Source organism: Diospyros lotus, chromosome 1 (assembly GCF_014633365.1).
Source record: "Diospyros lotus cultivar Yz01 chromosome 1, ASM1463336v1, whole genome shotgun sequence".
Classification (NCBI taxonomy): Eukaryota; Viridiplantae; Streptophyta; class Magnoliopsida; order Ericales; family Ebenaceae; genus Diospyros; species Diospyros lotus.
Window position 1 is genome coordinate 53,771,170 of NC_068338.1, and position 117,088 is coordinate 53,888,257.

General features: G+C 37.8%; 3 protein-coding genes across 8 annotated transcripts; all 3 read left to right on the forward strand.

Annotated features, from left to right (window-relative positions):
• Positions 1-473: 473 nt before the first annotated feature.
• LOC127800621 (protein CHROMATIN REMODELING 20) lies at positions 474-79,540 on the forward strand. 3 transcript variants are annotated; one of them, XM_052335537.1, is made up of 27 exons: positions 474-663; positions 19,810-20,051; positions 21,090-21,276; positions 21,457-21,519; positions 21,653-21,748; positions 21,834-21,926; positions 23,988-24,178; positions 24,259-24,505; positions 26,344-26,457; positions 39,469-39,552; positions 45,935-46,519; positions 47,059-47,348; positions 52,349-52,439; positions 52,522-52,737; positions 59,848-59,967; positions 69,328-69,494; positions 70,166-70,307; positions 72,360-72,509; positions 72,597-72,652; positions 72,740-73,040; positions 74,019-74,154; positions 75,262-75,323; positions 75,442-75,668; positions 77,359-77,562; positions 77,648-77,726; positions 77,801-78,069; positions 78,914-79,540. In XM_052335537.1, exons 3-27 carry the CDS (start codon positions 21,157-21,159, stop codon positions 79,302-79,304), a joined length of 4,494 nt encoding a protein of 1,497 aa, XP_052191497.1. In that variant the 5' UTR covers positions 474-663; positions 19,810-20,051; positions 21,090-21,156; the 3' UTR covers positions 79,305-79,540. The 3 variants fall into 3 exon arrangements, with proteins under 3 accessions (XP_052191497.1, XP_052191334.1, XP_052191419.1); XM_052335374.1 differs by having other exon boundaries at positions 19,828-20,051; XM_052335459.1 differs by having other exon boundaries at positions 19,828-20,051; positions 21,123-21,276.
• Positions 79,541-79,830: 290 nt separating this feature from the next.
• On the forward strand, positions 79,831-83,369 carry LOC127800800 (plasmodesmata-located protein 2-like). The gene is made up of 4 exons (XM_052335654.1): positions 79,831-80,328; positions 80,416-80,954; positions 81,357-81,479; positions 81,852-83,369. Exons 1-4 carry the CDS (start codon positions 80,105-80,107, stop codon positions 81,857-81,859), a joined length of 894 nt encoding a protein of 297 aa, XP_052191614.1. The 5' UTR covers positions 79,831-80,104; the 3' UTR covers positions 81,860-83,369.
• Positions 83,370-85,630: 2,261 nt separating this feature from the next.
• LOC127810061 (probable inactive histone-lysine N-methyltransferase SUVR2) lies at positions 85,631-116,888 on the forward strand. 4 transcript variants are annotated; one of them, XM_052349298.1, is made up of 10 exons: positions 85,631-85,978; positions 86,435-86,564; positions 102,556-102,833; positions 103,106-103,595; positions 110,397-111,427; positions 111,861-112,126; positions 112,337-112,403; positions 112,491-112,541; positions 114,599-114,692; positions 116,377-116,887. In XM_052349298.1, the coding sequence occupies exons 3-10, from the start codon at positions 102,651-102,653 to the stop codon at positions 116,463-116,465; spliced, it is 2,271 nt and encodes a 756-aa protein (XP_052205258.1). In that variant the 5' UTR covers positions 85,631-85,978; positions 86,435-86,564; positions 102,556-102,650; the 3' UTR covers positions 116,466-116,887. The 4 variants fall into 4 exon arrangements, with proteins under 4 accessions (XP_052205258.1, XP_052205270.1, XP_052205250.1 ...); XM_052349310.1 differs by lacking the exon at positions 86,435-86,564 and having other exon boundaries at positions 110,406-111,427; positions 116,377-116,888; XM_052349290.1 differs by lacking the exon at positions 86,435-86,564.
• The last annotated feature ends 200 nt before the right edge of the window (positions 116,889-117,088 follow it).

Below are 117,088 nucleotides of genomic sequence, written 5' to 3' on the forward strand. Positions count from 1 at the left end.
AATAAATTTATTTATTTCTTATTTAGATAAATTTATTTTTATTTTTATAAATAAAAAAATAATACACGTGTCATCTTTGTAAATTATAAAAAAATTAACAAATAATTAAATAAAAATCTAAAAATATTTCATAATCTTATTTTGAACATTTTATATATTAGTTTAAAAAATAATTCAGCCTTATATTGATATAATATATGCATAAGAGAGACACACATATATATATATATTTAAAAAATTATTGTCCAAACCATAAACTCTAGGGATGCCTTATATGATATATATGCATCACACACAGGCGCACACACACACATATATATATATATATTTAAATTTCAATGTTAAACTAATTAATTAATAGATGTTTCTTATTGGAACAAAATTTAGAAATGAGAATTTATTATATTGAAAAATTATAAAAAATGTAGAGACGAGCAGTTAATTAATAGGTGAAGACGTGAAGTTCACCTAAAGCCTGGTGATGGGCTTTTGTGCCTTTTTCCTGTATCTACTCTCTCTCTCTCTCTCTCTCTCCTGAAAAACAAGCCGACGCACGCAATCGGAAGACGATCAATCTGCCCTAGAAACGGCGCGACGGACTCGAAGATCACCAGTCCCGTGACGGCGGCGTACTCGCCGGACTCCAATTGACTTGCTCCGCTGGTAATTCACTGCCCTTACCGAGCTTTTCCCCTATTGATGTGCTTTATGGGTCTGGGTTTCGGCCGAAACAAACGGCTTTGTTTCGACTAGAATTGTTCATTTTTGGGCATTCTTAAATGGGTTTATGCCAGATTGCGCTGAAACCCCACGCCGAAACTTGTCCACCTTCGGTCTTTTTCAGGTTTTAGGGGGATTTCTTCAAATTCAATGAATGGGGTTTTCAATTTTAGTCTACATTTTGATTCTCGTGCTTGTCTTGGCTTCTTATACGATATACAGCTTCTCAAATTTAGTTTGAATTTACGTGGATTGCCAATGGCGTGTTGTTCAGCTGAGTATCTGGCTAAGATTTGTTTTTCATAAGTTTAGCGCGTGGCATTAAAATTGTAAGCATTTAGTAGATGCCTAACTTACGGGAGTAACTTGTCTAAAATCTGATGGCATTACATTATAGGTGCAAAATCCCAAACTTACGGGAGTAACTTGTCTAAAAGCTGATGGCATTACATTATAGGTGCAAAATCTTTAATGACAAACTCATCTAAAACTTTGGCTACACGAGAGGTGTGAATTACTCATATTCTCACAACAATAACATCGATGACATCTCAAGTCTTAATCTCACTAGTTAGGGTCAACTATATGAATTGTAGCTTGTTATATTGGTAGCACCAGTGTTCTAAAACGCGCTAGGCGTTAGTCGGGCGCCAGACTGGGGCCTAGCGCCTAGGATGCCTAGGCGGACTGTTGTTGTTGTTGTTGTTGTTTTTTTTTTTAATTTTTGATGTAATTTCATGTTAGTTTTAGATAAATCAAAGTTAAAGACAAATGAAACTTATATAAATAGATTAGATGTACTAGTTGACAGAGAGATTTATATATATATGTTTATATATATAAATAATAAATAATATATTTATATATATATATATAAATGGTGCCAAGGTATTGTTTTGTATTTTGGCATTTTGACCGCCTGGGCCGCCTAGACACCGCCTGGGCCGCCGCCTAGGATGCCGATTTGCATGTATTCGGGGCGGCAAAGGTCCGCCTAACGCCTAGGCGGCCGCCTAGGCCGCGTTTTTGAACACTGGGTAGCACTAGAATGCACTCAATTTGTCGAATAGAATCACCCACACACACAGATTGAACAATACACAATAGCAGATCACAAAAAACAGAATTGAACAATAAAGAACAGAAAGCAAACCACACGAAGACACCAAAATTTATTTTGGTTCAGATCGTCAATGATTTGATGATCCTACATCTAGCCTTGAACCCCCGAGAGCAATCTTACTTATCAATCTTGAACAACAAGTACAATAGTTTTCCCTCGCTAGACTTTTCTCTCACAATTACACTCCTTCACCTCATGCCTAAGCGACTACCCCAGCCCTCTATTTATAAACATTAAACAATAGGGCGGACAATATAAGAAATAAACGGTTATAACATTACTGTTAATCCTAAACGCTAGTTACCGTTAGAAAATAAACCTAACCTACTAACCAGTTGCTTTGGGCTTGACTGGACTTCATTGACTTCTTTGGGTTTACTTGATGCAAACATAACAAATTCCACCATTTGCACTAGTACTACCCAAGGCTTGATTTCCACGATTTGCTCTCCTTAGGACCTACATTCATATCTAATCATTCACATAGAGATACATGAAGAAGCCTCAAGCAATGATGCAATTTGGCCATTGACATAGCTTTAGTAAACATATATGCAACATTATCTTCACTTGCAACTTTAATCAGATTAACTTTTTTTCTTTCAAGAATTTTTCTGATAATAGATACCTAACATCTATATGATTGGTTCTTTCATGATGGGCTTGATTTTTAGCTAAGTGTATAGCATTTCTGTTGTAATAACTTGTATTAGATTAGTTTTTGTCTCGGGAAGAGGGTTTCTTACTGTTAGCATTTGTATATCACTTGTGTTATTTTAGAAAGTTTGTTTCTAGAAGGGTTAGTTAGCAGTCCAGTTAGTTGGTTGTAACTAACCGATCTTTAGTTAGTTTTGTGTTTACCGCCTCTATGGTGTATAAATAGAGGTCGGGTGAGAGGCATTCCATTATGCTTTCTTGTAGCAAGAAGGTGAGAGGAGTATGCCCTTGAATTAGGGCTTGCAATTTGGTAAATATGTGAACGTGAGAATTGATAGAAAGAAACAGAAAAAAAAGAAAGAAGAGGGAAATAAAGAGTCAAGAGTGAGAGAAATTGATTATTCACTTCCAAGATATCTCCCAAAGTGCTGTAGGTCTATGTTTATAAGATCTCTAGCTACATCAACTATCTTCTAACTACCCAACGGCTTCAGTTAGCCATTCACAACATTTCTACTAACTCCTTTATTTCCTCCTTTAGACCCTAACATTTTATAATATTGCACACTTCTCCCTAGGGTCGTGACAGCCAAACACCCAAACACTCTCAAATGGTCAGGCTTGGCTTATTACCAGTCCACATTTCATAGGGAGTCTTAAAACCTATGGCAACTAAAGGGGACCTATTTATCACATAAGTTGCAGTTGTTATAGCTTCACCCCAAAATGCTTTTGGTAACCTAGCATGAAATAACAAGCATCTCAGCTTCTCAAGTAAGGTTCTATTTATTCTTTCAGCTAAGCCATTTTGTTTTGGATTTCCTGGGGCTGTGAGGTGCCTTAGGATGCCATTTTCATTAAGAAGTTGGGTAAATTCTTTGTGAGAATCCCATATCGCCTCAGCAAGAAAAACTTGGGTTATATATAAGGAGGAGGATCCTTCCACCTATTAAGCTGGCTTTTTAGATTGGAGTTCTACCTCTGACTTCTCACATTCTTTATTACAAAACTCCAAACTGTTATTTGTCCTAATGATTTTGATTTTCCTACCTCTCTGATTTTCTACCATGGTTTCCCATTTTTTGAAAGCTTCAAAAGTGTGGTCTTTTGATTTTAATACATAAACCTAAACCATCATTGAGAAATCATCTATTATAGATAGAAAATACCTAGCTCCCCCATAGGATAAGGTCTGGGGCCCCATAAATCCGAATGAATGTATTCTAAAGGGGCCTTAGAGGAATGGATAGCTTTCTTAAGGAATTTGACTTTTACAGATTTTCCAAATATACATGATTCTCATTTATCTAATTTCGTGACCTTCTGGATCCTAAAATCCCTTGTTTGGACAATTCTTTAAGTCCTTGTTCACTTATATGAGCCATCCTAAAATGCCAAAGTCTAGTTTGTTCATAGACCTTGTTTTCACCTACTGCAGCTTCACCACATAATGTGGATGCTTGTAGCACATAAATCCCATTTTTCAGGACTGTTTTCATACATATTAGAGAACCTCTGGTTACTTTAAGGACTCCACCATCTCCTTGATAGGAGTAGCCATTCTTATCCAATTCCCCAAGTGAAATTAGGTTTCTTTTTAAATCTAGTACAAATCCCATAGAAGTTAGTGTTCTTATGGTTCCATCGTGCAGTTTAATTTTAATGTCTCCAATTCCCATAATTTTACATTCTTGGTTATTTCCTAACAATACCTTATCACACCAATATCCCTAAAATTTAGAAACCAATCCCTATGTGGTGTCATATGAATAGAACAACCTGAATCCAAGATCCAAACCTCTTTATCTACCTTATCAGATATAACTAAGGCATTTGCACTATCATAGTCAAATTCACATATAGAAGTTGTAATTTCAGGGTTACCTTTTTCTCGAAATTCCTTCTTTCTCTTAGGGCAATTCTTTTTAATATGTCGTTCCTCATGGCAGTGATAACATTTGATTATCTTCCTGCCATTCCTAGATCTTGACCTAGATCTATTCTTGCCTCTAGGGTCTCTCTTATCAGGCCTTATTTTGACTGAAACAACATCTCCAGCAGTGTTCTTTCCCTCTACTTTTTGCTGTAATTCTTTGAAGTTTATAGCTCCAATAACATCATCAAATGTAAAGAGTATCCCTACTGTGTTTCAAGATATTCACAAAAGTCTCATAGGATTTTGGTAAAGAATGAAGTAAGACTAGAGCTTTATCCTCATCATCATATTTAACTACTATGTTTTCAAGATCTAGACACAATTTATTAAATTCATTTATGTGATCTTGTAATTTTTGCCCTTCATTCATTCTAAATGTAAAGAAATTAGCCTTTAAATACAGCCTACTAGACAAAGACTTAGTCATATATAGACCATCTAATTTAAGCCACAATTTTGCTGCAGTCTTCATTTTGGAGACTTCTCGTAGCACTTTATCACCTAGGCTTAAAATTAAAGTGTTCAAGGCTTTCTTCCCAATTTCCTTCTTCTTTTTGGTGGCATATGCATAGTTTTGAAAGGCGCGAGGTGCAGCAAGGCGTAAAAGGTTCTGGAGCTTGAGGTGCGAGGCGTATGAGGCGAAGCGTGCCTTTGCAAAGCGAGGCGCACCTTTTAGAAAAAAAAACTCAAAATCATGTAAAATCATAAAAAAACTATCAAATTATCAATAATAATACATGCATATCATTAATGATTCATTATCTTCAAATTCTAAACTAACAACATCAAAGTTGATTCATTCATCATGCAAATTCTAAACTAGAAACATTATCAAAGTTCAAACTTAAAGTCTCAAATTCAAACGAGTACCAATCATCATGCAAAGTTCTAAACAAACATATAAACACTACAAGTTCACAATCAATAAAGAAGTTTTAATCAATCATCATCAAGGAGATCATCAACATCAAGGTCAACATCTTCATCATCCCCTTCAATCACCCCCTCATCTTCTTCTTCCTGTCCCAATTCTTCTCCCTCTTCCAAGTCTCCATCATCTTCAGTCTCTATCTCACTTTCCTCTTCCTCTTTAATCACCTGAGTTACTCGCAGCTTTGAAATTGTAGCCGAAGTTGAACCTGATTGTGATCGAGTTTGTTTAATACATTGGGTTTTTTTCTACTTTGAGGCAACTCCTCTCATCATCATCATATCCTTCACTAAATTGAAAATCATCATCTAACGGTGCCATATTTCGCTCATCCTTGTTATTCTTCTTCTTTTGCATATACTCTCCAATCTCTTGTTTTACTGATGGAGGATATTTTGGACAAGCTTTAGTACTCTCCACAATCAATAAACACTACAAGTCCACAATCAAGAAAATGTTTTCATTTTGAAAAATGTTATTTTTCTAAGTCTGGAAGATTATCGCATTTTTTCTAAGTCTGGAAGATTAGCGCATTATAAGGAGACATATAAGAAAATGTTTCTATTTTGAAAAACTATCTCCCGGTATTTTGATAGCTAATATTCATTGTTGTTAAAATGATTTTTAATGAATTTTTCAAGAAATAGTAGGTATGTATTTTGGGGTGGTAAAATCGCTAAATCCTGAGTTTGTACTAAAATCAAAATTCTATTTTCTTATTGTTATGGATTTTGATTTTTTAGATATTTTTATTGAATCCAAATGGGAGGTACTTTCTTATTTACATTTATCTATTAAAGTAAATGGAAGGTAAAATATAAATTAAAGAAAATGTGGACATTTACTTAAATTAAATAAATGTAAATATGTTGTAATGTATACATGCTGGAATCGAGAAGATGGGAGGCTGGAGAGGAGATGAAGAGAGGATGCTGGCGTGGCTGGAGTCGGGAGGAAGATGGAGTGAGGAGCGAATTGGGCTGCCCAGGTTTTAATTAAAACCTAGGTTTCATGAGGCGCGCCTAGGCGCCTCACCGTGCAAGGCGAGGGTCTCGCTGAAATCACCTCGCCTCGACCCAAGCGAGGCGCCTTGTGCCTTGGCGCGCCTTTAACAACTATGGGAATATGTTGTCGGCATTTTTGACTCTCCATTGAGTGCTTATTCCAGTCCAAGATTCCCTAACAAAGCCTTCATCTTCATATTCCAAAGACCAAAGTCATTTTGCCGATCGAACTTCTCTATATCATATCTTGTGGCAGATGCGGTGGATGCCATTATCATGACTTGGTTTTGACCCTAGACTTAGATTCTTGGCTTTTCTAGATGAAACACTTGTGCTCTCATACCAAGTTGTTATCATGGGAGCACTGGAATGCACTCAATTTGCTGAATAGAATCCCCGACACACATGGATTGAACAATACACAATAACAGATCACAAAAAAACAGAATTGAACAATAAAGAATAGAAAGCAAACCACATGAAGACACCAAAATTTATCTTGGTTCAGATCATCAATGATTTGATGATCCTATATCCAACCTTGAATCCCCGAGAGCAATCTTAATTATCAATCTTGAACAGCCAGTACAATAGTAGTCCCTCACGAGTACAACAGAAACTCGAGATTACAAAGGTTATCTCACTAGACTTTTCTCTCACAATTGCACTTGTTCACTTCATGCCTAAGCGACTACCCCAATCCTCTATTTATAAATAATAGGGGCGGACAATACAAGAAATAAACGGTTATAACATTACTGTTAATCCTAAATGCTAGTTACCGTTAGAAAATAAACCTAACCAACTAACCAGTCGCTTTGGGCTTGACTGGACTTTATTGACTTCTTTGGGTTTACTTGATGCAAACATAACATAGCTCTTAAACTCATCTCTATTAAGGCCATTGTATTGATATCTAAGGGCAAACAAAATTTCTCTGGTCTTTCTAAACCAAGTGAAATGCATAAAAGATAAAAACCAAAATGTATTAGTGAATGAGGGAGTGATTAAGGAGAGATGGAAGGAGTATTTCATAAAATTATTCAATGATGGTGGGGACACAAGAGTTAGGTTGGGACATCTTAGTAACTCCGAAGGGAACGTGAGCTATACATTTTATCGACGCATAACTTCAAAAGAAATAAGGCAAGCGTTAAAAAAGATGAAAAATCATAAGGTGGTGGGACCGGATAATATACCTATAGAAGCATGGAAATGCATGGGAGAAGAGGGCATCTCCTGGCTAACGAAATTATTTAACCCGATCCTTAAATAAAAAAAGATGCTAGATGAGTGGAGGAAGAGCACTTTGGTCCCTATATATAAGAACAAAGGAGATGTTCAAAACTGTGAAAATTACAGAGAAATTAAGTTAATGAGCCATACCATGAAACACTGGGAGAGAGTAATAGAGCAGAGGCTTAGAAAAGAAACAGAGGTCTCGAAAAATCAGTTTGGTTTCATGCCTGGTAGGTCAACAATGGAAGCTATATATCTACTGAGGCACCTAATGGAAATGTGTCGGGATCATCAGAAGGACCTACATATGGTATTTATAGATCTAGAAAAGGCCTATGATAGGGTCCCTAGAGAAGTATTATGGAGGGTTTTAGAGAAGAAAGGAGTCCGAATAACCTATTGTCATGACCCAAGGAATAATATAAGGGTATTATGGTAATAGGATTGTAGTGGGTTGTTAGGATATTTTTTACAAGTTGTTAGAAGCACATGGGTGCTGTTAGGAGGTTGTTAGAAATTAGTTAACTAGCTACTATGCCTATATAAAGGCCCCATTGTAAGAGGAGAAGATATGTTTTGAATGATAAATGAATATTCTGTTTTCTCTCTAAGTTTCTCTACAATCTTCCTCTCATTTCTCTATTATGCTCTCCCTCATTTTCTCTCTAATTTCTCCCCCATTCTTCTTCAATTTTCCCTCTAATACATTCTGCCCTTAACCTTCATTCAATCGGATTCTTCCGATTGTCCATTTCAGTCCGTCATGAACCCTAGTTCATGACAAATCGGTATCAGAGCAGTCAATCTTTGGCTGTGGATTTGATTCTAGTTGATTGGAACTTACAGACGAGCAAGGCCTTCCCATCCTTGGAGCTGTTGTAGGTGGATTTCAGAGAAACTGCAGCCATCATTCTCAATTTCGGAGAATTCTGCTGGTTGCATCACAATCGCCTTCCTTGATCGATCAAGCTCTGCACCTTCTTCAATCGGTTCTGCCACACTGAACACGTTAATCGACTTGGGTGCAAATCTCGTTGTTGATCCACAGTGAAGCGGATTTCAAACGATAGTTGATAACGGTTGGGTGCAGTGATTCCTAGCGATCGGTTGGAACTTAGGCGGTCATCAGCCTAAGACAAAATTCTGGGTGAACGAATTGAACACCCAACCCGATCGAAAGCATCGATTGATTGAGTGGAGGAGGAGACCGATTGAGGAAGGCGGGTGAAGGCGAAACTGACCTTGGCAATTTTGACAGTGATTCTGGAGCAACTGGGTCTGGGTCGCTGAGTCGGTGATCCTTGACCTCGAGAGGCAACAGAGGGTCGACGGGGATCTTTGGGTTGACGGTGGTCCTCGAGAGTGATTCTGGACGATGATAGATCTGATCCTTGGAGGTGATTCTTGGTTCGGTTGGAAGACAACGAAAGGAGGGTGGTCTACGACCACTGAAGTGCGACTGTTGAGGCGAGCATGAGTCCGTCGGAGGTGAAGCGGATGACCCAAAGAGTTGCGACCAGACTGATAAGCTTCCTGTAGGCGTGGCTGGGTATTGCGGGTTTGATCAAGAAATTTCGACCGGAGTTTTGGGGTGTTGCCGCTTCTATCGGAAGGTACCGTGTGCTACGATTTTGGTTGCCTTCCGACTTGTGTTGGTGAAGCGACTGGGGGTTGTTACGATGCAGTGGGTTGGACTCAGAAGTGGGTGTAGCTATTGAACCAGCAGTTAGTTGTGGTGATTTTGGAATAAAAAACGATTGCAAATTGTGTAGGGAGCCCTGGACGGTGATTGGGCAGTAGCTGTTCTTTGGCTGCGATTTTGATTTGAGTTGAAGCAGGGAAATCAGTTTCCATAGTTAAGGTCCAGGTTGAGAAGGCTTGAAGGCGACTTGGCCTGGCTGGTCCGACTGTGTTTTCAGCAACTCCGGTGAATTGATTGAGCTTGGGCTGATAGCTGAGGCTGAACTTGGAAGTGCAAAGCAGATTCTAGAGAGCTTCGACAATTACCCAGATCTGAGTTGAAGGCAAGGGCAATCAATTTCAGCGATTAGAAGTTCAATGACTAATAGCAGCAAATCAGTGAAGAACAGTATGTATACAATCCCTATCCTTTGGTCTTCCAAGTGTCATGTCCGTGAGATGTCGACCATGGGAAGCAGGGCACACGTGACACAAATGGGGCCTCGATTGCAGCCAAAGGATGCTGCATTTTCAATGGAATGTCCTGCTTGTGAAGCCTTGGGAAGTGGCGCACGAAGGAGTCCAATGGAGTCTCAATTGTAGCAGGAGAAAGTTTCCTTTTCAGTTGGAATGAAGCCTTAATGGCAGCCAAAGGAGGCTGCATTTTCAGTTGGCAGCAACAAGGACAAAGGAATAAGCAATGGGATTCATGAAGAGTGCAAGGAATTCGGTCGAATGTTCCGTGAGAAGCTGCAAGAATTTGCGATGATACTTATTAAGAAGTATCATTACAACTTTCCGGTGGAATATTTTGATGATTATCATGGAAGCTTTAATAAGGAGGAATTTCTTGGAATGGAGCAGCAGGAGGAGAAGTTGAAAGAAAGGGCAAACAAGGAAGCAAGGAGCATTGATCATTTTATGGAAGAGTTGGAGCGTGAATCAGAAGTGAAGGAAAGGCGGAACCAGAAGCCAAACTGCTATGAAGATGGCCTACTTGTAGCTGAAATGTCTTCCAATGTTGTGAAGGTGTGTAGAGCTGATCCTAAAATGTGCCACAATGTTGCTGTAAATTTTGAGGTTGAGGAGCAACAACAATGGAAGGCTGAAGGACTAGATAACGTGGAGGGATTTTTATCAAACGATAAGAGGGAGACAGCCCCAGTAGAAAGAAGACTTGCTGATCCTAAACAATGCCACCATATTGCTGCCAATTTTGGAGATGATAAGAAGAGGGGAACATATGTGGTAGCTGGTCAGTTAGAGTTTCAAAACGATCGACATTTGAAGGCTGTAGGGTTGCAGATTTCAGCTGCTACCTGCGACAAGGAGCGGCTAAATTCATTGAAGGCATTTGATGTGAACACATTGACAGCTGAAGAGTATCCAAGAACAAAGAAGAAGTGGCCTAGAAAAGAAATGATAAAAGAAAGAACGACCAAACTAGAGAGAGTTGGTATTGGTTGAGGAGCAATGGCTAAATTGTTGTAAGTTCTTGGGGACAAGAACTCTTTCAAGGAGGGGGGGAATTGTCATGACCCAAGGAATAATAGAAGGGTATTATGGTAATAGGATTGTAGTGGGTTGTTACGATATTTTTTACAAGTTGTTAGAAGCACATGAGTGCTATTAGGAGGTTGTTAGAAATTAGTTAACTAGCTACTATGCCTATATAAAGGCCCCATTGTAAGAGGAGAAGATATGTTTTGAATGATAAATGATTATTCTATTTTCTCTCTAAGTTTCTCTACAATCTTCCTCTCATTTCTCTATTCTGCTCTCCCTCATTTTCTCTCTAATTTCTCCTCCATTCTTCTTCAATTTTCCCTCTAATACATTCTGCCCTTAACCTTTATTTAATCGGATTCTTCCGATTGTCCATTTCAGTCCGTCATGAACCCTAGTTCATGACACCTATATACAAGTTCTTAAGGACATATATCACGATACAGAGACAAGAGTCAGAACATGTGGAGGGATACTGAACCGTTTAAAATTACAATGGGATTGCATCAAGGTTCTGTACTAAGTCCATACTTATTTGCTTTAGTAATGGATGAACTCACTAAACACATTCAGATAGAGGTGCCATGGTGTATGCTATTTGCAGATGACATAGTGTTGGTGGATGAAACAAAAGAAGGAGTGGACACTAAGTTTAAGTTGTGGAGAAACAATTTAGAATCTAAGGGATTTAAATTAAGTAGAATGAAAACAAAATATATGGAATGTAAATTTAGTAAGAAAAGACCAAATCATACAAAGAAAAGACCATTTTCGATATTTGGGATCAGTGATTCAAAAAGATAGAGAAATTTACGAGGATGTTACGCATAAAATTAATGCAGGTTGGCTAAAATGGAGAAATGCATCAGAAGTATTATGTGATGGTAAAATCCCATTAAAACTGAAAGGAAAATTCTATAGGACATCTATAAGACCAATTTTGTTATATGGTTCAGAATATTGGGCAGTCAAATACCAGTATGAGCAAAAGACGACCGTAGCGGAGATGAGGATGTTAAGATGGATGTGCGGCTATACAAGAAAAGATAAAATTAGAAATGAGGTTATTCGTAATAAGGTAAGAGTAGTGCCAATCAAGAACAAGATTTAAGAGATTAGACTAAGATGGTTTGATCATGTGAGAAGAAGACCAAGAGACGCTTCTGTGAGGAGAGTTGATGAAATGGAACAATTAGTCAAAAAAAGAGAGAGCAGATCTAAGAAAATTTGAAAGAGACATTAAAGTTTGATATGAAGTGTTAGAGCCTAAATGAAGATATGAAAAAAAGCAGAAATACATGAAAATTTAGAATTCATGTAGCCGACCCCACATAGTGGGATAAAGGCGGGATATATTGTTGTTGTTGTTTTCTCATTAAGGTTTAGAACTCAAACTATTTAACAAATGAAACTCTCGGGGTGACCTATATTCCCATCCTTTCATTCTAATGCCCATGCTTGTCCTTGAGAGTTGTAATGGATGAACTATGAATACCATGCAAACATTTAGGGCAAGCTGAACTAAATTACTCAGAATAAAAATAGGTCATGTCATATGGTTCTCTCATTTTCTCTATGGAATCATTATTCATCAAGGAAATAGTGTTGTTCGCTGTCATGGTTAGTTAAGAGAGACAAGGATTATACTGCAACAACAATAAATGAAGCTTTATCCCCACTATAGTAGAAAAGGATTATTACAGAAATAACACAATGCCATATCTTAATCCCATAACAAAATCCTTCTCTATTAATATTACATCAGCTGCTCCTAACTGCTTGCAGTAGGGACCTTGTTCACTACTACTTAGAGCTTCTCATCATTCTATGATGAAGCCAAGACTTGCAGCCAGCAAGGGCAAATTGGCATAATTATAGGGACCTCCCCTCTAGTTTGAGAAATTTCAGTGATCTACCTTATTAAAAATAAAGATAAAATGGCTAGTTTACCACTATAATTCTCTCTCTCATATCTCTTATCATTTCAGTAAAATTAAAAACAAGAAAATACCACTGGTGCTGTTGATTGGAAGCCGCCATCATGGTGTTGTTGACAGTTGACCCCATCAATTGCTAGGGTTCCATTACGAGAGGGAGAAAGATGGGGAGGAAGGTTTGGCAAACCCCATAATCGATGTGGGTTTCTAATCTTTGATTGTTGACCCATTGTGGTGGGGGTATATGGAGCATAGTTCTGAAAGGCGCGAGGCGCAGCGAGGCGCAAAAGGTCCTGGAGCCTGAGGCGCAAGGCGCACGAGGCGAGGCGCGCCTTTGCGAAGTGAGGCGTACCTTTTAAGAAAAAAACTCAAAATCTTGTAAAATCATAAACAACTATCAAATTATCAATAATAACACATTCATATCATTCATGATTCATTATCTTCAAATTCTATAAACTAACAACATCAAAGTTAATTCATTCATCATGCAAATTCTAAACTAGAAACATCATCAAAGTTCAAACTTAAAGTCTTAAACTTTACCAAGTACCAATTATAATGCAAAGTAGTTCTAAACAAACACATAAACATTTCAAGTCCACAATCAATATAAAAAAGTTTTTTAATCAATCAACATCAAGGAGATCATCAACGATGCTATATTTAGCTCATCCCTGTTATTTTTCTTCTTTTGCATGTACTCTCCAATCTCTTCTTTTACTGATGGAGGACATTTTGGACAAGCTTTGGTATTCCTAAAACCGCCCACAAGATGTTGTTTTGCCCGAAATATACCACCTTTTGTTACTTTACGACAAAATTTACATGTGGTGGTATTTCTATCATTAGGATCAGCTTCAAAATAATTCCATGCCGGGTCCGTTTTGGAAGTGGTTGACGACATTTATTGGGCTGTTGCAACACAGTTCCAATTTCATCAAAATTCTCCTAATTATAGAAATAAATTATAAAGACTTAAAAGCAAATTTCAGCAACCAGCTGCCAGCAAAATAAATTAAGCAAAAATGCAAGAAATAAACAAATAAAATACAACTAAAGAACTTACAATATGAAATTATGAATATAGGAGAAGATGTGGGCAGCGGCGGCGGCGGCTTTAGGCCCTTAGCAGCTTCAACTTGAAGAGCTCAAGAGCAGATGAGAAGAGGCGAGGAAGAGAGGAGAAGACCGTGGCGTGGGCCGACTCAGTAGAGGAGAATAGAAGAAAGGGTGCGGCTGGAGACTGGAGAGGAAGATCGAGCAAGCAGCGAGCTGGAGAGGAGAGGAAGAGAGGAGGCAGGCGGGGCAGAGAGGAAGAGGAGGATCGGGCTGGGGCTGGAGAGAAAGAGAGGAGGGGGTCGCAGCTGGAGAGGAGAGGAAGAAGAAGATCGGGCGAGGGCGAGCTGGAGAGAAGAGGAAGAGAGGAGGCAGGCGTGGCCGCGCGGCTAGGGCTAGAGAGGAAGAGGAAGAATGGAAGATCGGGCGAGGGCGAGCGAGCAGCGAGGGCCAGCGAGCAACGAGTTGGGAGGAGAGGCAAGCACGGTAGATGCTATAGTAGGGAGGAGTGAGGAGCGAGCAACGAGCTGGAGAGGAGAGGCAAGCGCGGCTGGATGCAGTCGGGAGGAGAGGCAAGCGCGATTGGGCTACAAGATTTAAGTAGAAAACCTCAGTTTCATGAGGCACGCCTAGGCGCGCCTCACGCCCCAGCGCCTAGGCGTGCAAGGCGAGGGCCTCGCCAAAACCGCCTCGCCTTGGCCAAGGCGAGGCGCCAAACTGGCGCCTTAAGGCGCCTCGTGCCTAGGCGCGCCTTTGATAACTATGATATGGAGAAACCCCACAATGATGGGATTTATCCAAAAGCCCTATTGTGTGATGGGATTTATGGGCAAACATGATTTGTGACACCTGTTCAGCCATCTTCAAACCTTTGCCAAAGACAAAGAGTTGGGGAGAGGGAAGATGCTAATTCCCCTCGTTGATAAGCCGTCACAATGGTTGAGAGAGATGAGAGAAGAGAGATAGAGGAGAGAGAATTAAGAGGAGGGAGAGAGAGGAAAAGAAGAGAAGAGAATACACCATTGCCATTGTTGGAGAAGAAGAGTTGTCACCATTGCTAGAGAGAGAGTGAGAGAGGGAGATTGAAATGGGAGGGTAACTTTGGCATTTTAAAAAATTTAACTGTCGTCGTTTAACGACAAGGATGTTGGCTAATACAAGTTTTAATTCTCAAGGAAGGTCTCTATAATTATGCCAAACCTTGGGGTGGTTATTGTATTCTACCTTTTTTTTTAAGCATAAATTGACTGTATGTCCCTTCAACTTTAGCCCTTTGGCATGGACACTCCATGAATTTTAAAATTCACCAAATCAGTCCCTAAACTATATCAAAAATTAGCCACCACACCCCATGAAAAGGCCAGAGTTTAGGCGGTTTCATGGCTAATTCAAGGGGTGTTATGTTTAATTTTGTAAAGTTCAAGAATTGATATGGCGCATTTTAGAATTTAGGGGGTGTCCAGGTCAAATGACCAAGGTTATGGGGATGTTTGGTCAATTTACCTTTTTTTAAATATAGTATTATAGTATGTCCTATATTTTAATTGAGTAAACAAGATAAATAAATTAAAACATAAAGCTTTTCCTTACTTTTTAAAGTTAAGTCTGAAAAAATAGCCACATAAGAATTTTGTATAAACTTTTCCTTACTCATTAAACTAAGAGGTACAAAATCTTTCAATAAATTTTTTGTTTTTCTAAAAAATTATAATCACAAAAAGTTTATACAGAATTCTTTTATATGTAAATTCTACATATATGGTCTTGCTCATGTAGATGATAGTGTGAAATTTTAATCCACAATCAAGGATCTTATAAAAGATCTTTTTAAGTTAATTTCAGCTCCACAAATTCTTAAAAACAGTTTCATCATCTCAATCTCCATAATTTTAAAGAGATGATTGTTGATCTAATATTGCTTCTCTCTTTAAGAAACTTATCCATAAGTATAACTTATTAAAAAATATATTTTAGTTTAATTAAAACTAATTACAATTGGAAAACTATCAATTTATTATTATGTTGATTCATATAGTTAGTATTAGAATTACAAAATATATAATTAAAAAATTTATTATTATTTTGATTCATATAGTTAGTATTAGAATTACAAAATATATAATTAAAAAATTTATTTTAGTTTAAAACTAATTACGATTGAAAAACTTTCAATTTATTATTATTTTAATTGATTTAATTAGTTAAATTATTTGTACCCAAAAACTAAATTTGATAATAACATAAAAATATGATATAAGAAAACTAAAAGGTAGGGTTTATTTACCTTAACTTATAGAAGTAAACTTGTCATGAAATTGATGAAGGTTTTGAAATAAAAAAAGTTAAATTTTTTGTTTGATCAATTTTCTTCATGTTTTAGTAATTTCCTCTCTCATTTTTCTTGTCCCCCCCCCCCCCCCCCAAAAAAAAAAATATATATATATATATATATATATCCTAAAGAAGGTAACAAGTTACTATTATTAACATTTTTTATATTTATAAAAATTATCCTTTTATATCTTTTTTTACCTACATACTTTTTGAAATTACAAAATATACCCAGTTTTCTTTTGCTGTAACCCTAAACATTTTAAAATATCTTAAAGCAATTAACCATTTTTTTATTTTTAGTAACTTTATGACTCACTCCTTTTCTCTTTTCAAATTGATTGATGTTTCATATATTAAAGCAGGGGCAATTTTGAAAAAAAATTTAAAATTTCAAACAACATGCAGTTCACGTACTTTTTAGAAACTTGAAGTGGGTGTGTGTGTGTGGGGGGGGGGGGGGGGGGGATTGCCCACCCTCAGCTCCATGTGGCTTCACCATGGTAATCTTTGTTTTAGGCCTACCCTTGTATACCTCAAAGTTCTACTACCCATGAATAGCCTTATTTTCACCTTAATAGGCCTGTGAGACCCTTGTCTTGTTGGCTGTATACCTGGTCGTCTGGTTAGACAAACCTCTTGGCTGTTGCTACCATATATCATCTTTTGTGAGCTGCCTAGCGCCCCATTTCAAGTCCATCCCCTTATGTCTACACAATTTCACACAAGCATAATTTTAATTGAACTGGCACATATCACAAACCCTGAACATGTGTCCACACACAATTTAGAGATGCCATATGCCTAAGGGGTTGGGATATACATGATATTTTTCTCCTAAAATTTGATTTCTCTCGTCATAAGATTAGCTCATAAAGGAGCCTTCTCCTAATCGGAACATATTATTTTTGATCTAAATGAAGGCACAAACAAAAATAATCTAGTGTTCTAGTATCTTTTGATCTATGCAAAAATCTGTCCAGAACCTGAAATCCAAATGAAGGCACAAAGCTTGTTTTTTTGACTGAAATTGATTCAAATCTTGTTCAATGGTTAACCATAATACAAATTTGGTTCAAACTAGAATAATCTAGTATTCTTAAATCCATAACTCGATATCAGTAGGAATCTTTATAATTAAAATAAATTACTTTCTGAAGTAATTTATATTTCAAAAATGCCATTGCCACATTATTTTTGTATTCAGATCAAACAAATTTTTTTTTGAGCGCATATTTTTTCCAGAGGACATTAATTGATAATCTATAAATTTATATAATAGTAAAAACAACAATCTATAATCGGTAATTTATAAATTTATAAAAAAATAGTATAATCAATAATCAAATAAAACTAGTGTCACAAGGTAATTTCCTTGACACGAGTCACATGACGTTAGTTTCATGGAATGTGAACTCTAGCATGGAAATGCGATTTTTTTTTTTTCTGTTTTTTTTTTTCTACGTCCACATTCGATCATAAATATTAGGGCAAATTGCCCAAAAAAAAACCAAACTTTTACCTTTGTTTCAATTTTGGATTGAGCTTTTAATTGTATCAATATTAACATCCGACTCCAATTTTGTTTTAATTTTGGACTGCCAACCTTCTATTAGGAAAAACTATTAAATGTTGACATTGCTTACTCAGTTGGCTGACGTAATGAATAGCATGATAAATAAAGGAAAAAGCAATCGCTAGTTCTCACATAGGCACACAAGTGCAAGAACCGAAGAAAACTCTCTCAATTGTATGAAATAAAGTTATGTTATTGACTAACTAAAATAGACTTAAAGGCCCTGCTATTTATAAAGAATCTTAATTAAGAAAGGAAAAGTACAGCTAAGTCAAAGACAAAATAGTAATCCTAAATATTCTATAACAAGAAATAAATTAAATCTTCCTACAAAATAGTAAAATAAGCCCTAAAAGAATTAAATAATTGAGATTATGAAAATTAGTAAAATTAATAAAATGAAAGCTTTGTGTTAGATCCCTCCACTTCAAGAAAACATGTTCTCGAGTTGAGACTCCAAATCTGGGTATAAAGACTTGTCTGAAGGATAGTAAGGGTAGATATCTAACACATTGAAGGTCTTCGAAATAGCAAATGAAGAGGGAAGATCAACTTCGTATGCATTGTTGTTGATTTTCCTCAAAACCTTGTAAGGTCTGTGCAAAATCCACTAACTGATTAAACCGAATCGGGAGCAAAATAGAATCGAATCGATCGATTAACCCAAAAAATCGAACTAACCAATAATCGAAAAAATCGAACCCAAACCGTATAAACCAAACCGAATCGATTAAATTGAAAAAATCAAAGAAAACTGAAGTAATCGATAGAAACCACACAAAATTGAAGAAAACAACATCGTTTTATAAGCATAAAAACAACTTCGTTTTAAAGTTCGGTTAGTTTGGTTATTCCCACCAGAAAATTGAATCGAAAACTGAAAATCAAACTTTTGAGAAAAATTAAGTGAACTGAACAGATGCAAGAAAAAAACCGAACCAAATCGACAAGTTCGGTTGGTTCGGTTCGGTTTGTTCGGGTAAATCGAACTTTTGCTCTCCCCTACTACAAACAAAGACAATTTAATATATAAACACCATAAAAGTTAGATATATCTAATATTGTTCTTGAGATATGAATTATTTTTCCATACTCCTAATGGTATTCGTATTTATCCTTTTTAAAATAATTTTCTTTTTCAAGTTAAAAGTTAATCAATTTTATCAATCGATAATTTGAATAATAATAGTATATATCTATCTCAACTTATGAAAGATTTAAACTTATTCTACTATTTTATTTGAAGGAGATTGAATATATATGTTAGTTTAACACCCCCCCCCCCCCCCCCCCCCCCCCCGCGCCAAAGAAAAAAAAAGATTATATATGTTAGAAACATAATTAAAAGCAATATTTTTAATGTTAAATTATAGGAAATTTGGTTTTTATTTCAAATAATTGAATTCATTCTTTAATTTTGTTAAAGAAATGTTGCTTAGTAATGTTAAACCGTTAGAATTTATGTTTTTTTACTTTAAAATGATTAAATACATTCTTTAGTTTTTTCAAACAAATGTTCTTTAAATAACAAGCACTAAAAGAATTTTTTAAAGGAAGCTATTCCATAATGTGCATATTTCTCTAGCACTTTTAAGGAACATCATTAAAAGGATTTTGAAAACATTTATGGGATTCAGTGAATTTGATCTGAAAGAACGGATAGGTCTCAATGTGTAATATAAAGTAAAATATTTAACATATGTTCTTGTCAATTGAAAACATTAATTTCTCTGCTTAATCACTGTGAAGAGCATCTGGACCACTTATATGCATGGATTGGGGTTAGATGTACACCTTTGATTTATCTGAGTTTTTGTTGCCTTATTTTTCATTCACTTTTCTGAAAAAGGGAAACCTAATAGATGCATTGCATGAAGATTGATATTTCCTTACAAAGTCAAAATTTTTCAACAAAAAAAAAAAAAAAAAGTGGTTCAAACTTTTAAGTGCAAAGATATAGAGATGCTTTATATGATATACATGTATGTATTTAACTTTCAAAATTAAAGGTTATTAAAAACATTAGAGGATAATTTATAGTTTTTTTTTTATTTGAATAAAATTTAAAAATGAGTAATTATTTAATTCAAGATTCTTCAAAATTATGAAGTGTGTAATTACTTAACAGGTGATGTCCGCCTAAAGCTTGGGATCGAGGTTCGTGCATTTTTATCCTGCCTGTGCTCTCTCCACTCGCTGTCCTGAAAAGAAGCCGAAGCACGCAACTGGAAGACGGGAGCGCATCTACACCTATCTGCCCTAAAAATGATGCGGATGATTATGGTGATAGCGATGGATACAAAGATCACCCACCTGTGACTATGTCCTCACTGAATTCTGAGTAACTTGCTGGTAATTCATTGCCCTTGCCAAGCTTTTTCCGTTTTGATGTGCTTTCTAGGTCTGGGTTTTCGCAAAAGCAAATGGCTCTATTTCGACTTTGGTTGTTGATTTTGGGGATTCTTGACTGAGTTTAGGCCAGATTGTGCCGAGACCGAACACCAAAAGTTGTTCGTCTTGTCTTGGGGCTTTTAGGTTTTAGGGATGTTTAATGAATGGGGTTTGCAATTTTAGTCTGCATTTTGATTCTCATGCTCTAAAAATAAGAATGAGAATTTGTCTTGGCTTCTCATAATATATACAAGTTTTCAAATTTAGTTTGAATTTATGAGGATTCGATATGGTCTGTTGTTCAGTTGGCTATCTGGCTAAGATTTGTTTTTCATAGATCTAGTGTGTGGCATTTGATTTGTAAGCATTTAGTTGATACGCAACTTATGAGAGTAACTTGTCTAAAAGCCGATTGTGTTGCATTCTAGGTGCAAAATTTTCAACGACTTCATTTATAACTTGGGCTAGTTCAAGAGGTGTGAAATATTTATATTCTTACAACAATATCTCAAGCCTTAATCCCACCAGTTAGGTTGGGTACATGAATTGTAGGTCCTAAATTCTCTTTTAAGGTCATTACATTGACATCTCAGGGCAGACAGATTTTCTTTGGTCTTCCTCATTAATGTTTTAAACTCAAACTGAGATTGGGTAGCATCTTTGTTAAACTTGTAGTTGACCAATATGCCCACCCTTTTGTTCTAATGCCTATGCTTGTCATTGGCATATTGATGGATGAAAACCATGCTAACATGAAGGGCCAAGTTGAACTAAAGGACTTTTTGTTAGTACCTCTTTTCAAATATATAGAATGTTGAAAAGCCTATTATTATTATTATTATTATTATTATTATCTCTTTTTGCATTCTTTTTTAATTTTTATTCTGATAAAAAAATGTTCATTGTGGATGGCATACTTGACAATGTGCAGCCTTTTCTCATTCTGTTTGTCATATGTGTTTTAAGTGACAATTAAATTTTTGTTTACCTTATTGCCAGCTGTTGGTTAAGATCCTAGATGATGTTTTGAAGGGCTATTTTGTGGTCATTACTGCTAAAACAAGTAATGGAGGAAAACCATGAGGAAGTGGATGATGTTGAGAGTGCTTCTAGTGATCCTTCTACCAGTGACTTTGATGATAATGGGCCTTCAATATCTTCCGAAGATGATGGATTGCATCATGAGGCAAGTCACCATGGATCATATTTTATTCACTTCATAAATTTTGAGCATGAGAGTTGGAATATGAGATTAAGCAAAGGGATATGAGAAATTTATTTTTTATGCTCCTGTTCTCTTGGTTCTATTGAAACATTTTTATGCTTTCATCATGCTTATTATTGTCCTTTGTCATACCTTGAGAAGGCACATTTGACTGAGGAAGAAATTGAAGAGCTTATTGCTGAACTTTTGCAAGTTGAGGGCAAGGTATTATGTTATTCACTTGGTTTTATTGTTTTCTTATTGATTTAAATTGCTATGATTTATCTTTACCTTTTTTCAATTCTGTTATTTTCTTTTATACTTTTTTGGGCTGGGGGTTCTATTGTTCTCAATTCAGGCTGCAGAGGCACAAGAATCACTTGAAGATGAGTCACTAGCTAAAGTGGAGACTGAAGTTCGGCAAGAATTGGCACAATCTCTTCATGGAGACGATGTTATCTTTCTACCCTTTTACCTTTTTTGTCTATTTAGACTGCTTTGCTCATGCCATTTATCGAGGCCTATTCTTCTGTTGATAGCTTGAGAAGGCGGTTGCTGATGAAATGGCCACTTTCAGAGAAGAGTGGGAAGCTGTGCTTGATGAGCTCGAGACAGAAAGTGCTCACTTGTTGGTCTGCTTCTTTTCTACATTCTAGTATCTCTAACTGGCTGTTGTTATGTTCTGCTGTGAATTTGTGTTTTTGGTTTTTATTGTCATTAATTCACTTAGTTGGTAATGTCATATATGTCTTTATGAATTAAATGCAAAAATGTGCTTTTTCTGTACACTTTCTTCAAAAACTTTGTGCTTTTACTACTAAAACTATGAATTTTGAGATTGACCAAAGGAAAAAAATAAATAAAAGAAACAAATGTGATCTTTGCTTCATTTGCCTTTGTTTTAAAGCATGAGTTAACTTTTTGTTGTTGTCATGTTCATATTGAACTTGGAATTTATCTACATGCCACGTGAAATACTGGTTGCTAGGTCAAACCAACATTTTGTTTTTCTTTGGTTGACAGCTATGTAATCCAACCAGAAGATTGATAAAGAGCGATCCCTGATGTACTATTCTGCACACTTGCACTCATTCTTTATTAGTCATTTTACATATGAACTTTGTTTTATTGGCTCTGAAACTTATTTTTTTAACAAGCAAAACTAAAAAAAGTGGCATTTTTGCCTCTGAATACATTGCAAGGGAAAAGTAGGAAAATTGTAATGCAGGGAAAGGATTGCATGAACTGAATTATGGTGGAACTTTGGTTCACATATTTTTTCCTCTTTCTTGATACAGTCCTTTTAGTATGATCAAGGCTTGTGATTGTTGTTATTGTTGATACAGTCCATTTCTTCCTCAATGAATGGTAAAATAAGGAAGTGATGAAAGAAACGAAAAATAGTAAAATATGGAAGAGATCAACTTTGGGAATTGTCATAGTTCGCTTTTGGCCTTGAAATATGCAGTGTCATATTTTTGGCCTTTGAATATATTCTTTTTATTTATTTATCTTTTAAAATCCCCCTAGAAATATTTGTTTTTGGGATATTTGGTCAGTTTTCTTTATGTTTTATGATGTTGCACTGGTCAGGGATGTTATGCTCTTCCTAAACCTCTGTTTATAAGTCATAGCTGTAGTTTCATGACAGGCCCGAAAACATCATATAATGTCTTTTCTTTTTTAATTTCTAATGTGCTCTTTTTTTTTTTTTTTACAAGTTTACGTGACTAAGAGTCTGCTTACCTGAGGAAAGGAGCCTAGGCCATTGCTCCTCTAAAGGGCTCATATAAATTTACTCTTCCAGGGCAGAACTTGTTTTAGAGATTCATTTGGGCTGTAAAATGCCCTTTAATCCCAATTGATGCCTGGGGCAATCTAGAAATGACTCCTGGATGCTTCTTCCTTTTGTCTTCTCTTCTGAATTTTCTTCTTCTTAGAATTATTATAGCCTCAGAATTGAATATAATTGACCTTTGTCTAACCTCTGAACTCTTAACTAAAAGAAATAAGTAATCTGAGTTACTTCTTTCAAACTTCAGAAAAGCCTCCAAAATAAAATTTCAAAGGCGGGTAAACTCTTCACTTTCTGATTTTAATTCAGTATTAGGACCAATATCTCTTTTGACTAGTGTCTTTTTGTTGTTAGAACTATTCAATTTTTGTTACATTTCACCAGAAAAATAAGGCTCTTCATTGTGCCCCAGCCTTATTTTTTTAAATCTCTCTCTCTCTCTCTCTCTCTTATGATGGTTTTTTTCACATTGATCCTACATAAGTAGCATCAAGGGTAATTGGAAAACTTAGTTAATGACTTAATGCAGTTAGTGTTTTTTGTTTGCACAAGCCCACAATCTGATCTTTTTTTCTTCATTTGGATCTGTATGCTAATTTTTATGGAGGTAGATACAAGGTCTCATTGTCTCATTCGCCAAGCATTGCCCTTCCTCCCTAACTATGCCATTTATTGGTCATCACGGTATTCTTCCCTGTCTGGTTTGTTTTGAGTTGCCTTAATAGAACTTGAAGACATTCTACTTGTTAGATTTAGTAAAATGGCATTTAGCACTGATCTTACATGATTTTGAGTCAAATAGTACTGCTAATACTTATATTTTCTGTTGATTCCTCTCCTTATTCTGGAGTGCAGATTTACTTTCTGCTATGTTCAATATATGTGATTCTTTGAACAGGAACAACTTGATGGTGCTGGTGTTGAACTGCCAAGCCTCTATAAGTGGATAGAAAGTCAGGCTCCTGATGGTTGCTCTACTGAAGCCTGGAAAAAAAGGACACACTGGGTAGGATATCAGGTCACTAGTGATGTGAGTGACTGTGTGTTGCATGCTGAAAAGTATCTTGAGACCCACAGACCTGTGAGAAGGTATTCATCCTTTCTTCTCAAGTATTAGCCATACCTTATGGTGAATGTTGATTCATAGGTTGGATCTACTTGTGGGACAGGCGACATGGTAAAGTATTGGAGGAGGGTGCCAGTGGTTATCTGGGAAAGAAACTTTCTGCTGATGGAGGTGGGGAAGCTATAATCGAAAATTCTGATGCTGATTGGTGCTCTTTCAACAAACTAGTTTCTGGTCGTGCATCTGAGAATAGTACTGCATTTGGCAGCAAGAACTGGTCTACTGTTTACTTGGCTAGTACTCCTCAGCAAGCTGCAGAATTGGGCCTCAAATTTCCTGGAGTTGATGAGGTGAGATATATGAATGATTGATGTTATGGTATTTTATGACATAACTGCTTTGTCTCTATTCCAGGCAGATTCTAGCTTTTTAATGCTGTAACCTTTTTGTACTTATCTTGGTACTGTACCTTCCATTTATTCACATAAATGCTGGTTTCTAGCTTGTAGATTTTATCAATGCAAGTTCTGTTCTGTATTATTTCTGTGGAAACAGATTCCACCATGTAGAGAGAATCATTGGATTGTTAGGATTCCAATTATTAGCAACTGGATTTGATGTAGCAGAAAGCACGTGAAGATGAAAATGACTTAAGACAGCTCATATGTCACAAATTCCTTGCAGTTTCTTCATATGTCTCCATTTGAAATGCTTATGACTTAACTGCTTGGTCTCTATTGCTAGAAGATTCTAGCTTTATAATGCTGTAACCTTTTTGTACTTATCTTGGTACTATACCTTCCATCAATTCACATAAGTACCGGCTTCTAGCTTGTAGATTTGTTCAGTCCAAGTTCTGTTCTTTATTATATCTTTGGAAACAGATTCCACCGTGTAGAGAGAATCATTGCATTGTTAGAATCTAATCGTTAGCAACTGGATTTGATGAAATAATGATTTGACTTAGCAGAAAGCAAGTGAAGATGAAAATGACTTAAGACAGCTCATATGTTCACCAATTCCTTGCAGTTTCTTCATATGTCTCCGTGTGAAATGCTTGCTCTTTTTAGACTTGTGCATGCCATTTATTTTATCTATGCATGTTGGAACTACTTGATTTTTTCTCACTGGTGGTTGCTATATTGGATGACAAGATTATGTCAAAATCTCATGGGATGCTTGATTCTTGCAAGAAAAGTAAAATACAAGGAAGAGGGGGCTTTGGTAACTGGCTTGATAATTTGATGGGCCTATTAAATTTAAACCTTTGCATAAATGATTTTTAGTCAGAAATGGTTCTTCCTATTCATTGTTTTTTAGCTGTTGTGTTAGCTTAAAAGAGTTTCTCATTTTTTTATGACAATTTTTCTAATCGACTCAATATAATTAGTAAACTGCATTGCTACGTTTCTTGCTCAAAACTGGAAAAAGGTAATGGAAGAATCTAGTAGATCATGGACTTCCAAATTGCTATTTATGGTTCCTTTTTTATCCCAATTTTTGAGGGTTATGTTATGTGATTATAAAAAGTTATAGTTCATCTCCAGTGTTAATATGATGGCTGGTGCATGCAAGTGGGATTTGAATCTTTCTTTAAATTTTTGTCATTGTTCTCTCTCTGCATTCTTAAGGTTGAAGGAGTTTTTCTTTTATTTTTTATCCATTTGCATTTGCATCAGTCTTTGATTTCGTCAGAGCTTTCCTATGCTTGCTAGTATACATTATGGTGAGGCTATGGATTGATCTAGATTCTACTTGTTAACATCTTTAAGTTTCTTTACATCTATTGTGATTTTCATTTAACTTTTGTGCAAGTGCATGCATCCCTCTAGCAGTGTATTTTGGGTGATTGGTTATTGTTGGCCCTATATGTTAGTGAAAATGGAAAATATTTTTCATGGCAGTAAAAATAGGGAAGGTGCTATTGGAAAGTCTTATAATTTAGTAAAAGCTAATAAGTTGGGGAAGCAAAAAGTCAAAATCTGTAAATAATCACTTGATGATTTTGATTTATAGATTTTTCGTTTTAATATATGAGTATGCTTAATGGTTTTCATTATTTGTATGAAAGATTGCTGCTAACCTTATTTTCTCTTATTTTGTACTTCATCATAGGGCTAGTGATTTTCCTATTCAGTTTCTTTATCATTGGTTAAACTACTTAATTTCTCCCCTTTTTCCTGGACAGGTGGAGGAGATTGATGACATTGATGTCAATTCAAGTGATCCATTTGTTGCAGATGCTATAGCTAATGAAAGAGAACTGAGTCTTTCTGAAACACAAAAGAAAAATTTTAGAAAGGTAAAATGCACCTTTTACCATATTTGCAATGAACAAAGCTGCAACATTTGTGTCATCAATAGAGGGGGGGACTGTTTCTGATGTCAATTTTTGCATGGGAAGAGAAGTTGGAAGTTGCTGTTTCCAATCTTCTTGCTATTGCAGTTAATAGTAGCTATGGTTAGTGACATCTTTTAAAAGATGGCAATCAAATAAGCGTAGCATTTGATTTAACATGACTTGGGACATTTTTTTTATCCTTTGGTCTGTGTCACGATGCACAGCTGTGATATGGAAGGGACACATCTTAATAATTGGTTTGACATGACCAAGCCATAATTTGTCCCCCCTTAATTTGGATAAGAATGCTTTGGATCCTTTGTATTGTGGAAAACATTCATTCACCTAAAAAAAAAAGCAAATAACTAAATTAACCATAATGCTTAAGACTAAGAAATTATAAATTTCACATCTTGTTATACTATATTCTGTCTCTTTCAGTTTCTCTCTCTGTCCCAAATTGCTTGTTTTTATTTTATTTTATTTTTTGGCTAAATACTGACTTTTGTTTTTCATGCTCTATTATCTAATCTATGGTAAGTGAGAAAGCATAGATGTGATTTATATAGATTTTTTAAAATATTGTGTTTCTTTGCCCCACAGTTCAAAAATAATTATCTTAATGTCTTTGCCTGATGTGCCTATGTTTTCGCTTCTTAGTATTTCACTTGTAGGGAGGTAAATGACTGGGAGGTAGAGTAATTAAAGATTGAATATATGGAATGTAAATTTAGTGAAAATAAAAAAGTGGATGATGTCGTGATGAGGCTTGAATGTCAAATTATCCTAAAAAAGATTTGTTTATCTATCCTAGTTCAATTGTTCAAAAAGAAATAAATATTTTTGAAGATGTTATTTATAGAATCAAGGTTTTATCGTTAAAGTGGAGAAGTGTGTCAATCACTTTATGTGATTGTAAAATCCTTTTAAAGGTGAAAGGGAAGTTTAATGGATGACTATAAGAGCATCGTTGTTATATGGCTTAGAATGTTGAGTAATTAAGTGTCAACATGTGGGAAAAATATGAGAGTAATTTGGATGAGAATGTTAAGGTGAATATATGGTTATGCATGGAAGGATAAAATTAGAAACAAAATTTTATGTAAAAAGATTGAAGTGGTGCCTATTAAAGATATAAGAGATGGTTCGGACATGTGAGAAGAAGAAAAAACTTGTTGGAAAACCTTTAAGTCTGATATGGGCTATAATAGCCTTACAAAGGATCTAACTATAGATAAAGATGGTTGGAAAACTAGAATGTATGTAGCTTACCTACTCAATAGGATTAAGGCTTGAAATTGTTGTGTTGTTGTATGTCCAGATTAATGCAGATGGCATGGTTTTCACCATGAACAATTTAGTTAAGAGGCAGCAAGTTCTCATGAATTGCTTTTGAATTTGGATATAGATTAGCGCTTGTGTTAACCATGTTCTTATTCATTGTAAATTGGGAATATGGTAGATGGAGATTTCTAGACCATCGTCATCGGGCTCACAGCCAGAAGGAGTTGAAGAGGAAGGAGAGATCGATGCATCCCCGATTGGAAGAAACAAGAGGGCAAGGGTCAAGGGTGAGGTCGGAACATCGGTGGAGCCACCATCACTTGACCCATTCGACTTGCCATTCATCAATCCGCCCCCATTACCATAGTCGCCACAGACATCGGGCTAGGTTTACGAGATAGGAAGTTTGCCTCCTCCAATCTCTCCACATAGCCCAAGCATGCGAGCCACGCTTGTAGTCGCAAAGGCCAAGATAGCGGCGAAAGCAAATGCCAAGGAAGCTAGTTCAAGGCTTGATCAAGCTCAGTTGGACAAATACCATAGCCAACATCGAGCTGTCTACATACTTCCTCTTCCTTGGTCAACAGAACGCTTGCCGAGGAAAGAACTGGAGTTGGAGTCGCAGACCTATCTGCCTCTATTCTGGGAGCTGGGCCCCATTCATAGAGGGGAGATTCATCTACCACACCAACGACTAAAAGGGCACGAAGTTCAAATCCTTCCGAGATTGTTTGACACCAACTTAGTGTCAGAGCCCAGGGTCGGAGCAAGATTGATTTACTTCACCGTACTACCCTGCGATGAGCAGGAATTCATGAGGCGGGCTCCTGAGAGCCTTAACATGGCAGAACAATATTTGGTGGAGGTAAGTAATTTAACTTAATTCATTTAAGTTAAAGTTATGGATTTGCAAGCATTAACAAATTATTGCATTTTAATGTGCAGGGCATTCAAAGGCAAATTGTTGCCAATGCCAATGTTTGCGCTGACCTTGCCCGGGTTGAGGCCGATCATAAGAGGTGGATCAATAAAGGCTTATGCCTGCGAGAAGAGTGTGGCCACCTTGAGAGCAAGGTTAGGGATCTTATTGGCTACAAGGGGCGAGCCCGAGATCTCAAAAAAGAAAACGGAAGCTTGAAGATCAAGTGTTGTGCCTTGGAGAGCGAGCATAGGCAAGTGAAGCGCGAACTGGAGGAGCATCAACGTGTGGCCAAGGCAATACAAACCGCTAACACGATCTTGGTTAAGGAGCATAGCCGTGCAATGGAGGAAGTGGAGTGCTTGTGTGCTTAGCTCAAAGAGTCCGAAAGAATGGTCGAGGAGGCTGAGTGCCGGCTGGAAGAAGTAGATGTGGCAGCGATTTGATTGACTGTTTTGAAGGAATACAGACTCTCCCGAGAATGCTACGCAAAGAAAGAAGAATTTGCTTCGGGCTAGGGCTTCATGAAGTATGACTTCTATCTAGCCCAAAGCTTCCTTGAGAAGAAGCATCTTGGGGAGATATTCCCTGAATTGATTTTTTCCCAAGAAGCCATGGCGAGTGATGTCCCAAACTGGCGAGAATTTGATGACCCGGACTTGCACACTCCAAAGGAATACTTAAGGGTCGATCAAAAGGATGACTTATCCAATCTTACGGGTCCATGGACCCCATACTTGTCAGACCCTAACACGGTGCAAGAGTCCAACATGTAGCAAGAGTTGGAGACAATCAAGGCCTTACAGGACCCTGACATTGCCAATTTGGACATCCTCGAGGAGGGACAGATTGCGACTTTGGCAACAACCTTCGAACAACCCAACACGCTTCCTCAGCCTCCAGTAGTTTAGGTTTTTAGATGTATTTCTTTTCCTTTATTACTCATTTCATGTAATGTACTTTCAATGTAAACGTTTACATATTAATGAAATGAGATTTTTTGCGAATTCATAATGATTGCGCGTTTCGTTTATAGTCTAAACTTATGCATGCCTACATGTACGTTTTGCACTCTTCTACATGTCTTGTGTGTGTTCATGTATGCGGAAGAGCATAATGATGTGATGAGAAGATAAGTAGCTTAAACACAAAGCAGGGTAGAGATACCTAGCTACTTGTAATCTGTATAGACTTTCATATAACTTGCCAACCATGGAGGTTAGGGTAAGATGATAGTAAGGCAATATGGACTACCACTTTACCTCATGGTTGCACGTGGAGGATTGCATGTAAAGTGCGATCACCTTAAACAACGTACCTATTCTTCCCTGCTATTTATCCAAATACAGAAACCCCTCCCTAGCGTAGCAGTATAAAGGAATCCGGTCTATTCCGAACACCAGATTGTGAGATACATGTATTTATATAAGAAATTTAATATGATGCAAGCATTTGCATTAACATGCGACTTTAAGGAATCATATCGTAAGGCATACCCCTAAATTTGAGATAGATAAACCTATTAAGGCCTTATGATGTCTCCAACCAAGGATCGGTGAAGGATACTAGTGCTTTTGCTACAACTGGGAGTCGCGGATTACACTTTAACTCCTAGGCTGCCTGAACCTGACCACTTTTTCGGGATTTGGAGTGATTGCTTTTGTCTCGAATGATTTATCACGAAGTGTGGGAGAGGGACACTGAGATCCTATCCAGGTGTAGTCAGGTGAGGTCAAGCCAACAAGGAAGTGTCAAATTCACCCAATGGCACCCTGGTGCAACGCGAACACATTGCATTTACCACATCGATACTAGGTGAGTTCTACGATATTTCTTAAGAATTTGCCCATCATGCAAAACAAAGTTAAAGATAATGTCAAATTTTGTACCTCATGCTTTGAGGATGGATCATTTTGCATAACGGGTATTGCTTTTTCATGGGTTAAATGTATTGTCCTCGAACTAGAAGGTGGTGAGGGCTGCTCGATATTTTGCTTTTAAGTCTTGGCTCATAAAGTGGTGAATCTTGCGGTTATTACGTCGAAATTGCTGAAAACTGGGGCAGCTTGGCAGTGAGTCAGTAGAGCCTGGTAAGAAGAAGCTTGTGCTAGAGGATGGCACTGGAAAGGGCCAAGAGTTGCTCGGGGTGACAAGCCCTTCAATTAAGGGTTGGGCAATTGACAGAATTCCAAAAGAAAGATGGAAATCTTAGGAAGAAAGAGAATGAGAGAGGGAAAGAGAAGAGAACGAAAGAGATAGAGAAGAATTGAGACGAATAAGAGAGAAAAAGGATTTTGATTATTCTCCTTCTACAACAACCTTCTTTAAAGGTGCTTCTTTCAGTTAAGGCTAACTACCAGCCAAGGTTGGTTTAGGTTGTTCTAACTATCTAACCAATAGCTTGCTACAAATGGTTATAGTAGTTTCCCTTATTACAATTCTATCCTCGAGGTCGTAAAAGGAGGATGGCATGATCCGTTGTTCAAGAGAGCGAGAGAATATGCAAGGCAAAGCTCAATCCGCTATCTGGGAGAGTGAGAGAATATGCAGGGCAAAGCTTGATATGCTATTTGGGAGAGTAGGAGAATACCCCAGAAATCACCATAAGGAAGTCAGTCGAAGGGCCTTCGAAGCAAAGGGGACCCAAAAGGCCTTTGGAGGATATGGGACTTAAAGAGGAGGTGCTAGGAGGCTCCAAAGTGCCTTTCGGAAGAGTCTCCATTGTCCGGGAGAGTTGACGGGTGTCCAAAAGAGACTTGGTCTTCGTATCTACAAGGCAGGAAGCAATTAGAAGGCACGTGAGGATCTCTCCCGCATGTGCCCTCTGATGCCTAAGTCAGGTGCTGTTATGATGCTAAAGAAATGATGCTGATGTAGTATGATATGTAGATGAGGGCTTTGGAAAAGTGAGGGCTCTTTAGAAGAGGTGTTGGTGTGGTATGTGGATCGGGTCTTAGGCTTCGGGAATTAGCTCTGGGTCCTCGAAGATGTAGGGTTTAGGAGTATTTAGACCCCTCGAGGGACTGGGACAAGTGGCACACATGCATAGAGACACGTGGCAGGACCCTTCGGGTGAGGGTGCATGGGTGTTCGGGGTGTCCCGGGTGAGACTCGGAAGGCCAAAAGAGCCCCCCCCCCCCCCCCGAAGACTGGTCTTCAGAGGAAGGAGACTCCGAAGAGGGGCATACTAGGTTGTTAAAGAACAACCTGGGTTAAGTTGTGGGAGAAAGGTCCCCTAAAGGCCTTATGGAAGTAGCTTGATTGGATAGCTTACTAAGTAGTTAGGCCAAGCCTTCGGGGAAACAAATCCTTGAAGGGTCCCCAGAAGGATTGGCTAGGTCTTCGGGGGGCAAGGACCCCGAAGACCGGGAGGTGCCCCTCCTAGAGAACTTCATTGCTTCCGGGGTAGCTACGTTTCCAAGGGGTCCCCCGAAGGCTGCGTAGCAACACTAGTCCTCGATGTTTTGTGTATGTTTTTTTTTTTTTTGATCAAAGGTAAATGTATAAAGATCAAAAGAACTGTACAAGTACACTGGGCATACCCAGGAAAACAATCAGTGACCCATAGAGAGGGTCTCAAACTGAATCAAAACATGAGGATACAAAGTAAAAGTGACCCTGTATACTTGTGTTTTGATCCTACAGATGACAGAATCAATACAAGGCATATTGTCTTCAAAAATCTTCCTATTCCTTGTGTTCCAAAGGTAGTAAACAGTGCAGGCAAGAGCAATCCTCTTGACCTTGGCTTGCCACGATGATCCTCGAGCTTCTTTCTTTAACCATTTTAAAGCACTTGGAATAGTGCTCATGAGCCTCGATAGTCCCAGCCATTCACGGATGCTGCCCCAAACTGATTTGCTGAAAGGGCATTGAAAGAATAGGTGACTGTTGGTCTCCACATCAGTCCCACATAGTGCACAATTTCTGTCAATATCAAGATAAAGCAGCCTGTCCCTCGTAAGAAGCTTTGCTTTGGCAGCCAACCAAAGGGTGAAAGCATGCTTAGGCACCACACTCGGGTGCCATACATCAGATGCCCAAACCCTCAAAGGGCCTTTGTCGCAAAAGAAATTATAAGTGGCCGAAATGAAGAAGCGACCATTGTTGACCCAGCTATCTAAGCGAGCTATGGCAGCATCATTAGACCCAGCTTCTAGCAAAATTTTGTCCCTTATCCAGCGTAGCTTCTTAAGAAGAGGGGAGTCATCACTTCTGCCAGACCATGCTCACACGGACTGTCCCTTGAGATATTCATGAGATACCCATTTGACCCAAAGAGAATCCTTCTTTTGATGGATGTCCCACAGAGATCTGGCAAGAAGGGCAAGGTTCCAAACTTTAATATCTTTGAAACTGAGACCACCTTCTTTTTTAGGCAAACAGATGTCTTTCCAAGGCACAAGAGGGTGCTTGGAGTTCCAAAGGAATTCACGGCATAAACGGATGATGCGAACAATAACCGCTGAAGGAATAGGCAGGATGGAGAGCCAAAAACTCTCTACACCTTGAAGCACAGCACGAATTAATTCTGCCCTGCCAGCGTAAGATAGAGAGGCGGAGGACCATGCACTGGTGAAGGCTGCCATTTTGTTCACAAACGGGGCATAATGTGAGACTTTGAGCTTTTCAGCCGCAAGAGGGATACCAAGATATCTAAATGGCATGGACCCATTGGGAAAACCAGTTAGGCTTCGAATATCTTCAAGATCGGGACCCGCTATGCCAGCAGAGTATAGGCTGGATTTAAGGGCATTTGCTGAGAGGCCTGAAACAGCCCCAAATCCATTGAGGCAGTCCATGAGAATTTTTATAGAAATGGGGTCACCCCTTGCCATAAGAAGCAGGTCATCCACAAAAGCTAGATGCGTGATCCTCTGATCACCACACTTGGGATGGAAATTGAATTCTGAATTATTGGTTGCCACTTTGATGGACCTGGAAAAATACTCAAGGCAGCAAACGAATATGAAGGGGGACAGAGGATCTCCTTGGCGAAGCCCTTTTCTCCCTTGGAAAAACCCGTGCAAGCTGCCATTAATCATAAGGGAAAAAGAGGTGGTTGAGACGCATTGCATGATCCATAGTTCTGAAAGGCGCGAGGCGCAGCGAGGCGCAAAGGGTCCTGGAGCCTGAGGCGCGCCTTTGCGAAGCGAGGCGCACCTTTTAGAAAAAAAACTAAAAATCTTGTAAAATCATAAAAAACTATCAAATTATCAATAATAACACATGCATATCATTAATGTTTCATTATCTTCAAATTCTAAACTAACAACATCAAAGTTAATTCATTCATCATACAATTTCTAAACTAGAAACATCATCAAAGTTCAAACTTAAAGTCTCAAACTCAAACAAGTACCAACCATCGTGCAAAGTTCTAAACAAACATATAAACACTACAAGTCCACAATCAATAAAGAAGTTTTAATCATCATCATCATCATACCCTTCACCAAATTGAAAATCATCATCTTACGGTGCCATATTTTGCTCATCCTTGATTCCTTGTTATTTTTCCTCTTTTGCATGTACTCTCCAATCTCTTGTTTTATTGATGGAGGACATTTTGGAATAGCTTTAGTATTCTCCACAATCAATAAACACTACAAGTCCACAATCAAGAAAATGCTTTCATTTTGAAAAATGCTATTTTTCTAGGTTTGGAAGATTAGCGCATTTTTTCTAAGTCTGGAAGATTAGGGCATTATAAAGAGACATATAAGAAAATGTTTTTATTTTGAAAAACTAACTCCCGGTATTTTGATAGTTAATATTCATTGTTGTTAAAATGATTTTTAATGAATTTTTCAAGAAATAGTATTTATGTATTTTAGGGGTGGTAAAATCGCTAAATCCTGAATTTGTACTAAAATCAAAATTCTATTTTCTTATTGTTATAGATTTTGATTTTTTAGATATTTTTATTGAATCCAAATGGGGGGTACTTTCTTATTTACATTTATGTATTAAAGTAAATGGAAGGTAAAATATAAATAAAAGAAAATGTGGACATTTACTTAAACTAAAGAAATGTAAATAAGTAGTGATGTATACATGCTGAAACTGAGAAGAGGGGATGCTGGAGAGGAGAGAAAGAAATGATGCAAGCAGGATGCAGGCGCGGTTTTCATGAGGCGCGCCTCAGCGCCTCACCTTGCAAGGCGCGCGCCTTGCAGAAACCGCCTCGCCTCAGCCCAGGCGAGGCGCCAAACTGGCGCCTTGCGCCTAGGCGCGCCTTTAATAACTATGGCATGATCCACCCAATAAATTGCTGGGGAAAACCCAAACCGGATAGAGCAGCCTCGATGAAGACCCAACTGACGGAATCAAATGCTTTGCGAAGATCAACTTTGATCATGCAACGCGGAGAGATCCGCTTCTTGTTATATTTCCTGAGAAGCTCTTGGGCAAGATGAATGTTCTCAACCAAGCCCCTCCCCTCAATAAAAGCAGCCTGAGCACGATCAATGATGGAGTTCATAACAGGGGCCATTCTCGCTGCTAAGATCTTGGAAATGACCTTGTAGATGACATTGCAGCATGATATAGGCCTGAAATCTCCCACTGAAGGAGAATGGGAAGACTTCGGAATTAGCACGATAGCAGTGTGGTTGATCTGTTTAAGAAGGGAGGTGGCATTGAAAAATTCCAAGACTGCTTCGGAGAAATCAATTCCAATCGTGGGCCAAGCTTTCTTGAAGAAGCAAGAAGAAAAGCCATCTGGCCCAGGAGATTTACCATCACCGATGTCAAAAAGCGCCTCTTTAATTTCAACCATAGAGATGGGTCTGGCAAGGGCATCAGCCTGGTCAGAAGATACTCTTGGACCCGCATCAAAGACACTGAAATCAACCGGCTGGCAGCTGCTGGAAACACCGAGCAAATTTTGATAATAAGAAAGGAACTCATTGGCCACTTGCTGCTGAGAAGAGGAAATTGAGCCGTCATCCCTAGTGATCGATGCAATATAATTTCTCTTGGCATTCCGCTTGACAAGGGCGTGAATGAATTTGGTGCATTTGTCGCTGTTCATGATGTACTTGCATTTAGCAAGCTGACCAAGGAATTGCCTCTCAGCATTTTTAAGGAAGCTGGTTGATTTCCGTAACTCAGTCACCTTATTTTGGAGCTCATGGTTGGCAGGGTCATCATGCAGGGCAAGTTGAGCAACTTTAAGATCACAAGAAGCCTTATCAGCTCTGGCTGAAATATGGGTGTAATGAGCAGAGTTGAGCTGCTTTAAAGGCTCCTTAAGGCTGCGAAGCTTCTTACAAAAAATGAACTGTTTGGACCCAAAAAACTGATGCGACCAATGATGGCTGACCAGGGCTTGAAAATCATCGTGATCAGCCCACATATTGAAGAAACGGAACGGCCTGTTGGAAGGTCTAGAAGGATGGAAAAGAGTGACTAGGCAAGGGGAATGGTCAGATAAGAATCTTGACAGGAGAAAATTTGCACAGCCTTGGAGACCCTCGGAAATCCAGCAATTATTCACCATGGCTTTGTCAAGCTTACTCCACACCGAGTTGTTTGACCAAGTATAGCGACAACCAAGGGACTGCAAGTCAGAAAGCCCTGAAGAAACACAGCATTCTTCAAAGTCCTTGACTTCATAGGGGGTAATCTCTGAGCCATTACATTTGTCCTCGATGCTTAAAACGTTGTTAAAATCACCCAAGACCAACCAAGGGGAGGAACAAAGAGCCCCAAAGTCCCTAAGATTGCTCCATAATGGCCTCCTGTCGACAATAGAATGCATGGCATATACAAAGCTAATAGAGAAGGAAATAAGGGAAACCTTACAGATAGCTTTGCAATGGATAACTTGCGGAGAGATATCAATAGGTTCAAGAGCCACCTTCGACGAGTCCCATAGAATAAGAATGCGACCGGCTTGATGGGAGTGAAAATTATTCAACTCACTCAACCCTTGAAACCTGGTTGCCATGATCCTTTGAAGCTTCTCAGAATTCAGCTTACACTCTAAAATTCCCATAATAGCAATGTTATAACGATTCATGAGGTCCCTGACCCCGGAATGCTTAAGAGGCATATTAAATCCTCTTATATTCCAACTGGCACAGATCATGAAGACTTTCAGAGGGCCGGACCCCTCTTGACACTTTTCTTCAGGCTGGGGGCCTTAACCTTAGCAGAGGGACCCACTGATGCGGGCAAGGGACTCTGCACTTCTGCCATGGTTGCCTCAGCGGGATGATCCTCTTGGACCTGCCTTAGCCTACTACTTCTCTTCCTGTAAGTCACGATGGTGAATGGGCCCCCCGTGTCACTGTCCTCAATGTGCACCAACTGGGAAGAAGGAAGGTCAAGGGAAGAAGGAAGGTCAATGGCCTGCTCCACATGAGGGACTGATTGAGGCGGATCAGCAGAAGTGGAGGCAGAAATCACCTCCTGTTGGGACCCTGCCATTTGAACTGAGACCTTGCCCGCTTGGGAAGGATCAGAGATTTCCTTTCCTTTTGGGGAGGGATTGCTCTTATTCTTCTTCTTGGGGGTCTTCGATTTGGCAGCTTTCTTCTTTGTAGGATCAGGCTGACCCTTATCCGGCACTAAGGCATCAGCACTGACTTCGATGCATATATGTTCCTGCTCCTTTAATGGAGGATCCTTTTGCTGCATAGGATCTGGGATCTTATCACCCATCACAGGAACCAGCTCAGGGCTCTGGACAGGCCCCTCGGATGGAATCGATTTTTGCTTACTGGCCTTACAGCTTTGACGGGTGTGACCAAAAAGCATACAAAGAGGACAGAATTGTGGCTCGTACTCGTAAACAACACGCTGATGGCGAAGCTTACCACACGGCATCTTAAATGTGACCTCACGGACCAGGTCTTTAGACACATCAATCTCCACAAGAGCCCGAGCAAATGAAAGCCTCTCTTTAGTTGCTGTGTTTTTGTCGCTCGCAATAGGAACACCCAATCTTGATGCAATCCTACCAAGCAATGTTGGATTCCAGAAGTCAATAGGAAGGCCCGGAAATCTGACCCATAGAGGCAGATGGACATCCAGAGATTCATCAAAATCAAAACATTTGGGCATGACCTTTAGGAACAAGGGACGCCCAAATGCAAAGTACGGCCCTCCCCTGAGCACAAGGTCCCTTGATTCAGCATCCCCAAACTTGAAAACCAGCCATCCACTTGAATGGGGGAAATATTGGTATGGGATTTTCCACGAGCTGCATAGTTTCAGTAAGGCTTGTTTCCCTGGGAATTTCCCAGCAAAGTAGCCCACCAAACAATGTCCCAGAGCTCTCTCAACATTATCTACCTCCATCGGATCAATAACGAGCATCTCGCCACTGTTCTCAAATTTTGGTAGAGCGAAACCATGAACTTGTTGCTTTTTGGAGTTCTTAAATAGTCCCACCCATGGGCCTGAAGCTTTGGGAGCAGAAGGAACAGATGGACTATTCTCGCTGGGCCCTTCCACCTTGTTGACCGAGACAGCATCCTCATCCCCCAAGGTGCATGACTTGGTAGTGGATGATTCAGGTCCCTCATTATCTGGCATAGCTGAAGCACTTGTTGATAAAGCATCGCCATTAATACATGTTTCGACAGCTGGATCTGTCAAACCCGTTGGTGGAGCATCTTTACTGGCCATGAAGGATGACCGCAGAAAATAACAGCCACCTAGATGTCCAAAGACCCACAGTGGTCTGACATGGCCCGGGGCCCCCAAGAGCAAAGAGCGCTGGAACAGCAAGGAGCCTCCAAGGATGGAGGTCGGGGACCACCACTGAGAAGAATCAAAGGCGAACTTCACGGGTATTCACCCAGATGCACGCTGAAAATTCAAAAAAGTGGGAGGCGGGAATTTCGAAATTTTGAAAACTTTTGAAATCTGCTTCAATGGATCCGAGCGCTGACCCGTTGAACAGCCAATCCGCAGCAAATCACTGAAGCTAATTCGTGAACAATGAGACTCTGGACCAAGAATCACTGAACAACACTTGAAAAATAATTAGAGAAATCACAAAGTGAGGCAGCCGAATGTAGGAACACGGAAATCGCCCCCCCCCCCACCCAGCGAGACATTCTCTCTCTAACCCCACTTTTTGACAACAGGAATCTGATGTTTTGTGTATGTTTATTTGCAGAATGGTTGTTCCTAGCCTAGGAATGCAATAAAGCTTATCCATTCTCAAAGTCAGTGATCCTTAGCCAAGAATGCAATAAAACTCATCAATTCCCAGAGGCCACTAAACCCATTAGGTCTAACAATTGTCTGGACGCTTGACACAGGGTTGTTACAATGCTTTGTTATCCCACTAATGTCAAGTTAAGGATAGTTATATTGAAGGCAAAAAAATAAAAATAAATGTTCTGGCTTTATCTACATCTTGTTTATCCTTTGCCAAGAAGAAAGTATCTCAATTGCAACTTTCTTCCTGCTTTTTCCGTTCCTTGCTACCTGTCGCTTCTCTTTTCTTTAGAGCAAATGATTGAAACCACCCTCCTCATTTCTTCTCTTTTTATTCTCTTACTACTTTGTCCTCTAGAGTAGGGAATAAGCTGTGATGATACTAATGTACTATGGAACATTTTTTTATGTGTACATGCTTCTGAATTTTTATGCTTCTCATAAACTGTTTCCGAGAGTGTGATCTAGTTGGGTGTCATGATAAGAAATCAACTTGTTTTCATGTTTTATCAATTTGATTGCCAAACTTCTGGACCTACATGCATTATAGCATCACTCATAATAATGTCCATGCACAATAACATTGACAGGTTAAAGAGGAAGATGATGCAAATATTGATAGGAAACTTCAGCTTCGTTTGAAGCACAGGAGACAGCAAAACAAATTCAAACAGGTGTACTATTTGCTCTCTGTATTGAGAATTTTAGATTATCCTGTTAGTGGGTCCTATATATGCAAAATAATCTGAGAAAATTCTATTGTTTATTCTTGTTGACATTGTTTGTCTATGCACAATTATAGTATTGTGTTTTTTCAACCCAAACTTGATTCACCTAAGAACCTGTTAACTTGTTAACCTGCAAAATAACATTGTTTTTTCAACCCAAATGCTATGGTATACTTGTTAACTTGTAGCATTACTAGCTGTTGATTCTCTTTTTAATTGGTATCTGACATGTTCCGTTGCCTTTTCTTTCTTTCTTTCTTCTTTTTCTCTTAGGGGAGGGGTGGGGTTGGCTTTTCTTACTTCCTTTTTCCCCATAAATATGACTATCTTTCTTTTTTGTTTTTAATTAACAAAATCAATTATTTTAGTAGTAAAATGAGAATCAGAATATGTTAGGATCCTAGGGTTTGCCTAGGGTTTCAACAGAGAATTAGGGAAGATTTTAGGAGGAATTAAGGCAGAATTAGAGAAAGAGAGGGAAAAGCAGGAGGTGGAAGAAACAGGGAGATCGAGAGGGAGAATCAGGAGGGGGAAAGAGAGGAGGAGAAGCCGAGGGAGAGAAAGCAACATATCTGAGAGGGAGAGAGAGTTTGGAGAGAGGAAATCAGAAGATTCAATTGATATTTCTGAATGAATGCATCTATAACAACCCTAGTAGCTTTATATAACTACTTCTCCTATGCTAGGATTCTATTATACAGACAAAACAAAAAATACAAGTAAAATAACTACGGCTAACAACATAACATAATTAACTACGCCTCCTGAGGAATAATCTGCTACGCTCAACCCTAAGGTCTGTCATGACCCAAGGAACCATAGAAGGGCAATATAGTAATAGGTTGATAATAGTTGTTAAAAGATATTTTAGATATTTTAGCATTTGGTTAGAAGCACATGGGTCATGTTATGCAGTTAGTTAGGAGCAAATATGCCTATATAAGGCTATGTAAACGGATGGGATTTGCAGGCTTGAATGGAATGAAAGAAACTCTAATTCTCTCTCTAAGATTTCTCTCCAATCTCCCTCACGTTTCTTTCTTGTTTCTCCCCCCTTTCTCTCAATATCTCTCCCTCTTTCTACTGATTTCCCCCCTCCTGCAATTCTGATTTCTCTCCTAATTCCTATCATAATCCTAGTTAACCCTAGGAATGTGACAAATGGTATCAGAGCCAATCGTTCCTCGACTGTGATTTCGTTGATTCTAGTAGTGAATTCTGTTCAATCATGTATTGGACGCAGATTCAAGCCATTAGGATCCTAATGATAGTGATCGAATAAGTGAATTGCGGTGACCCATCGCGATTGGCTGGGAATTGTGGATTGCCGATCCACAACAAGTAGTGTAATCGGAGCCAATCCATTCAAGAGGCGGGGCTGGAGGCGCTTCCTAGTAGCAACTCTGACCACCGATTCAATAGAAATTATTAAGCGGCGTGTGAAGGTGAAGCAGATTCCAGAACTCTTGGGAGTTAGTTGTGTTTAACATTTAAACAAATTTCCAACAATTTTGGGTCGGAATTGAGGGCGAAGTTGGTCAGAAGTGACAGGCGTGAAGTGGACCAAGTCCGAGGCAATGCGGGCAGACCCAAGGCAATCGCAATTGTCCAAGATTAAGCAATCTTGGTTGAAGATTCAGAGTTGGTGATTCTAGGCAGCTCCTAGGAGCAATTTAGCGACAGAGAACCCATAGTTCCACTGGCCGATTGGCTTCGATGGTGATCAAAGCCGGTTTGGCGAAACTTTGGCAATCCTGGTTCTTCGCTTGAAGGCGATTCAAGAAGTAACAACTTCCAGTGAAGATGCGAAGGAGAAGTAGGAGGATTGGCTCGCAGCCAAGACTCCGGTAATCTTGACCAAACTTGAAGACGAGCAAGCCAGGAGGATTTGCGAACCGGAGTGGACGACGGGTGCAAGAATTCCATCCAAGTTGACGACACTGATAGGTGAATTGGTTGCGGAACGAAATGGATTACAGGAAGCAATTCGGGACACAACAAAGAGTGGATTGAATAACGGAGTCGATCCATTTTGGTGGTGCAATTGGAGTCAATCCATTCGAGAGACTGTGCTAGGGGCAACTTGGCTAATTGATTCCGACAGTCAGTGTTCGGATCTCCGTAGGCGCAATAAGAGGCAACTCTTGGTTGGGATTTCGACACTCCTTGGACGGTGATTGGGTGAGTGATTTTTGTGGGTTGGTGTGAGGCGATTGTCGCCCAGGAATTTTGGGCACTCCTGTCCGAGTCTTGAAGAAGAAGACGGCCATTGATTCTTGGGGTTAGATTTCGATGCATGAAGGTGATTGATGGCGGATAGGTAGTTGCTTCCAATCTGATTTTGAGGGTTATTGCTGGCTGATTCTCTGTAGATTTAATAGAGCCGTTGTTGCTCGAAGTGGAAGGGTGAAGCGGATTCAGCGGATTCCGTGTGGGAAGTGGATTCTTCCAACTTAGCTAGCTTGTTGATTGTTGGTGTTTGTGGTTGTGAATAAAGGGAACAAGAGGTTGATTTAGGCTTTGAAATTTGGTTAACTTTGTTTGAAGTAGGGAGGCGAAGTAGAGCCGGTGTTCTTCGGTTATTGAATTGCATTTGAGGCGAGTATAGAAACTGCTATAACAGGCAAAACAGAAGCATGTATAGAACTCCCATTCCTTGGCAGTCGAAGTATGTTGTTGGTGAAAAGTTGACCTTGGGGAGCGGTGCATATATGAAACCATTGGAGTCTCAATTGCAACAAAAGAATGTTACATTTTCAGTGGAAAATTTTTCTCGTGAATCCATGGGAAGCAGTGGAAGCATGAGGCACTTGGAGCCTCAATGGTAGCAGAAGAAGGTTGCAATTTCAGCTGGCAATAACAAAAATCAGGAGTAGTTTATTCAGAAGAATCAGGCTTAGGAAAGGTTGGATAATGTGTCTAGCCGAATTGACAAGGGAGCAAGCAATGGGATTCATGAAACGCGCGAGGAATTCGGTCGTATATTCCGTGAGAAACTACAGGAGTTTGCGATGATACTGACTAAGAAGTATCATTGCAACTTCCCGGTGGAATATTTCGATGATTATCACGGAAGTTTTAACAAAGAGGATTTACTTAAAATGGAGCAGCCAAAGCAAGAGTTAATACACTTGAATGTGCCGAATGAGGGTTGGCAGGAAAGAAATGAAGGGTCAATGAAGGGATTTACAGAAAAAGCAAGGTCCCTTGCATTACTGCGGGTGATGAGCCCATTACATGGAGAATTGGCTAATGTGGGGAATGCGATTGCGGGGAAAGCTAAGGATTCCTTGGCTTGGGTTAAAATAGGCAGCGAGAAGGTGGAAACAACACTAGTTGGAGGATATCTTACCATCGACATAAAAGATTATAGCATTGAACAATATGATGGTGTTGCTGCCATTTCAGAAGGGTCAAGCCAGATTGCAAAAGATGTTGATTTCTCTTCTAGCCAAGGGAAGTTTTCTGTGAATTATGACCTTGATAGTAGTTCTATCCACCAGTAGCAAATTCAAAGTGGTGAGGAATTCTTGAAGCCGGTTGTACCTGGGAAAAGGCTAAAGGAGACAATTGAAGAAATCAAAGGTTTTGTCAAAGGGAACAAGACTCCCAATGGTGTGTTGGTTCTTCCTTCAGTTGGCAAATCCGAATGCTTGTCTATTACATTGAAGGACAAACAAATGGCTGGAGAACTAGTTAGTCAACTTTTTGTATTCAAAACAACACACAACGAAGATGATGAGAAGAGGGGAACATATGTGGCAGTTGGTCGGTCGTGTGAGTTTTGGAATGATCGACATTTGAAGGCTGTGGGGTTGCAGATTTCAGCTGCTACCTGCGACAAGGAGTGGCTAAATTCATTAAAGGCATTTGATGTGGACACATTGACAAGTTTTGGCATTATATTGGATCCTCAAACTATGGGTACTAGCGACTTTAATTTGGTAGTTATTGCAAACCCAAGGGAAATAGTATGTTACTCTTTGGAGGAAGATGCAGCCTCGTCTGCAATGATTATCATTTTTGTTGAGAACCTAAAAATGAAGAAGAAGAGACCTAGAAGGAGGAAGAAGGAAAGAAGGATGAACCGGATAGAGAAGGATGGAATTGGATGAAGAGCCATGGCTACTTGTTGCAAGTTCTTGGGGACAAAAAGTCTTTCAAGGAGGGGGAAATTGTCATGACCCAAGAATCCATAGAAGGGCAATATAATAATAGGTTGATAATAGTTGTTAGAAGATATTTTAGATATTTTAGCATTTGGTTAGAAGCACATGGGTGCTATTATGCAGTTAGTTAGGAGCAAATATGCCTATATAAGGCTATGTAAATGATGGGATTTGCAGGCTTGAATGGAATGAAAAACTCTAATTCTCTCTCTAAGATTTCTCTCCAATCTCCCTCACGTTTCTTTCTTGTTTCTCCCTCCTTTCTCTCAATATCTCTCCCTCTTCCTACTGATTTCCCCCTTCCTACAATTCTGATTTCTCTCCTAATTCCTATCACAATCCTAGCTAACCCTAGGAATGTGACAGGGTCCTGACAGAATATTTCTTGTTTCAAGATTTGGGATGGCAAAGTTCCTGAAAATTCAGTTTAGATATATGTGAAAGTTCTAAAATATTAGCAAATTTATGCTTTATTGTTTCTGATGTTTTTTCTATGGGGAGGAAAATTTTGATGATGATGTTCTTGTCTGAACTTGGGGATATATTTAATTTTTCCCTGAATTAAATATGAGTATATATATAATAATAATAATAATAATAATATATTGCTAGAGGGTTACGTCAGTAAGGGCATCTAGCATAAAATTTTGCCTTGTTCTTCTTTCTCATGGATTTGTATTGTCAATGTGATTTGTAGAAGTTGATTGACATAATGCTGTGCCACCACCCTAACTTGGCTAGAATAAAATGCAGCAGCTGATGATAAGGATGATGGGCGCCTGGGGGGGGGGCACTACCACTAAATAAGTTATTACCAAACTTTTAGTTGCTTTCCCCCGATTTTCTTTGTTTTTCCATTTTTTCAAAGTGCCTTATCTATTGACTGGAGACCATTTTATACAACTCTTGGAGTTTGATGGTTCAGGCAATAGTTCTATTCACAAGATTGTGGTATTTTCCTGAGAATAGGGCTACCCCACCTAGTAGGAATGAAGCTTGTGATTGTTGTTAGGGAATAGGGTTTTTGAAATGTCCAGGCTGGTGTTGGCATTTACATGCTCTGCATCTGATGCTATACAATGATGAAGCAGAGCAGACCAGCTTTTAAGAGTAGAGTCTTGGGGTACTATTGTTGAATTTTCTGATGCTTAGTTGTACATTTATTGGTTCTCTGGAACCTTTCATTTTGTTTAGTTTATTTTCTTCTGAAGATATTTAGTGATATGTTTGTTTTATGTTTTTGAAATATGCCCCTTTTGCCCGTCTTGAATTTGGAAGGTTCTCCTTAGGGCAAAATGTGTCAGTAGTTATAAACAGCTAAATATTTGTTGACAATTACTTACTGTTTGTTCAAACTGTGCACATATGAACTGTTATGATTGAGTTCAGACATGTCATGGGAATTGTTTTCTATGTAAATGTGGATTATAGTACCCAGACATCTGTAACATACTTTACTTCTGCACGACTTTCTAAATACAGGCACACAGAGAGGCATGCATCATGTGATGGTCTGTGGAGTTGATTAGTTGATTGCCTAGTTCCACTATATACTGTGATATATGTCACTTCAGATTGGACTAGTTCCTTTGTATGTGGTTATTTTAGTCAATGTGCATTTATTATATATATCAATACTGTTAAGTTCCCACTACCATGAAAGGTTAGGCTGTTAGGAAAGAGACCATGATAATGTTTAACAAACTTCAAAACACTCTCACATGTTGCACTTGGGCAGATAAACCAAGATGTACCCACAAAATAAAAATGCATGACAAAAAGGGTAATGGGGAACGATCAGTTACTACAAGATTTTAACTTAGGACCTCCTAAAACTTAATCTGATATCATGTTAAGTGACCTTTAGTTTCAAAAGATTAATCTAAAGCCCAGCAATGCAAGTTGAGCTTTCTAATAAATACAATTCCCTTTCATATTCTTCTCCAGTCTTTTGGAATTTAGCAGTTCACTACTTAAAGAATAGCAAATAGATACAAAATACCTATTGTGCCAAGCCAGTATACATTGACTTATAGATTAACTTTTATTGAACGTGAAAACACCTTCGTTAATCATTTAGTGAGATTAAGGTTGATCATGCTGATAATATGTTTGTTAATATATTTTTTTTCTGTCTTTTCATTTACTTATTGAAACAGGAGGCTGTTCAGGGAGAAATCTCTTCAGTTGATAAGCTAATGGAAGAAAATTTAGACAGTTTGCTGCCTTTGGACATACATTCCAATGCTGTGTTGGTTGAGGAAACTGATGGGGGTAGCAAAAGTGCAGTTAAAAATAACAAGACTGATATAGAATGTCATGATTTGAGAGACAATGTGGATGAAAGAACATCCGTGAGTAATGATACTTCTTTGGTGTCTTCTGAGTCTTCCTTACCTGATCATATTGAAACCAGTGGGTCCAAGCGTTCTCATGACAGTGTCGAACTGGACATTAATAATAAGAAGGCTCGCATAGTTACTATTGATAGTGATGATGAAGCTTGTGGTTTGGAGGAAAAATCTCCTAGTTGTGATGTGCCCGTGATGGAGAATAAATTTGTTTTGCAAAGTGAACAAGATAATTCTGTTTGTCCTAATTCTATGCCCTCCCAGAGTTTGGGTGAGAATTTTCACTGCACTGCTTGTGATAATGTGGCTGCTGAAGTCCAGTCCCATCCTCTTTTAAACGTAATTGTCTGCAGGGACTGCAAACATTTAGTTGAAGTGAAGATGCATGCAAAGGTATGGACTGTAACGACATTAGTGCATAATAATATGATGTGAAAGTGTAGTTGTTATAGAGTTTTTTGGTTGATAATACACCAGATGCAGGATGGAATTCAATAAAATATGTTTTATTCATTCTTATACATGAGAGCTGTGAAATGGCCTTTACTGCCTATTTAGTAATTGGCACTTGCTTAACCTGTTGATTCTATTTACTGGAATGTAACTCTTCTTTATGTTTCATTGTGTTTTTTCATAAGAGAAATAACTAGCTTCCTTGGATTTGGTATGGCATGCACTAAGAAATTGCTTATGGTTGCTTTCTGATTTACATCAGTGCACCACGATATTTTCTGCTTGCTTCTTGTAGTGTTGCTAAAACATCATTTCTGATGCTTTTTTAAAAAAAAATCACTAGATTTTCTTGATTGCTTGTTCAATTTAATCCTTCATGTATTACCTTACAACAACAACAACCACAAGCCTTAATTCCACTTGGTGGGGTCAGCCACTCTTCATGTATTACCTTATGCTAACATACTTTCCTATGGCAGGATCTTGATTGCTCAGAGTGCTATTGTGCATGGTGTGGAGGAAACAAGGACTTGATAAGTTGTAGGTCATGTGAATTGTTATTCTGTGTTGCATGCATGAGGAGGAATTTTGGTGAAGCATGTCTGTTGAAAGCCAAGGTTTCTGGATGGGAATGTTGTTGCTGCTCACCAAGTATCCTGCAGCCATTGACTACACAGTTAGAGAAAGCCCTTGGATCTGTAGATTCTCCAAGTTCCAGCTCTGACAGTGATTCTGATAATTCTGATGGAGATATAAGTGTTTCCATCAGGTAGACTATTATTTTTCTTTCTTTTAAACACGGTTGGTAGTTTTGCTTATTTTGAAGAAAGTGCAAATTGTGGCAATTTTATCTTCTTCTATGATATTGCAGGGTTGGATTTTTGACCTTTTATCTCGTGCTTCTATTTTAATGATAGCACTAGGGCATGCATTGCTCAGGATCTGTTTTCACATTTTCAGACCTATTGTTCTCACCATTATGATTTTATACATTAAATCATGATTTTTTTTGTAGTTTTTTCTTAGATGGATTTGCTTTTTTAGTATATTTATATGAATTGTTATTCTTCATCTCTTTTCTCTCGAAATATTGATTCCATATTAGTACACTCACTTGTTTTAGAGATGCGTATCAGTATATATAAACACTCTGTTAACTAATTATAAGTAAATAAAACAAATATTTGGAGTGGTCCAAAATAATAAGGTGAATAGTTGGCATATAGTGACAAAAGAGATAAGTTAATGTTAGAGGTTTGCACCCTTGACCATCATCATCACAGTCTCTATTACACTAGGTGGGGGTCGGCTACATGAATTCAAACTCTCCAATCATCCTTATATATGGTTGTAGGAATTCAGAATTATGCTTTCATAATTAATTCTGATGGATACAGAAGTCCTCTTATAGAGCGAGAGATTACATCAAAAATGGAAACTATCAAAAAGGAAACTCTCTCTAAGGAAACAAATTAAAACACAAAGAAGGAAATATACACTAAGATACATATGGACATAATCAGGAAAGATTCATAAATGATAATTAGAAATCATTCCTAATCTAAGCAGATCTCTTAGCATTCTGATAAGTCACCAATGGTCATATCTTTTGTAAAGCCATTATATCCTATGTCATGTAAAAGAGTTGCCCACCAAGTTTTTTTGGTCTTCCTCTACTTGTCTTAGACTACAAACTTCTTGCAACTCACCTCATAGGTGCATTTATTGGTCTCATAATGTATCCAAAAAATATTTGCATATAGATTAATGATCTCTGCGAGAAGGATGATAAGCTAGTTTTTGTATGTAGGCTTTAGCATCATCATATACATAAGCCTTAACTACACTAGGTGGGTTAGTTATCTAGATTCTAGCTCTTCAATCATCTTTATCCATGACTATATCTTTTGCAAGGCCACATTATATACTATGTTATGCCCAAGAGTTTTGTACTAATTTTATTTTTTGGTAATCCTCTACCTCTTTTCCTACAAATATCTTCGATTTTATCCATTCTTCTACAAATATCTATTGGTCTTCTCACACATCCACACCATCTTATTTGCTTCTTGTGCATATTGTCTTCTATAGGTGCTATGGGTGCTATTCCAACCTTAATACAAATAACTTTTTTTCTTATTTTGTCTTTAGTTATATGGCTATACATCTACTCTATCATTCTCATCTCAGTTATTCTCATAGTTTAAGTATGGTAGTATTTTTAATTGCCCAACATTCTATGCCATGTACAAAGTTGGTCTTATAGTGATCTGAAATTTTTTTTCTTTTAGCTTTTAGGGGATTTTACAATCATCTACAATGTTGTAAGTCCTCCACTTTAACCATGCTGCGCCAATTCTGAGTAATGTCTTTAATTGTTTCTTCTTGTTTTTGAATAATGAATCTGAGATATCTTAATATTTTCTTTTAACAACTTGATCTTTAAGTCTCACCAACACATCATCAGTACTTGTGTTTTTCCTGAGCTTACATTTCATATATTCAATTTTTGACATACTCAGCTTGAAACTTTTGGATTCTAAGGTGTCCCTCCATATTTAGGCCATTTAATCATGTAATTAATATCCTGTGCATTGAATATGTTATTGAACTTGAATGAAGTTGTTCTATGGACTTAAGAAAACACATGGTGCAGTGATATGAACATTATATATTCTTATGAAAAATATATATATGGAGAGCATAGTTTTTATTTGTTTAATTCTGTGACTTAGAATGGTATGAGATTAACCATTGGCACAAAAAGAACAATGATGGAAGTGGTTGGCTGACAGTTGTAATTATTAATGAAAATGTAAAAACTGGTTCTTCCATTTAGGATATTTTCCTAATTTAGGGAATATAATGCATCTATTATTCATTTTACGTACAATCTTTTGGAATATTATGCAATAGTACAATCCCATTTAATGTAAAAGAAAAATTTGTTGAACAGTTATAAGACCAGCTTTGTTTTATGGGTATGGAGTTTTAGGCAAGCACCAATATGTGCAAATATGAGCATAATGAAGACGGGGATTTTATAGTGGATATGTTGTTATATAATGAGGTTATATATCATAAGGTTGGAGTGGCTCACATTGAAGCTAAAGATGTTGTGAGACACTATTAAGATAGTTTGGTCATTTGAGAAAAATAGACTGATGGATGCTCTTGTTAAGAGGACATTAATATTTTTTGATGAGCTTGCAAGTTGAGTTTGTCGATGACAGGAGTGAAGTTTCAAATTCACCCTTGCTTGCTTTTAAGTAGGTGAATTTGTAATTCATCTCTGTCATCTTATGAAATTGGGTTGCGAACTGGTAAAAAAAATCATTATCCTGTTAAGAGAGGGGATGGAATGGATAAAGCTTCTAGCAAGAGTGGTAAAGAAAGGCCAAGAAAATTTTGTTGGGAAACTTGTAGGCATTTTATGCATTATAATGGCCTTATAGAATATATGGTCATAGATATAGATATTTGGTGAACTCAAATCCTTGTGACCACCCCTCACCTTATTGGATTAATATAGGAATATTATGAACATAAAAATGTATTTATTAGAGTTAATAATTGAATAACCTAATAAATAATTATTTGTTCCAAGACTCCTTATTAAATTTGGATGGTACTCTTCTGAACTTATTTTTGAGGATGCCTAATTGTTTCATTAATGTGTATAGTCTTGTGTGGAGATGAGAAGTTAAATTGATTTTGATATGAAAAAGAATGTAAAATAACAACAATTAAATTTGAATGAAGCACATGAGATAATCATGGCGGTAATGGTCCAGTGCTACTCAATTTTAACTAGAAAATACTTATTTGTGAAGTAGTGCAAATATAAAGGCACATTAGTTGCATACCTTAATAGTTAGCATTAGTGACTGTATAATCTTGATGGTGAAACGAGAATAGAAACTTAGTGTGGCACATGTTGTAAAACATGGTATGGCTGGAGTAAACTTATAGATATTATTGTTACTTGTTAGATTGAAGATTTTTTTTAAATTATTTTCCTTTTAACAATTAGAAATCCAATGACACCAAATGATAGTTTGTTATCTCTTTGAATTAATTATACAAGAATATGTTACCAGTCTCTGACATTTTTCCATACCAATACTCTGATATCTATGAATTTTGATGTTGATTTCAGAAAAATTTAATAGATGGAAAAACAATATGATTGATGGGATAGCTAAATTCACTGTTTTGGAATGATTACCATATTTCAGAATGTTCCTGGCTATTCATAATAAGCTATGTAGCATAGCATTTTCTAGTCAACAATTTGTGTTACTTGTTAATCAAGTAAATTCTTAAGGTTATTAAATATTTGGAAGATGATTGTTTGACTTTACTCTTGAAATTTCTATAAATTAAGTAATTATCTCATTGTTTACTTATACTATTACTTAGATAAGATATTTGAAGAGACAAAGGAGAGAAGAAAGTCCAAAAGGATTACATCTATTGAATAGCATAAATCAAAAGAACAGTGATAGCAACCTGCCTTTATATGGTAGTTCATAGTTACTAGGTTCCCTCCTAGCCCCTTGGAATCGTGATCTGGATCACATGTTTTGAATCTTGGTTCTTTTGCGTCCCAAGATGGCAAGGAATGTGATCTGATCCCCACGAATGGGGATCTCAAGCAGTGCATGAGTTTACTTAAACAATTAAAAACTAGGGAAGAAAATTAAAGTTGGAATAATTTTCAAAGGAGATTAGAGAAAAGAAAGCTTGCTTACCAAGCTTTCCTCACCTTTCTCTTATATTATATTGCATTTTGAATTTTATTCAAGCCTAACTTCATTCGCTTAATATTCTTGATTCCATAAGTTGTACAAGAGCATAGAAAATAATTCAAAATGAAATAACACAAACCAACTTCTATAACAACGAAGTATCAATCTATCTAATTTCAACTCGAGTACAATTATAAATTGTAGCACAACCTGAAATAATGAACTAGTTAAGCCTACCTTCTTTGTAGCATAAAATTAGCATATAGACGTACCATGTATCCATTCTTGTACCACATTCCTGGTAACTGTGTGTTAAATATATTTTTGTGGAAATTCATTTTGGGACCCTTCTCCTCTGAGAAAGATTCTAAGAGCGGCCTGACAGTTTCCTTCTGGGGGAAATCATTTGCCAAGCCTAGTACAAGGTATTTAAGCCTTTTCAAAGGCTTTGTCCTCTTAAGGGAGGTATGCAAATCAAGCTTGCACATTAAGGTTTGATGATTCACCATATTCAAAAACATGGAATGTAGAAACCAAAAAATTATTTCTTAAACCCTATAAATTATTTTTTAATGTTCTGAGTTTGTGTTGGGAATTATAGATGTCTTGGTTATTCTTCTTTAATGTAATGGCTTCTAATTTCACCACATCTCCTATGCTTTATTGGGCGTTTACTTTGAGAAGTGAATTTGTAAGCTTCCTCCGATGTCTTGGTTATTCTTCTTTAATGTAATGGCTTCTAATTTCACCACATCTCCTATGCTTTATTGGGCATTTACTTTGAGAAGTGAATTTTTAAGCTTCCTCCACATGGTTGAAATTTGCATCTATTAGGTATCACTCTATACTTCATATCTTGGCTTTGCCTTTAACTTTTGTAGGAACTCTTCTATTTGGTTTAGGTGCATTGGTGTGAATTCCTATCTTAAACTCTGATTTCTATATTCTACCAAGTTATTTTGTTGGCTTATGCAATTCTATCAGATAACTCTCTTAACAATGATTCCTTGTTTATCAGTTCCAGAAGAAAACGAAAAAAGAAAATCCGAAGAATCCTTGATGATGCTGAGTTAGGGGAAGAGACAAAAAGGAAAATAGCAATCGAAAAGGTATTTTCTATCTAAATACATGATTCACCTAAACTTTTTTTTCTTCTTGTGTCCTGATTTTATGATATGATATACATTTTAGGAACGCCAAGAACGTCTCAAGTGTTTGGAAGCACAATTTTCGCGGAAGTCTGTGCTTATGAGTTCAACAATCTCTGATGGCAATTTATCTGAAGGTGCTAGTGTTGAAGTTCTGGGTGATGCTTTAACTGGTTATATAGTAAATGTTGTTAGGGAGAAAGGTGAAGAGGCTGTTAGGATTCCTCCCAGCATCTCAGCCAAATTAAAAGCTCATCAGGTTGTTCTGATATACCTGCACATTTATTAGCTGTTTTATGTTTTCTGGGTTTTGTTTCTGAATTTGGCTTTATTATTATTATTTATATTTTTTAGTATGATTCTTTTTGTTTAAAGAGTCCATATATATCAGCATATCATATTATGGTGATGCTAGGAAAATAATGCTCCCGTTTCCCCTACTTTCTCATTGTTTTTTTTAAACTTATTTATAGAATCTATTCACATTTCTCTCCCAACTATGTTCATTTCTATACACAAGGAAGCATAATGAGGTTACTTGTCCTCGCTATCTTGTCTGTCTCTCAATGTTATATGCAAGAAGGGTTACACCAAGCTACCACCCTGCTAGATCTGTGTATTCTGGTCAAATTTGAACACAGCATTCTGTTCATGTTTATTTTCAATGATATTTTTCTGGGTCAATTTAGAATGTTCCGTGCAAAAATTGTTGAGACTTGCTTTCCCCTCTTGGTTCCGGGGATTGTGGCTTAACATTTCAAAGGATGCCTTGATGTAATTGTATTATATGATCTCATATGTTGAAGAATGCCATAAAACAACATATCAAGCCATAACCTAGTAGATGCAGTTCACTACATAAATTCTAGCTCACCAATCATTTCTATCAATGGCCTTATCTTCAGTAGGACCTTATAAATACTTGTTCCATTCTATCCATTCTTTTCACGGGAGCTTTTGTTGGTTTTCTTCTCAAATGATTAAAACAATCTTAATCGTGTTTCACACATTTTTTCTCTAATAGAAGCAACTTTAACCTTATATGAATAACCGCATTTTAATTTTATCTTTCCTTGTATAGCTGTACGTCCATCTTAATATCCTCGTTTCTACTAGCCTTGTATTCTTCATATGTTAGTTCTTTATTGCTTAATATTCTGTCACCCAAGCTGGTCTTATAAAATTTCATTTTAGTTTTAATGAAATCTTACTATCACAAAATTTCATATGTACTTTTCCATTTTAACCATATTGCCTTTTTTCTATGGGTAACATCCTCGTTAGTCTCCTTATCTTTTTGGATGCTTGATCCAAGAAATTTCAATCGATATTTTCTCATTATGATTTGATCTTCAAGTTTTACTATAAAATCATCCACACTTATATTTTTATTGAACATTCCATATATTTCATTTTCAATATGCTTAACATAAAATCTTTAGATTCTAAGTATTCCTCTATATCTCGAGCTTAGCATTCACATTTTCTTATGTCTCATACACCAACTCAATGTAATCAGCAAATAGCATATACCAAGGTACCTCTTCGTGGATATGTTTAGTGAGTTAATCCATTATTGGGGCAAAGAGGTAAGGGCATTGTGAGAAAATAATTAGGAGAGAAAAAACTTAAGAGAGTAGCCTTTCTTAGCTTGTTATTTATAATAAGCATAATGGGCCTTAAACCCGTGGGTTTAATGTAATTACAAATAAAACACACATATAATAATTATAATATATACTAATAATTCTAACACTCCCCCTCAAGCTGGAGCATAGATATCATATGCACCAAGCTTATTATAAATATATTTCACTCGAGCACCGTTTAGAGACTTGGTGAAAACATCTGCAAGTTGATCATTGGAGTTAATAAACTCTGTAACAATAACACCTTCAATCAGTTTTTCTCTAACAAAGTGATAGTTTTTTTCAATATGCTTAGTCCGCTCATGGAACACTGGATTGGAAGCAATGTGTAAGGCAACTTGATTATCACAAATAAGCTTCATAGGAGACACTTCACAAAACTTGAGTTCCTGTAGGTGTTATTTAAGCCAGATGAGCTCACAAGTTGCATTAGCCATAACTCGATACTCTGCCTCTGCACTAGATCTAGCTACTACATTTTGTTTCTTACTTTTCCAAGAAATCATGTTTCCTCCCACAAGAACACAATACCCAGAAGTTGACCGACGATCAGAAAGAGATCCTGCCCAATCTGCATCTGCATGATAACAAATATCTATGTGACCTTTATCCTCAATAGAGTAGCCTTTTACCTGGCACTCTTTTGATATATCTCAGAATCCGGATAACAGCATCCCAGTGAGAATCACATGGTGAACTAAGGAATTGGCTAACTACACTCACAGTAAAAGCAATGTCAGGACGAGTGACTGTGAGATAGTTCAACTTGCCTACTAGTCTCCTATACCTTCCAGGATTTGAATAAAGCTCCCCATGTCCTGGCAAGAGTCGGACATTCGGATCCATTGAGATGCCAACTAGTTTGCAATTCACCATACCAGTTTCTTCTAAGATGTCAAGTGCATACTTTCTCTGAGCAATTGAGATACCATCTCCTGATTGAGCAACTTCAATACCTAAGAAATACCGAAGTTGGCCTAGGTCTTTAGTCTGAAAGTGTTGATGTAGATGTTCCTTCAGCTTCAGCATTCCAACTTGATCACTCCATGTGATAACAATGTCATCTACATAAAATACAAGGTAGATACATAAGGAAGAAGAATGATGATAGAAAATCGAATAATCAGCCTCACTTCGAGTGAGACCAAAGACTTGAACCACAGTGTTGAATCTGCCAAACCATGCCCGTGGAGATTGTTTCAAACCATAGAGAGATTTTCTAACTTTGTAGACTACATTGGACTCTCCCTAAGCAACAAAACCAGGTGGTTGCTCCATATATACCTCTTCTTGAAAATCACCATGAAGAAATGCACTTTTAATATCAAACTGATAGAGTGGCCAATGACGTGTAGCAACTAGAGAGAAAGAGGCGAACAGAGGCTATTTTTGCAACATGAGAGAAATTATCGTTGTAATCTAGCCCATAGATCTGTATAAAGCCTTTGGCAACCAAGCGGGCCTTAAGACATTCCACCTGGCCATCAAGACCCACTTTGGGAGTGAATACTCAACGACAACCAACAAGAGTCTTTCCTGGTGGTAAAGACACCAAATCCCAAGTACCATTTGAATGTAAGGCGTCAATCTGATCTAACATAGATTGGCACCAACCAGGATGGGACAAAGCTTCACCTTTGGTTTTAGGAATAGAAATAGAGGAAAGACTCAAAACAAATGCACTATAAGAAGGAGACAAATGGTCATAGCATAAAAAGTTATAAATAGGATGGGGATTACGAGTAGACTGTGTACCTTTGCAAAGAGCAACAAGGAGATTGTCGGGCTCAGGATATGGGACAGGAGGGACAACAGACGGAGAGAGCGAGTTAAAAGAGTCCTGGGCTGGAGGAATGCTGGCGCCGGTAATGGGATGAGGACGATGGTGATATGTAAGAAGTGGAGGAGCCGTGGTAGGTGGACTGGAAAACGGTAGGTTAGGCGCCACAGAGGAGACAGATGGACCCGAGGAGGACAACGGAAGAAAAGAAAAAGGAATGGGCAAAACCTGGTGAAGACTCTGTGAATTAGGCTAAGCAACTGAAAAAAAGACCGATGTTCAAAGAATGTGACATTAGCAGACAAAAAATAGCGATTTCAGCTCAGGAGAGTAACACTTATAGCCTTTTTACAATCGGGAATAGTCGAGGAAAATACACTTGAGAGATTTTGCAACAAGCTTATCCTATCTAGGTGAAAAAGAATGCACAAAACAGATACATCCAAAAACACAAAGAGGAACAGAATAAAGTGGTTGTGTTGGGAACAAAAGGGAATGAGGAATTTGCTCCTGTAACACTGAGGATGGCATGCGATTGATTAGATAACGTGCAGTTAGAACAACATCATCCCAAACTTTGGTGGGAAGATTGGCATGTAAAAGGAACGTTCGTGCAGTCTCAATAAGATGGTGATTCTTATGCTCAGCAACACCATTTTGTTGAGGTGTGTAAGGACAAGAGGATTGATGCATGATGTCATTAGCAGTCATAAAGGTAGTAAATGGAGAAGAAAAATACTCAAGGGCATTATCACTACGTAAGGCACGTATAGAAACTCCAAACTATGTTTTTATTTCAGCAATAAATGTCTGAAAAATAGAAAACAACTCGGACTGACTCTTCATAAGAAACAACCAAGTGCAACGAGAAAAGTTATTAATGAAAGTAACGAAATATGAAAAATCAAGAGTAGAATTGACGCGGCTGGGCCCCTATACATCAGAGTGCACAAGGGAAAAGGGAGCCTCGACCCTATTATTGACCCGACTAGAAAAAGAATGATGAGCGTGTTTACCACGCTGACACGACTCACAATTAAATATGGACAATGACGACAAATTAGGAACTAATTTCTTCAATTTGGAGAGGCTGGGATGACTGAGATGATAATGGAGAAGATCTGAGGAAGTGGCACTAGTGCAAGCTACCGGTGAACTAGGCGCAGCAAGATGATAGTGACCTTATGACTCACGCCCGACGCCAATCGTCCGCCCCGTACCCTAGTCCTGAACACAAACAGAGGTAGGAGTAAAGAGAACAAAATAATTAAGGGTTTAAGTGAGTTGGCTAACTGAAATCAAATTAAAAAGACTATCAGTAACATATAAAATATAATTTAATGAGAAAGAAAAGATGGGTGTGATTTGGTCGATCCCTTTAACTGCAGTTTTGGTACCATCAGTCAGGGTAACAGTAGGTAAAGTATTAGAATAGGTAAGTGAGGAGAAAAGAAGTTCATTACCACACATATGGTCAGTGGCGCCAGAATCTATAATCCAAGGACTAACATATGAGCCTTGAGCAACACAAGCAATGGGATTACCAGGATAAGACTATTGGGTGGCCTGGAACTTCAGGAAGGTATTATACTCAGCTACAGACATAGGTACCAATTGTGAATCTGGTGGAGATTGAGTAAGACTATGATCACTCTGAAATACATGAGCTGCACTGGTAGATGATGCAGGTGGAGCAGCTAGCCGACCATGTTTCTTCCTGCATTTGTCCTCAAGATCACCCAATTTCTTACGAAAGGTACACTGTGGACGTGAGCGATTATTATTGCATCCTCTATTTCCTCCAACGGTGGAAGCCTGAGATACAAGAGCTAAAGATTTGGATTTAGGAACAACATGAGAAGAAGAAGGCATACCATGTACACTTGTCATATTCAACAACCTTTTGAAAGAGTCCTTTATGGTAGGGTTAGCGGAGCTGGTTAAGATTTGATGTCTAATGGCATCAAACTCTAGTTTTAGACCGAAGAGAGCAATAACCATAAAAAAACTTCTCTCGTTGAGCAATCTGTTCGGTGCGGGTCGTAGTAAGAGGAAGAAGATCATCAAATTCTTACATGAGAGCCCAAACTTGCCCTAGATAAGATTTCATGGACGATTCCTGCTTGAGATTCTTGATATTAGAGACCACAGTGTACAAACGTTGGATTTCATTTGTATAACACTCTTCAGCTTCCTTCCACACATCAACACAAGTTTCAAAGGGGCGAAAGAGCTGCATGATGGATGGATTAATAGACTGCCATAAGAGGCTACATAACTGGGCATTAACTTGTTCTCATCCCGGTCAATTAGCTTCTGGCACACTTCAGCCTTCGTGGTAAGATGATTCGCTTGACCTTGCCTTTTGAACCACATTTTGATAGAAGTTGCCTGTGAGAGAGAATTGGTAGACCCTATCAACTTGATAGTGGTAATATTGGTTGTCCCAAGGTTGGAGACAGCAAAGGATTGAGAGGCAATAGGGGCAACGGTAGAAACCGAAGTGGGAGTAGCATCGGCAGAAACTGCATCACTATAGACTTGGCAAGGACTTTGACACCAAAAGTAGCTTTAAGGGTTGTCGGCGGTCAGATCTGGAGAATCCGGCGAAAGAAGACCGTCGGACGCTCTATCATGTGCCGACGCGTGGAGGCGCCTGGCTGGTCCAGCGACGGCGATTCTTCGGCATTCGGCCGATCTGGAGGCGGTGAACCCGAGGGGTGGTGGCAGTGTGGTGAGGTTGTGGCTGGACAATGGTGTTTTGGTAAGGGCAGTGATGGTTAGGGTTTAAAAGTCGTTGGAAAACGATACACAGTGACGGCTAGGGTTTTTGTCTCTCCAGTGGCTCTGATACCATGTGAGAAAATAATTAGAACAGAAAAAACCTAAGAGACTAGCCTCTCTTAGCTTGTTATTTATAATAAGTATAATGAGTCTTAAACCTATAAGCTTAATTTAATTACAAATAAAACACACATATAATAATTATAATATATACTAATAATTCTAAGAGTCATAATGTAGATCCTTGATGAAATCCAATTGTAATTGGAAAAGCTTAGGGTGTTTTTCACATTTTGTGTTTTCAGTTAGTTTTGGCTGAAAACACCCAAAACAACATTTGTTGTTTTTGGTTTTCTTTACAAAATTTATCATTGTTTTCGAAAATGCGCTTTTGAAAATAGGAAAGTAAACGCATTTTCAGTATTTTGAAAAACTGAAAACTCAAAACGGGCTGAAAACAACAAAGAAAACAGGGTCTTAGTATCTCCTTCACATGTTTTTACTCCACAATACATCTCTTTGATAACCTGTAGAAAAACAAACTCTTTCCCTCTTTAAAAACCCTCCATAAGACTCCTCTAGAAACTTTTTATTAAGTTATTTCTAAATATATAAATACCTTGTGTAATTGTAAATCCTTTTATATATATCTCTGTCTTTCCTTTAGGCACCTTGACAAGTATATAGCTTCCATTGTTATTCAACCTGATATGAAGCCAAATTTGTATTTAAACACCTTGGTTTCTCTTCTTAATCTTCGCCCAATCACTCTCTTCCAAAGTTTCATAATGTGGGTCATTAGCTTGATTCCTCTATAATTTCTATGATTTTGAACATCTCCTTTCCTCCACAAGACTTCTCTGATCCTAAGATGAAATAAAGGATGATAACACTGCATGAATTATTTTATTTATTCAATTTCTATGATTTTGGACGTCTGCTTTTATAGAAGGGGAAGGGGGACCATTTGTCTGGTATTTTGAGCAATTCTAGTTTATCAATGACCAGTGTTATTGGATAAAATTTGGGGTCTGGCTATATTTGGGAAGCATGATATAATGTGTTAACTCCCTTTATTTGCTAAAATTGGCCCTTTTGCTCTTTGTTCCCCTTCCAGGAGTTGTATTCAGGCTCATAATCAGTTTTGTTACTGCAGATTACTGGAATACGATTTATGTGGGAGAATATCATACAATCAATTACAAAAGTGAAGTCCGGGGATAAAGGTCTTGGTTGTATCCTAGCTCATACCATGGGCCTTGGTAAAACTTTTCAGGTATCATTGTTGGGCCACCTTATCAGCAGTTCTGGTGCATTTTAATGGTCTTCCAATATAACTTTTTACAGAATTTGTTGGTTCAATAACAAATGAATGTTCTTTGTAATAATTATTCTTCGTAATATTTATGTTATCTTTCCTGCAATTTGTTATTGTTAGCATTTGGTGAAGGGTGAGAGGCAACTGATATTAATAAGCAATGTATGCCTTTGTTTGTTTTAAGGTATGAATACTTAAAGAGAGGGAGGGATTTCAAGGATGGCACTTCCAAAAAGTAATTAAGTTGTTTATTATCAAAATTGAGAATTGTAAATCTCTTTTAATTGTTAAAACTGGCCTCTGTTTTATGATAATGAGAGTATATTATAGGTATTGGATTGTTTTCATAAAATTTGAGTATCTTATAGATATTGAATTGTATAATGAGTGTATTATTAAACATACATTCTATTCCATCAACCGAATTCGAAGGAAAAAGGTCCTCATGAATGCATTATTAATTAGTGGTCCAATATCAGACATTATTTTTATGGTTTAATAAATGAAATCAGAACATCTGCCACTGGATCACCCTAGTCACAGCTGGGTTCCAATCTCAAATAGAGGAGATCGTTTGGTAGCCAAACAGCTAGTATAAAAATTGTCAAAAAGACTCGGATCTTTTCGCTGAGTTTTTAGATAATAACAATTGTAGAGCTATGAGTCATGCAGCCTACCTTACCTAGTGACATCAAGGTTTGGGACAAGAGCTAGAGGTCATTCAACTTACCTTAACCAGTGACATTAAGGCTTAGAATGATGATGTAGAAATTGGCTTCTATTTTTGGTTTTGATGACTCTCACAGGACTATAATGTAAATAAGGAAATTACTAAGGTAGAGGGATAAGGGGTACTAGTGTAATATAGACTAAATTGGCAGTTACAGACATGGGTCCAATTCAAATGTATTCCAAATATTGGCGCCAAGGCTTGGTAAATATAAACCAACCCTCGCGGCTGGGAGAAGCATCTTTGGAGAATTCAATTGATTCACTTTCCCTCTCAGCTTCTCGATCTCTCTTTCTCTTTCTCTCTATTTCTCTCTTTCCTTCTGATCTATCAATTCTCGCACAATTGCGAGTGAACTCTCTCTTGTCATAATCATATTCTGACAATTTGGTATCAGAACATCATCTTGGACGATCAAAGTAGGAGATGGTAGACGGGACTCGGATGAAGCATATGGAATCGCAACTCCATCAAGTATCGACAACGATAGGGGAGATACAGAGTAGGATGGAGGCGTAGGAGAATTCTGTGGATCGGAGAATTGAAGGAGCGGTGAATGTGTGGCGCGAGGAAAGCAGGTCGTAGACGGCGAGGTTGGAAGAGCAAATGAAGGAGCAGGGTTAGGCCCTCAGAGATCAGATGCAACAATTTGTTCTGATGCTCACTTGCCAGACTCAGGTACGGATTTCACTTGAGTTTCCCCCGAGAGATAGATCGGAGCCGATTTTACATGGCCAAGGGGGTAACCCCCAATCGGAGGGATCGACGGAATTAGAGGTTGAATTATAGGTGATGGAGGAGAATGTAGGAGTTAGAAGGCAAGGCCACGGAACCAGATCACATCAGATCGATTTTCCTATGCCTAAGATGGAGATACCTTTTTTTGATGGCCAAAACTCAAGGTGGTGGGCGAGGCGTTGTGCGAGGGTGTTCAACCTGCACAATATGGATGAAACTCAAAAGGTGACACTTGCATCCCCTTATCTAAATGACAAGGGAGACGCGTGGTATGAAGGCTAGAGTGGGGTGAAGGAAGAGTGCTCTTGGGAGGAATTTGTGGAAGGATCATGTGAGCGGTTTGGGGAGAAGGGAATGCTGGATGTGGTTGAAGAGTTTAACAAGTTGAGACAAAGGGGATTGGTGCAAACCTATCAACAGAGATTCAAAGAGTTGAAGGCCCTTATGTTGCTCTCGAATCCTACCCTTACAGAGGGGTACTTCGTGTCAAGCTTCATTAGTGGCTTGATCGAAGAGGTTCGTCCAACAATCAAGATGTTTCAACCCAAGATTGTCCAACAAGCCGTTGAGTGTGCCAGACTTCAAGAGTTGATGGTGGAGGCACTGGTTAAGAAGCAAAAGGGTGTAAATAAAGGGTGGCAGACGATGCCCTTGTAATCGAATAGCAAAGGATGGGGTAGGAATGGAGGAAACATGGGTTTAGGTAGCAAAAGGTTGGCAACCCTACTCACACCCTTAACCAATTCCAAGAAACTTGGTGGAGCAAAGGCGATTGGCAGGTCTATGTTTCAAGTGTGGAGACAAATACACACCAGGCTACCAATGTAAAAGGCAGTTGTTGCTGCTAGAAGGGACAAAAGAAGTGAGAGAAGAAAAGGACGGATACATTCTAGAAGAGGAGGGGGAAGAGGAAAATGTGGAGATCTCCCTACATTCTCTAAGGGGAGTGGTAACCAATAAAATTATTAAGGTGGAGGGAAGGGTAAGAGATAATCGTTTGATGATTCTGATTAATAGTGGAAGCACTCATAGCTTCCTGGATGAGGGGATAGCAAGGAGATTGAAGTGCAGCCTAACGGGGACTCAGCCCCTGTCAGTAACCGTAGCTAACGGCTAGAAGGTTTTGTGCAAATCCACTTGTGTTGGGTTTTGTTGGCAGATGCAAGGGGAAGACTTTGAGGCTGACTTATGCCTACTGAAGTTGGGGGGATATGATATGGTCCTAGGGGTCGATTGGATGAGGGAAGTTAGCCCCATTTGTTTTGACTTTAACAAGATGGATGTGACATTCGAGAAGGGGGGAAGAAGGACGACCCTAACTGCAATGTGGAGACAAGAACATGTAAGGTGATTTCTGGCAAAAGGCAACACAAATTATTCAAGAGCAAGTGGACGCAAGTAGCCTAGCTCTTCACTGTATATGCCGTGGATTGGAAGGAGGACACAGAAGATGAAGGGCATTACATGCTGAATTCAGTGGAAACCACAAAAGCTCCTTGGGAGGTAACTCAATTAGATTCTCTTAATTTACTCTTAGATGAATTTGGGGACTTGTTTGAGGAATCTAAGTCTCTACCACCCCCAAGACCAATAAACCACATTATCAACCTCAAACCCAATGTTGAGCCAATTAACATCCGCTCATATAGATACCCCCCAAAACAAAAGGCTAAAATTGAACGCATGATCAAAGACATGCTAAATACTTCTGTTATACAGCCAAGTACCAGCCCCTATGCCTCTCCCTTGCTATTGGTAAAGATGAAAGACGGTAATTGAAGATTTTGTATTGATTACCGCCAACTCAACTCCTTAACCATAAAGAATAAATTCCCTATACCCATTATCGAAGACCTGTTAGATGAATTGCATGGAGCTAAAGTTTTCTCTAAACTTGACCTTAGATCTAGATATCATCAAATTCGAATGCACCCTCATGATATCCACAAAATTGCCTTTAGAACCCACCAAGGGCATTATTAATTCTTGGTAATTGGTAATGCTCTTTGGATTGACCAATGCTCCAACAACTTTTCAAGCCCTTATGAACCAAATATTCGAACCCTACCTATGTTAATTTATTTTAGTATTCTTTGACGACATTCTTGTATACAACCCTACTTTTGCCAAACATCTAGAGCACTTAAGGACCACTCTACAAATCCTCCGATTCAATAAGTTGTATATTAGGAAGTCTAAATGTGCATTTGCACAATCCCAAGTGGAGTATCTCGACCATGTCATTTCAGGAGCAGGGTTTAGCACAGATCCCTAGAAGGTGGCAGCCATGACGGCTTGGCGAAGACCTATCAATGTGAAAGCCCTATGAGAGTTCTTAGGTCTCACAGGTTACTATCGCAGATTTGTCAAAGACTATGGCACTCTCAGTAGGCCATTGATAGAGTTGCTAAAGAAGGAGGGGTTTCAATGGAATGAGGGGGTCGGGGAAGCTTTTGGAAGGTTGAAGGCTGCCATGAGTAAGGTACCTACACTGAACTTATTTGATTTTAATAAGCCTTTTGTACTAGAAACCAATGCAAGTGATGGTAGGGTGGGGGCAATCTTGATGCAGGGAGGAAGGCCTTTGGCTTTTATCAGCCAAGTATTAGCCCCTAAGCACTTGGGTCTCAGTGTCTATGATAAGGAGCTTCTAGTTGTTCTAATAGCAGTAGAAAAATGGCGACACTACCTTGAAGGAGGGAGGTTCATTATAAAGACAGATCATGAGAGCTTTAAGTTTTTGTTACAACAGAAACTTCATACTCACCTTCAAAGGAAAGGCATGTCAAAGTTAATGGGACTTGACTATGTTATTCAGTATTGGAGAGGCCATGAGAACAAAGCAGCCGATGCTCTATTCCGTTGTATGGAAGAAGGGGCCTCCACTGCTATCACTGCTGTAATACCCAGGAATAATTTGAGGCTATAGACGGTATTTGATAAAGGATACAAGTGGAATTCTCAGAAAAATGAAACTATAAGGTACACTAACGCAACTTTAGGCAACCAAATCAGTCGGAGGGAGTACCCCGGACCCTAGATAACCAAAGAAAATTGTATAGTATCGACGAGTAATATGAGATATGATTTTAGGCATCAAAATAAGAGGAATCGGAAACAGTTTTCGGTACAACTAAAATGCAGCTGCGAATCAGGCTTAGAAACCGAATTGTTATAGGGGACTTCCGGGAGGTCAACGAAAGCCTGAGGGGGCTCCGGTTTTTCGTAAGGAATAACCCTTCAGTAGTTTCGGGATGAAACATTAGCCCGATGAGGACACTAGGGAGAAATTGCCATTATCAAGTAGCTTTGAAGTTATTAAATTTGTATTTTCGATATTGCAATGCAAATTAAATTGAGGATTAAGGATCTAAATATAATTAGAGATTTACTCAAATGAAATTAAGTTGGAAATTAGGGGGTTAATGTGTAATTTGTTTATATTAATAGTGTAATATATAGATATACATATATATATATACACGTGAGTGCAAGTGTGCAAGCTGCCTTCTTCAAAGCTTCTGGGAAGCTTCATGGCTGAATGAAAGGGTGGTGCCCAAGGCAAGTTGAGGGGGTGGAGAGTCTGATTTCTATATAAATAGGAGTAGAAATTGAAGAGGAAAGGAAGCAAAATAGAAATGGAAATGAAGGAGGAAGATGGCCGAGAGTTGCAGTGAGGGAGCGAGCGGCTGAGAGCTTGAGGAATCAAGAGGGATTGCTGGGAGCAATGCTTATGGCCGGAGGCAGCCACGAGAAATGCTGAGATGGTGACCGAAGTTGTCCGCAGTAGGCGAACAACATCCATGGCCGCAAGTCGCGGCCATGGCTGCACACGCGGAAGGTGAGCAGCGACGAGAAGGAGGCTGGCTAGTGGTTGCGCGAGGTCTAGGTAGCCGGAGGTAGCTGTGAGGATGATTGGAGGCGGCCGGGATGGACCGCAACAACAAGCGGCAACCATGGCCGCGAGCTGTTGCGGCTGGGCAGCGAACAGGGCAGCCAGCAACGGCCCTCGGCGATGGCTCAGCAAGGTGGGCGGTGACCAGCGGGCTCCTTGGAGAACAAGGAAGCTACCGACATGGGCAGAGATGGCCGGCTGGCGGGGTGTGGCGGCTGTGCGTGGCTGTGCGCAGGTCGGACATAGGGAAGAAGAAGAAGCAGGGGAGAAGAAAGAAAGAAGAAGGAAAGAAAAGAAAAGAAAGAAAAGGAAAATAGAGAAAATGGAGAAAAAGGAAAGAAAAATAGGAAAAATTGGGGAAAATTCTCGAAAAAATCCCAAAAAATTCTGAGGATTAATTTGAGGCTATAAGAGCATGCCAAAGCCAGGAAATTACTCAAACGCGCATTTTAAGGCTTAGCATGCATTACGAGGCGAAAATTGACTTTTCGAATAAGGTGAGTGGTCTGACTGTAGTTTTACCCTTGTTTTGGAAATATCTTGGTGTGAGTGTAGTGAGTTCAAGTAAGCGGTCTTACTAGAACTTGGGATGCCATGCTTATGCGTTTTATTTATGTATTGATAGCATCATTTGCATATTGATCATGTGATATATTGTATCAACTGTTTTTACTTATAAAAGAGTCAGTGCATGGCGTGTGATTTTCATATCATCGGGGCATTGATTTTTCGCGTCGTTGTTGGGTCCGTATGGGATGGGATGGGGTCTTCTTGAGAATGGGACAAGGTTAATCCAGGTGAACGAGTGACACGGTAAGACACTCGAGAGATTAAGTATGTCGCGGCAAAGTCAACTCCAACGATGTGTGGAATGGATTTTCCACAGGAGGTTGAGTATGTCAGGAAGATTTCTCGAGATAGACGTGTTGCATGTTGTTGTTGTCTTTGTATGCCATGGTCGTATGTCTTTCATGCATTATGTAAACTGTTTCATGCCGTCACTTAGATGTTTTGTCATCTAACCTGGGTTATGCCCCTGGAACGTTCAATGTTCTAGCCAGGGACTGTTGCGAGGGCAAGGACATGGCCAGTTGAAAGTCAATGGTGCTTGGATTGATAGTCGTCGTAATCTTTTGGGGTTTTAGTATGTATTTCAGCTTGTGTATGAATAGTTGTACGATAATGTTGTATTATTTGGGTTATCTGTATTACGTATTTTGTTATGGAAATACTATGTAAGAATCACGGTGTTTGATGATAATGTATCCGCTGCGTTATGATATGTCTCGTTTAGTTGTTAAGATTATTGATCTTGTTAAGTTAAACGGGCAAGACTAGGGTTTTCGGGATCCTGTGTGTGCATGTGAAGGTTGTTCATGAAGCATCACGCGTGATGATGTTATTTAAAAAAAAAATCCCAGAAATACCCTTATAGTAGCGCTTGGCGAGGCGGGGTGTTACAACTGCCATTACTCTTGATTGGTTCTGGGAAGTAACACACAAAAGGAAAATGGATCAAGGAGTTGATGGAGCAAATGATCCTAGATCTAGACAGCAAACCGAGCTATTCCTTGAGGAATGGGCTGTTGAGATATAAAGAAAGAATGCTAATTGGTGAGGATGAGGCTCTCAGACAAAAGGTCTTAGAGGCATTACATGATTCCCCCGTGGGTGGCCATTTTGGGATATAGAATACTTACAACAAGATTAAACAATTATTCTTCTGGCCAGGGTTGAGAAGAGAAGTGGCGGAGTATGTGAAGGGCTGTAACACTTGCAATAGGTGTAAGCATGAAAACATTCACCCCCCAAGGTTGTTACAATCTCTACCCATTCCTATCCAAGCATGGACCCACATTAGCATGGATTTTGTGGAAGGCTTGTTAAAGTCAAAGGGTAAGGACTGTGTGCTAGTGGTGGTAAATCGTCTGACCAAATATTCCCACTTGGGCCTATCCCACCCCTTCACTGCACAAGAGGTGGCAAGGGTTTTCTTAGATTAGGTGGGCAAGTTGCATGGGTTGCCTCAGGTGATTGTTTCAAATAGGGACAATGTCTTCACAATCCTCTTGTGGAAAGAGCTAATGAAATCCCTAGGGACACAACTACACATGTCCTCCTCCTACCACTCGAAGATAGATGAACGGACTGAAAGGACTAATCAATGCCTTGAGATGTACTTAAGATGTGTGAGCCTAGTGCATTCTATTGGGTGGCACAAATGGCTCTCCCTAGCTCAATGGTGGTACAATACCACCCCATGCTCCTCTATGAAGATCACGCCGTTTGAAGCACTATATGGATACAAACCTCCTCTTTTACCACTGAGAGGAAGCCATAGTCAAGTAGTTACAATGGACGATTATTTGATTCAAAGGCAGCAAATGTTACAGACCTTAAAGTAGGAGCTAGCCAGTGCCCAAAATCGAATGAAACAATATGTAGACAGAAAGAGGAGTGAACGAGTCTTCTCGGTAGGAGATAAGGTGTATCTAAAATTAAGGCAAGCCCAATTGAAGACTCCCCTAAGTCAGTTACTAAGCCGAGTTCCAAATACTACGGGCCTTATGAAGTGATAGCCAAGGTGGGGCAAGTGGCCTACAAACTCCAACTGCCAAAGGGGGTCTCACAATCCAATCAGTTCTATCCTACCCTCAGCAATACAACCAGCATGACAAGAGACAGAGTCAATAGCTATAGTGGACAAGAGAATCGTCTACAAGCATCAGGCACCTATCACTGAGGTGTTAGTCCGTTGGTCCAATCTCCACCCCAAAAACAACACTTGGGAGTACCTCCCTAACCTCCTAAAACAATTTCCCAGAGCAACAGGACTTCTATGACTTACTTGAGGACAAGTAATGTTTCTAACAGGGGGGAATTGCCATGAGACTATAATGTAAATAAGGAGATTATTAAGATAGAGGGGTAAGGGGTACTAGTGTAATATAGACTAGATTGGCAATTACAGCACATGGGTCTAATTCAAATGTAATCCAAATATTGGCGCCAAGGCTTGGTAAATATAAACCAACTCTCGCGGCCGAGAGAAGCATCTTTCGAGAATTCAATTGATTCATTTTCCCTCTCAACTTCTCGATCTCTCTTTTTCTCTCTCTCTCTATTTCTCTCTTTTCTTCTAATCTATCAATTCCCACACAATTCTCACTGAATTGTGAGCAAACTCTCTCTTGTTAGAATTATATTTTGACAATGACCAAGGAAGAGAGCTTGGAAATCTTACCTTCCAAGTATGATTTATTTTCTTCAAGTTGAATGAAGATGTCTTGGACCTAGGGTTCAACCTAGGGTTTGAGAGATAATTGGAAGGAATTGGGGAAGATAGATCAGAAGCAATGGGAGGGAATTAGGGAAGAACATAAATAGTGAGAGAGATTAGGGAGAACCGAGAGAAAGAGAGGTAAATTGAGAGAGAGATTGAAATCAGATTTCATTAAAAAATTCTTGTATGTCTTGAATTAAATTGGATCAGCCTTATATACTGATCCGGTAGCTAAGATTTGGCGCCAATAGGGCTCCCAAATATTCAAATTAGTACAGTTGAAGGTAAGTCCTTTAGGTACAAACCACTACAACTACCATACAATTAAAAGGAAATTCATCAATACAATTAAAAGGAAATTCATCTATTAGCTAATTTCTACTATGTCCTTGGGTCATGACAGAAGATCAATTCACTTTTTCCTCTCAAAGATTTCTAACTGGTTGCTCTTCATTTTCTGATGGGCCTTTTCTTGATTTATCAAATATGAATATCTATTCTATCTGAAGCTTGTTTTTCCCAGTTCTTTAAATTATGGAATTGTGCAGTATCTTGTATTAACTTTAATCCTTTGACTTTGCTTTATAATTTGTGAATGATTTTTGACATCTTTAGCTAGCTTTAGAAACCTAATAAAAATATTGTTGCTCAGCTATATAATTGTATTTGCAGGTCATAGCTTTCTTGTATAGTGCCATGAGAAGTGTGGATTTAGGATTAAGAACTGCACTTATTGTGACCCCTGTAAGTGTCCTGCACAACTGGAGGCAAGAGTTCATGAAATGGAGGCCTTCAGAGTTAAAACCCATTCGTGTCTTCATGCTGGAAGATGTTTCAAGGTATTTTTTTTTTTTTTGAATAAATGGTTAAGTTCGTTAACAAGGTATCAAGTGGTAACATTCACCTAGAAAAAACAAGCTGACTGTTCAAGACTGTGTTTCCAAAAATTTCTGAAAATCCTGGTGATAGTCATAATACCATCAAAAGATGGTTTCTTTCCTCCAGTGGATCCATATAATGCATTATGGAATTTATTGCCAAATATTTCTCCTTGACATTGGCAAGACACTTTGCACCAACAATGTAAAAGGTCTTGAATTCTGGAAGGAAGGATCGCTGTACCCAAAATGAATAAACCAAAAGAGAGAAGGGGATCTCCTTTCCCTATCCTCATTCTTTACAATTTGCTGTATCCTGTTGTCATATTTGTATTTGCATCCTGTGTCATTGTTCGTTAGATTGTAATTCCTGGATGCGTGTTAATATGAGTATCATCTTGAGTTGATCCTGTTACCACTGCTCAATTAAGAGTATTAGATGGTAAGTTTATACTACATTTTGTAAAATTGTTATTCTAAGCTGTTTCTGGCTTTGAGATAAGATGGCTCCTTGACTTCCTAAACTACATATATGTATCTTCCACTTATTAACTTAATTGTTTTATTCATTTTCTTTGGAGTTAATCTTCCTACCCAGCAATTGTTTAAAGGTTTTGATTTTGTTTACATAGGGAGAGAAGAGCTGACTTGCTTGCAAAGTGGAGATCAAAAGGCGGTGTGTTTTTGATTGGTTATACTGCTTTCCGGAATCTATCCCTTGGAAAGCATGCAAAGGATCGGCAAATGGCCAGAGACATTTCATATGCCCTGCAGGTGATTTGAAAATTCAATTACTTTCTTCTGTATTTTTTGTGCCAATTAATTATCTTGAATGAACCTAAAAGTTTTGACTTCATAGTTGTATTTTTTTATTCATGCTTTGTTTCTCACCTCTATAGTACATACCCTTAGTTTCAAGTGTTTGTAGCACATCTTCGACAGGTTTTTGAGCATTGGCTCTTGTAAAATGTGTGCAGGAAAATCACCAATATCTATTGCAGCTCCAATAGATATACCCACTTTTATTAATTACTTGCAAGTAGAGTTTTGCTGCTTTAACTTACTGTTTTTTCAACCAAAATTATCAATGTTGTTAGTGGGTTCATCCTATCCATGTCATAAATCACAGGGTTACACCAATTTATGGCAACTCTAAGTGAACCATCCTCCCATTCCTTGATTGGGATAATATCTTTTTCATAGATTTCTCTTTGAGACTACCAAGTATGCAAATTTGTCAATGGAGTGTGGAAAACCACCAACAAAGCTCATCTTGAACTTGCAAATGACACAGACCAGTTATCCCATACAGAAGAGGCATACTCAGATAATTATGATATGGTGTGCAAAGTAGAGGTGGCATACTTAGTTGGAGGGTCATTAGAGGAAGATAAGGGTATGAAGTTTATTGATAACAGAAGAGAGGCTATTAGCTTGAGCAGAGTTACACTTGACTGAGCTAATACAGTTTATCTCGTGTGTCTTGTTACCTTACTAGGAGCCACCTCAGAGGCCCTCCTTGAGTGCTTAGGCTAGGATAAGGCACTCTATACATTAGTCTAGCATGTGTTTTTTGACCATGGAGCAAATGACTAGAATTCATCGAGTATGAGGAAATGTTTTAGATTGGTCAACATGTCTCCTCATGAGGCTGACACATTGGCCCTTTAGTGTATTGCCTTTATGTTGTAAAATTTGGTGATGGAACACTGTAGAATTTGGTAGCATGGGAAACAGGACAAGAATGCCCACATGGTAAAGTTGAGAATGTGTCTGATGTTTTGCACTTAATATTGACATTTCGTGTATAAATTGGTGTTTGAGTCATTACTTGTGTGCTTGATTCATGCTGCTATAGCTACTTGGTCTCCATTTCCCATAAAAAGGTTTAAGTGTGTTTTGAGTGATGCCTTTAACTAATTTTCATGCTCAAAGACATCTGTGTATGACAAAAAAATTTACTTGTTAAATATTTATTTAACTTGTGTAAAATGACTTGCAAATTGACATATAGCTTTTTATGTGCAAAATGAATTCTGTATATTGTTTTTTAGTAAATTCCATGCTATAAACATGTTTGTTAGGTGCATTTTCAAAGAGCCATCTTGGGACATTGTCTGATACAGATCTAGTCCAAGTGTTTTGCTTGGATACTTTACAAATTTGGAGTCCATCTAACACAGTTGTCATCGATGTTGTAGTTAATATTTTGTTGGGAGACTTCCAATGTTCCTTGATTTTGAAATCATCTTGAACTCTATTGTTTTATTTCACCTCCAGAAGAAGCTTGTTTCTTGAATGGTGATATGTTTCATTCTTGAAACAAAAATCATCACCCTGTATTAACTCAGGAATCGTAAAATCAAGGAATTTTTATTCCTATATTTGTACTGGGATTCTACTTTTTCCCCTTGATACTTTGCAATGATTATTTCTTGTTTGAGTCTGAAAGCTATGCATGTTTATTTATTTCATTCTCTAAGTAGTAGACTGGTTTTGCTTTCTTACAATTGTTATTATATTTTTTCTCTCAAAAAGTTTGTACATCTAGGTTGATGCATTTCACTTCTAACTGGATTGGCTTTGTTTACCCAAATTTCTTATCCTACTGGTAATTATTGCTTCTTTTCAGATTAAGAGTCTTTATGTGTACCTTTAGATGAATGAACCAGTTATAGTGGAGATAGTTGTGTCATCTTACTTCTATGCTCTCCATGAACTCGGAATTTGGATTCCTGTTTTTCTCACCCTGGGAAATCGTGAATCATGATATATATTCAACCTTCAATATCCTTTTATCAAGTTTTCTCTTCCTCCCTTTGTCAGGATGGACCTGATATACTGGTTTGTGATGAGGCCCATATGATCAAGAACACCAGGGCTGATGTAACCCAAGCATTGAAACAAGTAAAATGTCAACGAAGGATTGCTCTGACTGGATCACCTCTGCAGAACAACCTCATGGAATATTATTGCGTAAGATTGTGTGGTTGCTGTAAGATTTGTCCAGTCAGTTCCTTTTCCTATCTTTGTGATGATTATCTGGAATTTTCTCTGGAACAGATGGTAGATTTTGTCAGAGAAGGATTTCTTGGTAGCAGCCATGAGTTTAGAAACCGGCAAGACTTCTTCGTACTTGTTCTGATTTCCATTTTCTGGTTTATTTCTTTTAATGCTTCATTGAAGCTATAGCTTCATTTTTACAGCTTCCAAAATCCCATAGAGAATGGGCAGCACACGAATTCCACATTGGAAGATGTGAAAATTATGAACCAAAGATCTCATATCCTCTATGAACAGTTGAAAGGATTTGTCCAGAGAATGGACATGAATGTGGTGAAGAAGGACTTGCCCCCCAAAACAGTGTTTGTAATAGCTGTAAAGCTTTCTCCCTTGCAAAGAAAGTTGTACAAGCGATTCCTTGATGTCCATGGCTTCACTACTGAGGTTACGAGTGAAAAGATTCGGAAGAGGTGTTTTTTTGCGGGGTACCAGGCCTTGGCTCAGGTATATTGCTGCTGTCTTTCTTACCAAGATTTCAATAAAAAATGTTTGAGCTTTCATTATGCATGGTACCGTAATTCTTGGGGCAAAGCAGCTTTGTTTGATGCTTTCTTTATAGAAGGGCATCCCTAGTGTACGAGGCTCTCCAATTTGCTGGATAACGACAAATCATCAAATGATATTAGGAGCTGAATTTTTACATTTAAGAGATTCAGGATATGTTCATCCTCCTTTTTTTTTTTCAGATTTTATAACAGCTTTGTTAATATCACTTTCTTTCTTTTGCTGCTTTAATAAGTTTTTAATTTATCCTAGCTTTTATTGAATTAAAGCTGACAAGATCATTGAGATTAATGTTCATGATTTGTATGTTGACTGTAGTTCTACATTCACCTCTACTGCATTGTCCTTTATGAAGGCTTGTGACATGTGATTTGTGAAAGTAAGACCTTGGGTTTGATCTTGGTTAATTTAATTAGTAAAACCTTGCCTAGGATTCTAAAAATTCTCCTCTTTGTAGCGTTTAGGAAAAGGAAAGATAGAAAAAGAACAACAGAATGTAGCTTATTCAAAAAGAAAAAAAAAAAACTAACAGTACTGGAGTAATTGCAAATTAGTTGATATTTAACCCTTGTTCCATTGAATGCCATAAGTAGATTAACTAAATTTGGGGGGAAAAAACTTTTCTCCCTTTCTGAAAAAGTTTAAATAAATTTTCTAGTCATCAACGTCAAAGACACCTGCAAACCATCATCTTCCATAAATAATTATTGGTTGTCCTTCCTACGATTTTATTTATGATTATTGATACCTGTGTCTGTCTGTGGAAACTATGGCCAGCACATGCATAGATCATGCATATACTATACTCTTTTTTATAAGTGATCTTGCTATTTGGCATATTTTAATGCTATATTATTCTTTAATTTCTGCTATTTATACTACATATTCTATTTGTAAAATGTTTATTGTCTATTGTAGATATGGAACCATCCTGGGATTTTGCAGTTGATGAGAGAAGACAAAGAGTATGTGAAACGTGAAGATGCTATTGAGAATTTTCTTGTAGAAGACAGCTCCAGTGATGAGAATGTAGATTGCAATATGATTACAGGAGGTACTTTTTATATACTTACTTTCTGCTACTTATATAGCTTTTTCTATACTTTCCAAAAGTCTATATGCTCGTTTAAGACTACCTAGTATGAAACTTGTGATTCACTTTTATGGATTTGTTTTGGAATACTGCCAATTCTTTAACTTCTGTCTTTTTTCCTTTCCTCCCCTGTTCTGCTGTAAGATCATATAATGCAAATAAAACATTGAACGTGAGATTTTATTTTATTTTTTGATATAACAAAATTAAATATTTTTTTATGTAAAAGATGGTGGAAAATGTGTTGTTTCACTTATGAAAATATCTGTGATCTGTTGGCTTTTCCCTTATTCTTTGTTTTATCTTTTATAATAACTTTTAACGCTATATTGGCTTGCTGTCTTGTTTGTATTATGCGACGCTTGCATGTTTGTGCACACTGCTGACTCCTGAGGTGGTTCCTTATGTCAAAAAATTTGGCTGTAAACATGCCACAAGTGTAGACATGCAGACAAGATTTTACTCTTTGGTACTAGATTTAACTCTTTGGTACTAAGTATGCATATTTGTCACTAGCACTTCATAGTGTTTCAAGTTCCATGCTTAACCTGCTCTCTCTCTCTCTTTCTTTTTTATATTCTATATCAATTGAGCAATTAAGCTTTTCATGATATTTGTTGTGGTTGACTTTGAGACCCCATGAAAGTAATTATGATTTTTGTGAGAAATTAGAGATAGAACTCCAACCTGAAAAGCTAGTTTAACAGGTGGAGGGATCCTCCTCCTTATATATAGCCCAAGTCTGCCTTGTGAGATTCTCAACACTCCCCCCCACGCCGAAGTTTCTCCAGTAACTGATACATGCCCAGGTGATCGGGCAGGATATTGGTCCATGACCACGACAGTCAAGGGTTAGCTCTGATACCATGTGAGAAGTTAGAAGTAGAACTCCAACCTGAAAAGCTAGCTTAACAGGTGGAGGGATCCTCATCCTTATATATAGCCTAGGTCTCTCTTGTGGAGGCGATGTAGGATTCTCAACAATTTTATTAGTTTTAGGATTTTTGGTTGTGCTATCGGTCGAAATTATGCATTTTCTAATTCTCTTGGGTGCATGTATTTTAACAGGGAAGACAAGGAACAACAATGAGATTCCACAGAGGAAAAATGATAATGCCTTTTTTCGGGAGGTTTGGACAAATTTCTTCTCAGACTTCATGTCACTGCTCTCCACTTTGGATTTTAGATCTCATTGTTTGAGATGCATTTCATAAAATCTTGTATTTGCCATCATTTGTATAATTTCAGGATTGGTGGAATGACCTTCTCCAGGAAAATAACTATAAAGAGGTCAACAACAGTGGAAAAATGGTTTTGCTCCTTGACATTCTTACAATGAGCTCCAATGCTGGAGATAAAGCATTGGTTTTTAGCCAGAGCTTATCAACTCTAAATTTAATAGAACATTATCTTTCAAAACTACCTCGACAAGGGAAGAAAGTGAAATGCTGGAGAAAAGGAAAAGACTGGTATAGGTGTGTATGCTTTACCTTGCCAAATTTCAGAAATCATTTGGTTTTGAATAAAATTCATAATAATTTTCCTCATCACATTTAGTGAAACTTGTGTTATTGTTACTTTTGTTATGAAGCTCTGTGATTGTTTTGTGCTACTTGAGCTTATATTTTCCCTTATGTCACATACTGAAATCTGTTTTATTTTTCTCCTTTCGTCTCCTAAAATAACTCTCTCTCTCTCTCTCTCTCTCTCTCTCTCTCTCTCTCTCTCTCTCTCATGCTGTGGTGACACTTGAAAATCAAGTTATTCCATGAAAAGATCAGTTTAGATATAATAGATCAATTACTAAAAAATATAGATTATGGAACATGATATTGACAAAATCAAGGCAAGACAATTGTAGTGGAGAAGTGCTTGTAACATTTTACGTCACTGTCAAATCTCTTTAAAACTAAAAGGAAAAGTTTTATCAAACAACTATAACACCAGTTTTGCTGTATTGCATAGAATGTTGGGCAATAAAATATGATGTGTGTAAATATGAGCATAATTGATGAAGTTGCTATGATAGATGCATAATCATACAAGAATATATTAGAATTAGAAATGAGGTTCTCTGTAATGAAATCAGAATGGCCCTTATTGAGGATAAATATGCCAAATCTAATTAAGACAGATAAAGACATGTGAGAAAAAACCAATAGACACTTGTGAAAGTGAATGGACTGGAAGATGTTTATGGCAAAAAAATTTAGAGGAAGACCAAATAAAATTTGGTGGACAGTTCTTATCCATAACATGCTATATAATGATACTATAGAAAATGTGATCATGGATAGAGATGATTTACCAAGTTAGGATTTATGTAGCTGACCTCACATAGTGAAATTAAGGCATATTGTTGTTGTAGATGATGATATTAATGTACAAGAGGAATTATTCTCCTAATTATTGAATGTAGAACAGAAACACACGTGAGGACAGTGAGGACATTATTCATAAAAGATTATTTTAGCTAAATAAAAGCTAACAATTGTACCAACTTGTTGAATTCTATACTTTGGTTCATCTTTGGGGTCATTCTTCCAAGCAGCCAAATTCAAGAATAATTTTTTTTTTCAATATTTTTTAAAACAACCAAGCATAGAAGAAATGCCTATTTTCCTTTATTTCCCTTCCCCTAATAAATTTTGGGTACAAACAGAACACAAAACTCAACTATATTTATCATAGACTGGCCAGTTGAATCAATTTGTCAGGACCTGCAGGTCTGATAGTCTGGTTGATGTAATTGGATCATTGTAGTGAAATACAAGTGTACAGTAACTGTTCAAAGTCTAGTGTATATTCAAATTTGACTTTGATGTCCATTTAGTAAACCTGCAAACCCACTTAAGTTGTCTAGTCTAGGAACACCTGAACTGGTGCAATTTGATAGCTCCGCAATGATCAATTGCAACTACTAAACTTTATTTCTGTTATGTTAATTTTCCTTCGACATGCTATTTACAGTAACTATTATTTAAATGAATAAATAGCATTGCTATATAAAGTAACTGTTATTCAGAAGTCATTCCTGGTTATGAATTAATATAGTTGAATATTGCCTGTTAGTCATTCTGTCATAGCTTCATCAATACTCGAGGATGTAACTCTTAAGAAATCTTAAAAATACATATTTATTTGGTTTCTTATCTGAACAAACAGGCTAGATGGAAGAACTGAGGGCTCTGAAAGGCAAAAACTGGTTGAGAGGTTTAATGATCCCTCAAATAAAAGGGTGAAATGCACTCTGATATCAACCAGAGCTGGATCTTTGGGGATTAACCTACATGCTGCTAATCGTGTTATTATAGTTGATGGTTCTTGGAACCCAACATATGATCTTCAGGCTATATATCGAGTTTGGAGGTATCTATATTGCCACACTTTTTATTAATTGGGATGGGCATCCTCTAGCATGGTTCCCAAAATAATATCATTCCCAAAATTTCAGGTATGGCCAAACAAAGCCTGTTTTTGCTTACCGCTTAATGGCACATGGGACAATGGAGGAAAAGATTTACAAGCGCCAGGTAAAGATGGTAGGAAATGTTTTAGTAATCTTTGTTTTTCAGTGAAATGATGCCAAAGAGAATGGTTCAAACAGGTGACCAAGGAAGGGCTTGCAGCAAGGGTTGTCGATAGACAACAAGTACACCGGACCATTTCTAAGGAGGAGATGTTACATCTCTTTGATTTTGGTGACGATGAAAATCTTGATTCTCTGCCTGAGCATGGAGAAGACAACGGACATGCAACTAAACAAAGTATGGCTGGTGAAATTGGAAATTATCTGAAGCAGAAATTGCATCTTCCTCCAGGAAGTTTTTTCTCTGACAAGCTAATGGAAAATTTATTGGGCAGTCATTATCCAAGGTAGACATACGACATCTGTGGAGGTTGAATTATTCTATTTTCTGCATACTTGTGTGTGTGTTTCTATACTTGTGCGTGCACTTTTGCACACTGATGCCTGTGTAAGCTAAGCATTTCCTTGATGCATTACTCTAGTCAACTTCAGATCTTTGTTTTATATATATATATATATATATATAGAGAGAGAGAGAGAGAGTAAGCGGGGAATTGGGAAACCAGGTTGAAGGAACTTTTTCCCTTTTGAAACAAGCTTTGTCATCTGCTGGGAGAAAAAATAATAATTAAGCTTTTAGATGAGTTGATTGTCAATAATTTAACATGGTACCAAAGCAGAAGTCTTGTATTCAATACTTATTGCCAACTTAATATTTAAGTAGTTACATGTGTTTGATGTAGTTTTGTGGTGAAGTCTCGCATTATATGAGGAGGCTTGTTGAGAGCAAGAATAATAATCTGGCCGATTTTTTTTCTTTTCCCATTTTCTTGGAAGTAGTTGTATACTAAAAATAATATATTAGTGATTAATGTGCTAAATGTATGGTATTTTTGGTTAGTTCTGGTCCCAGCTTCACAGCTTAGGGTCCTTTCTAATGTTGGTTCCAAGTTTTCATCAAATCTCTGCAACCAAATGAAAGTAGTCTCGGGCATACCTTCAGCATATTGTAAAATTTTCAGAGACGTATTGAAATGTTTCCTGATTCAACACATTTTGTCTATAGAGTCATGATAGTAGCATCTAGAATGTGCATCTTGAGACTTGTGTGTATAACCAGCAGAATCTTTCATTCATGGGACTTGTTAACTGCAACACTCCAATATCTCTAATCAGCTGCTTTGCATTCAGATGGATTGCAAATTACCATGAACATGAGACCCTGCTGCAAGAGAATGAAGAGGAGAAGCTATCAAAAGAGGAACAAGACATGGCATGGGAAGTATATCGGAGAACTGTAGAGTGGGAGGAAGTGCAGCAGCGAGTCCCGCTTGATGAATCTGCACCCGAGTGCAAGCCAGCAGTTCCAAATGTACCGACTGCTGCCCCAGAGAAGAGCAGACCTTCCCTACCCCGGGGCAGCTTGAGGTATCGGTTGGTGCAGCGAAAATGTACAAACCTATCGCACTTGTTGACTCTTAGGAGCCAGGGCACAAAGGTGGGTAGCAGCACTGTGTGTGGGGAATGTGCCCGGGAGATATGCTGGGAGGACCTGAATAGAGATGGCAAAACAGTAAGGTGAAAGTAAGAACAGAAAGCACCCTCAATTTTGTTATCAATTGTGATTGATCCTTTTCTGTAAAGGGTTGTGTTGTTGTAAGTAAAACTTTGTTTTGCAAAATTAGAGAGACTCTTGGACAGCTGCAAGTTCTCCTGCTTGCCTGCAGGAACTAATTCCTGTAAATTTAAAATTTACAATTATCTATATTTGAATTTGAATTTCATAATATAATGAAAGATTCAGCATCTCTTTCGACATTTACAGCCCCGTGTTTTGACAATTTGTTTCTTACTCTCCATCCACTTATATTGAATTCGGTTACGAACTATATACTTGTCTTGATGATCTACATTCTCTTTACTATTTAGTTCGGTTTAGAAGGAGAGATCGATTGAACCAAATCTTTCCACTTCAATTCCACACTTGGCGCTGATTGGAACCAATGAATGATTCTATACCTAACAAGAAATAGAATGTAATTGAACCCGAGGCAGAAAAAGAAGATAGTTTCTTACAAACCGGGTAAGCCCAGATGAAATCAATTTAAGCTCCGCTCGGGTACCATCAAAGATTTGCCAATTTTCGGGTTTAGCTTTTTTTTGTCTGTATCCAAAATGGCGGCGGCATCTTGTCCAACTGGGCGACTGGGTTCCAAGGTTAGATGGGGTTTGGAGGGAAGAAGAAGCAGCCCCACACCCCGATGTCCCAACTGCACAAACCAAAACTCAAATCTTTTTATCTGATTGATTCTTTCACGCCATTACCACCCGATTTGTCAAAAGCATCTTCACAAGAGCTTGCCATCCATCTCTCCCATCGCCATGGCGAAAGCCTGTTGCCTTCTCTCCCTCGCAGCATTCTGTTTGTTCTCACGTTATTGTTATGCCCAAAGTAACAGTTCATCTTATGTTAATTACCCCAGTTCAGCGTTGGTTTTCCGGCGCTGCCCAGACCACGGCGCTTTCACCGATCATCAAGAAGGCTCGTTACCGGAAATCTTATCGTCCCTTTTCCAAGAACTCGCCAACCACTCCTCCCAATCCAGGTTCCGTATATATACAAACCATTGCTAAAAGTTGAGTCCATTGGTTAAAAGGGTTAATACCTTCTCACCCGCTGTTGTAACAAACAGGTTCTACGAGACCACCGTCGGCGACGAGAACATCGCCGTCTACGGCCTCTTCCAGTGCCGGCACGATCTCAGCGGCGACGACTGCCGCCGCTGCGTGAACCAGCTGCCGCAACTATCGAACAGCTTCTGCGGGGCTAGGGTTCCGGCTCGGGTTCACCTCTCGGGCTGTTACATTCGGTACCAGGCCGACGGAATCGAGACTTCTAGGGTTGAATTGCAGCACAAGATTTGCGGCGACACGAAAGAGGTTTCCGGAGGTGGATTTGAGGAGCTGAGAGACGGTGCCTTGGCGGCGGCGGAAAGCTGCGTTGTGACGGAAAATGGGCACTGCGAGATGGAGTACCACGGGAGGATGCGAGTGGTGGCGCAGTGTGAAGGCCAATTGGGACGGTGTGATTGCGCGGAATGCATCGGCAGCGCCGCCCAGATCGCTCAGGATGAATGTGGATCTTCACTTTCCGGGAAAATCTATCTTCAGAGCTGCTTTCTCAGCTACGGCTACTACCAGAATAGAGACCCCACCACCGGCCTATTTCCTGGTATGAAATTCCTATTCTACCCTTGTAATAATTATATATTCACTGCTAAACTAAACTTAGATATTTTTGTTTTGTATAATTAATGGCTGATATATAATTTAAAATCGATAAATAAAAAAAAAAAAAAAACTAAAAGGATCTTTGAGTGAGCAAATATGGAATGATTATATATTCCTGCGATGATTGTTCTGTTCTTAACAAATATGAAATGATTTCTTCTTTCTTATCTTATGTGATGCTTCATAAGATTCATGCTGCTGACATATCTGATAATATAATAATAATATTGATAAAGATTCATGTTTGTTTTCTCATTCCTAAAACAGTTTTCTATCTTCATTGACCTGACCTGACCTGCCATTTTTTTTTTTATTTACTTTTTCAACTGGACTGGATATATAGAATATAGAAAGGCAAAGGGGGCTCCAACCAAATTAGTGGCCATTATTGTTGGAGGTGCAGCTCTGTTGTTCATCGTGTTCGGCCTTTTCTACTCCTTGAGAGCCTGCCGCAAGACAAGCGATGGTATCTATACTTTCTTCTTTTACTCCTTTCTCATGCTAATTTATGTGAAAATTTGTGATAGAATAATACTTTTGACAAATTTCACTTGGACCCCTAAAGAATTTAGGGTATTTTCATGTACTTTTTATAATTTGTTTTTTATCATTTAAGATTCATGTAGTTTAACTTTTTTACAAATACCGTATTAAGTCAATATTCGAGATAAATTTGTATTAATATATTGTACATTTACATTAATATGACATACAGTGTGATATATTAATTAATCCACTAGTATCATCTTAAATGTTAACACTAAATAATATTTCTGTAATCTTTGTACATTTAATATTTTGTATATTGAACTTTAATGTCTCATTAATATTGATGCAGAGTGGTGAAAGAAGAAGATTAGCTAGCTTTGATGAAGACTTATGCCATTTGAATATACAAGTCCTTGCATTTGTGCTTTGATGGTGGTGGATGAGAGATTGATGGCTATGGCAAGAGAGGGGATTTGTTAGGTGGTTTGGAAAGGTTAATTATAATAATTTTTAATGTTTAATTATTTTTTAACCAAAAAAAAAAAAAAACTTCATTTACATTTATAAAATATAAATTATATAATTTATTTGAATGTATCAATTATCTTTTAGCTTGTATTCTTTTTCATATTAATGATATAACACAAAATTATATGCGATCATATTTTCAATACAATTACGTTTAGAAAAAATATTTATCACGTTGATGATATCATGTGTATTGTAATTTGGTCAAATCTATATTTTTATTTTTTTGTATAATAATTTAAATTTTTTATTATTTTAATTACACCATTAAACCTGTAATTTTTTAATAATTAAATTGACTACAAATGATGGCCTCTATACCTTATATTGTGTTAGGCCATGAATATCTAAGATGGTGAATTTGTGGCAAAGGCTAAATTTTGAAAAAAAAAATAAAAATTAAAATCAAGTTTATTTCCATGTATCTATATTTGAATATTTGGCAATATATGGTTGAATTATGATAGTTTATTAACATTGTATCATTATTACATTTAATATCTTTCATTTTGTTTTTGCTAGAACAATATTTTCTCTTTTACAAAAAGATAGGTTTTTTTAGATGTTTCGAAAAAGTAATTTATTCTAAATAAAAAAAAATACATGATATTGAGATAATTTATAGGAACTGAAATAATTATGTTTACCCAAAAAATAAAAGAAATAAAAAAATCATTAAAATGGAAACCCGATTAGGAGAACTTTTTGTTTTTCTAATTTAGATTATCGCATTTTAAATACAAAACTACATTATCACATTATAAGGTATAAAGCCCATCGATGATTGCATGAAAAGAAACAAATACGACATAAAATCAAAATAGCAAAATAACATTTTTCAATGAAATAGAAAATGTAAGAATTATTTTGTGTCTCACATGATAATTGATAGAAAATATATAATCACATAAATTAGTAACAATTATCTAGTATATTACAAGATAATTGAATATCAGTGTTAATTTGATGAGATAATCAAATGATTTAATAAGATAATTGATTATTTTAAAATTCTATTTGTTCAAAAAATGTAGGTAACTTTTTTAAAAAAATTGATTTGAAACTACTTATACTATTAGGAATTTGGTCATATTTCTATCCAACATAGAAATGCAAAAACAAATGTAGTTATATTTTTATGTTTATCATTAAGATCGGTGTGAAGAAGGAGAAATCAAATGTTGGGTGTTTCGTCATCAACCAGTAATCTTTTTACGGCCCAAAGTCCTAATGGATCCAGGTATGCGTTTATTTAATTGTATTATGTGATTTGCACAAATTTTATGATTCATGAGTGTTGAACCAACTTGCTCATATTAATTAAGTTTTGATAATTAAAAAAAAATATTTTTATGATATAAATTTATTTATTTCTCATATAAAAAAAATTATTTTGAATTAAAAGTGGGTATAAAGAGTAAATTTATTTTGAATTAAATGTGAATTATCTTTAAACATGTTTCATTATTTTAATCATTTATATCTCAAAAGTTTATGTTTGAATTTTCATTTATTGATAAATATTTTTATTACTTATGCAAAAAGTATATTTATTTTGAATTAAAAAATAATTACTTTTAGATATGTTTTCTCTTTCTCATACAAAAAATAAATTTATTTTGAATTAAAGATAATTAGTTTTAGACATGTTTTCTTTTACTCGTGCAAAAAGTAAATTTATTTTAAATTAAAGAAGATTGTTTTTAGACATATTTTATTATTTTAATCATTTATGTTTCAAAAGTTTATATTTAAATTTTCAAATATTGATTTCTCATACAAAAAGTAAATTTATTTTGAATTAAATATGAGACATGTTTTCTTATTGTTTGAGAAAACCTAAACATTTTTTGAATTTTAAATTTCATATTAACCATTTATTTAGTAGCTAAAATGCTTATAAATATCCCTCAAACTCATTTTTTGAGTATCCATTACACATATTGCATATCCAAAACTCCCAAAAGCTCTAAAGCTAATTTATAAGCATTCAAAGGCTCTAAAAGATTCATTATTCATCTACCGAAGAGGCACAAGACAAGAGGAGAAAAAGATATCGTAAAGTTGAATTCGATATTCTCCATTCAAACTGAAATTACCGTTTATTTATTTATTTAAATATTATTGTCTTGTATAATTTGTTCTTAATTGCTTATTTGTGGACAAATTATTTGTAATATTTAAATTACTATTGTGCATTATATAGATTTCCTAAAACCATTAAAATTTAGGTGAATCTAGTTTTCAAGGTAAGATATAAATAAAACCTTGGTGTTGGTAGTTTTTCTAGAACCCATTGTAATATATGAGTGTATATAGTTCCCAAGATCAGCTAGTGTAAAAATCTTTGTGAGATTAGTGGAACCCCAATGATGGTTGAGACCTTGGGAGAGTAGAGTAGGTGTGTGTGTGGAGACACCGAATCACTATAAATTGTCTTGTGTCTCATTTATTTATTCTTACTATATCTTGTGATTTGTAATTTATTAATCTCAAACTTATATATGCATAATTATAAAATCTTAATATATTTTAAATTAAATAACAATAATTTAATTAAAAAATAATTTATATATATTCTTAGAGAAAATAATTAATCAATAATATTTATTAAAAGAAAACAAATTTTAAACACTCAATTCATCTCATCTTGAGTGACCATATCTTAAGGGACCAACAATGAGTATGACGTTTGAACTCTATATGATGACTGTACAAGCAATATTATATTTTACAAGAAACGAAAACGTAAGGAAGACTAGTAAATTAAAAAAAAAAGTATTTTATTAATATAATTTTAAATATAAAAATTATAAAAAATAATTATTCAATTTAAAAATAGACATGAATTTCATAATACATTTAAATAAATTTTAAAAATAAAATTTGAAAAAAAGTAAAAATGTTGAGTTAGGGACGAAAAAAATTCCGTCGCTAACTTTTTCATTGAAAGAAACAAGTTTCAAAATTAGTAATAATTTGTTGATATTTTTATAATATTACGAAACGATTTTAGAATTATAGAAATGGACTAAAAATGTTTTTTTAGGTTTTTTTTAACGTTTTGAAAATAAAAATATTTTGAAAATGTCAAAACAGTGCTCCCAAAAGGATTATGTGCAATCCTCGTAGATAATATTTGAACTTTTATTTTTCAAATTGGACGGAAAGATCCACTCACTGCAATCTATCTATAGATTGGTAATATAAATTTTGAGATTATCATTGTGATTTTCTTCTATTACTTTATCATTAGATTAGGAATTTTCCAGCTTGATATTTAGTGAGAATCAATTGTTTGGGAAACAAATAATTAAAACATTAGAGATTATGTTATTTATGATTTGATTTTTAACGAGCTTTAATATCATTTGATTCTTATTTTACTAATTTTGAATTATTTAAATTTGTGATTAGCATTATCAACAACGACCTAAATATGTTTGATTAACACCGCTAATCTCAAATTTTTGGATAAGCAGGGGGTATTAGTGTAATTTTATTCTCTTAAAATCCTCTAAGTACCACCTTACTTGCGTGAAGACGCACACACAGAATAACTACTCTTAACGTCCTGTATCCTCATCATTCCCCCGACGTTTCCCATTCTCTCTCTCTCTCTCTCTCTCATATAAGTGCGTGTGTGTGTATATATGCCACTCCTCCTGAATATGTATAGACTCTGCTATATGTCTTGGCTTCCGATGTAAGAAAGCGCCGTATCGCCACCCTGCCTCTCTCAAACCCCTTCTTCTTCTCTGCGTCAAGTTACTTTTCTTGGAGAAGGGGTTGTTTACGGGAAGGCAAATGCGTGTTTTTCATCTTTTCCTTTTCTTCTCCCCCTTTTCCGTTTGGTTGCCGGCAACTCTCATCTCATAGAAAAAAGGGGAAGAAATATAAAGTTGGATTGTTTTGGGTCGACTGCGAACTATTCTGCGAGAATTTCTAGTGCGTTTATTTTTACTCTGTTTTTCATCTTTTTCCTTGTTTTAGGGATTACGCATTGGCTTTCCAATTTAGTGTCGACCATTATGTGAGAATTTGTATTGTGTTTCACTGTACTTTTATCTGGTGATGAATGATGCATTGTTTCTTATGCGTGTTTGAAAGTTCGAGTGTGTTTTCTAGTCTCCTTTTAAGGTTTTTGAACTCCTTCGAGTGTGTTTGCCACTATTTGGGTTTTTCCAAGTAATAAGATCGGGTGACTTCATGTGGTTATTCCTGTGAGAAATAATTATATGATGTTGTATACCTAGAGTAGCATCTTATTTGTTACATTGCAAATAGATTTGCACTTTCTTATATCAACTATTTGCACTTTGCACTAATCCATTTGCTCTAATGATGGATGAATTCACTAAACACATCTAAGAAGTACTGCTTTGGTGTATGTTATTTTTGCAGATGACGGTGTCCCAACGGATGGGATAAAATAAAATGTGTGTCAGTGTGTGTTAAGCTGGAGGAGTCAAAAAGCACCTTAGAGTCCAAAGGCTTTTTAAGTTGTACTGATCAAAAACTGAATACATAGAATGTAAGTTTAGTAAAATAGAATGTAGAAGGATATAATGTTTGAGTTGCTGTCGTGGACTTTCTTATGTTATGATGTGGTTGCCTTATATTGTTGTAACTGTAATGATTATGCTTTTTCTGTATTGTTATAAGTGATGATTGTTTAGTTAGGCTGTTATCTAGGCGGTTAGCTGGTTGTTGCAATCTGCAACAACTATCTGTTATACTCAGCTGTACCTTCCCTCTTGTATTGATTCATTTTTCATTCAGTAAAATTTCAGCAAGGTTTCTTTCTTCTCCTCGCATTTCCTTTCGTGCACCTTGAAGCTCTTGCTTCATGGTATCAGAGCCATAGACATACGTCAATGGCTTCTAATCCAGACTTCAGTTCCTCCTCTTCTCTACCTTGTTCCTCTTCTTCCTTATGATCAGCTTCACAATTCGATTTTGCGGCTGTGGCGAAAGCCTTCAATTATATCCCTATCAAGCTGGACTCTAGCCACTATATCTTCTGGAAGGCTCAGATCTTGGCAACAATCAGAGCATTCGATCTTCTTCCATTCCTCAACAAATCTTCACCTTTGATGAAGCATGTCTCAGATTCGGCAATCGGTGAGTCGGATTCTTCTGTTGTTAAACCCGAGTACTTGAATTGGATAAGATGCAATCAGATGTTACTCGGATGGCTCTTCTCTACAATAGACAAAGAGGTACTCGCACGAGTGATTCATTGTGAATCATCTGTGGAGGTATGGTCTTCTCTTGAAAGTCTTTATTCTCGGCAAACTATCGCCAAATCTTTTCAGTTAAAGCATCAATTGAGGTCAATCAAGAAGGATTCGCTTTCTGTAAACGACTACATATTGAAAATCAAAACCATAGGGCATCTCTTGCTGCCATTGGTGAATCTCTGAACGATAAAGATTTACTACTCACTATCTTTAATGGTCTATATCATGATTACGAGACTATTGTTAGTCTTATTACCTATCAAATGGATGATATGGATCTAGAGAAAGTTCAATATTTATTGTTGATGCATGAGCAAAGACTAGCTGCTAAGAATTATGCCACATTCTGTTGTTAATTTTGATTCTATTGCCAAATTTTTTCAGTTAAAGCAAAAATTGAGGTCAATCAAGAAGGATTCTCTTTCTGTAAATGACTATATACTGAAAATCAAAACCATAGGGCATGCTCTTGCTGCCATTGGTGGACCTTTGAATGATAAAGATTTACTGCTCGCTATCTTTAATGGTCTAGATCATGATTACGAGACTATTGTTAGTCTTATTACATGTCAAATGGATGATATAGATCTAGAGAACATTTAATATTTGTTGTTGATGCATGAGCAAAGACTAGCTGCTAAGAATATGCCACATTTTGCTGTTAATTTTGATTTTGTTTCATCCTAATCCATGCATGTTAGTGTTGCTTCATACTGGCCGAGAAATGGTAATGGATTTGTAAACACTAGAGGTGGTTTTGTGTTAAGAGGAGGTGGTTTTGTGTCAAGAGGAGGTGTTTATATGAATAGAGGAGGAAGAGGTCGTGGTAGATCTGCTGGTAGGAGAGTCTATTGTCAATTGTGTGGAAAACTTGGTCACTTTGTTGATAAGTGGTACCATAGGTTCAATAGAAATTTTCAAAGGACTCCTAGCCAAAATTTTGGAAGGCCTAGTAGTGTTACACAATCAGATCCAAGAGCATATATAGCTGCCCCTAGTGATTCTAATGATGTCTTCTTGAGTGAAGTGGGTTCAGTCCAAGGGGCTCACTATGGTAATTTCCCTCTGCCTTCAGAAAACCTATCCCAGCCTTCTTTGTCTACTTATCATGGAGAACCTTTGTGGTTTGTTGATTTTGGAGCAACAAACCTTATCACTTCCAGCCTAAACAATCTGTCTCTGCATTCTCCATACAACAGTGTTGACAAAGTTGCTATTGGAAATGGGAAGAGACTTCCTATGTCTAATATTGGTCTTAGTCAATTAAATACTCAAACAAATCTTACCTCTATAATTTCTTTGCCTAATTTTTTTCATATTCCTCTTATGAAGAAAAATCTCATTGGTGTTTCTTAGCTTACAAGAGACAATAACATTGTTGTTGAATTTCATTATGATTATTGTTTGATTAAGGACAAGGGTTCAGAGCTGGTGCTACTTCGTGAACACCTTAAGGATGGATTTTATTAGCTGGCTCCAACATTTGGTCATGCTGCTAACAGTACCTCTGTCCAATCCATCAAGCCTAATGTGTTTTTCAGTATTGTTTCTTCTTTGAATAATTGTAAAAGACAGAATTCTTTTTGTCATGAATCGTCTCCCAATGAAAATGTAGCCCAAACTAACAATGTATTTTAGCAATGGCATGCAAGATTGGGGCATCCTTTGTTTAATGTACTACAGTTGATTTTAAATAAGATTAATATTCCTTGTTCACGATCAGCCTTTTCATTTTGTGACTTTTGCAAAATTAGAAAATTACATCAGCTTCATTTTGCTTATTGTGAAATTACATCAAAGAAACCATTAGAATTGGTCTATTCTAACTTGTGGGGTCCTTCTCCTGTTGTATCCACTAAAGAGTATTGGTATTATTTTTGTTAATGCCTATACTAGATATATATGGCTATATCCTTTGAAACTAAAAGATGATGCATTAGCCACCTTTATAACCTTTCATAAGTTTGTTGAACTACAGTACCAGACCAAACTTAAGGCTATACAAACTAATAATGGGGGAGAGTTTAAAGCCTTTTTGCCCTACCTTCATAGCCATGACATTTAGCCTTGGTTTACATGCCCCCATACACACCAACATAATGGTGTAGCTAAAAGAAAACATAAACACATAGATGAGATGTGTCTTGCATTGTTAGCCCATGGTCACATGCCTTCAAGGTTTTGGGTAGAAGCGTTTCAAACTACTGTCTACACTATCAATTTGATACCAGCCTCTCCTCTCAAGTTTCACACTCATTTTAAATTGCTTTACCACAAATAACCTAACTACCTGCGACTGCAACCTTTTGGCTGTACTTGTTTTCCTTACCTTAGACCATATAACAAGCACAAATTTGATTTTCATTCTACCAAATGTGTGTTTCTTGGATATAGCCATGCTCAAGCCGGTTACAAGTGTTTGCATCCATCAAGGAAAATTTATGTTTCTAGACATATGCAGTTTAATCCTTATGAGTATCCATTTACTACTTTGTTTTCATCCTTTTCTTGCTCCTCTTTTCAACATCATTCAGCTTCTGATGGTTTCTCTACTTTGTTCTTTCAATCTCTTCCTTCATTCTCTTCCAATTCTTCTTCTCCTCAAGTAGCACAACCCTCTATTCCTGCCTTATCTACTCTTGTTTCTACTAGTTCTTCTTCTTATTCTACTTCTCACTTGACTCCTAATAATGATCAATAGTCAATTAAATTCCATTTACCTAAACCTAAAGCTACTCCAGCCCCTTCTATTCATCCTATGCTTACCAGATCTAAATCTAAGCAGCTTGTTGTCACTTCTCCTCATGCTTTAGTGAGTACCCTAGAACCTAATTTAGTTCATGAGGGTCTCTTAGACTATCACTAGGTTAAGGCTATGGAGGAGGAGTTTTTTGCTTTGCACCATTATCATACATGGGAACTTGCCCCCTTTTCTCATAATATGAATCTTATTGGCTGCAAATGGGTATTTAGAGTCAAGTATAACTTTGATGTATCAGTTCTCAAGCATAAAGCTCGGTTAGTGGCTAAGGGTTTTCTTCAAACTTTCGGGATTGACTATGCTGAAACTTTTAGCCCGGTTATTAAGGCCTCTAATATTCGGGTGTTGTTCTCCTTGGTTGTTACATTTGGATGGGATATTCAACAAGTAGATGATAATAATGCTTTCCTTAATAGTGATTGAACTGAAGAGGTTTTTATGTCACAGCCTGAATGCTTTGTTAATTCTCAATTTTCCTCTCATGTTTGTAGATTGAAAAAGTCTCTTTATGGTCTCAAACAAGCTCCTCGAGCTTGGTACACAAAATTGAGGTCTGCCTTGCAAGATTGGGGTTTTCCAAATTAAGGTCTACCTTGTATGTTGATGATATCCTTGTTACGGGCTCCGATTCTATAGCCCTTCAGACTTGCATTCAGAATTTGGATACTCATTTTGCCATCAAGACTCTAGGATCAGTGAGTTACTTCCTAGGGTTTGAAGCACATAGAGATAACAATGGCATTTATCTCACTCTATCTAAGTATGCTTTAGATTTGTTGAAAAAGGAAGCCATGCAGGATTGCAAACCCTGTGCCACACCTATGAATTTGGGAGTTTCTTTGACTAATGAGGGTGATTTATTTTCTGATCCATCACTCTATAGAACTATCATTGGTTCTCTACAGTATTTGACACACATTAGACTGGACATTACCTTTATGGTTAACAAGTTGAGTCAATTCTCATCTTCTCCAAAGATGTAGGACTGATTAGCTTGTAAAAGGCTGCTTCGATATCTTAAGGGAACAATCAGTTTGGGTCTACTGTTTTCTCCTTCTCCTGGTGATTTATCTTTAACAGTGTATACAGATGAATCATGTGGGTTGTAAGGTCACTAGGAGATCCAACAGTGGGTTATGTGTGTTTCTTGGCTAGAATTTGTTAGTTTGGGGCTCAAGGAAACAGTCTGTGGTAGCTAGATTGATTGGAGAAACTGAATATAGAGTTGTTGCATAGGGTGTTACAGAGGTTTTGTAGTGAAGTCATTGTTTTTTGAGTTGGGATATCCATGTGTTAATACTCCAATTATATGGAGTGATAATCTAGCCGCTAAGAGCATAGGTGAAATTCCTATATTTCACTCTCGTACTAAGCACATTGAGATTGATGTGCACTTTGTTCGAGAGAAGGTGGAGAATGGTGAAGTTGAAATTAGAAATGTTCTTACTTCTCATCAGGTGGCTAATATTTTCACTAAGGGATTGCTGAGGAATAGGTTTATGTTCTTATGTGACAAGCTTGGTCTTAAGTTGTCATTGGTGCATCAGAATCCTGTTATCACTTTAGATAGCCTAAAGATCAAAGCTTCTTCTTCCACCATGGAGTTTGATTTGAGGGGGAATGTAAAAGGATATAATGTTTGAGTAGCTGTCGTGGACTCTCTTATGTTATGATGTGGTTGCCTCATAATGTTGTAACTGTAATGATTATGCTTCTGTTGTATTGTTATAAGTGATGATTGTTTAGTTAGGTTGTTATCTAGGCAGTTAGCTGGTTGTTGCAATCTGCAACAACTATCTGTTATCAAGAATAGCTGAGTATAAATTTCAGCGAGGTTTCTTTCTTCTTCTCGCATTTCCTTTCTTGCACCTTTAAGCTCTTACTTCATAGAAGTGTGAATGATGTTGTGGTGAGATGTGAGGATTATGTCATTTGAAAGATCATTTAGATGTCTTGGATCAATTATTTAAAAAGGTACAAGGATTATTGAGGATGTTACTCTCAAAATTAAGGCATGATGGTTAAAGTAGAGAAGAATTTTTGCATTTTATGCTTTTTGAAAATACCTTTAAAAGGAAAAAGGCAGTTTTATTGGAATGTTATAAGCTCAATTATGTTGTATGACATGGAATGTTAGGCATGAAATCACCAACATATGCAAAACGAGTGTAACTGAGATGAAAATGTTATAGTGGAAGTGCAACCATACAAGAAAGGATAAAAATAAGGTCATCTGTAATAAGGTTGCACCAACTCCTTTGAGGATAAGATGCTTGAGACACAATTACGATGATTTTTGGTCTTGTAAAAAGAAGACCAATAGATGCTTTTGTGAGATGAGAAGATGGAATGGAAGAAGTTTGTAGTAAAAGAGGTAGAGAAAAACCAAGAAAAATTTTGTGAAAACTTTTAGACATGACATGACTTAAAATGACATCATAGAAGATATGGTCATAAAAAGAGATGCTTGGCAAACTATAATCCATGGAACTGACCCCATCTAATAGGATTAAAGATTGCTATGTTATTTTTCATGTTAGTTCTGAGATATAGTTTTAACACGAAATAGGAATATGGAAAAGAAGCAAGTTTTAGGGATATTTCTATTGATAAGTCATTTTAGTTGTTGAATATTTTAGAAAGTAATGTATAAAAGTGATAGCCTTTTTAACTCTGTTGTATTCCTTGTATCTTCCACATCTTTTGATGAGTAGAATGAAAAAATTGGATACATGGGCCAAAAATAGTGTTGTCATCTTTTATTTTTTGACTTGATGAATAGAATTAAGACATGATGTTTAAAATGGAAAAGAGCATCTGATGTTTTATTTGGCAGTAAGATTTTGTTAAAGTTAAAATGAAAATTTTGTAAGACAATTATAAGATTGGTTTTGTTGGATGCATGGGCGGATGCACGTGTGAGCTGTGCCTAGGGCAGTCCACTATTAAAATTAATTTTTTAATGTAAAAAAGTTATTTTTAATAATAACTTAATTAAAAAACAACAACATATTCAACCTTTATCCCACTATGTGGGGTCGGCTACATGAATTCTAGACTTCTATGTATTTCTGTCTTTTGTCATATCTTCATTTAGGTCCATACACTTCATATCAAACTTTAATGTGTAACATCCCGTTCGAGCGATAAGAAGGACCAGAACAACTTACCCTGATGGACCTACGCGAACTTCTCAGGGGGGTCACCCATCTTTAGATTACCCCAGGTCAAGCACGCTTAACTTGGGAGTTCTTTGCCAACATTCAGCCCAAAAGGTATTCAGCTGGTGTTATTTCCTTTCTTACACTATCCTCGATATATACTAACTTTTCTGGGCTCTCGGGGTATTACATTCTCCCCCCCTTAAGCACATGACGTCCTCCTTGTCATGCGACCTTACAACTAGTCCCAGCTCTCCCCCATCCAGTGTCCCCGGTCCAGTACCCCCAGCCTTGGGCTAGTACACGGTCCCCAGTCCAGTACCCCCAGCCTTTGACTAGTACACGGTCCCAACACACGGCCCGGGTCGGCTCTGATACCACTTGTAACATCCCGCTCGAACGATAGGAAGGACCAGAACAACTTACCCTGATGGGTCTACGCGAACTTCCCAGGGGGATCACCCATCTTTAGATTACCCCAGGTCAAGCACGCTTAACTTGGGAGTTCTTTGCCAACATTCAACCCAAAAGGTATTTAGCTGGTGTTGTTTCCTTTCTTACACTATTCTCGATATATACTAACTTTTCTGAGCTCTCGGGGTATTACATAATGTCTCTCCCAAAGTGTTCTTGGGTTTGTCTCTACCTCTTTTTTTAACTAATTGTTCCATTTCATTAACTCTCCTCACAGGAGCGTCTCTTGCTCTCCTTCTCACATGATCAAACCATCTTAGTCTGGTCTCTCTCATTTTCTCCTCGATTGGCACTACTCCTACCTTATTACGAATAACCTCATTTCTAATTTTATTTTTTCTTGTATGGCCGCACATCCATCTTAACATCCTCATCTTCGCTACACTCATCTTTTACTCATGTTGGTATTTGACTGCTCAACATTCTAAGCCATACAACAAGACTGGTCTTATAGCTATCTTATAGAATTTTCTTTTTAATTTTAATGGGATTTTACCATCACATAACTCCCTCGATGCATTTCTCCATTTTAGCCAACCTGCCTTAATTCTATGTGTGACATCCTCGTAAATTTCTCTATTTTTTTGAATCATTGATCCCAAATATCGAAAATGATCATTTCATTGTAAGATTTGGTCTTCCAATTTTATTATAACATCCTCCACTCTTGCATTCTTACTAAATTTACATTTTATATATTCTGTTTTCTTTCTACTTAATTTAAATCCCTTAGATTTTAAATTGTTTCTCCACAACTCAAGCTTAGTGTTCACTCTTTCTTTTGTTTCATCCACCAACACTATGTCATCTGCAAATAGCATATACCATGACACCTCTGTCTGAATGTCTTTAGTGAGTTCATCCATTACTAAAGCAAATAAATATGGACTTAGTGCAGAACCTTGATGCAGTCCCATTGTAATTTTAAACGGTTCAGTATCCTCTTCGCATGTTCTGACCATTGTCTTTGCACCGTGATACATGTCCTTAAGGGCTTGTATATAGGCTATTCGAACTCCTTTCTTCTCTAAAATCCTCCATAATACTTCTCTAGGGACCCTATCATAGGCTTTTTCTAGATCTATAAACACCATATGCAGGTCCTTCTGATGATCCCGATACCTTTCAATTAGGCGCTTTAGTAGGTATATAGCTTCCATTGTTGACCTATCAGGCATGAAACCAAACTGATTTTTCGAGACCTCTATTTCTTTTCTGAGTCTCTGTTCTATTACTCTATCTCGGAGTTTCATGGTATGGCTCATTAATTTAATTCTTCTGTAATTTTCATAGTTTTGAACATCTCTGTTGTTCTTGTATATAGGAACCAAAGTACTCTTCTTTCACTCATCTGGCATCTTTTTTGATTTAAAAATCGCGTTAAATAATTTCATTAACTAGAAGATGCCATTTTCTCCCATGCATTTTCATGCTTCTATTGGTATATTATCTGATCCCACTGCTTTATGATTTTTTATATTTTTTAATGCTTGTCTTATTTCATTTGAACTTATGCGTCAATAAAATGTACAACTCACGTTCCCTTCGGAGTTATTAAGATGTGCCCATACATTAACATGTGCAAAATAATAGCCTAATGGAGATGGGGATATTAAGATGGGTATGTGACCATACAAGAAGATGAAAATTAGAAATGAGTTTTGCAATAAGGTTGGAGTTGCTCTTGTTTAAGGTAAGATGTATGAAACACGATTAAGATAGTTTGGTCATTTGAGAAGATGACTAGTAAAGGCTTATATGAGGAGAGTGGATGCAATCCAACAAATATTTAGCAAAAAAGGTAGAGGAAGACCGAGAAAGATTTGGTGGGGGACTCTTAGATATCATATGAGCTATAATAAATTTACAAAAGATAAGGCCATTGTCACGACCCTAGGGGTAAATAAGTAATTATCATCCAAAAGTTAACCACTTGTATTAGCCGTTAGCTGGGGGGTTGAGTGGTTAGCTAATTGTATAATAGCCTATTTCCTTTGTTGTTATGTTAGTTAGCATATTCTCTTTGCTATTATGTTGTTAGAGGTTAGGCTCGAGACTTGCCAATATGGGAAGAGAGTATCATCAAGAATAATACCAAGTTCCTCTCTTTCAATTCTCTCTCTTATCTTTCTCTCTTTCTTTCTTGCATTCTGTTCTATTTGATTATCGAATTACCGGAATTGTCCAACCCCAATCTAACGGCTTGACAATTGTGGTATCAAAGTCGAACGTTTCAGCTGTGAGGAGTAATTGGCGGGCACCATCATCGTGAGGCCAGAGATCGAAAATTGCTCGTGATAGCAATTTCGATTCGTCCTTGGAAGTACAACCAACCGATCACCAGGTTGAGTTGCAATTGTTGAGGCGGATGGCGGAGGGCACCAGGATGAAGCAATTGGAGGTTAGGATGGAAGTTTTGGAGTTTGGAATGTCGCAAACTCAAGAAGTGATGATCCTAAGTGGGAGGATATGGTGGTTGTAAAGGAAATAGTACGCGCGCGCGCGCGCGCGGGGGGGGGTCAGAGAAGAATCGAGAGACCTTGGAGTAGTATAAGGAGACCATGGAGCAATACGGGCAGAGACTCAACAACGTGCTCAACATGCTGTCTTTATTGCCCCAATTCTGGTTGTCTCCGTATTTCCTTCCACGACAAACTTCTGATCCAATTCTGTCACAACAGGGCAATCTTCCAAGAACTTTGGGAGTTCTTGAAACAGAGGACCAACCAATGGGGGAGCATGAGGTGCAGGTTAGGAACTTCCAACCCTATACAAATAATCACCCACCCATACCAAGATTAGAAATTTCGATGTTTGATGGAATGAAACCAAGATGGTGGATTCAAAGATGTGAAAGGTTCTTCCAATTTTATAGGGTGTTTGAGGAATAGAGGATAAACTTGGTTGCAACCTACTTGAATTATACAGCCGATTCTTGGTATCAAGGTTGGATCCAAGATGAGGGAAACACTGGGAATTGAGCAAAATTCGCAGAAGGGTTGTGTGAACGATTTGGAGAAAGAAGCATGGCCGATGTAATTGAGGAGTTTACCAAATTCAATGCAAAGGGTTGGTTGTGGAGTATCAAGCGAAGTTTGAGGAGTTAAGATCCATCGTATGTACTGTGCAACCGGGGTTAATAGAACAATACTTGGTGTCTAGCTTTATTAGTGGATTAAAGGAGGAACTGAGATCAATGGTGAAGATGATGATGCCTACATCAGTGAGGCAGTCGGCTGAAAAAGAACGGTTACAGGAACTAACATTGGAGGCCATTTTCAAGAAGCACAAAATCCTATATAGGCCGGGTTACGGCAGGACAACAAGTAAGAGGGAACTTTAGGCTTATGCTTACAAGGCCTAATCAGGTAACAACTAAAGTACCACACAATAACAGTGGTACTAAGAACAACCTTATGGACCAAAGGAGACAATTGGGACGGTGCTACAAATGTGGGGACAAATATAGTCCTGAGCACCAATGTAAGAGACAATTGATGAACATGGAGGGATTGAATGGGGAGAATGAAGAGGAAGAGGAAGTTGTAGAAGAAGATGGCATTCAAGAGGAAGTTCAAGGGGAGGAAGGAGGGGAAATATCCTTCCATGCTCTAAAAGGAGTCCCATGGGTCAAATCATTAAGGTGAAGGGTCATGTGGGTAAATAGAGACTAATGGTGTTGATTGATAGTGGGAGCACCCACAGTTTCCTCAATGAGGCCACGACCACAAGTCTTAAGTGCTCATTGACAACAACTACTCCCCTACCTGTAATTGTAGTGAATGGGAGTAAAATGTACAACCATTACAAATGTATGAGATTTAAATGGGTAATGCAAGAGCAAGAGTTTATGGCAAATTTGAGGATTCTTGAATTGGGATGGCGGTGACATTGTCCACGGGGTAGATTGGATGAGGACTATAAGCCCTTTGACCTTTGACTTTTGACTTTAACAAGTTAGAAGTTACGGTGGAGATTGAGGGTAGGAAGTTGACTTTGATTGATAGCCTTGAGTAAGGAGAAGCTACAAAAGATGATGCTGAAAAAGGGTGGGCAAATAGCACAATTATATTCCATACAAGCTGTGGGAGTGGAAGAAGAAGGCATCTCGAAGGAGGAGCATCGGCCTACAACCCATTCTATTGATTCCCAGCTCTCTAATAAAGTACAAGAGTTTATGGCAAATTTCAGCTCTTGTTAATATAAGAGCTTATAGATACTCTCCAATTCAAGAAACAAAGATTGAAAAACAAGTCAAATCCATGATAAGCACTACCATTATTCAACCTAGCTAAAGTCCTTATGCATCTCCAGTCCTTCTTGTTAAAAAGAAGGATGGAACATGGAGATTTTGCACTAATTACGAGCAACTCAACTCTTAACACCATCAAAAACATATTTCCTATACCCCTAATTGATGACTTGATGAATTGTTTAGTGCTAAAATCTTTTCTAAGTTGGATCTTAGATCTGGTTACCATCAAATTCGCATGAAGCCTTCTAATATTCCTAAAACAGTATTTAGAATCCACCAAGGGCTATTCGAATTTACCGTCATGCCTTTGGACTAACCAATGCTCTGCCTCTTTTGCTTTTTTTTTTTTTTTTTTGGTGACATCCTCATTTATAGTCCCAATTTTGAATAATACCTATTACGCCTTCGTACTACTTTTGAGGTCCTTAAGTCTCATCAATTGTATGCCAAGTTCTCTAAATGTACCTTTGCTGAGAAAGAGGTAGAGTATTTGGGTCATATAATCTTAGGGGAAGGTGTGAGGAATGATCCCAAAAAAGTGGTAGCAATGGTGGAATGACCTAGACCTATGTGAATGAAGGAATTAAGGGGATTCTTGGGGCTGACCGGGTATTACCGAAAATTTATTCAGCACTCTGGACTAATTAGTAAACCCCTAACGGAGCTGCTCAAGAGAGATGGTTTTCAGTGGAATCCTAGAGCTGGGACAGCCTTCCTAGCTTTGAAGAAATCCATGACTCAAACCCCTGGTTAGCTTTACTAGACTTTTCCAAGCCTTTTATAGTGGAGACAGATGCATGTGATGGTGGGATTGGGGCTATCCCTGTGCAAGAAGGGAGGTCATTGGCGTTTATCAGTCAACCTTTGTCCCAAAAACACTTGGGATTAAGCATGTATGACAAGGAGTTGCTGGCTATGTTGGAGGCAGTAGATAAGTGGCGTCATTATATGGAAGGGAGTCCTTTTGTAATCAAAACTGACCATGAGAGCCTCCAATTTTTATCCTAACAGAGGCTGCATATATGCAGTTACAACAAAAAGGTGTATCCAAATCAGTGTTGTTAAAGGCCCAAGGCGCAAGGCGCAAGGCGAGGCGCGCGCCTGGCAGGTGCAAGGCGCATGCTGACTAAGAAGAAAGAAAAATATACTTCTTAATTGAATAATAAGTCATAAAATAGATCCTAATCACATATCAACATTTATGTTATCAAAAAATTCAAGAATTCAACATATATTAAATAAATCACAACATAAATATACTTCATGACATACCTGTAAATTTCAGCAAATTAAATCCCACCATATTTCAACAAATCAGAAAAAGGAATCAACATTTAAACACCACAAATAAAAAACAAAAAAAAATGTAAAGACTAAGGCTAAATTATTTGTAAAGACTAGGGCTAAATTATGCCAAAAAATGTTAAAAGAAAAACGAAAAAGAAGAAGCAGCAGCAGGTATCAATAAATAAAAATTAAAAAAAAATAACTGAAGAAGAAGAAGAAGAAGTAGCAGCAGCAGCAACGTAAGAAAGAAGAAGAAGAAGCAGAAGAAGAGAAGAAGCAGTAGCAGCGTAAGAAAGAAGAAGAAGAAGCAGAGGAAGAGAAGAAGAAGAAGAAGAAGAAGAAGAAGTAGCATCAGCGTAAGAAAGAAGAAGAAGAAGCAGAGGAAGCGAATAAGAAGAAGAAGAAGAAAAAGAAGCAGGCTAGCAATAGCAGCCGCGTAAGAAGAAGAAGAAAAAGAAGAAGAAGGATAGCAGGAGAAGAAGAAGGAGCAGGAGGATAACAGCAACGTAAGAAGAAGAAGAAGAAGAAGCAACAAGGATTGCTGAAGAAGAAGCAGGCCAGCAGCGTAAGAAGAAGAAGAAGGGATTGTCGATATGTTACCTTGGCCTGGAGAAGCAGAACCACCTCAATCAGAATTGGAGAGCTGGAGAAGAACTTGAGGAGTTGCAGTTGCTGTGTTGCGGAGAGAAAAGAGTGTTGCTTGCTGCGTAAGAGAGATTTGGAGCCTTGGAGGTGTAGTCTCTTGGCCTTCTAGAAATCAGATGAGCTGGAACATCATATTTTTGAGTTTTGTTGACTTTTCAATATTGTATTTTATTATTTTCTCTCTTTAAGTTTTATAAGAAATGTTTAAAAACTAGAAAACATGCTGATTTTTCAGCTAGGCATGTGCGCCTGAGGGAGGCGTGCCTGGCCGGATGTCGCCTCGCCTGGACATGGCAAGGCGAGATGGCTGCGCCTTGAGGGGCCTTGCGCCTAGGCGCGCCTTTAACAACACTGATCCAAATTAACTAGTTTGAACTACATTGTTCAATACCAAAGAGGGAAGGAGATTGTTGTAACTGATGCTCTCTCAAGGAGGGAAGAAAAAGGGGACTGCCAAGCCATTACAACTGTGGTTCCAGAATGGGTCAAGGAATTAGAGGTGAGTTATGAACAAATAGGGTGGCTTAAGGAACTTGTGACACAATAACTGTGCAACCTTCTGGGACTTCGAGTTACACACTTTCAAATGGTTTGGTGAGGTTCAAAGGAAGACTAGTAGTAGGGGATGACAAACCCCTAAAGGAAAGGATTTTAAAAGCACTTCATTACTCACCATTGGGAGGTCATTTGGGAGTACGAGCTACATATCATAAGGTGAAACAATTATTTTTTTTGGCCTAGACAGAAGAAAGAAGTTGTTGAATTTGTGTTGTCTCGTGTAATTTGTCAGAGGTGTAAACAAGAGCAAGTGCCTTATCCAGGGTTGCTACAACCCTTAGCAATCCCAAGCAAGCATGGGAAGGGATTTCCATGGATTTTGTGGAGGGTTTACCAAGGTCGGAAATAAAGGATGCCATAATGGTGGTAGTTGACTGACTAACTAAATTCGGTCATTTTATCAGTCTAACACATCCTTTTAAAGCCCAAGAAGTGGCTAGGATATTCCTATATACAGTGGCAAAAATCCATGGAGTACCTAAGCCCATTGTTTTGGACAGAGATAAAATTTTTACAAGTGTCTTTTGGCAAGAATTATTCAGAAAGTTAGGGGTGGGATTGTATATGTCCACTGCATATCACCTGCAAACAGATAGCCAAATCGAGTGAGTCAACTAATGTCTAGAGGCATACCTGAGGTGCATGTGTTTCACCACCCCTAAGAGTTGGAACAAAGTGGATGTCTTTAGCACAATGGTGGTACAATTCTAGCTACCATAGTGCTATTAAGAGAAGCCCTTTTTGAGGCCATGTTTGGGTATAAGCCTTCACTTTTGCCTACTATTCGGATTCCTCTCCTACCATGGCTGCAGTTGGGCACTATTTACAACAAAGACAGCAGATGTTGACAGTGCTTAAGAGAGAATTAGCTACAACCCAAAACTGTATCAAGCAAGTAGCGGACAAAAGAAGGAGTGAGAGGTCATTCAACGACAGAGATAAGGTTTACCTAAAGGTTAGACGATTTTTACAACAACACCCCTATACATCAATACCAACTTCTAATCCCAAATACTTTGGGCCATATTCCATCGTGGCCAAGGTAGGCAAAGTGGCCTATCAATTGCAACTTCCAGAGGGAGTAAACACCCACCCAGTTTTTTATGTTTCATTACATAAGAAGTCTAAAGAGTCTATTGCTTCTACTAGTCAAGATCTGCCACCTATAATGGAAGAAGTGGAAGAGGTGGTCGAACCCCGTGCTATTGTGGAAAAGAGGGTGATTTACCAAGGATCACTACCCCTAACTCAGGTTTTGGTGCAATGGTCCCATCTCGATGCAGATCACACTACTTGGGAGTACCTACCGAATCTGCTGAAGCAATTTCCCAGGGCTGTTGGACTACTCTGAATTCTTGAGGACAAGAATTGTTTGAAGGGGAGGGGATTGTCACGACTCTAGGGGTAAATCAGTAACTGTTACCCAAAAGTTAACCACTTGTATTAACCGTTAGCTTGGGGGGGGGGGGGGGTTAAGTGGCTAGGAGGTTACCTAACTGTACAGCGGCCTATTTCCCTTGCTGATATGTTAGTTAGCATATATTCTCTTTGCTGTTATGTTGTTAGAGGTCAGGCTCTACAAGTGACCTGCCAATATGGGAAGAGATTATCATCGAGAATAATACCAAGTTCCTCTCTTTCAATTCTCTCTCTCATCTTTCTCTCTCTCTTTCTTGCATTCTGTTCTATTCGATTACCGGAATTGCCCAACCCCAATCTAGGGGCTTGACAGCGATATATAGAAATGACTGACCAATTCAGCAAAAGAAAACAGATCTGAATTCTGTTTTATTGCTTTTATGGAGTTGCTTATTGTAGTGAGAATGTCAATTCAGCAAGTATTTGGATGTTTATTACAAGATCAGAGCTTGAACTAGACTTGAATTCATGGAACTTTTATTACACTTGAAAGTTTCTTGTACTCTAGGTAAGTATTACATTCTGTATATAAAGAATTTGATCTAATTTCGTAATCCTGCTTGATGAAAGGCTAATTTTGTCTATGTACTTATGGTATATACATGTTTCTATATTGTATCTTTTTCGAAGGAGTCCACATTATTGTGAACAAGCACTTTATAATATCTTATGAGCTATTCTTTGAGTTACATGATATAACTTAAAAAGACTGATGAATGTAGGTACTGATCCTGAGTGTGGTAGCTTGGGGAAGAAAGAAACAGGTCTCAGAAGACTTCTATGAAATTTTTGTGTTGCTGATAACTTTAGATAGTTGATGGCGCTTAATCCAAGAGTTAGTAAGGCCTTCAATGCAATGAAGGTCTTGGGAATTCCTAAAGAAACCATAAAACCAGTGCTCAAGAACCTTTTGAAATTGTATGATAATAATTGGGAGCTCATAGAAGATGATAACTACCGAACTCTTGCTGATGCTATATTTGAGTCTGCAGATGAAAAGGTCTACTCTTTTATCTATTAGTTCTTGCAGCTGTGTTTATTTCTTTGTCGTTTCACTTTAGGCATCTTTTTTATTTGTTCTTTTAATCAATTTGTTTGAGGTTTATACTTCAGTCAACCAAAGGGAGAAGGAGGTTGTATTGGTACCACCTATTTACATAATTATTATTTTTTACTTGCTATGGCATTGATATTTTTATATTTTAACCGATCTTCAGTTTTCTTATCATTTGTAATTCTCTAATGAGTGCAATTCCCTGATCTCCTTTCCAGAAATGGGCAGATGAGCAAAAAGATGGCATGGAGAATGATGGTTCAGAACCTCCTCTGAAAAAGCTGCGCCTAGAACAGCTAAAAGATCAGGTTTCACCTAGGATATTGAATAATGTGAACACCATCTTGGATTTGGAAGACGGTGAAGAAAAACAGACTTCAAGGTTCCCAAAACTGATGGAATCATCTCAATCTTGTATAAAACATAGGAAAACTGAATCAAATTCTCATTGTCTTCCAATGGTTTTAAGTAACAAAGGGAAGGACCCCATTTCCTCAGACGTGGCTGTCAAAGTTACAAAATCATCTTCCCAGAGGGCATCAACTGCTGGACACTCTAACCAGTTAAAGGGTGGAACTAGTTTGGACGATATGTTGAATGAGACTGCGAATAAAGATTGTTATGGTCAAAATTTTGTGGTTCCTAAAAGAAAGCGACCTGTTACTGATGGGCCACATTTGGCATTATCGACTTCTGTAGTCTGCTCAGGTATTATATTTAATTTTATATAATGCGACTGCTGGATGTTGTGTGTATGTGTCCTGCATATGGAGACATCTGCTTGTTTTCAGGACACTGTCTACATGATAGAAGGACCGGCAATATTATTGGATCAGGCTCCTCTATCATTCTCATTCTTGCAATTTACTATATGTTATTTTTACAGGTAAATCATAGTTCACTAGATGACAAAAGTCCATGCAAAAACCTTTGTCATTTTGGTGGGAGTGTTCTATACGTTTGTATTAGAATTATTAGTATAATTAGATATATAGCATATTATTGTTAGTGTTTTTATTTATTTATTTATTTGTTATAACTATGTGTAATTAGACTAAGTCCATAGGCTAAGCCTGTAGGTTATTAGGCCCGTTGTGCCTATTGTAAATAACACACTAAGAGACTAATCTCTTAGGATTTTTCTCTCATAATTGTTTTCTCACATGGTATCAGAGCCGCCGGTGAGGAAAACCCTAGCCACCGCTGTGTACCTTTTTCCAACGGCCTAAAAACCCTAGTTTTCTTTCTTCACTGTCACTGTTCACGCTAAAAAAAAAAAAAAAAAAAACCTAGTTTTCCTTCACCGCCACTGTTCACGCCAAAACATCACTGTCCGACCGTCGTTTGCTGAAACCAACCCCACCCTAGGGTTTGCTGCCTTCAGGTCGAGTTGCCGCCGGAAAATCGCAGCCGCTGGACCTCCCACGCGTCGCCGCCACGCACAGTCGTCCGCCCCCACACGCTGGAGAGTGAAGGCGTGTTCGCCGGCTGTTTTCTCCCGGCTTCTCCATATCAGCTCCCCTCCCTTCCCCAGGCCTATTCCTGGTGTCAAATCCTTGCTATGTCTAATCTCAATGACGCAATTTCTGTTGGTGCTACTCCCGCAACTTCACCCGTTGCCTCTGCTGCCTCTCAGTCCTTTATTGTCTCCAATCTCGGAACAGCGAATATCACCATTGTCAAGTTGATAGGTCTGCCAATTATCTCTCATGGGTAGCCTCTGTCAAAATGTGGTTCAAAGGGCAAGGCTAAGTCGATCATCTTACCACAAAGGTTGAAAGTGTGCCAGAAGCCAATCGGGCTAGATGAGAACAAGTTGATGCCCAATTATGCAGTCTCCTATGGCAGTCCATTGATCCATCCTTCATGCAGCTCTTTCGGCCATTTGAAACTTGTGTTGACGTGTGGAAGGAAGCTGAAGAATGTTATACGAATGACATCCAATATTTGTACATTGTGGTGTTTAATATCAAGAATCTGAAGCAAGAGTCGTCCATGGAATCTTATTTGGGACAGGTTCGGGCTCTCATGCAAGAATTTGATGCTCTTCTTCCCATTACTATGACTAAGACCGAACAGGTTGCTCAAAGAGAAGTTTTTTATGGTTATTGCTTTTTCCAGTCTAAACCTAGAATTTGACGCCATCAGGTATCAAATCTTGACCAGCTCCACTAATCCTACCATGAATGACTCTTTTAAAAAGTTGTTGAACATGACCGGTGCACATGGTATGTCTTCTTCTTCTCATGTTATTCCTCCAGTCGAATCTTCAGTCCCTGTGTCTCGGGCTTCTCACTCAAGAGGAAATAGAGGCTGTAAAAATAATCGGACATGCCCATAGTGTACCTTTTGTAAGAAACTGGGTCATCTTAAGGACAGGTGTTGGAAGAAACATGGTCGGCTCGCTGCTTTGCCTACATCATCTCCCAGTGTAGCTCATGCATTCCAGAGTGATCTTAGTTTTGCCCAATCTGCACTAGGTTCACAGTTGATACCTATGTCTGCAGCTGAGTATAATGTTTTTTTTGAAGTTTCAGGCCACCCAACAGTCTCATCCTGGTAATCCCGTTGCTTGCATTGCTAAAAGCCGATCTCTTGGTCCTTGGATTATGGATTCTGGTGCCACTGATCATATGTATGGTAATGAACTTCTTTTCTCTTCACTTATTCTGATACCTTGCCTATAGTTACCCTGGCTGATAGCACCAAAACTGTAGTTAAAGAGATAGGCCAAACCACACCCACTTCGTCTTCATCTTTAAATTCGGTTTTACATATCCTTGACAGTCCTTTCAATTTGATTTCAGTTAGCCAGCTTACTAAATCCTTAATTGCTCAGTCACTTTCACTCCTACTTTTGTTTGTGTATAGGACCAAGGTATGGGGTGAACAATTGGCGTCAGGCGTGAGTCACAGGGTCACTATCATCTTGCTGTGTCGATGGCTTGCACCAATGTTGCTTCCCCAGATCTTCTCCACTCTTGTCTTAGTCATCCTAGCCTCTCCAAATTGAAGAAATTAATTCCTAGTTTGTCATTGTTGTCTATTTTTGATTGTGAGTCATGTCAGCGTGGTAAACATGCACATAGTTCTTTTTCCAGTTGTGTTAATAATAGGACTGAGGCTCCTTTTTCTCTTGTGCACTTTGATGTATGGGGGCCTAGTCGTGTCACTTCTACTCTTGGTTTCTCATATTTTGTTACTTTCATTCATGACTTTTCTGCACTTGGTTGTTTCTCATGAAGAGTCGGTCTGAGTTGTTTTCTGTCTTTCAGACATTCACTGCTAAAATAAAAATACAGTTTGGAGTTTCTATACGTGCTTTACGTAGTGATAATGCCCCTAAGTACTTTTCTTTTCAATTTACTACTTTTATGACTACTCGAGGCATTCTGCATCAATCTTCTTGTCCTTATACACCTCAACAAAATGGTGTTGTCAAGCATAAAAATCGCCATCTCATTGAAATTGCACAAACACTACTTTTACATGCCAATCTTCCCACCAAATTCTGGGGAGATGTTGTTCTTACTGAGTGTTATCTGATTAATCGCATGCCATCTTCAGTGTTAAAGGACAACATTCCTCACTCTCTTTTGTTCCCCTCGCAGCCCCTTTATTCTGTTTCCCTTCGTGTATTTGGATGTATCTGTTTTGTGCATTCCTTTCATCGGGACAGGATAAACTTGTTACCAAATCCCTCAAGTGTATTTTCCTCGGTTACTCCCGGTTGCAGAAAGGCTATAAGTGTTATTCTCCTGAGTTGAACCGCTATCTTATGTCTACTGATGTCACATTCTTTGAACAACAGTCCTTCTTCTCGGTTGTTCATCCTGATTCACAACGTCTTGACCAAGTATTGCTCAGTGTTGTTAAAGGCGCGCCTAGGCGCAAGGCCCCTCAAGGCGCAGCCATCTCTCCTTGCCATGTCTAGGCGAGGCGACATCCAGCCAGGCGCGCCTCCCTCAGGCGCACATCCATCAGGCGCACATGCCCAGCTGAAAAATCAGCATGTTTTCTAGTTTTTAAACATTTCTTATAAAACTTAAAGAGAGAAAATAATAAAATACAATATTGACAAGTCAACAAAACTCAAAAATATGATGTTCCAGCTCATCTGATTTCTAGAAGGCCAAGAGACTACACCTCCAAGGCTCCAAAACTCTCTTACGCTGCAAGCATCACTCTTTTCTCTCCGCAACTGCAACTCCTCAAGTTCTTCTCCAGTTCTCCAATTTTGATTGAGGTGGTTCTGCTTCTCCAGGCCAAGGTAACATATCGACAATCCCTTCTTCTTCTTCTTACGCTGCTGGCCTGCTTATTCTTCAGCAATCCTTGTTGCTTCTTCTTCTTCTTCTTCTTCTTACGCTGCTGGCTTGCTTCTTCTTCGGCAATCCTTGTTGCTTCTTCTTCTTCTTCTTACGTTGCTGCTATCCTCCTGCTCCTTCTTCTTCTTCTCCTGCTATCCTTTTTCTTCTTTTTCTTTTTCTTCTTCTTCTTACGCGGCTGCTATTGCTAGCTTGCTTCTTTTTCTTCTTATTCGCTTCCTCTGCTTCTTCTTCTTCTTTCTTACGCTGCTACTGCTGCTGTTACTTCTTCTTCTTCTTCTTCAGTTATTTTTTTTTAATTTTTATTTGTTGATACCTGCTGCTGCTTCTTCTTTTTCGTTTTTCTTTTAACATTTTTTGGCATAATTTAGCCTTAGTCTTTACAAATAATTTAGCCTTAGTCTTTACATTTTTTTTTGTTTTTTATTTGTGGTGTTTAAATGTTGATTCCTTTTTTTGATTTGTTGAAATATGGTGGGATTTAATTTGCTGAAATTTACAAGTATGTCATGAAGTATATTTATGTTGTGATTTATTTAATATATGTTGAATTATTGAATTTTTTGATAACATAAATGTTGATATGTGATTAGGATCTATTTTATGACTTATTATTCAATTAAGAAGTATATTTTTCTTTCTTCTTAGTCAGCATGCGCCTTGCACTTGCCAGACGCGCGCCTCGCCTTGCGCCTTAGTGTGCCTTGGGCTTTTAACAACACTAGTCTTGCTTATTCCTTCTCTTCCGTTGCCCTTATCAGACTCGTCTATCTCCTTCTCGGCGGACCCTTCACTTCCATCTTCCGGTCCACACTCCCCAACTCCTCCACTTCTTATTTATCACCGTCATCCTCATCCTGCTCCTGGCATCGGCATTCCTCTTGACTGCGACTCTCCTAACTCACCCTCTCCATCAGTGGTCACTCCTACCATGGATCCTCAGCCCGACAACCTTCCTATTGCACTTCGCAAAGGCACACGGTCTACTCGCAATCCATATTCTTTTTATAATTTTTTGTGTTATGACCATTTGTCACCTGCTTATAGTGTTTTTGTTTCGAGCATTTCTTCTGTTTCTATTCCTAAAACCATAGGTGAAGCCATGTCCCATCCTGGTTGGCGCCAGGCTATGTTAGATGAGATGGGTGCTTTGCATTCTACTGGCACTTGGGATTTGGTGCCTTTGCCACCAGGAAAGACTCTCGTTGGTTGTCGGTGGGTGTTCACCCCTAAAGTGGGCCCCGACGAACAGGTGTAACGTCTTAAAGCCTGCTTGGTTGCCAAAGGCTTTACACAGATTTATGGGCTGGATTACAGTGATACCTTCTCTCCAGTTGCTAAAATGGCCTCTGTTCACCTATTTCTCTCTATGGCTACCACGTATCATTGGTCGCTCTATCAATTGGACATCAAGAATGCCTTTCTTCACGGTGATTTGCAAGAGGAGGTTTATATAGAGCAACCACCTGGTTTTGTTGCTCAGGGGGAGTTCAATGTAGTCTGCAAACTCAGGAAGTCTTTCTATGGCCTGAAACAATCTCCATGAGCGTGGTTCGACAGGTTCAGCACTGTGGTTCAAGCCTTTAGTCTCACTCGAAGTGAAGCTGATCATTTAGTTTTCTATCAATATTCTTCTTCTTTATGTATCTACCTCGTTGTTTATGTAGATGATATTATTATCACAGGGAACGATCGAGTTGGTATACAAAATTTGAAGGAACATTTCCATCAGCACTTTCAGACTGAAGACCTAGGTAAACTCTGGTATTTATTGGGTATTGAAGTTGCTCAATCAAGAGATGAGATCTCAATCTCTTTGATGAAGTATGCACTTGACATTTTAGAAGAAACTGGTATGGTGAACTGCAAATCGATTCACACCCCAATGGACCCAAATGTCAAACTCTTGCCGGGATAGGGGGAGTCTTACTCAGATCCTGGAAGGTATAGAAAATTGGTAGGCAAACTGAACTATCTCACAATCATTCGTCCCGACATTGCTTTTGCTGTGAGTGTGGTGAGTCAATTTCTCAATTCTCTATGTGATTCTCACTAGGATATTGTTATCCGGATTCTGAGATATATCAAACAAGCACCGGGTAAAGGGCCACTCTATGAGGATAAGGGGCACACAGATATTTGTTGTTATGCAGATGCAGATTGGGCCGGCTATCCTTCTGATCGTCGGTCGACCTCTGGATATTGTGTTCTTGTGGGAGGAAATTTGATTTCTTGGAAAAGTAAAAAACAAAATATAATAGCTAGATCCAGTGCAGAGGCAGAGTATCGGGCTATGGCTAATGCAAGTTGTGAGCTCATCTAGCTTAAGCAACTCCTGGAGGAACTCAAGTTTTGTGAAGTGTCCCCTATGAAGCTTGTTTGTGATAATCAGGCTGCCTTGTACATTGCTTCCAATCTAGTGTTCCATGAGTAGACTAAGCATATTGAAATCGACTGTCACTTTATTAGAGAAAAGCTAGTTGAAGGTGTTCTTGTTACAGAGTTTGTTAACTCCAGTGATCAATTTGCCGATGTCTTCACCAAGTCTCTAAACAGTCATCGGATAGAATATATTTGTAACAAGTTTGGTGCATATGATATCTATGCTCCAGCTTGAGGGGGAGTATTAGAATTATTAGTATAATTAAATATATTGCATATTATTGTTAGTGTTTTTATTTATTTATTTGTTATAACTATGTGTAATTAGGCCAAGTCCATAGGTTAAGCCCGTAGGTTATTAGGCTCGTTGTGCCTATTATAAATAATACACTAAGAGACTAATCTCTTAGGGTTTTTCTCTCATAATTGTTTTCTCACAGTTTGTTTCCAAAGAGAAAATGAAATAAAAAAGAAAAAATCTCGCAATCTGTTCGAATTAAATAATTAGCTTGAATAGAACAAGAATGAAAGAATTGTTATTGTTATTGTTATTTGTGATTGCAATAGCCATGCTGTGGATGATTTGAACCTTGAAATTTGTAGAGGAATTAAAATCTTCTCATCCCTTTTCTTTATTGAAGTGATGGAAACTGATGACTAGCTAAATAGTGTTCATATGAAAAAACAACTACCCAGATGCCAAAAGATATCTGTACCCATCCAGTTGTCATTGCTGTTGTTATTGCACTTTGTTTCAAAGCATTCTCCGTTCTTCCTGACCTTTTTTTGGTTTTGTTAGCACTTCCAGGTACCCTGGAGGGTTCTTCTACTGGAAATAGTTCTGCAGATTTAGCATCTCCGTTTGTCACCAAAGAAGATATTACTTCAGCTTGCATTTCTGGAGCAATCTCCCCAAGTAACTTGGAGATTGCATCATCACCTTCTGGAGAGGTTAAAATATTTTTGGTTTGTAACTCTGCCCGTGGACCACCCAACTTTCACGCACCAAAATTAGATGCAGTTCTGAAATGTGTGGAAAATAAATATCTAGAATCATGCAAAATAGTTGGATCTCAATTATCAGTGACAAAGTTGTTGAAAGACTTGTGCCAAAGTTATTTGGAGCTAGGTACCAATTCAACTGACGCATCTTTTATAAAATCTGCACCTGTGGATTATCTTCCTTGCATTATGGGAACCAGCAGGGAAACCCCTGGAGTCAGTAATTCTGGAATAGATTTGATTACAAAACAAGGAAGCCATTCAGAATCTTCCAGTTTATGTAGATTGGCGGTGTCTCAGCAACAGACTAATAATAGTAATAAAAAAAGGTGCTTTCGCAAGATAAAGGACATAACAAAAGGTACAGAAAGAGTGAGGATTTCATTGCTTGATGAAATTGGCAGTGAGCAGTTGCCAAATTTTATTTATGTGCCTGAGAATATAGTTTACCAGAATGCCTATATCCATTTCTCATTGGCTAGGATTGCGGATGACAATTGCTGTTCAAGTTGTTCAGAGGATTGTCTTTCAACATCCGTACCTTGTGAATGTGCTCGTGATACTAGGGGAGAATTTGCTTACACCCCCCAAGGCCTGCTGAGGGAAGAATTTCTTAGTGATTGTATTTCTATGAATCAAGAACCTCAAAACCACTATCATGTTTATTGCACTGATTGTCCATTAGAAAGGGCTAAGAATGGGAATAGGCCTCGGCCATGCAAGGGTCATCTGGTGAGGAAGTTCATCAAAGAATGCTGGAGGAAATGTGGGTGTAACATGCACTGTGGAAATAGAGTTGTGCAGAGAGGTATTACCTGCAAGTTGCAGGTAAGCCTTGGTGATATATAAGCAGACACCCAAGGCATTATAAACTTTTAGTTTCTTCTTATTTTTTGTACAAGTCTGTGGAGTCAATCTGAAAAGGACGCACAATGCATGTTTTCCACAATATTTTTCAGTACTTCTATATCAATGCAGAGTCTCATCTCCAGCTTTTGGATGCCATACTAATAAAATATGATGGCCAGTAGCTTCCTTTTGGAAGTTCTGAAAAAGTTTATTCCACACAATTTTTCTTTTTCTCAGATTCAATTTTTGGAAGAAATCTAATGGAGGCATAAATAATAATTCCCTAGTGTTAGTGTTTGATGTTCTCGAGCCCGCAAATCATTTGCATAATATACTTCATCACAATATGGATTGCTCTTTAAATTATTTTCTGCCATTGTTGTTTAAGCATCTAGTATTCCTTATCTTTCAGGTGTTCCAGACGGATGAGGGTAAAGGTTGGGGGGTACGCACACTCCAGGACCTTCCCAAAGGTTCTTTTGTATGTGAATATGTCGGGGAAATTCTGACAAACATGGAATTATTTGAGAGGAATGAGCAAAGCAGTGGCAATGAGAGACATACATATCCGGTGCTACTTGATGCTGATTGGGGTTCAGAAGGAGTTCTAAAGGACGAAGAGGCACTTTGCTTGGATGCAACCTCAATTGGGAATGTTGCAAGGTTCATAAATCATAGGTAAGCTTTCATTGATGCCTAGGGTATGAAGTCTACCTATTGACCTAAATGCAACTAATTTGTGCCTGTTTTCCCCTTCTTTTTAGGCAATAAAATGTATTGATGGAAACCATAACCATAACTTATGATATTTTTATTCAGAAACTACTAATTGTTTTAGGTTGACCTTGCTACTTACAAAGACGTAATTGGTTGGCCTTTTTATTCTAGATGCTTTGATGCAAACTTGCTTGATGTCCCAGTTGAGGTGGAGACCCCTGATCACCATTATTACCATGTATGAGTTTGACTTTTTCCATTCACTTTTTACGGACATCTTGTTCTCTGGGCTCTAAAGAAGCGCAAATATGTTCCTTTCATGCAGCTTGCATTTTTCACTACAAGAAAAGTGGAAGCTTTTGAAGAACTGACATGGGTAAGTGCAGTCATATGTTATTCGTGGAAATTTCCTATACTTCTTGAGTGACAATATCACCCATGATAATGTGTTTTTAATATTTTACTGATAGAAACTTAGTAGAGTAGTTAATTGGCATATCTGATTATTTAGTAAACAAATGCCTGGAATTTGATTCCTCTGGGGGCTCACCCTTACAAGTAATTCTTGTGAATTGATCTTCAACACCGAATGAGCAGGGGAGTCTAGCAAGGAGATGATGTATTTTGGACATTACTTTTCCTTAATATCTGTTTACTTGGCTATGCATAGTAAAAAGTTCTAGAGTGTTCTTTCAGCTTATCATTTTTGTGCGGTCTGACTGGTGATGGTTGGCGTTGCCGACTTCTTCTGCTGACACTGCAAGCACGTGAAAGAAATAGACCTCTGCCTTGCTTCCCACGTCTGATAAAAGTAGCCTAAATGTTCCTTCTTAATTTTAACTTCTAGTTTAGGTAGAGTCGGTGAACTGGTGATTGCATTTCTTTATGCAACGGTTGAAATGCTCTGTTGTTTTGGGGGTTATGAAGGTCTAGTCATATGGTCAAAATATTGATAAAGCATAATTTTAGAATTACATGGTACTAGAAGCAGGAAGAATTATCAAAATTGCATAATACTAGTGTAACATGGACTTCTAGACTTCATAATACTAAAAGGACCAGCCTAGAATCTTGAAGATGTTTAGTAGCAAAATTATGCAGGCTTGTTAAATTCATATGCACGGATTTATGAACATCTCTTGCGCTGATGAAGGCATGTTGACTATCACTGAGCTCAACAATGACAACAACAGAAATTTCCCAATTATAATATTCTTCATCCTTAAATCATTACAGCACATGCCTGACACTTGCAACTATGTAAACCTGCAAGGCCTCCACTTAAAAGTATTAGTTGAAGTCAACTTTTGTCTTACACAACAAAGTGATATACCCAAGACCTTCCTACTAGACTATTAATACAAGATCATGACAAATTCCCTCCCTTTTAAGCCTTGGCGTGTTCACTAAGCTAGAATTTTCACTTAACCATAGTCCTTACCTCTAGTCGTCCTCAACCATACCATCTTGGCCCACTTATAAAAGTGATTCTGGGTTAATTTTACATCACTTTTAATACCATAGACTTCACTCAAGAGTGTTGGTTGAAGTTTTTAATTATTTTTTGAAAAAATAAAACTTTTAGGCTCTTAAAACTAAGTAATGTATCATTGACCTTTCCAATGGAATACCAATATGGGATTGAGTAATAACAATCTTCTTTCCTTTTAGACCTGAGTCCACACCAGGCTAAAAAATGTCACTTTATCATAATCCTTACCCATAGTCAGTTTTTGAGCTTCTAGGAGTAAGCAATAATATATCAAGACCTCCTCAACAGACAAATGATGTTGGTTACGGATGTGATGTATTAACTTGAAGAAGTTGCAAAATGGCCTGGACCAAGCAAAAAAGGATATAAAAGGACTCTAGGTGGACCAATTTATGAAATGTTAACTAGCAGCTAATAATTTTTGCATACTTAAATAGACTTTTTCCTTAAGCTTATTGTGCTTGACATAATTTTTTGCCTCAGTTGATATAATTGTTGCTGCTTGATGAAAACAAATCAGATAAGGTTCTATGTCCTGAATACTCCAGTAATTAAGGGGGCATATAAATACATTTGATTTTAACTAACTACAATATTTGTTGAGTGGTGCGAAGATAAAGTGTAATATCTTCTCTCTCTCTCTCTCTCTCTCTCTCTCTTTCTGAAATGGTAGGGAGGAAAGTCGTCGGAGAATGTGTGTTCTAGAAATTTAGTCAATTACTAGAATTTTTACATTGATATTTTATTGGATGTGACATTCTTGCCAACTTCATATTTAATGTTGTTAAATGCAGGTGAATTTTTCTGTAATTATTATGTATCTTTGTTGAAGTTATTTTGTGTTATTTGAAGCCATTTCTAATTCATTTGTATCTGGTGGAGATGCATGGAGTCACTAATACTTGGAACAATCTTTTATCTTTCATATGCTGTGGTCGCAGGATTATGGGATTGATTTCAATGATCATAGTCACCCTATTAAGGCATTTCAATGCTGCTGTGGTAGTGCTTTTTGTCGAGATACAAGAGGAAAAGGTTATTATATCTTATGTTCACAATTATCTTACAAATTCTACCTTATTTTCTCTATATATTTGTTTGATACTGCTTGATTTAATCAATTTCAAAGCCGCAACCTCTATTCTGAAATTTTGGGTTTCCAAGGGGAAAGTAACTTCAGCATATAGAAGTTCATACCTGAAAAAACCAGTCATTTTCCCATCTTTTCTTTTCTTTTTTTTTTTAATTTTAGGATTTTTTAATTAATTAATTTCTGGCCAAAAGAAAGTTAGAGCATGCACTTAAGGATTCCCAGCAGGGTATGAAGGATAATTGAAAATTTATGTGCTAGGAAAGACCGTGTTTGAATAATTTCAGCTATAAGCACGAGTACAAATTGCTTCAGATTTCTTTGTGCCTAGTTTTAATGGCAAATAAATGTAGGCATAGGCTTGTCAAGTTGGGGTGTCTAGCTGATGGAACTGATTTAGAGTCGTTTGATTTTTTTCCATTTTTCATAGTTTTGTTTTCAAATATTTGTGTAGTTTTCTTCTTCTGTTTAAAAAACAAAATCTGAACCTGTCAATTACTGACTTAATAATTCTGCTTTTTTATCGAAAATCTGAAAACAAAAACTTAAAAAGATGATTGATTACTCCTCATGTTGATTTCTTTCTTTTATATGATTTATTGAAAAAAAAAAATTTATGAGGTGATTAAAATTTTATGTTCTGATTTTTTTATTTTATTTGGTGATTGGACATATGTTGACATAATATATTTTTTATGTTTAGCAAAATACGATTTTAGTTTTCTGGACATCATTCATCATTTCATGCATACACACAAGGACACAGATGTACATATATTCTGGGAACATCAGAGAAGAAAATAGAAGAAAAGGCCAAATCTTGCATCTAATCACACAGGATCTTGGAAGAAAAACCCAAAAAAGAGGAAGAAAATATGAAGAAGGAAGATTGGCGGAGTGACAAGCTCGGGAGAGTGAAGCCGGGGAGGAAGACATGGGTGCAAGATCAGTGGAGGGAAATTGACTGCCAGAGCTTAGAAAGTCTGGTGATCATAGATTAGAATGAAGAGAATGATAAGTGGATGCTTAAAGATTGTCACCTGATCCTAAATTTGATAGGGGTTGCATAAGTATCTCCTAAACTTAAATTTGATATGTGGTAAGTCCAATAGGGTACTACCAAACTCCAAGAATACGTCCCAAATGGTAGAATTGACCCAAATGTGGTCGTTAACACACTTGAGTCCATCTCAAAATTTGATTCGATTGTCGGAGGTGGTTTGGTTGTCCAACCAGATTATTGTAATTGAAGGCTTTATTAAGTGGCTTGGTTGGTTGTAACCCAACTATGCAACTGTCAAAGGTGGTTTGGTTGCATAGTTTTCTAGTTTTTAGGTGGTTTGTTTGTTGTGTCCAGCAAGGAAAGAGATTAACAGATGCCCAAGTTGAGGTGTCACACCCATCATGCAGATGGGGCCTCCATCTAAAAACTAGAAAACTCAACTGCATTCATCTACGCCCAAAAGATGGTACCTTTTTGGGAAATTGGCAAGAGTGATCTCTTACACTGATTAAATTTTTTTTATTTTATTATTATTATTATTTTTGCTTTGTTTAAGTTCTCTTATGGCCCTATGTAAATTAGATTTGCTATTTACCCGCCCAGATATAAATTAGCTTCTGCTGCAGGTAAAAAGTCAAGTGTCTCTGAAGTAGCAGCAACTAGTCGGATGGTGAAGCCATCAGCAGGTTGTGTCTCTAAATGCCAAGAATCATGAAAAGGGCCATCAAAGCTTCCTAATGACCTATATTTGCTCTTCAGCTGCTCTGTTGTGTTGACGTTTCACAAGGCTTTCTTCTGGGACATTGAAGTATTGAACAGAAGGTTGATGAAATATGACGACTCACCCTGCAATTTTTATGACATATGATGTACTTTTGACAGATCCAATTAGCTGTCTCAGTTTGCCCAGTTTTTTTTTTTTTTTTGGCGTAATAAGCTGGATCTTACAGAACCATTTTATATGCCTTTCGATTTTAGTGGTTTACATACGTAGTAGATGACGTTAAGAATATCGCAGCTAAGACAGATAAGGAACGGACTACTGTCAATTATTTTTTGTTAGAGAATGCAGTGAAATCTTGTGTCAACTTGTCACAATTTGCAGATATTATGAATAGAAACATAGTGAAGCTTAAACTAATGTAGGAGAGTAACAATGTTTGCCCTCAAGACATGACGTAAGTGGTAAAATTATCAAGTTTTCTTAAAAGTGATGAGAGATCAACTCTTGATAGAGATGTAAATGTTCCATTTAATGGGGATTGATTGGGTATCGACTTACAACAACAACAATAATAACATATTCAGCCTTTATTCCGTTATGTGGGGTCGGTTACA

What these genes read in the sequence shown, in the direction of transcription:
- LOC127800621 (XM_052335537.1), top strand. Translation starts at nt 21,157, where the DNA reads ATGGAGGAAAACCATGAGGAAGTGGATGATGTTGAGAGTGCTTCTAGT. An exon ending in GATATAAGTGTTTCCATCAG is followed by an intron (nt 47,349 to 52,348) that starts GTAGACTATTAT and finishes CTTGTTTATCAG; the next exon opens with TTCCAGAAGAAAACGAAAAA. An exon ending in GCCTTGGTAAAACTTTTCAG is followed by an intron (nt 59,968 to 69,327) that starts GTATCATTGTTG and finishes TTGTATTTGCAG; the next exon opens with GTCATAGCTTTCTTGTATAG.
- LOC127800800 (XM_052335654.1), top strand. Translation starts at nt 80,105, where the DNA reads ATGGCGAAAGCCTGTTGCCTTCTCTCCCTCGCAGCATTCTGTTTGTTC. An exon ending in AACCACTCCTCCCAATCCAG is followed by an intron (nt 80,329 to 80,415) that starts GTTCCGTATATA and finishes TGTAACAAACAG; the next exon opens with GTTCTACGAGACCACCGTCG. An exon ending in CACCACCGGCCTATTTCCTG is followed by an intron (nt 80,955 to 81,356) that starts GTATGAAATTCC and finishes CTGGATATATAG; the next exon opens with AATATAGAAAGGCAAAGGGG.
- LOC127810061 (XM_052349298.1), top strand. Translation starts at nt 102,651, where the DNA reads ATGGCGCTTAATCCAAGAGTTAGTAAGGCCTTCAATGCAATGAAGGTC. An exon ending in GTATTACCTGCAAGTTGCAG is followed by an intron (nt 111,428 to 111,860) that starts GTAAGCCTTGGT and finishes CTTATCTTTCAG; the next exon opens with GTGTTCCAGACGGATGAGGG. An exon ending in GCAAGGTTCATAAATCATAG is followed by an intron (nt 112,127 to 112,336) that starts GTAAGCTTTCAT and finishes TTTTTATTCTAG; the next exon opens with ATGCTTTGATGCAAACTTGC.